The sequence below is a fragment of the Esox lucius genome, chromosome 1, assembly GCF_011004845.1.
Source record: "Esox lucius isolate fEsoLuc1 chromosome 1, fEsoLuc1.pri, whole genome shotgun sequence".
Lineage (NCBI taxonomy): Eukaryota > Metazoa > Chordata > Actinopteri > Esociformes > Esocidae > Esox > Esox lucius.
This window is the reverse complement of record NC_047569.1, coordinates 39,376,991-39,485,220: the sequence shown is the minus strand read 5'-3', so window position 1 is coordinate 39,485,220 and position 108,230 is coordinate 39,376,991. Positions and strand designations below refer to the sequence as shown.

The window sequence follows — 108,230 nt, the reverse complement described above, 5'->3', positions numbered from 1 at the left end:
CCTGGGAGGAAGAAAATAAAGAAAAATGTGGGGAAAAGAATGGTCAGGATGGCAAAAGGGAGGGTGTTGGAGAATGTGGGTGCTCTTCTTGCTAGCTGGCTGTCCACCTTGATCGCTAGTAAATAGAGGAGCTGGTTGGCCTTTGTCTGTGGCAAAGGTGTTATAAAAAACGGACCACATTGATTGCACCGCAGATGAGAAAATCTGTTTGTTTTGAGCTTGTGCAGTAGTCTCATTATTAGATTGAGCCAGAGGCACTGAGCCACAGTCTGAGAGACGGCGAGAGTAACTCAATGAGATATAGCCTCTGATATGATCCGTGGAGGAAGCCAACAACACCAATTTGATTTCACTGATGATTTTTTCCCCCCTGATGGTTGAAATATGACGATAGTGGGTGATGAAGATATTTAGGATGCAGCCCTGAGTCTTTCCCTCTTGAGGTCATTTTGTCGGTGTCGATGATCGTGTGCTGGTTTGTGTATGTATGTATGCATATATATAAATGTATATAAATATGTGTGTGTGTGTGTGTGTGTTTGTGCCAATCCAAGGAATTGGTTAAATTAGGTTAGAAAATGCAAGCAAGGAAGGGAGGAACAGAGAGCGTGATGAAGGCAGAAAGGGAGGGAGGAATGAGACCAGAGGGACACAAAGACAAACAAAATGAGTCGAGGAAGGTCAAGAACAGAAGTAGGAATTAGAGGACAGAGAGATTCTGAGGTATAGTGAGAGAGAGGGAGGGGGAGAGAGAGAGGGAGAGATCCTAAGGTGTAGAGAGGAGGGGGAGAAAAGGGACAACCTGAGTTTTTTAGTGAGAGGGAGAGAGAGAACCATAGGTTTTTAGAGAGGAGGGAGAGAAAAATAGAAAGCTGTGTTGTCATGGAAACTGGCAAGGATCTTAAGAGCAAAACAAGAATGTAAATTGGTTTACCCTCAGAGTGTGGCGGAATGGGAGAAGGGGGGCATAGAGAGGGAGTGAGAGTGTGAGGTAGGTACGAGAGTGAGAGAGAAATAAAGACAAAGCAAGAGAGATGGAGGGAGTAAGTTGGAGAGAGAGATGGAGAGAGTAAGAGAAAGAGTGTGGTAGGTCACACTATGAAATAGAAGCTAAGAAACAACCATAAATCTCTGTTGACTACAGGGGGGTAATAAACAGATTAATAACCACAGAGCCATAATAAAGAAACCAAATTAGACACAGACTATGCACAGACTGAACCTGAGAACACTAGGGTATGATGAGCAAGACACACACAACACAGACACACAGATACAAAACACAGACATACAGACACACACACACACCGTCTGTAGTGGGCAGTTTCTCTCTAGCATCTCTCCTGGGCGTGTTGGGCACTCCCCTGGGGGGGTCGTGCACTACCCTGGGTGGGTTGGGTTCTCCTGGGTGGGTTGGGTTCTCCTGGGTGGGTTGGGTTCTCCTGGGTGGGTTGGGTTCTCCTGGGTGGGTTGGGTTCTCCTGGGTGGGTTGGGTTCTCCTTGCATCCTGCAACATAATCTTTTTAGGTATCTGTTTAAGCACTTTATGTCAAATGTTGATTTCAAGATAGTTTTGTGAAATAAAATGTATTGCATCAGTTTATATATTCAGACCCCATCATGCCCTCTACCACCCACATAGTATAACAAGAAATACCACAAATAATGGTACGTTTAAAGCAAAATCAGCCATTCTATGGTTGAATGATTAGCTGTGTTACACCATGTAACAGTTAACTGTGGTTAATGGTGGGATCATTGCCAAGCAGCTTCCATAAATGTGTTGTGGCCCTGATTGCTCTCCCGAGAGAGCCAAAGATATGGGAAGGGCAGAGAGGGACACCAAGAAAGAGGGGAAGAAAAAAAGTGTGTTTGGGTGGGTTGGGCAGGACAGAAAGGACATTTCCTTTAAATTCTCTCTCCCTCTTTCCTCTCGTTTCCAGGGGGTTTTAAGCAGCTGTTGGATCCCATCATTACAAGTGACTCTGCTAAGGGCACTGGGAATGAGATGTGTGTTGCCTAGCAACTAATGGTTGTTTCCGTGGTGACAACACTGCTCATTGTGTCTGAAGTGGAGTGGTTGTCATCTCAACACACTGTGTGGTCCACCAACACCACGGCTTTGTAAACACCCCACTCACAGACGAACACACGGCGGGGCCAGAGAGTCTAGCAGAGCAGGCTACAAACCGGGGGGGGGGGGCCCCCGCTGTGTCTGAAATTAATTAAAACATGTGTTTTGGCCCCCTAGATATCTGCAGATAGGCTCATGCATGCTGCACCCAAAGGACATGTTGATAGACATAGAAAAAACTTTGGGATTTAGAGTGGTATCAGGGGCACATTGGCTCTCATTGACTGTATTTCTTTGACATTGTCCTCAGCTCACAAAAAGCAGTTGGTGCCAACCAGAAAACATTGCAGGTTACAGCCCTGAAACAGATCTGGTGACACCTTTTCTGGACTCTCAAGATATTTACAGACATAGTCATGGATGCTGGGCCCCTTTTTAATTTGCACATAGGGGACAAATACAAGGAAAAAGCTGAATGAATGAGCCGAGGAACATATGAATACAGATGCTTCCATACAGATGTACTGCATGATACACTTAAGCAGTTAACATCCATCATGCTCGGTGGCATGTCTAAAAACGGTGAGCAGGTTCAGTGAAACTGCTTTTTGGATCAAGATAGCAAGTGGAAAAGATTTTAGGGGTGTTTAAAGAAGATTCATTATTGGGTAATGAACCCCCCCCCCACAGGTCACAAGGTGTCAGTGAATGGTTTGATGAGTATAAAAATCACATGATAAAACCTTTGCAGTCACCAGATCAAAACCTAATTGAACAACTATGGGAGATTTCAGACTGACGTGTTGTATAGCTTTCTTCACCACCATCATCAAAACATCAAACGAGGGAATGTCTTTTGGAATAAGGGTGTTCCATCTATCCAGTAGAGTCCAGACAATCTGAGAATAAAACCCAAGACACATAGAAGCTGTTCTGGAGGCTTGTAGCTCGTGACTCACATTATGTTGTTTTTCCTTTAATTTGTTACCAGTCTGTATATACAGGACCTAATACAGGGTCTAACACAGGGTCTAACACAGGGTCTAACACTGGGTCTAATACAGGGTCTAACACAGGGTCTAACACAGGGTCTAACACAGGGTCTAACACCAAGTCTAATACCGGGTCTAACACAGGGTCTAACACAGGGTCTAACACAGGGTCTAACACTGGGTCTAACACCAAGTCTAATACCGGGTATAACACAGGGTCTAACACAGGGTCTAACACTGGGTCTAACACTGGGTCTAACACTGGGTCTAACACAAGGTCTAACACTGGGTCTAACACAGGGTCTAACACAAGGTCTAACACAGGGTCTAACACAGGGTCTAACACAAGGTCTAACACAGGGTCTAACACAAGGTCTAACACTGGGTCTAACACTGGGTCTAACACAGGGTCTAATACGAGGTCTAACACAAGGTCTAACACAGGGTCTAACACAGGGTCTAACACTGGGTCTAACACAGGGTCTAATACGAGGTCTAACACAAGGTCTAACACAGGGTCTAACACAGGGTCTAATACGAGGTCTAACACAGGGTCTAACACAAGGTCTAACACTGGGTCTAACACAGGGTCTAATACGAGGTCTAACACAAGGTCTAACACAGGGTCTAACACAGGGTCTAACACAAGGTCTAACACTGGGTCTAATACGAGGTCTAACACAGGGTCTAACACAGGGTCTAATACGAGGTCTAACACAGGGTCTAACACAGGGTCTAACACAGGGTCTAGTACAGGTTCTAACACAGAGTCTAACACAAGGTCTAACACAGGGTCAAACACAGGGTCTTATAAGGGGTCTAAGACAGGGTTTAACATGAGGTGATACGAGGCAGGGCCTTCTCTCATAGAGCACCACTACTGTGGAATGATCTGCCAATTAACGTTAGAAATGCAAACTCAGTGCAAACTTTCAAGTGTCTACTAAAAACTCATCTCTACAGCATGGTTTATAATTAGGTGTAGCCTGGCCCGGGGGCGTGAAGGTGACCAGTAGGCTTGATACTGTCCACCCTTGCTGTCTTGCCAGGTGGACTCTCGTCGCCACTGGGATGCCCTCCCTCCAATGCCTTTCGGGGGAAGAGTCACAGGCTTGTTGTTGTCTCTCTGTTGCGCACTTGTGCAATTGGGCTGTACGCTGCTGGCAATACTTGGCCCTCATTCAGGGGGGTTGCGGTTGGTGGGTGTCCCTTTGGTTGATGCCTGGCAATGTGGGTGGATTGATTTCCTGCCTGTTGGGCCCTGTCCGGGGCCTCCCCCGGGTAGGACCACAGTATCGCCGGACCCCCTCGTCTCAGTTCCAAGGTGTTATGCTGCTATATAATTGTGCTGGGGGATATGAGGAATGCACTTTCTAACTTTTCTCAGTCTCCTCCAGTTTTAAATTTTAGGAGGAGATGAGGTCCTGGTCCACACCTGCGGAGTACCTGGTTTGGGGGGCCCGTTGCTGTCCCTGTCCTTGTCCACCTGGTCATACTTTTGACCTAGTCTAGAATCAAATAGACTCTGGATTTAGCCCAGAGAAAAACATTTATTATTCCAATTGGACTCTTAATATTTCCGTCACAGCCAGAAGAGGACTGGTCACCCCTCTGAGCCTAGGTCCTCTCTAGGTTTCTTCCTAAAATTCGGCCTTCTTAGGGAGATTTTCCTAGCCACTGAAATCCAACACTACTGTTGTTTGCTCCTTGGGGTTTAAGGCCGGGTGTCTCTGTAAAGCACTTTGTGACAACTGCTGTTGTAAAAAGGGCTTTATAAATACATTTGATTGATTGATTGAACATAGGGTCTAATACAGGGTCTAACACAGGGTCTAACACAGGGTCTAGTACAGGGTCTAACATTGGGTATAACACAGGGTCTAGTACAGGGTCTAATACAGGGTCTAACACTGGGTCTAATATGTGTTCTATCACAGAGTCAAACACAGGGTCTAGTACAGGGTCTTACAAGAGGTCTAACACAGTGTCTAACATTGGGTCTTATACGGGTTCTAACACAGGGTCTAACACAGGGTCTAACACAGGGTCTAACACAGGGTCTAACACAAATTAAGGTCACAAATTAAGACACACATTCACATGTACACAGAGACTGAAATAATGATGTGTGTGTGTGTATGTCTGTGAATGTGTATTTGTGTGTGTGTGTGTGTGTGTGTGTGTGTGTATGTAAGTGAGTGGATAAAGACAGATGTATATACAGAGACTTACCAGTAGATGGTGGTAGAACCATTCTGTAGATTTTTTGCTTTGACACCAACTCAGCTTTCTCAGACATAAGCTATTCACAACTGTCACAAAGAAATACCAGATCCTAAGATGTACTACTTGTCTGATGATTTATAACACCATAATATTGGTCTCATAGTTTATAACACCATACTGTTGGTCTCATGGTTTATCACACCATACTGCTGGTCTCATTGTTTATAACAACATACTGCTGGTGTCATAGGTTATAAAACCATACTGCTGGTCTCATGGTTTATAACACCATACTGCTGGTCTCATAGTTTATAACACCATAATGCTGGTCTCATGGTTTATGACATCATATTGCTGGTCTCATTTTTAAAACACCATACTGCTGGTCTCACAGTTTATGACACCATACTGCTGGTCTCCTGGTTTATAACATCATACTGCTGGTCTCATGGTTTATAACACCATAATGCTGGTCTCGTGGTTTATAACACCATAATGCTGGTCTCATGGTTTATAACATCATACTGCTGGTCTCATGGTTTATAACACCATACTTTTGGCCTCTAGGCCAGGTTTTGCTTTAAATACAGACTTGTTCTAAATGGTCTGTATCACATCTTTCTTTGTCTATCTACTATTTTTCATGTTTTGTGTGTGTCTCGGTGGTTGTGTGTGTGTGTGTCTATTTTTGTATGTTTGTGTGTGAGTCTGTGTGTGTGTGTGTGTGTCTCTCGCTCTCTCTTTTTGTCCCAGTAATTAGAGACAGATTGAAGATGTGAGTTGCCAGTAGCTCCTAGCCACTCATATCGTTTTTATCTTTCAGACAAGCACTCTACTGCTTCCAGATGGGAGGCACTCAAGTGTTACAGTTTGTTTTTCAGAAGAATCTAATGCTATAATGTCTTTACCTTGCACAAAAAAGTGTCCAGTACAGAACAAATGCCCCCCCCCGCCCCACCTAACTTTGAGGGAGTGTTTGCATCTGGGCATTCCATGGAACATTCCTAAAGGTGACTTGTTTACCTCTCTGTTAGTGTTTGTTTGTGTTTGTTTACTCTCCTAAGTGTTAAAGAATAGCATATTATGGTTGTATATTAACGCTGTCATGGTTTGAGTTGAGTTCCACAAGCCTTTGAGTGGAGTGCAGAGTTGTGGCTTGTGTGTGTGTTGGGGGGGTGGGGGGGGGGGTTGCATGCCATGAAAGTGATCCCAGTGTTTGTGACTGTTACTAAGAGTCCAGAGAGTCAATGGAATTGTTCATTGAAGAGAAGGTTTGAGTAGGAATAAGATTTTAAAAAGTATAAATGTATACTATGACTATGTTTGGGAAAAGGTGTGAAAAGGAGTAACGGAGGAATTTCGAAGGAGAGAGGATAAGAACAGAAGATAGAGTAATCCAAGAATAAATTCACCTCCTGCCTTCTGTCCTTATTTATCCTGCTATACCACCCCATACATCTATACCATGCAGTACAACTATACCATCCCATATTAAATAATATACTCTCCAGTATGGCATAATTTACCATCCAGTACAACCAGGCAACTTTGTCTTGTCTGTTTAGAGACAAATATAATTGAAATCTCCTTTCAGACTTTGTAATTACATTTATTATTGGTATTCCCAATATATTTCTTTTTTCTTTTTGTTTGGTTATAATCTGTTTGGGACAGAATGTTTGAATTGTGTTGACCAGGTTTGTGAAATCTGCCTCAGTACTAAGTAGGTGAGGGGACTTTTCTCTATATTATTTTCTTGGCATTTCAGTGCTTTGTAATTGTAGGAGGTACAGTACCTTGTTTTATTTGAAACCAAATAAAACCATCCAGTGGTGTAGTTACTCTGGATGGTATAGTTACTCTGGATGGTAGTGTTACACTGGATGGTATAGTTACACTGGATGGTATAGTTACTCTGGATAGTATAGTTACACTGGATGGTATAGTTACTCTGGATGGTAGTGTTACACTGGATGGTATAGTTACACTGGATGGTATAGTTACTCTGGATGGTATAGTTACTCTGGGTGGTATAGTTACTGTGGATGGTGTAGTTACTCTGTATGGTATAGTTACTCTGGATGGTGTAGTTACTCTGGATGGTATAGTTACACTGGATGGTATAGTTACTCTGGATGGTATAGTTACACTGGATGGTATAGTTACTCTGGATGGTATAGTTACTCTGGATGGTATAGTTACTCTGGATGGTATAGTTACTCTGGATGGTATAGTTACACTGGATGGTATAGTTACTCTGGATGGTATAGTTACTCTGGATGGTATAGTTACACTGGATGGTATAGTTACTCTGGATGGTATAGTTACACTGGATGGTATAGTTTCACTGGATGGTATAGTTACTCTGGGTGGTATAGTTACACTGGATGGTATAGTTACACTGGATGGTATAGTTACACTGGATGGTATAGTTACTCTGGATGGTATAGTTACACTGGATGGTATAGTTACACTGGATGGTATCGTTACTCTGGATGGTATAGTTACTCTGGATGGTATAGTTACACTGGATGGTATAGTTACACTGGATGGTATAGTTACTCTGGATGGTATAGTTACTCTGGATGGTATAGTTACACTGGATGGTATAGTTACTCTGGATGGTATAGTTACACTGGATGGTATAGTTACACTGGATGGTATCGTTACTCTGGATGGTATAGTTACTCTGGGTGGTATAGTTACACTGGATGGTATAGTTACACTGGATGGTATAGTTACACTGGATGGTATAGTTACTCTGGATGGTATAGTTACACTGGATGGTATAGTTACACTGGATGGTATAGTTACACTGGATGGTATCGTTACTCTGGATGGTATAGTTACTCTGGATGGTATAGTTACACTGGATGGTATAGTTACACTGGATGGTATAGTTACTCTGGATGGTATAGTTACACTGGATGGTATAGTTACTCTGGATGGTATAGTTACACTGGATGGTATAGTTACACTGGATGGTATCGTTACTCTGGATGGTATAGTTACACTGGATGGTATAGTTACACTGGATGGTATAGTTACACTGGATGGTATAGTTACTCTGGATGGTATATTTACACTGGATGGTATAGTTACTTTGGATGGTATAGTTACTCTGGATGGTATAGTTACACTGGATGGTATAGTTACACTGGATGGTATAGTTACTCTGGATGGTATAGTTACTCTGGATGGTATAGTTACACTGGATGGTATAGTTACTCTGGATGGTATAGTTACACTGGATGGTATAGTTACACTGGATGGTATCGTTACTCTGGATGGTATAGTTACACTGGATGGTATAGTTACACTGGATGGTATAGTTACACTGGATGGTATAGTTACTCTGGATGGTATATTTACACTGGATGGTATAGTTACTTTGGATGGTATAGTTACTCTGGATGGTATAGTTACACTGGATGGTATCCGGGGTATCCGGGGTATTAGGGTGGAGATGATGTGGGTTGGTATCCATCCGGGGTATTAGGGTGGAGATGATGTGGGTTGGTATCCATCCGGGGTATTAGGGTGGAGATGATGTGGGTTGGTATCCATCCGGGGTATTAGGGAGGAGATGATGTGGGTTGGTATCCATCCGGGGGCCATCCTGTGGGCCATCTCAGACACCTTACACATGGCCTTAGCTGTGCCTCGGTGCTGGGAGGGGAGGTAATTAGCGCCAGTGTGCATTACGATTCACCGGGAACTTCTTAGAGACTCGTGCCTCAGTAGTTCCAGGCTGTGGCCAGTGTTCTTGCTTAGTTGTGGCTTCCACCTGATGGCCAGACAGCAGGCCTCTGGTGTCCAAGTACTTTCCATTGGAGTCGTTCTTTCTATTGCTCCCTCCCTTTCTCTCTATGAGCTAAATAATACCAGTTTCTATTCAAAGGCTTCAAAGGCATTGAAAACCTTTTTTTAGTTAAAAAGAAAGTTAAAAAACAATTCTAAGTTAGCTTTATATACAATATTTTAAAAAGAATGAGGTCATTTCATATGTTTCAAATATTTTTTTAGTGTTTTAACGATCTCTCCCACTCTGCCCGTATCTCTCCAGCTCTGGGAGGCCGTGAGGGAGGAGGAGAGCTTCCGTACATGTTACAGCTGAACCAGGAGCTGTATAGTCAAACCATCCCAAGGGCGTGTCTCCGTGTGTTTTGGGTGGGCGTGTCTCCGTGTGTTTTGGGTGGGCGTGTCTCTGTGTGTTTTGGGTGGGCGTGTCTCTGTGTGTTTTGGGTGGGCGTGCCTTCATGTGTGTTTTGGGTGGGCGTGTCTCTGTGTGTGTTTGGGTGGGTGTGTGTCTGTGTGTTTGGGTGGGTGTGTCTTCATGTGTGTTGTGTGGGCATGTCTCTGTGTGTGTTTGGGTGGATGTGTCTCTGTGTGTTGGGTGGGTGTGTCTCTGTGTGTGTTGGGTGGGTGTGTCTTCATGTGTGTTGTGTGGGCATGACTCTGTGTGTGTTTGGGTGGGTGTGTCTCTGTGTGTTGGGTGGGTGTGTCTCTGTGTGTGTCTGCAGAATGGGCAGATAAGGTTCTGCCTGCCTGACGGAAGGACGGATAGTGGCTGGAGTCTCGGGCCTCTGCAGTACATAAATGCTCCACGCTACATTAGAAGTCCAAGCCTTTCCACATGTTGTTTGCAGAAGGTCTCTCTGGTGCCTGCAGACCGAACCCATCTGGCTCTATCCAGGTCTGCGCTCTGTCTCTTTCAGCTCATCCTCCCATTCTGTTTGTCGCACTCTACGGTCACATTAACCTGTTCCGTTTGTTCTGCCTGGAGGAGAGGAGACCTGCACACACTGAATCCCCATCACACTCTTTCTTTCTCTCTCTTTCTTACTCCTATCTCTCTCTCATTCATGCTTCATAGGTTCTCAGACACCCGCCTCTCTCATTCACCCGCTCTATCCCTCTCTCTCGCTCTCATTCATGGTTCACAGACCTCTCTATCACTCTTTCTCTCTCATTCATGGTTCATAGACCTCTCTATCACTCTTTCTCTCTCATTCATGGTTCATAGACCTCTCTATCACTCTCTATCACTCTTTCTCTCTCATTCATGGTTCACAGACCTCTCTATCACTCTTTCTCTCTCATTCATGGTTCACATACGCTGTGACCTGAACTTGTCACTCGTTGGTTCTTCCAACAGCAGGCAGGTCAGTTATGGAAAGAAGTTACTTGACAAGCCAGTAGATAAATTTGCGGCCCTTCTAATCCAAGGTAAGCTAACTCATCCAAGCAGATAGTGTCTGGCAGTCCATGGCCGTGCAAGTTGAGCTGAATGCAAAGATCCCAGATTACATTTACCAGGGGATCTCATCCATTACAGTATGATCATAGTATTCACACACTAAAAAGTGAAGATTCATCGCAGGTTCTCTGGGAAGGGATGGGTTTGGATTAACACGTTGAGTTCTTCTAAAGTTCTTTGCAGTTTACACATTTTAAACTCTTCTAGGGGTAATTATAATGTAATGCTAACTGCACCCTTTTGGAGTGGGGTTTGCTCACAGATCTTTCTGTGTAAACTTGAGTTAATATGTCATTCCTGGTCAATACAGTTCAAGTAATTTACCAGATGCTCTCATCCAAGGCAACTTATAGTTGTCAGTGCAAAATGCTTAGTACTGGCCTCCTATGGGATTTCCAGCAACCCTCTCATGTTAAGGCACCATGCTCGACCATGGGACCAGTTGTTGACCTTTTGTGTAGCTGAATCATGAATCATTTGCATGTTGCTAAGGAAGGTGTTCAAGGGTGTTTTTGAACCGAGGACCTCTGGCTGGAGCCTCGGAGGAGGAGAGGGATCGTAGAGGAACACTTTCATTTGGCTACAGTGACAGAGGAACGTTGACTGCTTAGTTGGAGCCCACCCCCACACACACACACACACACACACTCTCTCTCTTTCACAGTGTTTCAAATAGATTTATGTGAGTAGTTAAACTATGCAATGCTGTCTTCCTCTTGCTGCTCCAAGGCTAGGTTCACTTAGAGAGGCCCCTTCCCCTGGTCCCCAGCCCAAGGCCAGCTGGGTCCATGAAGAGAGTCAGGTAAGGTGGGTCCCTGGGGAGAAATAGGCGGGAGGGAAGGGTTGGGAGGAATATGAGAGGCAGACCTTGCAGTATGAAAGAACCAGAGACAAAGATGCATTTCCCCCAAATTTGAAACTATAGTCAAAGCAAATAAAAGAAAATGAAAAGGTTTTAGATGAAGAAAAACGTGCCAATCCTGTGAAAATGGAGCAGCAGACTAGAGAAAGCAAGGGACAATAAAAGACATGAGATGATGAAATGTGGAACTGTCTTTCATTGCTATGTATTATGTTTTGAAACATCTTGAACATCATGTTTTGAAATGTCGTTCCAATACATACACAGTTTAAACAACATGAAATGACAGGGAGACAGAGAGACAGAAAGGCAGAGAGACAGAAATGCAGAGAGATAGACAGAAAGATGAGAAGATAGAGATACAGACAGGGAGATATACAGGGAGACAGACAGAGACCAGACAGGGAGACAGACAGACAGAGAGACAGGCAGGGAGACAGGCAGGGTAGACAGGCAGGGAGACAGACAGGGTAGACAGGCAGGGTAGACAGGCAGGGAGACAGACAGGGAGACAGACAGACAGAGAGACAGGCAGGGAAGACAGGTAGGGAGACAGACAGGGAGACAGGCAGGGAGACAGACAGGGAGACAGGCAGGGAGACAGGCAGGGAGACAGGCAGGGATAAAGACAGGGAGACAAACAGAGAGACATGCAGGGAGACAGACAGTGATATTTTCTCTGTCTGCCTGGCAGATGTGATGAAGAACAGGAACAGACTATATATTTACTGAACTCAGAGTAGAACAAAAGCACCTCTACCCCTCCACCTCTCCTCTGCTGTCCTCTACCCCTCCACCTCTCCTCCACCTCTCCTCAACTACTCCTCCAACTCTCCTCCACCACTCCTCCACCACTCCTCCACCTCTCCTCTGCTGTCCTCTACCCCTCCACCTCTCCTCCACCTCTCCTCCACCTCTCCTCTGCTGTCCTCTACCCCTCCACCTCTCCTCCACCTCTCCTCCACCTCTCCTCCACCTCTCCTCTGCTGTCCTCTACCCCTCCACCTCTCCTCTGCTGTCCTCTACCCCTCCACCTCTCCTCTGCTGTCCTCTACCCCTCCACCTCTCCTCCACCTCTCCTCAACTACTCCTCCAACTCTCCTCCACCACTCCTCCACCACTCCTCCACCACTCCTCTGCTGTCCTCTACCCCTCCACCTCTCCTCCACCTCTCCTCCACCTCTCCTCTGCTGTCCTCTACCCCTCCACCTCTCCTCCACCTCTCCTCTGCTGTCCTCTACCCCTCCACCTCTCCTCTGCTGTCCTCTACCCCTCCACCTCTCCTCTGCTGTCCTCTACCCCTCCACCTCTCCTCCACCTCTCCTCAACTACTCCTCCAACTCTCCTCCACCTCTCCTCAACTACTCCTCCAACTCTCCTCCACCACTCCTCCACCACTCCTCCACCACTCCTCTGCTGTCCTCTACCCCCCACCTCTCCTCCACCTCTCCTCTGCTGTCCTCTACCCCCCACCTCTCCTCCACTACTCCTCCACCTCTCCTCCACCTCTCCTCCACCTCTCCTCCAACTCTCCTCCACCTCTCCTCCACTACTCCTCCACCTCTCCTCCACCTCTCCTCCGCCCCCTCTACCCCTCCACCATCCTCCACCTCTCCTCCCCTGTCCTCTACCCCCCACCTCTCCTCCGCTCCTCTCCGCTCCCTCTAGCCCTCTTCTCTTCCACCCCTCTTTTCTTCCACCCCTCTTCTCATCCACCCCTCTCCAGCTCCTTGCTGTGTGGTCTGTTCTCTCTAACAGAACCATCAGCTTAACGAAAAACAGTGTAGTGTGTGTGTGTGTGTGTGTGTGTGTGTGGGTGTGTGTGTGTGGGTGTGTGTGTGCATGCAAGCAGGGAAATATTAGGCACGGGAGGATGACAGTAAAAAAGCTTAAGAGAGCAGAGAGTGCAACAGACATGCCTTGTTTACACCAGGTTCTAAAAAGCGTCCTGTGTTTTCGTTTTCACATTCTGATGCGATGTGGTGTTGAATGGGGTCTTGTACGCCAGGTCTGACTCACGATGGTCCCTGAATCATCAGGTCACGGCGCCAATGCACCGCTCCTACTGGAGTCCTATGTATCACCCTAAAATACCCCAATGAACCCCAAAGAACTCTGAATATGTGTCGTGTCTGAATGACTACAGACCTGTAGCGCACAGTTCCCTCGCCGTGAAAACATTTGAACCTCTTCTCCTGACAACCAATTTGCCTACAGAGCCACCTCAGCAATTCAAAGACGTATGTGTGGATAATGGTTGTGGACTTGAGACCATCCCAAGTGTAGTAGGAGTCAAACTCCCAGCCCAGAGCATTATCAACTTCCTGCACAACATGAATGGGTGTGCACGTTTCAGACTCCAAATTCGTCACCTCTGGAGCGCCACAAGGCCCGTGGATGTCAGAATAACCTGGTAATGGACTTCGGCCCCAAAACCAATCCCCATTGAGATCAACCTCTCCCCATTGAGATCAACCTGTCCCCATTGGCTCAGCTGCTAGTTCGGCTGGATATTCCTTGGGTATCTCCGTCTCCCGCAGTCTGAGTTGGCAGGAGGACATCACAGACATCTGGGAGGCACCTACCACTTGTGGCAGCTGGGGGGAAAAACATCAATCCATCGACACCTCCTCCGACATGGTCTTGGGTCAGTCCACTGGCCTGGCTCATTCAGCCATCAAAACCATCTCTGTGTCAAGGTCCCACATGACTCCAGGACGAGGAACAGCACCTCCAGATCACAGCTGTTCCCCACCTCCAGATCAGGGCTGTCCCCCACCTCCAGATCAGGGCTGTTACCCACCTCCAGATCAGGGCTGTCCCCCACCTCCAGATCAGGGCTGTCCCCCACCTCCAGATCAGGGCTGTTACCCACCTCCAGATCAGGGCTGTCCCCCACCTCCAGATCACAGCTGTCCCCCACCTCCAGATCAGGGCTGTCCCCCACCTCCAGATCAGGGCTGTTACCCACCTCCAGATCAGGGCTGTCCCCCACCTCCAGATCACAGCTGTCTCCCACCTCCAGATCAGGGCTGTCCCCCACCTCCAGATCACATCTGTCTCCCACCTCCAGATCTGGGCTGTCCCCCACCTCCAGATCACGTTTGTCCCCCACCTCCAAATCACGTTTGTCCCCCACCTCCAGATCAGGGCTGTCCCCCACCTCCAGATCAGGGCTGTCCCCCACCTCCAGATCAGGGCTGTCTCCCACCTCCAGATCAGGGCTGTCCCCCACCTCCAGATCACAGCTGTCTCCCACCTCCAGATCGGGGCTGTCCCCCACCTCCAGATCAGGGCTGTCCCCCACCTCCAGATCAGGGCTGTCTCCCACCTCCAGATCAGGGCTGTCCCCCACCTCCAGATCACAGCTGTCTCCCACCTCCAGATCGGGGCTGTCCCCCACCTTCAGATCACATCTGTCTCCCACCTCCAGATCACAGCTGTCCCCCACCTCCAGATCAGGGCTGTCCCCCACCTCCAGATCACAGCTGTCCCCCACCTCCAGATCAGGGCTGTCCCCCACCTCCAGATCACGTTTGTCCCCCACCTCCAGATCACGTTTGTCCCCCACCTCCAGATCAGGGCTGTCCCCCACCTCCAGATCACAGCTGTCCCCCACCTCCAGATCAGGGCTGTCTCCCACCTCCAGATCACGTTTGTCCCCCACATCCAGATCAGGGCTGTCCCCCACCTCCAGATCACAGCTGTCTCCCACCTCCAGATCAGGGCTGTCCCCCACCTCCAGATCACAGCTGTCCCCCACCTCCAGATCAGGGCTGTCTCCCACCTCCAGATCACAGCTGTCCCCCACCTCCAGATCAGGGCTGTCTCCCACCTCCAGATCACGTCTGTCCCCCACCTCCAGATCGCAGCTGCCCTCCTCCCGGGTCGCCAGCTGTTCCAAAATGTCTCCTCTGGCTGGCGGACGGCCGGTGCGGGCCCAAGAGTACCAGAAACATCCTGCCTCTTAAGCAGTGTCTTTCCCCCGTGCTGTGAACCTCAGTAACCACCTGTCCCATTGAGACTATTAGACTCCCAACACTAAAAAACCTTGAAATTGTTAACTGGGAATATAATCAAAAAGCAGCTTCCACACATAAACCATTAAGTGCTGTCTTTTGCTCCGACCTTTGATTTGTAATGCAGTCTTGTATCTCATGTGACTAATGACAGTTTAAAATCATGTATTCAAGTGTGCCAGCATTTACTACAAAGTGTATGTATAAAGTAAATTTCATCCAATCATAGATATTCACTGTAATTCCCCTTTTACTCTATCTCTAACTCCTAAACCTAAACTTGAACCTAATTCTAATCGTAATTCTAAACCTAATTTGAACACAACCCAAACCTTAACCTAAAGTCAGATGAAGCTTCTTGTTAAAGAGAAGTGCTACTTTCCTTGTTTTACCACCTGAGTGAGTAAAACAGGAACACATACACACACTCTCAGTGCCGGAACACGAATGGACCCCGAACCACATGGCAGCTTAGGTACATGATGCCTTTTGACAAACTACAGGGGAGAGAGGAAAACACCAGTCATTAGCACAGTAAATGGAACCACATAAACTAAATGGAGTAAACCAGGTTCAGCCATCTATCATCTTGTCCGTGTTACGTTCCTGTGATTCAGGCAGCCCTCTTCCCTGAAATGACATGAGGAGGTAGTTTGTTGTGAAGTATGTTGATGACTAAAATTGCGCTAATCGCCCACCTGTTGCAGTGCTCACTCCTTACCATAGAGCCAAGTATTCACACACATACACAAACACACACACATACACACGCAAACACACATCTGCGTGCATTCATGCTTGCAGCCATGCACACATACACAGAAACGTACGTGCACACACATTCATGCAGCTTACCACCCACCCACCCACACACACACACACACACACACACACACACACAAACACACACAGCCTAGCTGATTCCCTGAGAGCGGGTGGGCTCTGATGGCACAGTGGAGGGCATAGAGGAGTCACATACCAGTGTAACGTAACGAGGTCCCACAGTCTGCTCCCACTATCTGGGATGGATTCCGCTCGTCAGATCTGGTGCCAACAGGGATAGGGGCTCAAGATGGGCCTGGCAGGGTGTCCCAAACCCAATAAATATATGCACTGTATTCAATAGAAAACGAAATATTGGCTGTATATATACTGGGTGGTTCGATTCCTGAATTCTGACCAGCCGTGTTATAAGACAGCTATAAGGCATGAGGGGGTGTCATACATGAGGGGGTGTCATAGAGGGTCCATTTACCAGGGCTAAGAGCTGGGACTCACTTTTTAATGTTCTATTTGATTTCAGTGTACAGTTTGTGTTGCTGATACATTTACGAAAGCCACTCTTTACAATGCATTTACAAATGCATGTCCCACCTTATAAGACATTTTCATTTGCCACCCTTTAAAAATGAATTAACAAGTCCCCCCATTCCAACCCAAAACAAACATATTATTTGGCACGTGTGTTTTATAAATTTTTTCCCCGTAAGGTGGATCCGCTGCCAACATGTGGAGATTGGTCGCAGAACGGGATAACCGCTCAGATTTTCCAATCCCTAACCCTCCCACTCCGCTGGCAGCAGATGTGCCTGTGTGTGAGATTCATGTCCACGTGTAAATACGGAACCAGATGTCCCCACAAAGGCAGTGAAACCAGAAAAATCTATGTTTCATTTTACAACAGGTCCCTACTTGCAAAAATAATGCATATCCAGCTTAGGGGTTAGGGTAAAACGTCCAATTCTGATGACAGTTAGAATTGGTGTTACTTCTTGTTTTACGCATTATGCGTTGGGACTAGGTTGAGTTCAGGAATGAATGTCAGGGTATTGAGATTGAGATTAGGATTAGTGATTCCTGGGCTTCCAATCCCAGCAATGATAGAAAAAGAAACAGGCCTACAGAACCTTGTTTTCCCTCTAGAAACCCTGACATGCACACACAGTTGTCTCTCATTCAGGTTCCTCAAGGGTTCTTCGGCTGATGGTTCGGCTGTGCCTGAGTGTGCCGGGAGTTCTACCAACCCAAGTTTTCCCATTTCACCCCTCTCCTCGCTCCTTGCGCTGAATCCCCATCCCCTACAGGGCCATGGTATGCTTGCAGTCAGACTGTGCTCTTCAACCCGACACAAGCTCTGCCATCCCTGGTCTCTCTAGTGGTTTCACCAAAAATACCAAAAATATATATCTTGGTTCTTCCAATTAGAAACCATGCTTTTTATTGAACCTTTCGAAAATGGTCCTAATATGGTTACAACCCAAAGAACAGTTGGTCCTTTTTAGAATATTTTCCTGTGACTGGAATGCATTATAGTAGTCACAGGGCTATTCAGGTTCCATGCTAGTAGTTTTATATTGGATGTCGGTCTTCCAGAAGGGTACTATAAATAGTTTGTCTTCCAGAAAAAGAACAAGCAGAATGTTAACCAATAAGGCTGTTAATTACAGCCCTGCCTTCTGAGGAGGCTGCCTCCAGCTTACACAGGTTTATAGGCCAGTGCTCAGGCATACACACACACACACAAACACACACACTACACACATAAACACACACACATCACAAACAGAAGGCTGAGAACATACTGTAGTCATGAGAAGCAGCCCTCAGCCGGAGGGCCCAAGGTAACTGGAAGCTGGTGCCATGAATAATAGACATAAGTTACAAAGGTGCCATGGAATGTGCCTGAGAGGCGCTTCTGTCTCACAGGCTGATGTTTAAGCTTCACTGCTTGTAGTTATCTTCAATTTAATTAGTAGCTAACTTATATTTACGGTTGATTTTTGCATTTGATTGGTGCTCAACACTCATTGGCTAGGCCCTCATGATTTGAATAGAAGGCACCAGGCAACGTCATTGACATTGACTTCAGTTAGAGCAGCATAGTGGAATGACAGTAAAATCAACCAACCGCAAATCGTCTTGTAATAGGTGGGACAATTGAATGATACTTCAAGGCCCTCTAGAAGGCCTAAGTATACATCACTAATTCAGAGCCAATAGAGTCTTATTTTGTTTTCTCATGCTTGGGCTTTGCTAGCTGGCTAGCTTTTTGCAATGAGTGTACATACGGATGACAATGGCAGGACTGTCAGCCCTGGATTTGATCTCAATCTAATAATAACTTTGGGATTTAAAATCAAAAGTCAAGCTACGTGAACCTGCCATTATCCATGTCATAAAGAAGGACAGGAGAATGGACTTGATAATCAAAATGGTGAGTGGACAGCTTGCTTTTTTTTGTCATCTCGTTCATATCATTTTGAGTACAGTGTGTAAAATATTGTTTCAAATTTAGATGCCTGGTTGTGTGGTAAAGGTAAATTACATTTCAGTTGGAAGTAGAGGCTACCAAACATTTCTTGTTGTGGTGCATGTTTTTATTGTTGCATGCTGGACATCAAATACAGCGCAGCTTTTCTCTGACACCATTTACTGTCTGTGATCTTGAAACAATGTGAGTAGTTGTTTGGTTGAATTTGTTCCGCCACTATTTGAGTGACTGTTTTGGCAAATGTTTCTTTGAAAAAGCACAACTGTATTTTATTCTAACGTGGTTCTTTCTATTGATATTTGTAACTGCTGTGTAGCCTACATTTGCTCTTCCTGTGAGCCACAGACGAGGCGTGGCTTAGGTCCGTTTGACTCTGTCATCAAAGAATTGCTTCTCCTTCATAAGTCTGCAAAGGAAAGGTCTCAAGTCATGCTCAGGCATCTGAGTTCTCTATCTATATGTATGACGTCAGATCTTTTCCGCTACTGAGGGCCTAGCTCCGATTGGTACAAATGGGTTGTCAGTTAGCGGCTCATTTGGCGCTGGTTTTATTTCAAACAGTTAACAGTTAAGTTCTAGAAGTCATTGTTTCCCTTGCTTAGTGTTACCCACATAATGATATTATGCAGTTACTAACACATCAGGATGCAATCTTCGCGCTGTTTTTGCCAGATGTGGAAAGTCATTGTGATGTGAAGATGCTGACTGAGAGCTCTGAATTTAATTAATGCATTACACTGATTAAAGGCACTGTTTTATTTATTTCGTTAACTTTTCAGCAAGAGTTCCATTCCAGTAGGACATTAAACTTTCCTGTTGTTATTTTTCTACAAAGAGCTCCGGTGAGTTACGGTATATGCGCAAACATATCTTTTAACATGGCATTTTGCTTGCTGCTAGGATAAGAATATTCCTGTACCAAATGGTAAGACTGTAACAAATTTGATGTTTATAAAACCAATAGGAATATAAAAAAAATATATATATTTATTTGGCGCTTACAGTGTTATTTGTGTTATTTGTCCTTGAGTATTATTTGAGTGATATTGCTCTAGCTTTAAGTAAAATCTCAATGTGTAATTTCATTAATAATGTTAAATTAGTAAGTATTTGTTTTGCTACATAAACTCTTGATGTATTTGAACATCCAAGTAACACGTTTTATAGGTTTTGGCAACACAGTTCTTTTGTACTTCTTGCCATTTTGTGATTTTTGTGAAAAGGGAGATATTGTTTCATTGGTTTAGGAAAATGTATTTTAAATATATATATATATATATATATATATATTTATACATATATATATATATATATATATATATGCTTATATATTATTGTTATGTAGCGGAAAAAGATCTGACGTATATATATATATATATATATATATATATATATATATATATATATATATATATATATATATACATACACTCACCTAAAGGATTATTAGGAAAACCTGTTCAATTTCTCATTAATGCAATTATCTAATCAACCGATCACATGGCAGTTGCTTCAATGCATTTAGGGGTGTGGTCCTGGTCAAGACAATCTCCTGAACTCCAAACTAAATGTTAGAATGGGAAAGAAAGGTGATTTAAGCAATTTGTAGCGTGGCATGGTTGTTGGTGCCAGACGGGCCGGTCTGAGTATTTCACAATCTGCTCAGTTACTGGGATTTTCACGCACAACCATTTCTAGGGTTTACAAAGAATGGTGTGAAAAGGGAAAAACATCCAGTATGCGGCAGTCCTGTGGGCAAAAATGCCTTGTTGATGCTAGAGGTCAGAGGAGAATGGGCCGACTGATTCAAGCTGATAGAAGAGCAACTTTGACTGAAATAACCACTCGTTACAACCGAGGTATGCAGCAAAGCATTTGTGAAGCCACAACACGTACAACCTTGAGGCGGATGGGCTACAACAGCAGAAGACCCCACCGGGTACCACTCATCTCCACTACAAATAGGAAAAAGAGGCTACAATTTGCATGAGCTCACCAAAATTGGACAGTTGAAGACTGGAAGAATGTTACCTTGTCTGATGAGTCTCGATTTCTGTTGAGACATTCAGATGGTAGAGTCAGAATTTGGCGTAAACAGAATGAGAACATGGATCCATCATGCCTTGTTACCACTGTGCAGGCTGGTGGTGGTGGTGTAATGGTGTGGGGGATGTTTTCTTGGCACATTTTAGGCCCCTTAGTGCCAATTGGGCATTGTTTAAATGCCACGGCCTACCTGAGCATTGTTTCTGACCATGTCCATCCCTTTATGACCACCATGTACCCATCCTCTGATGGCCACTTCCAGAAGGATAATGTACCATGTCACAAAGCTCAAATAATTTCAAATTGGTTTCTTGAACATGACAATGAGTTCACTGTACTGAAATGGCCCCCACAGTCACCAGATCTCAACCCAATAGAGCATCTTTGAGATGTGGTGGAACGGGAGCTTCGTGCCCTGGATGTGCATCCCACAAATCTCCATCAACTGCAAGATGCTGTCCTATCAATATGGGCCAACATTTCTAAAGAATGCTTTCAGCACCTTGTTGAATCAATGCCACGAAGAATTAAGGCAGTTCTGAAGGCGAAAGGGGGTCAAACACAGTATTAGTATGGTGTTCCGAATAATCCTTTAGGTGAGTGTATATATATATATATATATATATATATATATATACAGGTGCTGGTAATAAAATTAGAATATAATCAAAAAGTTGATTTATTTCAGTAATTCCATTCAAAAGTGAAACTTGTATATTATATTCATTCATTACACACAGACTGACATATTTCAAATGTTTATTTCTTTTAATTGTGATGATTATAACTGACCACTAATGAAAATCCCAAATTCAGTATCTCAGAAAATTTGAATTTAAGACCAATACAAAAAAAGGATTTTTAGAAATGTTGGCCAACTGAAAATATGAACATGAAAAGTATGAGCATGTACAGCACTCAACACTTAGTTGGGGCTCCTTTTGCCTGAATTACTGCAGCAAGGCGGCTTGGCATGGAGTCGATCAGTCTGTGGCACTGCTCAGGTGTTATGAGAGCCCAGGTTGCTCTGATAGTGGCCTTCAGCTCTTCTGCATTGTTGGGTCTGGCGTATCGCATCTTCCTCTTCATAATACCTCATAGATTTTCTATAGGGTTAAGGTCAGGCGAGTTTGCCGGCCAATTAAGAACAGGGATACCATGGTCCTTAAACCAGGTACTGGTAGCTTTGGCACTGTGTGCAGGTGCCAAGTCCTGTTGGAAAATGAAATCTGCATCTCCATAAAGTTGGTCAGCAGCAGGAAGCATGAAGTGCTCTAAAACGTCCTTGTAGATGGCTGTGTTGACCTTTGACCTCAGAAAATACAGTGGACCAACACCAGCAGATGACATGGCACCCCAAACCATCACTGACTGTGGAAACTTTACACTGGACTTCAAGCAACGTGGATTCTGTTCCCCTCCTCTCTTCCTACAGTCTCTGGGACCTTGATTTCCAAAGGAAATGCAAAATGTACTTTCATCAGAGAACATAACTCAGCAGCTGTCCAGTCCTTTTTGTCTTTAGCCCAGGCGAGATGCTTCGGACGCTGTGTCTTGTTCAAGAGTGGCTTGACACAAGAAATGCGACAGCTGAAACCCATGTCTTGCATACGTCTGTGCGTGGTGGTTCTTGAAGCACTGACTCCAGCTGCAGTCCACTCTTTGTGAATCTTTGTGAATGGGTTTTGTTTCACAATCCTCTCCAGGGTGCGGTTATCCCTATTGCTTGTACACTTTGTTCGACCACATCTTTTCCTTCCCTTCGCCTCTCTATTAATGTGCTTGGACACAGAGCTCTGTGAACAGCCAGCCTCTTTAGCTATGACCTTTTGTGTCTTGCCCTCCTTGTGCAAGGTGTCAATGGTCGTCTTTTGGACAGCTGTCAAGTCAGCAGTCTTCCCCATAATTGTGTTGCCTACAGAACTAGACTGAGAGACCATTTAAAGGCCTTTGCAGGTGTTTTGGGTTAATTAGCTGATTAGAGTGTGGCACCAGGTGTCTTCAATATTGAACCTTTTCCCAATATTAAAATTTTCTGAGATACTGAATTTGGGGTTTTCATTAGTTGTCAGTTATAATCATCAAAATAAAAATACAAAATCTTTGAAATATATCAGTCTGTGTGGAATGAATGTATACATTATACAAGTTTCACTTTTTGAATGGAATTACTGAAATAAATAAACTTTTTGATGATATTCTAATTTTATGACCAGCACCTCTATATGTATGTATGTACAGGTATTTCATACACTGACGATTTTGCAGGTTTTCCTACTTACAAAGCGTGTAGAGGTCTGTAATTTTTTATCATAGGTACACTTCAACTGTGAGAGACAGAACCTAAAACGAAAATCACATTGTATGATCTTTAAATAATTAATTTGCATTTTTTGCATGACATAAGTATTTGATCACCTACGAACCTGTTAGAATTCTGGCTCTTACAGACCTGTTAGTTTTCTTTAAGAAGCCCTCCTGTTCTCCACTCATTACCTGTATTAACTGCACCTGTTTGAACTCATTACCTGTATAAAAGACACCTGTCCACACACTCAATCAAACACACCCCAACCTCTCCACAATGGCCAAGACCAGAGAGCTGTGTAAGGACATCAGAGATAAAATTGTAGACCTGCACAAGGCTAGGATGGGCTACAGGACAATAGGCAAGCAGCTTGGTGAGAAGGCAACAACTGTTGGCGCAATTATTAGAAAATGGAAGAAGTGAGGGATCAGCCCAGAACTACACGGCATGACCTGGTCAATGACCTGGTCAATGACCTGAAGAGAGCTGGGACCACAGTTTCTAAGAAAACCATTAGTAACACACTACCCCGTCATGGATTAAAATCCTGCAGCGCATGCAAGCTCAAGCCAGCACATGTCCTGGCCCGTCTAAGTTTGCCAATGACCATCTGGATGATCCAGAGGAGGAATGGGAGAAGGTCATGTGGTCTGATGAGACAAAAATAGAGCTTTTTTGGTCTGAACTCCACTCGCCGTGTTTGGAGGAAGAAAAAGGATGAGTAGAACCCCAAGAACACCATCCCAACCGTGAAACATGGAGGTGGAAACATCATTCTTTGGGGATGCTTTTCTGCCAAGGGCCTAGGACGACTGCACCGTATTGAGGGGAGGATGGCCAACAAGATCTTGGCCAACAACCTCCTTCCCTCAGTAAGAGCATTGAAGATGGGTCGTAGCTGGGTCTTCCAGTATGACAATGACCAGAAACACACAGCCAGGGCAACTAAGGAGTGGCTCCGTAAGAAGCATCTCAAGGTCCTGGAGTGGCCTAGCCAGTCTCCAGACCTGAACCCAATACAAAATCATTGGAGGGAGCTGAAAGTTCGTATTGCTCAGCGACAGCCCCGAACCTGAAGGATCTGGAGGTCTGTATGGAGGAGTGGGCCAAAATCCCTGCTGCAGTGTGTGCAAACCTGGTCAAGAACTACGGAAAAACAAACTGAAATCTTTGAGGGGGAAATTGCAGTCCTTGGATGACCCTTCTCCTGACTGATATCTTTCAACAATGAGATCCCTCTGATGCTTAGGCTCTCTGCGGACCATGGCTTTTGCTCTGAGATGCATTTAAGATAATGTCAGGAAAATCCTACTAGAACAGCTGAACTTAATTTGTGATTAATCAGAGTCACTTTAAATGATGACAGGTGTGTAATGACTTCTATTTAACATGAGTTTGAATGTGATTGGTTAATTCTGAACACAGCCACATTCCCAGTTATAAGAGGGTGTGCCCACTTATGCAACCAGGTTATTGTAAGATTTTTATTTTTCATTTTCCCCCTTCGAAGATTTCAGTTTGTTTTTCAACTGAATTGTTCACATTATAGGTCACAAAAAGGTGGACAATTTTCTGACATGATTTATCTTTATCTCATTCGTTTACATCACAAAAACCTGGAATTTTCACAAGGGTGTGTTGACTTTTTATATCCACCATTGGTTGTTAGAAAATACATAAAATATCCATGTCTAACAACCTTTCTCCTGAAGATACATTCTGCAAAGTAACAAACAAATGCATAACTTGCATTTTTAACTGGTTGTCCAATATGTTGTGTAAAAGGATCAATGTATTCTCTATAACAAGCTGTGTGGGACAGTTTGTTTTATGAGACCAGAGGCAAGAATAAGATTTTCATTCTGTAATAACACAAAATTAAAATATAACATTTTGGCTCGTACTGTTTACATTTGTGTCAATATAGATTCTCTGAAGGTAGTACAAGGCTGTGACGGTTCCCAACTTATAAATGGTTATTGATGAAACAATCAAATACTTTGTGGTGTTGGAATGTCTTTTGTGTAGTCCTCATGATTTCTGTCTCAATGTCAACTCAGTTTAATAAATTTGCTTGGTATATACTTGTTTACAATAAGCTAAATCTAAATTTCAAGTAAAATTAAATAACACTTTCAAATAGATTATGGCATAATAGTATCTGTCTAGTGCTTTAACAATCTTTTCCAATTTCTCTCTCCCTGATCCCTCCTTATTTTCTCCCTCCCTCCCCCCTCTCCCCCCTCTCCCCCCCCTCTCTCCCCCCTCCCTCTCCCCCCCCCCCTCTCTCTCTCCCCACCCTCTCCCCCCTCTCTCTCCCACCCCCCCCCCCCCCCTCTCTCCCCCTCTCTCTTTCTGCCTCTCAGCACACAGTGGTTTTATTTTACTGTATGTCTGATGGAATTTCAAAGAGGCTGCTATCATTTTCAGTTAATTCAATAATGAATGATGCCGTGACTCTACACCTCTCTTATTCATTCTGATTCCACCCCCTTCCTCCTGGTTCTTTCTCACTGAGCTGCCCGTTAGCCAGGCTGTGGGAGAGGCAGAGAGAGACATGGGAGGAGAAGGGAGAGATTGACAGGTGGAAAAAATATATCAATAATTTAATTAATCTGATGTAGTTCGAGATTGTTCTCTGTCTTCTCTTTCTTTCTCTCTTCCTCCCTCTCTTTCTCTTAGCTCTTTTGCTATCTTTCTATCCCAGCTCTGTCTCTCTCTCTTTCGCTCTCTCAGTAACCGTCAGTGTGTAGTGGAGTACAGTCAGCCTGTGGAGACTCTAGAAGAGAAAACCTGTTAGCACAGCGGCTCTGTGGTATTATTTACTTAATTTATTTATTTATTTTATTTAACCAGGACAGTCTATTGAGTCCCTGCAAGGGATTTTACGCTTTAATAATCAGGAAACTCTAGGGGTTTGTGTTACCATGAAGATGAACTATCTCTGCCTGCTGTTTGGCCTGGTATTTTGTCCTTTAGAGGGTAAGATCTGATATTTTCTCCTCTACAGGGTGAGATCTGATATTTTCTCCACTACAGGGTAAGATCTGATCAGGTTTGGGTCCATTTCAACTCTTGAAAACACTACAAAGACATGGATAATAACCTTTTGAGGTTCATGGATAATTTTAGAGGTTCTTTAAGTCCTTGCATGACCCTCGTTTTAAATAATTATGAAATAATATTTTAATGGTGCAGCAAGTAAACTTTTTTATAACACTTTGGGGGACATATACTTTAACTCTCGACCCCAATAGGTTATTGATGGAACCAATTTTTTGAGGTACAGTTGTGCTCATAAGTTTGCATGCCCTGGCAGAAATTGTGACATTTTGGCATTGATATTTGAAATATGACTGATCATGCAAAAGAAAGGTATTTTATTTAAGGATAGTGATCATATGAAGCCATTTATTATCACATAGTTGTTTGGCTCCTTCTTTAATGATAATGATAACAGAAATCACCCAAATGGCCCTGATCAAAAGTTTACATACCCTTGAATGTTTGGCCTTGTTACAGGCACACAAGGTGACAGACACAGGTGAAAATGGCAATTAAAGGTGAATTTCCCACACCTGTGGCTTTTTAAATTGCAATTAGTGTCTGTGTATGAATAGTCAATGAGTTTGTTAGCTCTCATCTGGATGCACTGAGCAGGCTAGACACTGAGCCATGGGGAGCAGACAAAAGACCTGCGTAACAAGATAATGGAACTTTATAAAGATGGAAAAGGATATTAAAAGATATCCAAAGCCTTGCAAATGCCAGTCAGTACTGTTCAATCACTTATTACGAAGTGGAAAATTCAGGGACCAAGGTCAGGTAGACCAAGAAAGATTTCAGCCAAAACTACTAGAAGAATTGTTTGAGATACAAAGAAAAACCCAGAGCTAACCTCAGGAGAAATACAGGGTGCTCTGGAAAAAGACTGTGTGGATGTTTCAAGAGCACAATATGACAATACTCGAACAAAAATGATCTGCATGGTCAAGTTGCCAGAAAGAAGCCTTTACTGTGCCAATGGCACAAAAAGCCTGGTTTCAATATGCCCGACAACAGCTTGACACGCCTCACAGCTTCTGGCACACTGTAATTTGGTAAACCGAATTCTATCCCCTCTGTGAAGCATGGTGGTGGCTCACTGACGTTTTGGGGTTGTGTGAGCTCTAAAGGCATGGAATCTTGTGAAAATTGATGGAAAGATGAATGCAGCATGTTATCAGAAAATACTGGCAGACAATTTGCATTCTTCTACACGAAAGCTGCGCATGGGAGACTCTTGGACTTTCCAGCATGACAATGACCCTAAGTACAAGGCCAAGTTGACCCTCCAGTGGTTACAGCAGAATAAGGTGAAGGTTCTGGAGTGGCCATCACAGTCTCCTGATCTTAATATCATCCAGCCACTATGGGGAGATCTCAAACGTGCGGTACATGCAAGACGACCAAAGACTTTGCATGAACTGGAGCCATTTTGTCAAGACTAATGGGCAGCTATATCACCTGCAATAATTCGGGGCCTCATAGACAACTATTACAAAAGACTGCATTGATGCTAAAGGGGGCAATACACAGTATTAAGAACTAAGGGTATGCAGACTTTGGATCAGGGGTCAGTTTTTTCTTTGTTGCCATGTTATGCTTGTGCCATTCTGTTATGACCTACAGTTGAATGTGAATGCCATAAGAAATAAAAGACGTGTTTTGCCTACTCACTCATGTTTTCTTTACACATGGTACATATATTACCAATTCTCCAAAGGTATGCAAACTTTTCAGCACAACTGTAGTAACATACACAGGGGCTTCTCCAGATTTAATGTTGAAGAATGCAAAACGGTTACTTTAATGTTAATAGTGTATCAGTTACAGGTACGTAATTATAAGATCTCGTTATGAACATATTATGAACTTTTATAATGGCTCATAACAAGGCTTTATACCATGTTATGTGTTACCTCAGGTCTGGACATTGCGGACTCAGAGGAGGTGGAGTATGTCCAGCAGTGGGCCAAAGGGGTGGTGGGAGGTTCGATCACCCTGGGGTGTGGATCCACCCTTCCCAGTATCTTCATCTGGGGCTTCACCCGGCCTGGAACTGGTTCTAATGTAGCTCTGGCTTATGACTACGGACAGGGACCCAAGATCCAACCACAACTCTCCAACAGCCTAGGACAACTTAGTGTGGGTGACCTCTTTTTTACCTCCCGTACAGACATCTAATATATGGCCATATCCATTAAAAGACCTAATATGTTGATTACATTTTTTGGTCTCTTAATTTTTTCCGGAGCTGTATTTCAATCTGAGATATGTTATAAAAATTGCAAATTTTTGTATATTTTGACATATATATGCATATGTGTTGCTGAAACCAAATATATCATCTCATCTTCTCATCTTCATCTGTTTATCTGGTATTGGGTCGCGGGGGCAGCAGCTCCAGTTTTACAATATATATGCTCATATAAGACATACCCATTACACACACAGGTCAGATCCGTGGGGCCTCAATGGATCGGACTTGTTTGTCCCACAGATGCTCTTTTGGATTGAGATCGGTGGAATTTGGAGTCAACACCTTGAACTCATTGTTGTGTTCCTCAAACCAGTCCTGAAAATGTTTTGCTCTGTGACATTTATCCTGCTGAAAGAGGCCAATGCCATCAGGGAATACCGTTGCCATGAAAGGGCGCACATGGTCTGCAATAATGCTCAGGTAGGTGGTACGTGTCAAAGTAACATCCACATGAATGGCAGGACCCAAGGTTTCCCAGCAGAACATTGCCCAAGGCATCACTCTGACTCTGCTGGCTTGCCTTCTTCCCATAGTGCATCCTTGTATCCATGTGTTCTCCAGGTAAGCGATGCACACACACCCGGCCATCCACGTGATGTAAAAGGAAACGTGATTCATCAGACCAGGACACCTTCTTCCATTGCTCCGTGGTCCAGTTCTGATGCTCACATGCCCATTGTAGGCGCTTTCGGCAGTGGACAGGGGTCAGCATGGGCACCCTGACTGGTCTGCGGCTTGCCAGCCCCATATGCTACAAACTGCGATGCACTGTGTGTTCTGACACCTTTCTATCAGTACCAGCATTACCTTTTCCAGCAATTTGAGCTACAGTACCTCGTATGTTGGATCGGACCCCACGGGCCAGCCTTCACTCCCCACAAGCATCAATGAGCCTTGGCCGCCCATGACCCTGTCGCCGGTTCACTGCTTTTCCTTCTTTGGACCACTTTTGATTGGTACTGACCACTGCAGACCAGGAACACTCACAAGGGCTGCAGTTTTGGAGATGCTCTGACCCAGTTGTCTAGCCCAGTGGTTCCCAACTATGGTCCTCAAGTACCCCCAACAGTACACATTTTCATTGTAGCCCCAGCCAAGCACTGTACCCTAATCCAAAACAAGCAATGTCTTCTGTTTGAACTCTAACCTAGTCTCCTGATTATAACATACATTGTGAGTTGCAGCAGCAAATCAATTGTGCAAGTTGTGATGAAACAAAATTGGTAATGCTTAATTTAGTTTTAATTTAGCGTGAGCATGTTTATTTTTTAATGACCAACATTTTTATTATTTTATACAACGCTTATGCCGATTACTTCTAAATATTTTTCAGCAACCATTGGTAAAAGTAAGCTGAATTTTTTATGTCTGTTTACCTAATTCTGGGATTTAAGTTTCTCTTGGCCCATTCACTGCTTGTAGTACTTTTTAGTAGTCCTTAATGGCATTTAATTGTTTTTAGGTGTATTTTTTAAATGTTTTTATTTAGTTGTTTTTTTTAAGTGTGGGACTGCTGAGGTTAACCTACTGTATCAGTACATTGTTATAAGGTCTGTTTTTTGTGCTGAGAGAGAGTTTGCTTCGACATCCGTTGATGTGGAACCGACAAATTGCAGAGTACACTGCATTCAGGGTGAGAGGCTATTTGACCTCAAGTTGAGAAACATTTAAATTTAAATTAATGAGAATATGTGCACCAATGACCGCAATAAGACATAGCTCTTATTGCTGTCAAACCAATCAGGAATGAATTCAACTGAATATCTCTTTATTGTCCCGAAAAAGGTAAGTGTGCATGAACAAAGGTATCGAGTTCCTTTGTGTGATTTTATAGAAGCCGTGTGAATTGTTGTTCCAGTTGGTGCCCAATACATCCTCCCTGCTGCTGGAAGATCTGCACCCGGAAGCCCACGGCATATACACCTGTCAGGCGCTTAGCCACGTCCCCCGGGGAGCTCCAATCACATTCTACTACACCCAACTGGAGGTGGTGGAGCCGGACGAGGAGGAGTAGGGGACGGGGGAGGGAGGGAGGGAGGGAGGAAGGGAGGGAGAAAGCCTACTAAATAGTTCATCCCTCACATCCCCATTTATCTGGATACGTCCCCATCTTGAGTGTAATAAACTAAATCTAAACTTGAGGATGAAGTGTAATGGAACACGTTGTGACTGCAGCATGTTCAGCACTGCAGGGAAATGACTAAGACATGATCACGATGAATGATTATGACTTGTCAACCATCATCTGGTTACGGTAATCGGGGTTCATGCTGTCTCCCGTGGTCGAACGCGCCAACAGCCTACGTCTCGGTTGCGGCGTTCAAACCATCAGCTACCGGCACCTTCAGATGTCTCCTGTTATTTTTCTGATCTGGAAGTGTCACGGCACTGGAGGAATGTTGTAAATCGAGTCTCTGTGTGAACGTTGTTATGGCTGGGGTATCACGTGGAGCCAAGGATGTGGGCAGGAGGTCAACGTTTATCTGATGTCATTTGTCAAGTGGCTGACTCACCGTAACCTGACGGCAGCACTGCCTCGCTGCTCTCCGCATGCGTGCCTACACAGACAGGACAGTGGGTTTGATTGAATCCAAGCCTCGGTCTTGACTGCAAACGTTTCTTTGACCTGTGTATGACGGCCTGTGAATCGTACCAATAGGTTTTATTCTTACTGAGACCCCAAACCGGCTCAGGATTGTGAAACAACCGTTTCATCTGACAGACCTCTCCGTGGTCAACCCGAAAGCCTTTGACACCAGAGTTATTAAACTACCCTTCCTCATATTTAACCCAGTGGGACATAAACAGGTTTTTATCTTATAACTGCTGTAAACAATGTAGTTCAGAACATATCTGCAGTGTGTGTGTGTGTGTGTAACAGAGTGGATTATAGTTTTTGTGTTGCCCATCGCTATCTCTATAGCTGGGTCCTGTTATGGCGTGGTATAGAGAAGACCAATGCTGTCTCTACCTATCAGGGTTGAATATAAATCTTCATTAAGGTTTGGACGTGGTTTAATCTCAATAACCACTACTGTGTGTGTGACATTGTGTGGTCTTTAATGTTTATGCCTTTGGCCTGTTCGTCATTGCAAATATGAATTAATTCTCAATGGGCTCACCTGGCAAAATAAAGGTGAAATAAATAACTGTGAAAAAAAAGAAACATCAATAAATGTTTTGATCTTAGTGACAAGCTACATACATGTTTATATGTAATGGGATCTCAAAAAACAGATACAGACTTATTAATCTATTTGATCTTAATGACCAGCAAAATACCTCACGAGTAAATCAAAGGTTATACATGTTTTTTTTTCCAATAACCAAGTTAAAAAAGTTTTATAAATAGTTAATTTAAAATAATTAAGGTTTGTACATTACAGTATTTTCCCTCCATTTAATAAAAAACAACAAAACGTCCCATATTCTTATTGTTTTTTTATTCCTCAGTGTTAAAACCTCGAAATGTACCCACACTTTTTCCTAAATAGCTTGTGTGTATCACAGAGGAAAACTTCTGCCTTCATGAGATACAACTGAGTGAAAGTAAAGAGGTACTTCATTTGTAGACCAAATGGTTTGTTAGTTGATTTGCAGAAGAACAATTCTTTGGAGGACTGTCCCATGAATTAATCTGATCTCACAAATTTGTGGAGTATCTACAGGTTTTCAACTGGGCGTGACAAACCATTTTGTTCTACTGTTTTCCCGTAACTTCTCATTTTCAAAAACAAGAGGCAATTGAATACCTCCTTCACATTCCCTTGCTTTTAGTACAGACCTGGCTGATAGCTACTTAAGTGAGTAGGGTCTACTTATTACTACTGAGCTGTGTGGTTTTCCCAGCTAGCTATATTAAGGTGAATGCACCAGCTGTAGATCCCTCTGGATGAGAAAGTCTGCTAAATGACAAAAATATCAAATGAGAGAAAGGAGATCAGATGAGGGGCGAGGAGGGGGTGAGGATTGGAGGAAAGGGTTTGGTATTTACAGGTCTGCTGGACAGTGAGGAGGAGGAATACCAGACCTGACAATGACTGCTCTTCTCCCCCCAGGATTCTGGGAGGAGGGAGGGTTTTGAGGGAGTGGTCTGGCGGTGGGAGAGGTCAGGCAGTGGGAGATGCCTGGGGGAGAGAGAGGTCAGGAAAAGGGAGAGGTTTCGAGGAAAGAAATCTAGAATGTGTGTATTTTCCGTAAAAGTGAAAAGCTACAGCTTGTGTCTTCTACTGAACAGTAAGGGGTTACTGTATGTCTTCTACTGAACAGTGAAGAGTTACTGTATGTCTTCTACTGAACAGTGAAGAGTTACTGTATGTCTTCTACTGAACAGTGAAGAGTTACTATATGTCTTCTACTGAACAGTGAAGATTTACTGTATGTCTTCTACTGAACAGTGAAAGGTTACTGTATGTCTTCTACTGAACAGTGAATAGTTACTGTATGTCTTCTACTGAACAGTGAAAGGTTACTGTATGTCTTCTACTGAACAGTGAAGAGTTACTGTATGTCTTCTACTGAACAGTGAAGAGTTACTGTATGTCTTCTACTGAACAGTGAAGAGTTACTGTAGCTTTCTACTGAACAGTGAAGGGTTACTGTATGTCTTCTACTGAACAGTGAAGAGTTACTGTAGCTTTCTACTGAACAGTGAAAAGTTACTGTATGTGTCTTCTATTGAACAGTGAAGAGTTACATCATGTGTTTTCTACTGAACATTAAAGAATTAGTGTATTTGTCTTCTGCTGAACAGTGAAGAGTTACTATATTTGTCTCAAGACGGTTCCTCCTCCTCAACAACAAGCGGGAGGAAGTGTCTTGGATGCCTGTGCCACGGGCGAGTGGAAGACTGGCAGGAATAGACCTGGCTGGCGCTGGGTACCATCAGGGCCAGAAGGTATGTCGGGACAAGTGAGACCCAGACCTGGCAGAGGAACCAGCTCTCTGGCACTAACACACACACACACACACTATTTACACTGTCTGGGACAGACAGGCTCCAGACAGAGACAGATCACAGCGGTCATGTCTGTCTGTCTCTCTGTGTCTGTCTGTCTCTCTGTGTCTGTCTGTCTCTCTGTGTCTCTCTGTGTCTACTGGAGCAGAGACTTGAGTAGAAATGCTGCTGTTCCATGAACCATTCACTAGGGCATTCCTGTCTCACTTCCAAAACCATCTCGGTCTCACGCACACACATACACACACAATGGTCTGCGGTGAGGGACTCTGTGGCTAGCTGTTAGGTCACAGCTCTTTAGGAGCTGATAAGGTCTCTATCTCAATGATTTATACCGGAAATGTCTCTGTGGCCGCTTTCATACCTGCTGTTAATGTGTCCTTTTAGTCCAATTTTGACTGCCTGCATTTTTGCAAAAATGTAGACAGTTTAAAGACACATTGTGGTCCGATTGTGATGATATCTTAAAAGTGAAAAGGATCAGGATAGTGAAGCATGTATGAACAGAGCAAAAAGAAGTTGTGTTTACTGATGGTCAGATAACAGAACAGGAAGTGATGAGATGATACATTGCTCCCTTATCCTCGGTTTCCTCTCTTTGTCTCCTGATTGTGTCTGTGTGTTTGTATTCAGGCTGTCTGTGATTGGTCAACCTGAATGAATACAAGATTATGGTCAAACTCTGGGTAATATGTACAAGATTATGGTCAGACTCTGGGTAGTATGTTCAAGATTATGGTCAGACTGATATGTACAAGTTAGGTATGAGTACAAAATTAAGAGATCCATAGTTTAGTAGTTCAAGTTATAGTTATGCTGTAGTATAGGTGTAGTAATGCTGTAGTATAGTTTTAGTTATGCTGTAGTTTAGTTATAGTATGGGTGTAGTAATGCTGTAGTATAGTTCTAGTTATGCTGTAGTATAGTTGTAGTCAGGGACATCACTAGAAAATCATGGATGGGGGGGGGGGGGTAAGCCTCGTTTTGGGGGGGGGGTCTATGGGCGTACTCCCCAAAACATATTTTCATAATGTATTTTTAGAGTAATAACGGGTGTATCAAAAATACGATTATTAAATTAAATGATATCCAAATAAAGAAATGAAAGACCACTCTGTCCTCATCCATCCGACACCAACAAAAGGCACAAGAACGGCTGTACTAGCCAACATACTTGTGTCAACTAGTTAATACTAAATGAACATCTACATTCAGTATATATTCTGTTTCTAAGCGAGATTTCTCTGAATCATTCTGAATAATTTCAAAACAGATTTAGTCATTAGTCCACTCATCTCGGAATTAAGTCATTAAAAAATGTCTCCTATAAAAAAAGAAACCTTCCTCTGAACAGAATACGTTGCAATATGTTAACTTCAAACCCAAAGAAACAAGAATCTGTGAAACACACGCAGTTTTGCAACTGTGTTCCATTTAAACCGAAGAATCAAACATAACTAAACCAATTATCGGCATATCCAACAGCAATTTTGAAAAACGTCTTGTACCGAGTAATAATTTGACCAGGTCATCAATGTTTATGATGATTATTAGTGACATATCAATGTTAGCTAGCATGTCATTAATGAGAAAAAAATATTTTCATTAGTTGGTTATGACATAGCTAAAAATACGACCCCTATTATTGGCTACCTTACTTTTTTATTGAATTACATTATGATTGCTTTTTATTTGTATTACAAATGACAGATATTAGTCTTCTCTGAAGTGTCTACTAGAAAGTTGTAGCTATCTTTCCTGCCTTCCGATAAAGAAAAAAGAAAGACTGATCACTTTGATATTAAATGACGTCCGGACAGTCGTGTAAATCGAAATTCACAAACTGCAACTTGTCTAAACAACTGCTATACATTACATTTTTAAGACCTCAAAAACCATACATTTCTATAAAAAATTTAGCGGGCTAGTTCAAAGAGTATATTGATTATCAAAACGTACAATTGCTTTCCAGTCCTATTACATTTTGAACTTGAGAAGATGTATATTTCCGACCACTAGAAACGGTAGCTACTATTTACAGAAGACAGCTCGCCTGAAATGAGTGAGTTCCGTTCAAAGCATCAAAAGAAGCAACTCAAAAGAACATGCTGCCAAATGAACACGATTCTGTACAATTTCTATACAATTTTTAAGATGTTTAGATGCAATGTAAATGGGCTAAAGCGTCCCTAAAATAGGCCTAGCGACGTCCCTGGTTGTAGTAATGTTTTGGTTTCATTTTTGTCATGTGTTGACACCACGATTTTGACATTTTGCTAAGGCTGAGCTAAATAAACTTCAACGAACAGAGCTCTGAATTCAGCACAGTTGATACTGTAGAAATTCAGAAGGGCCCAATAATACTGCAGAAACAGGAAACTGACATGAGGAAGTAACTAATGATAAGATTTTCTTGCAGTTGATAATTATTTTGGTAAAATCAAGTTAGATATTTAAAATAGGAACTTCTATATTTAAAGCCTGTAAACTTGAACACTATTCAAGTTTAATCTGTTGCTTCACAAAAGCATTTATACAACAACAGGATGACGGAGGTCAAATTGAAGATCAGAGGGCAGGACAAAAAGAAATAGAAATTTGAAGCTCTTTTCATATCTTCTCTTTATATTATTACAAAACATGTACAATGTCTAAACTCCCCACTGCAAGGAAGAACACGAAAAATAACAAACAAAAAAATAAAAATGTATTTATTATCCAAAAAGCATAAATAATATAAAAGACAAACTTTCTTTCTTAGATCAGATACATTCATATGAAATAATATTTTACTACTACAAAAAATAAATAAGTAATCTAAAAAGTTTTGGATCTTTTTTTCAAGAGTCCTGTATCTCTCCTTCTCAGAGTTCAGTTCTGAGCCTCCCCCTCAGTCTCTCCCTCCATCCATCCCCCTGTCTGGTTATCTTCTGGCTCCATCCCTCCATCCCCCTGTCTGGTTATCTTCTGGCTCCATCCCTCTGTCTGTCTGCCTCAGCAGTATTCCAGGCAGGTTAGAGTCCTATTAGCTGCATTACGTCCGGTCTCCAATCACGAAAACACTGGCTAATCTTGTTTTCGTAAACATCTGTCCCAGTCCGTCTCCCCATTCTAATCTCCTCGCTGGTCTCCGTAGCCCAGGTGGGAGTGCTGCGTGTGGGCTGCGGTCAGACCTCCTTTGGGGTTGTCTGGACCTCTGTAGCCCGGGTCGGAGTGATGGGTTTGGGCTTTGTTCAGACCTCCTGAGGGGTCGGCTGGATCAGGTCTCCCTGCAGGGCCATATTCAGGCTGCCTGTGGAGATCCACGTTGGTTTCTCCTTGAGGTCAAGGTCAGACAGACCCAGGCTCTCCCAACACACCACCACTCCCTCAGACTCCACACACTCCTCAGGTTCATCATCTGGAGAGAGACAGAGAGGAGCAACTGATTAACAACTCGCTAAATCTAGAGGGAGGAGAATCGACGGAGAGGACTTCAATCCCCGACATCGTCACCCATCACACCCACCCGTGACAACTTCTCCAGGGCACAGGTGTTGATGGTGGTCCCCCTGAGGACAGCAGGAGGTCTGGGACAGAGATGAGTCCCTTCCCTCATGGTCCTCTTGGTCGTCCTGGTTCCCATGCTCCCCAGGCTGTGTGCTCCTGTCCCTGAGGAGGAGGTGTCCGTCCTGGCCCCGGCAGTGAGGAGACACCTGGCCCAGGGGAACCATCTCGAGACCCAAGACCGCGCCTCGGTCCTGGTTCTGAGCCACGCGCTGCATTAGGGGTAGAGTGCCCCCGGAGAACGTCCCGTTGGTCTTCGTGTAACATCTGCCCTCGGAGAGGGAGAGAGGAGGGAGGAAGAAGAATGAACAGCCGAAGACACGCCCCTTTCAGAATGCTGGGATGTTGTGGGGGCGCTCCTAATGGCCAATCCCATCATGCCTCAGGAAAACTGGGAACGCATCCCAAACTTAACCCTAATCCCTAGCCCTAGCCCTAATCCCTAGCCCTAGCCCTAATCCTTAGCCCTAGCCGGTTCTTTAGAGAACAGGGTGGTCATTTGGAAGCCCCGCCGTCTGTGTTGCGCCAGCTGTGTTCTGTAGTGTACACGAGGGCTTCACACACAGTCACACACAGGCCCTCTTCTTTAAACAATGTACCCCAGAGATGTCCCTGGGGGAGTCTGCCGCTCCGGGTTGGATCCCCACAAGGGACCAGTGCAGAAAAAACCAGAATGACAAAGGACGCTGTACCTCTGGACAGGAGCTGGGTGACTGAAATGTCGGATACAACGTGGTTCCCAAAGCTGGTGGCTCTACGCTAGGCTATCTACGTGTCCAGGGGAAGCAGACAAGGCAAAATGTCCTGGAATGACCAGAATGGACATTAACCAGGCGTTACCAGGGCTAAAACTAAACCCCATGTGGTGTTACTGACTCGAGCGATCCATTCTCCCCCTCCCCTGTCTGTCTCCACTCTGGCAGAGTATGTGAGCTGTGATAGGGGACCCAGTAGAGCCAGGTTGAATAAACAACACACTGCACATTATCTCTGGAGACTGTCTGCCTGTTACTGGGTGGCTGGCTGTAACTGGGTGACTGGCTGGCTGTTACTGTATAACTGGCTGCTTCCAGTGTAAACTGTGATGCTGCTACAATAACATAAATATACAGGGCTGGCAGAAGGGAATGTGAAGTTCCTGTCACACCAGATTCAGGTCTGTGGTAGTTTGTTTCGGTGGGGAAAATTAAGAAGGTACTCGGCCTTGCAAAAGTATTCAGACCCCTCACCAATTCTCTAATTTTACTGACTAACAAATTGAAATTTCATTCTTTTCTAACCTGTTGTTGTTGCAGAAGTTCTGGCAGCTCATACAATCTGTTGAGTCCGTTTGAGGCAAAGCTGTGTAGATTCCTCCTCCCTGGAACAGAGAAGACAGAGAGACAGAGTGAAGAGACAAACAGAGAGGAGAGACAGGGATCGACATGGGGGAGAGACAGGGATCGACATGGGGGAGAGACAGGGATAGACATGGGGGAGAGACATGGATAGACATGGGGGAGAGACAGGGATCGACATGGGGGAGAGACAGGGATAGACATGGGGGAGAGACAGGGATCGACATGGGGGAGAGACAGGGATCGACATGGGGGAGAGACAGGGGGGAGAGACAGGGGAGGCAACGATATAATAAACTTTTCTCAATATAGATAGAGTCCATGCGTGTTGTGTCTGTTTCTTGTTGTGTGTGTGTTGTGTGTATGTTTCGTGTTGTGTGTGTGTTGTGTGTCTGTTTCGTGTTGTGTGTCTGTTTCGTGTTGTGTGTCTGTTGTGTGTGTGTTGCCTGTTGTGTGCGTGTTGTGTGTCTGTTTCGTGTTGTGTGTCTGTTTCGTGTTGTGTGTCTGTTTCGTGTTGTGTGTCTGTTGTGTGTTGTGTGTCTGTTTCATGTTGTGTGTGTGTTGTGTGTCTGTTTCGTGTTGTGTGTCTGTTTCGTGTTGTGTGTCTGTTTCATGTTGTGTGTCTGTTTCGTGTTGTGTGTCTGTTTCGTGTTGTGTGTCTGTTTCGTCTTGTGTGTCTGTTGTGTGTCTGTTTCGTGTTGTGTGTCTGTTTCATGTTGTGTGTGTGTTGTGTGTCTGTTTCGTGTTGTGTGTCTGTTTCATGTTGTGTGTCTGTTTCGTGTTGTGTGTCTGTTTCGTCTTGTGTGTCTGTTGTGTCTTGTGTGTCTGTTGTGTGTTGTGTGTCTGTTGCGTGTTGTGTGTCTGTTGCGTGTTGTGTGTCTGTTGCGTGTGCATTCTAACTCACATTGTGATGGTGCCGGTGGGGCACAGGGTGTTTGTACTCCCCGGTGCTGTGTTGCGGCAGGGTGGGGTCGTGGCCATGTGGGGGGGTGGGGTCGTGGCCATGTGGGGGGCCTCCGGGTGTGTAGGTCAGGCCAGCCGAGCCGTTCGGCACATCGTGGTGCAGATGGTGGCAGCCCGGAGTCCGACCGCCATGACCATAAGCCCCGTGGATGCGCCCGGACACGGGCAATGTGGCGTACTCCAACACGTGGCCGTTCATCTCCGCAGGCTGGTAGAGGTACCCGTCGTACTCTGGAGGTGGGAGCACACGAAACGGAATGGAGGCGGGGTAAGAAAGAGCAACCAAATATCCAATGACTCCCACTATCTGCTGCTCATCTTAATGTTATTCCTGCCATACGGTCGGGTGGCACTGAGAGGAAAATCCCTCCGGGTTATGACCACCGGGAATTCAATAACTATTTTTACACATCAGTGGGTTTAACCACAACCTCAACTCTGCCATTGACTGTCTGGTGGTGGGCGAGTGCTGCCAGCTTCCTGTCATCATTAGAGCCTCTGGTTGCCGTAGCTACGGTCAGTTATTATAATCTTCTGGCACATCTTAGCTGTTGCTTTGGCACGACTGGCCTTCGAGATGTTCGACAGTTATTCAAAGCATTTTCCATCCATTTCTGTCTGTCTGTCCCCCTAGAGTTTTAGGAGTTAGGGTCTGGGGTGTCTGTCTGTTAGGAGTTAGGGTCTGGGGTGTCTGTCCCCCTAGAGTTTTAGGAGTTAGGGTCTGGGGTGTCTGTCCCCCTAGAGTTTTAGGAGTTAGGGTCTGGGGTGTCTGTCCCCCTAGAGGTTTAGGAGTTAGGGTCTGGGGTGTCTGTCCCCCTAGAGTTTTAGGAGTTAGGGTCTGGGGTGTCTGTCCCCCTAGTGTTTTAGGAGTTAGGGTCTGGGGTGTCTGTCCCCCTAGAGTTTTAGGAGTTAGGGTCTGGGGTGTCTGTCCCCCTGGTGTTTTAGGAGTTAGGGTCTGGGGTGTCTGTCCCCCTGGTGTTTTAGGAGTTAGGGTCTGGGGTGTCTGTCCCCCTAGAGTTTTAGGAGTTAGGGTCTGGGGTGTCTGTCCCCCTAGAGTTTTAGGAGTTAGGGTCTGGGGTGTCTGTCCCCCTAGTGTTTTAGGAGTTAGGGTCTGGGGTGTCTGTCCCCCTGGTGTTTTAGGAGTTAGGGTCTGGGGTGTAGGGTCTAGGACAGGGGAGTGATTTTGAAACTTTAAAAGGGATAGGCAATTTCTTTTAACAAGTCCAAGGTGTTTGCCAGAGTGGATTTGCAGGCCAAAAATGGGAAGTTATAATTTTTAAAACGCAAGCGACTGAATGTTGGCTACACCCAAAATATTGCGACGTTCCTGAACAAGTTCGGGAAGATCATCAAGTACGCACTGAGTGTAGAAGAAAAGACTTGTGTTGCTTTCAATTGCAGTATTACCACAGTCTCTGTTGATGCGGCGAAGGCTGTTTCCGAGAGTCATACCTTTAATTCAGTGGCTCAGAAGAGCTTGTATCTCAAGCTGTTTAAAAGCTACAGTCAAATCCATCAGGGAAATGGAAAGTCTTTGCACGGGCCAACTGCTACATGGCAGACACCGCAGATGATTGGCGGGAGACTCCGCTGGTCGTTAGGCATTCCTCCACAGACCGAAGTTTGAGGAGTTAAGAGATTAGAGGTTGGGTTCCGGTGGGTTGGGTTCCAGCTGTTAGGGTTCCGGCGGTTAGGGTTCCGGCGGTTAGGGTTCCGGCGGTTAGGGTTCAGGCGGTTAGGGTTCCAGCGGTTAGGGTACTCACTGTGCATGGCGTTCTGCTGACGGTTCCTCCAGAGACACATTGCGATGAAAGCGAAGAGGATCAGGACCATGACCCCGAGGATACAGCCCACAATCAGGTAGAGCAGGCCCCCGGGGGGTGTGGGGGTGTCTGGGGGGAAGGGGCCCGGCGGGGTGATGGGGTGCTGGCTGGGAACCCCTGGGGGCTGCCGTGCTGTGGGGGTGAGAGACGCCATTAGTTTGCTGTCACCCGGTTGGCAGTCCCAACATATTCAAACTGAAATGATGATTTCCAGACATATACTGTATTCATTACAAAAGTGAACAAGTACTAGTCTGTTTTTTAAAGCACACCAGTGTTTAGTCTTTCCTCAACAAGCTCTGTTAAACAGTAGAAAACCTGGCAGTTCAATGGAATATCAGGACATACATTTTAATCTCAGCATTCCTACTGTAGCTGTGATTACAAACCTTATTATTATGATCCTTGACATGACCCTTAACCCCGAAATGACCCTAAACCCTGACATGACCCTTAACCCCGAAATGACCCTAAACCCTGACATGACCCTTAACCTTGACATGACCCTTAACCCTGACATGACCCTTAACCTTGACATGACCCTTAACCCTGAAATGACCCTAAACCCCGACATGACCCTTAACCTTGAAATGACCCTCAACCCTGATATGCCCCTCAACCCCGATATGACTCTTAACCTTGACATGAACCTTAACCCTGACATGGACTGGCTGACCCTAATGACCAAATGTACTCACATCCCCTGGCTTTGCTGTAGGGTGAGTGTGTGTGTTGTGTGTGTGAGTGTGTATGTGAGTGTGTGTGAAGAGTATCACCTTACCTTTGGTCTCACAGATCATGACATTACTGTATTCACTCTCCCCTCCGTCATTAAAACACTGCATCTTTATGTCATATGACGTCTCTGGCTGCAGCTGACCAATCAGATGCCACTGTTTTAGACCTGGGGGGGGCAGAGACAGTTGCAGAGGTGAGTTGATTGTTTCCTCTGAAGTTTGTGTTGATTCACTGATCAAATAACTACTCCCTCCCTCTCACACAATGAATAGTTACCTTTAAAATATCCTCTCTTTCTGTTGCTTTCCCTCCATTTCTTATACCCCTTTCTCTCCCTCTCTCCCTCTCTTTCTCTCTCTCTCTTTCTCTCTCTCTCTCCCTCTCTTTCTCTCTCTCCCTCTCTTTCTCTCTCTCCCTCTCTCCCTCTCTTTCTTTCTCTCCCTCTCTCCCTCTCTTTCTCTCTCTCTCTCTCTGTCTCTCTGTAGTCTCATGAGGACACAGCCAGTTGTTTTATATGGCAGCTGACTGTTTGCTCTGGCAATGATCCAGTATTAACACACACACACACACACAGAAGCCCTGTAATCAGAGAAGGACAACAGTGTCTCCCGGGGAGAGGCTACGTTTCATTTCTAGTAAGTGAGATCTGGAGCTGCAAGCAGGTTAAGCGTACTACAGGCATATAGGGTTACTACATGGGGCTCGCTGGTCAGGCTAGAGTCTAATAGTTGGTGGTACCTAGCTATGTGTAATCACTCTTTTTCTGTATATGTTCACAGCAAGCAAGTCATATTAGTGTTTAACAGATCTCTTACAGCTAGCTCTATTAAATAGTCATGTACTTTAGAAAACGCTTTGTCATAAATAATACTTTTGCCCCAGGTAGCAATTCAATAATATATATGCTGCCATCTTGTCTGTTTCAAACTTAAAGGGGCGCTGTGTAGAATCCTGCCTCTGGCGTTTACAAGACTGAATTAAAACAATGACACGCCTTGTCGTCGTCCTCTTCCCGTACCGAACCAGACCGGCAGAGTACTATCTAGTCCAGGGAGGTTTAGTGGGGGGCATAGAAAACGGATTTCAAACAAGAACTTCAAACATTAACTACAGATGTGCATCTGGTCATTGATACTTGTATTTATGGTAGTAGTATGGTACGAATCTTACATACGGCCCCTTTGAGTAAAGCTTGTATTTTGCTCGTTTCTTGAATATCACCTAGTATCTCTTATGTGCGTGAACAATTGTGTGTACTGTTGTTACAATGAAATAGCTAGCCAGTGTAAGCACAGTTCATCAGCGTGGTTAAGGCTAGAGGGAAATGCCTTCCAAATAAGGTAGAACAGGAAGTACACGCCATTATGACACTGGCGTGTGGAATAGTTCACAAGGACAACAGACGTCTGTGGACTTTCTTGTGGGGATCTTCTGGAAAATGTTGCTTTTGTGTTTTTTTTGGTGAGTCCGTCCACCTCCAAATAACTCATGCATGCAACAAAGCCGGCCAAAGAAGGCCAGGAAGGGAACTTTGACTGAAGAAACTGTCTGGGCGATGCTACAACACAGAGACATTTGGTCTAACAAGCCAAAAAACCAAATATGTCTTAAACATTGGCCATCCTCTCCTCCACCTCCCTCCCCTCGTTACTACTCCCTGTTTCCTCCTTTCCTGATCCCCCCTTCTTGCTCTCACAGTCATCCTCCCCAACTCCTCCCTCCCCCACTCTTTTGGACGCTCCTCAGATTTCAATTCAGGGCCATTAGCTGCCAGCCTTTATTAAAAACACATTTGGCTGCCTAGACACAAAAGTACAACACAACTCAACACTACAACACAACACTACAACGCAACTCAACACTACAACACTACAATACAACACTATAACACAACTCAACACTACAACACACCACTAGATTACAACACTACAACTCAACACTACAATGCAACTCAACACTACAACACAACACTACAACACAACTCAACACTACAACACAACACTACAACACAACTCAACACTACAACATACCACTAGATTACAACACTACAACTCAACTCTACAATGCAACTCAACACTACAATATAGCACTACAACTCAACTCAACACTACAACACAACACTAGATTACAACACAAGAGTACAATACAACTTAACACTATAGTACATCACTACAACTCAACTCTACAATACAACATTACTATTCTGTTTATAATGTTGGTATCACCATATTCTGTTTGTAATTTTGGTATCACCACATCCTGTTTGTAATGTTGGTATCAACACATTCTGTTTGTAATGTTGGTATCAACACATTCTGTTTGTAATGTTGGTATCACCACATCCTGTTTGTAATGTTGGTATCAACACATTCTGTTTGTAATGTTAGTATCACCACATCCTGTTTGTAATGTTGGTATCAACACATTCTGTTTGTAATGTTGGTATCACCACATCCTGTTTGTAATGTTGGTATCACCACATCCTGTTTGTAATGTTGGTATCAACACATTCTGTTTGTAATGTTGGTATCAACACATTCTGTTTGTAATGTTGGTATCACCACATCCTGTTTGTAATGTTGGTATCACCACATCCTGTTTGTAATGTTGGTATCACCACATTCAGTTTATAATGTTGGTATCACCACATTCAGTTTATAATGTTGGTATTACCACATTCAGTTTGTAATGTTGGTATCACCACATTCAGTTTATAATGTTGGTATCACCACATTCAGTTTATAATGTTGGTATTACCACATTCAGTTTATAATGTTGGTATCACCACATTCAGTTTATAATGTTGGTATTACCACATTCAGTTTGTAATGTTGGTATTACCACATTCAGTTTATAATGTTGGTATCACCACATTCAGTTTATAATGTTGGTATCACCACATTCAGTTTATAATGTTGGTATTACCACATTCAGTTTATAATGTTGGTATTACCACATTCAGTTTATAATGTTGGTATTACCACATTCAGTTTATAATGTTGGTATCACCACATTGGAATGTTGGTATCTTAACTTATCTTCTATTTTTGAAACACACACACATACACACACACACACAGTGAACTCACCTTCTACCACATCCCGCTTGTAGTCGCTGTCATTATCACTATCAGTAGGCCTGTAGTAGATGTAGAATCCTTGAATGGGTGTGTTGTTGTTACTGGATGGGGTGTACTGCGAGGAACAAATAGGAAACAAACACAAACAGAAAACCAACAGGAACAGAAAACAAACAGGAAACAGGAAAACAGCAAAACAAACCGGAAACAAAAGAAATAGGAAACAAACAGGAAAACAGAAACAAACAAAAAGACAGGAAACAAACAGGAAACCCAGAGTTAGACCACATTATGTAAAAACCCAATTAAGGATTCTGCTTTGAATAGCTGAAATATTTTTCATTTCTACTTTTTGTGTGCCTTCCTTTTATTTTTTTACTAATGTGCACACATGCTCATTAGTAAAACAGGTTGTCACAAAATCCTGTCTTCAAAACAAATACAACAGAATATTAATTATCTAGTGATTATTAAACTTCTATAGCTCCTTTCAAATGATCTCAAAGCTCTTCCAGATCAAGAAGCTAATAACTGATCAACAAAATAATTGGTAATATATTTACCATTTGTAAAGAAAACATGAGTGAGCAGGCAAAACACATCTTTTATTTCTTATGAGATTCACATTCAACTGTATGTCATAACAGAATGGCACAAATTGCCATTTTCACCTGTGTGTGTCACCTTGTGTGTCTGTAACAAGGCCAAACATTCAAGGGTATGTAAACTTTTTACCAGGGCCGTTTGGGTGATTTGTGTTATCAATATTATTTAAAAAGGAGCCAAACAACTGTGATGATAAATGGCTTCACATGATCACTATCCCTAAATAAAAGAGGTTTTTTTGCATGATCAGTCATATTTTCAAAATCAATGCCAAAATGTCACAATTTCTGCCAGGGTATGCAAACTTATGAGCACAACTGTATCTTCACAGTTCTGCCAACTGAGGCCAAGTCTGGAACTGTTACATTCTCCAAAGATGGAGAGGGTCAGGTCATGTTTTGGGAGGAGAGAGGAGGTCATCGTCTTGTAAAGGGTCTTTCTTCTTTTCTGTGTCACCAGAGATGCATGTTATAGCATCTCTGGACCCAGAAAGCTCAAAACACAAAGTTCAGAACAGTAGCTAGTTGTCCTCTCTGTGAGCCCTTTTCCTAACAGCCGTATTCCTCTATTCTCCTATTCCTGTTCTGCTTCAGGCAACTTTTCAAGTAAAGTCTTCAAAATATCAGGAGCCAAGTTATAAAGCTCTGAGGCAGAGGCTTTTTTCAAATCAAAATTCTAGCGATAGCTGGCAAAGCTAAAAATGTCACCCTTGTCTGTCAATTTGTATACTGATGGCTCTAAAGCACCATGAAAAACGAAAACGATGTACAGGATTAAAAAACGTGAAGCAGCTCTGTGCCTACTGTAGGCTGCCATGGCAACTACAATCTAAACAGGACCCTTACACATCTGTTAAATGGCCCCATTCACATCCCTGCATTCTCTCACTCACACACACACACACACACACACAGACACACACACACACACACACGGTGTATAGCATACTTACGGTCCAGCGCAGCATGATCTGAGTGTCGGAGACAGCGTCCGTAGAGGAGATGTGCGGTCCAGCCACAGGGCGGTCTGAGAAGCGTGGGCTGGCGGCAGACACCTGGTAGGGCCTGGAGGTGGCGCTGTGGGGACTGTCCCCGTTCTGGTTCATAGCAATCACACGAAACTTATAGGTGGAGCCTGCACAGGAACACAGCACGCAGGGTGGAGCGGTGAGACAAGCGTTTGTGTGTGTGTGTGTGTGTGTTGCATGTATGTGTATGTCTCACCAGGTTCCAGACTTCGTACTTCGACCGACAGTTTGAGAGGGGAAATGTTGTCGGCGGCAACGACCCACGCTGCATTCCGGCCCTGGCGGCGATACTCCACACGAAACGCTGTGATGGGAGACCCGCCATTGGCCCGCGGGATCCATGTGACGTACACAGAACTCTCTGTCGCCATGGAGATGGTGGGCCTATCAGGGGCCTCAGGCACTAAAACCAGGAAGGGACAATAACTCATACAGCCAATCAGTGCCTGAGGCATGCTGTACCCCACAAATATCTAAAACACATATCTTATATAATGATATTTCCAGAGTAAATATGACAACTGGAAACTGAAAATCGTCCCTTTAACATAATGTAAGGACAGAACACACTGTACTCAGAGAAAGAGGAGGCAGAAGGGGGCAGACAGAGGGCATGCTATAGAGGAATGTGGTACTTACTGGCTGGGCTCTGAGCCACATACAGAGAGCCAGAGAAAGAGAGAGAGAGTGTGAGAGACACAGGGTTAGTGAGAAGACACATGTTCACACGTACTGGGCCTACACAGAGCCATGCAGAATCTCATGACCTGCAACCCCTGGGAGGGGTCAGAGGTCATAATGGACTGCCTGGATGTCCCAGGAGCAGACCAGAGACATAAAGCAGACCTGGATATTTAACATTGATAATACCGAATATTAATTGTGTCTGGTCAACAGCTCAGCTACAACACTATCTCACTCCTCCTCTCTAACTCCCACTCTCCCTCCCCCTCCTCCATCTTTATTCCTCTCCCCTCTCCCACTCAGTCTTAACTCCTCTCCCACAGGGCTATGAGTCGAACAGGCAGAGAACCACAAGTGCCTGAAGGCTGGTTTTTCGGTGCTTGTGTAACCTTACCCCGTTCGTGAATGACCACTCCAAAATGTGTGTTGGTGGTTTTGTCCTCCGGAGCTTTGGCGGGGACCGACACCGTCGGAGCCTTGGAAGGATTCTTACTGACCGGTGGGCTCTTCTCTGGAACGAGGGAAAAGAAGGAGAGAGGGACAAACAGACAGATGGACAGAGGGATGGAGGGACAAACAGAGAGATGGACAGAGGGACAAACAGACAGATGGACAGAGGGATGGAGGGACAAACAGAGAGATGGACAGAGGGACAAACAGACAGATGGACAGAGGGATGGAGGGACAAACAGAGAGATGGACAGAGGGACAAACAGACAGATGGACAGAGGGATGGAGGGACAAACAGACAGATGGACAGAGGGACAAACAGACAGATGGACAGAGGGATGGAGGGACAAACAGAGAGATGGACAGAGGGACAAACAGACAGATGGACAGAGGGACAAACAGAGAGATGACAGAGGGACAAACAGAGAGATGGACAGAGGGACAAACAGAGAGATGGACAGATGGACAAACAGATAGATGGACAGAGGGACAAACAGAGAGATGAACAGAGGGACAAACAGACAGATGGACAGAGGGACAAACAGACAGATGGACAGAGGGACAAACAGAGAGATGGACAGATGGACAAACAGAGAGATGGACAGAGGGACAAACAGAGAGATGGACAGAGAGTGGCAGGTGAGAAAACATTTCTCTCTCAAGAATGCCTGAGCTAGAACACCTGGGCTTGGTCACCTTGGTTAGTATAATTGGCCTAGGACATCTGGACTAGGATACTTGGGCTAGGACATCTGGGCTAGGATACTTGGGCTAGGATACTTGGGCTTGGATACTTGGGCTAAGACATCTGGGCTAGGATACATGGGCTAGGACATCTGGGCTAGGATACTTGGGCTAGGACATCTGGGCTAGGATACTTGGGCTAGGACATCTGGGCAAGGAGAAACACAGGAAATATGATTTTAAGTTAGAACCCTCACACATCAAATTAGAACCCTGACACAGTATTTTAGAAACCTGACACTATTTCAGGATACAGACACATTATATTAGAACCCACACACATTTGATTTTAGAACCTGTGTTTGGCTGTGCTGACCTTTGCCTGTTCGGAAGGTGAGCATGGCTGGTTGTCCCTCTCCAGCAGAGCTGCGTGACACCATCAGAACCTCATATAGACTGGATGGTTCCAGTTCAGACAGACGGAGGGTCTTCTCACTGCCAGGAACACGGACTGTCTGCCAGGTACCCACTACCCCGGTCTCATCATCAACCTAGCACACACACACACACAGACAGACAGACAGATGAAGACAGACAGAGAGATGCCACCACACAGACAGAAAGACAGACAGATGAAGACAGACAGAGAGATGCCATGACAGAGAGACAGACAGATGAAGACAGACAGAGAGATGCCATGACAGAAAGACAGACAGATGAAGAAAGACAGACAGATGAAGATAGGAAGAGAGATGCCACCAGACAGACAGAAAGACAGACAGATGCCATAACACAGAGAGACAGACAGATGAAGACGGACAGACAGATGAAGACAGGGAGAGATGCCAACACACAGATAGAAAGACAGACAGATGAAGACAGACAGACAGATGCCACAACACAGAGAGACAGACAGACAGACAGATGAAGACAGGGAGAGAGATGCCACAACACAGAGAGACAGACAGATGAAGACAGGGAGAAAGAGAAGCCAGAAGAGAAAAGTCGGGTGAAAATACAGGGTCAACAAGAGCCGCAACAAAGATGAACAAACAAGAAATATAACAAGTGGGAAAGAAAATCAACACATCCTTTAGTCTTTCTTTTCTCCTGAAGCTCCAACTCTTTCCAACTGTTAATCGGCCCTTTGGGAGTGGGACCAACGCAACAATGATGCCTGGGAGAATTCTCTGTCACTCTTTCCAGGGCCAACAACGTCTGGATCGCACTGCCAAGGCAGTCTTAACAAGAACGGCTTGATTTTTACAGTCAAAGAGGGCTGTGTTAGTGGAGAAAGCACTTTTTAAAGAGGAAATGACAAAGTGCTGAAGCCAGAGTGGCCATGGGTCCCAGTCATCTGCCTTAATGACTGCATTACAGAGTTAGCAGTCGGTTAGATCACTAGTGGCTGTGTAGTGGTTGTGTTGGAGGTCAAACTAACATGAGATTATTAGACAAAGGGTGGTGCTCTGCTCCAGAAGAGAAGTTTTAATGACAAGGAACCCAAAATATTGCCAGCCCCTGGATGGAGACACCCTGCAAAACATAATTTGCGAGCCAACAATGAGCCTCCTGAGAGTCAGGGCTAACCTATAATTGTATTATTTGTGCATTGACTAACAGGGCTAATCTATAATTGTATTATTTGTGCATTGACTAACAGGGCCAATCTATAATTGTATTATTTGTGCATTGACTAACAGGGCTAATCTATAATTGTATTATTTGTGCATTGACTAACAGGGCTAATCTATAATTGTATTATTTGTGCATTGACTAACAGGGCCAATCTATAGTTGTATTATTTGCCACAAGCTGAATTTTGCAGTTTTAAAACACTTCTCATGCAGTCTACTCTATCTATACATGCTATCTGAGCAGAACCAGCTCTAGCCTTCTAAAACAAACTGCCCTACTGTACCTTATTCTACTCTACCATACTATAATGTACTATACTATATTCTATAATATACTGTACCATACTACCATATATACTATCATATACTCAAATTTAGTATATTGTAATATATAATATAATATACTCAAATGTACTATCCTATAATGCCCTCGGCTACAAATATACTCAATTGTACTATACACTAAATTCTACTCTACTGAACTATCCTCTACTTTAGTCTGTCTTTAACTTTTGGGTGCTCCACCTAGAGACGTTAACGAGAAAACTCCTGTCTTTCTACGTCTTCACTTACCTTGCGGTATTTAACGAAGTATGCGTTGATTGGATGTCCCCAGTCTCGTCCCGCCCTCCACTCCAGGTCATAGATGTCAGGTTTGTGTGTTTGGGGAGGAGAGGTGATGATTGGTGCTTCAGGAGTGAGCCTATCATTACTCCTCTCTGTTGGTTGGCCCATAGGATCCCCCAACCCCTCCCCTTCTATTAGCCCCTCCTCTTCCTCCTCATGTGGGAAGAGCTGATCTCCCTCATCACTCTGGATTGGGTGGATGGAGGGGGGTGGAGCCTCAGTCAGAATATCAGGTGGGGAACCAAGCTGAGGTTCTGTATGAGAAAGATAGACAAAGGAGAGAAAAGAAGAGACCGAGAGGAAAGAGGAGAAAAGGAGAAGATGAGAGATGGGAGACAGACACTTATATTTTATTGTCATTTTTACCTAATGCATTTCTACATATAACATCAAAACATAAATTTTTGTTGTTGGTTTGTCTTATATTCCACTTGCTTGGCAATACAGTTTGTCCAGTGGCTGCTAAGGCCATTTAATTGAAATTAAACTGAGGGACAGATAGAGGGACAAGACAGAGAGAAACACAGTGACAGAGACAGGAGAGGAGGTAGAGAGAGAGAGAGACAGAGAAATGAGATGAAGGGAAACAGATAGAGAAAGAAAGATTGCGAGCGAGAAAAGAGAGACAGATGAAGAAAAGGAGAAAGAGAACAGAGAGGACCTTAGGATCAGAGTAAGCATGGACCAATAGGATCAGAGTAAGAATGGACCAATAGGATCAGAGTCAGCAGTGACCAATAGGAATATAGTCAAGATGCTGAAGGGACCAATAGTAACAGCCTGCAGCCACCAAGCAGGTTGGAAAGTTCCACATTGGAAACAAGCCCTTTCAATCTACATAAAATAACAAGAAACTCCTGGATCCCCACAGCGCCACATAATAATGCTTTGCTTGTTTTTTTTCATTATAATCGGGTCCAGAGCCAGAGAGCTGCACCTGGAGACATTAGTGGGGAGGCGAGGAGGGGAGGAGGCGAGGAGGAGAGGAGGGGCGGAGGAGAGGAGGAATGGAGTCTGATCCAGTTTGACAGAGGTTTGGCAGGAGATGCACGGAATATTCCAGTTTATTACACAAAGACCTGGGTGGACAGGGAGGGCCCAGGACAGCAGAGAGGAAGGGGGGGAGAGCGGGGAGGAGGGGGGGGGGGGACCCCCCTCCCAGACCGACAGAGCCAGACCACTACTTGCTCAGGACTGATAATATCATATTCAGGGTAAACAGAGAAGCAAGTCATGGGGTATAGAGGCAGACCACAGAGCAAGGCAGGGCAGAGTAGAGCAGTTGAGGGACGCACCTAGTCTGGGGGCTGTTGGGGGGCTGTTGGGGGGATGTTCCAGGGTTGTTGGGGGGTAGTTGGGGAGTTGTTTGGGGGCTGTTTCGGGGCTGTTGGGGCTGTTTCGGGGTTGTTTGGGAGCTGTTGGGGAGTTGTTTGGGGGTTGTTGGTGGGCTGTTGGGGGTTGTTTGGGGGTTGTTGGTGGGCTGTTGGGGGTTGTTTGGGGGTTGTTGGGGTGCTGTTGGGGGTTGTTTGGGGGTTGTTGGGGTGCTGTTGGGGAGTTGTTTGGGGGTTGTTGGGGGTAGTTGAGTGTTGTTTGGAGGCTGTGTGTGGTGGGTTCAGCTTACTAAACCAACAAGCTGAGAGCTGCTAACCCCGACCCAGACCCTAACCCTGGGACCATGCCAGCTGCCCCACATTCCTCATAGCAACCATTAACATACCAGGAGAATCAGTGCCCAGTTACACACACACACACACACACACACACATACACACATACACACACACACATACACACACACACATACACACACACACACACACACACTTACACTTCACAGACTAATATCACTACTTCCCTCTTTTACTCTCTCTCTACATCTCTCTTCTCCAATCCCCAGAGGCGTCGCTAGGATCACAGTACATTCAGGGCTTGGCCCACCCCCCCCGCCCTGGACAGAAAGTACAGGGTTTTGGATGTACCTGTGGAGAACCTACATGCTAGGGGCCTACACGTCTACATTATCATAATGCGAGATCGGAATTATAGATGAATAGATCAGGGGCTCTTTGTTTATTTATTTATGTTTTGGTCAATTTGAGATCTGGGGCTATTCATAAAAGATCTGTGGCTATAGCCCCGGACGCCCAGCCCTAACGACGCCACAGCCCCTCCCCATCTCTCTTCTTCCCTCTCTTCATTGTTACATCTCCCCCTGCTCCATCTTCCTCTTCTCTTTCTATGTCTTTCCACTCCAGACTCATGTGTGAATAATCACTGGATTGAACCCACTTCCCTCATACAGGGTAAGGGGCATTCAGGGTCAGAGGTTACAGGGCAAAGGGCCTGAATTCTAGGGTCAGAGGTTACAGGGTAAACAGCCAGGCGTTCCAGCAACTGAGAAGTGTGTTCAGTGTTTGATGGAGTGCCCTAATGTTTCCCAAACCCTGGCCCCTGGACCGGTACTGGGACCGGTACTCCATTGAGGTGACAGTGTAAATGGACCAGTTAGACCTCCATTGAGGTGACAGCGTAAATGGACCAGTTAGCCCTCCACTGCATGAGGTAACAGTGTAGGAGGTGGGTCAGGTAGAGGTAAATCCTAGTGAGTAATACCAGCACATGGGTGGGACAGGTTTTTTTCCCAGAGCATAACAGAAAAGAGAAAATGCCTCGCCCCCCAGCCATGACCCTCTCACAGGACAACCAATCACATGTATTTACTGTACATACTACTTTCACAAGAACCATTACATACCCATACTGGACTGTACGTGTATTAATCTGTCAGGGACATTTATTTACTTTTGATAAGCCTATATAGTAGAACCATTTGTCAATGTCTTACCAGGAGCTCCACGCTGGCCCAGTTTATGGAAACCAGTGCTCTTTATGATGGATCACATGAGAGCAGTTTTATATACACAACCAACTGATTTCAATGTCCAGCACCAGGTACCTGCTAACCCACAATGCCAAAGAATCTCTCCCAGCCCTGGGTCTAAACACAACTCAACAGATCTGCAACACTGCCGAGCAGAACACATCTCTGTTTCTGTACTCACAGACAGGAGAGGAAGGCAGGGATATTACCCACATTCCACACTATCAATCAGCTGGGGTCTGTGTGTGTGTGTTTGTGTTGGGTCGTGTAGTGTGTGTTGGGTCGTGTGGTGTGTGTTGGGTGGTACATGTGGGGTGGGTTTCTGTGTGCTTATGTTGGTTTGTCTAATGTGTGTTGGGTTGTGTAATATGTGTTGGGTGGTACATGTGGGGTGAGTTTGTGTGTGTTTGTTTGTGTAGTGTGTGTTGGGTTGTGTGTGTGGGGTGTGTGTGTGCAGTGTTTGTACACTACTTGTTAATATAGGCAGCAGTGTATGATGTTGACAGCTGGGTGGTCTGGAGCGCGTCAAAGCCCTCCAAGGACACACACACACAGCTCAAGGCTACTCCTTACATTCCTCTGTCCCTTATGTTGTCCCTGGTGGCCGGTACAGACCTCTCACATACAGAGAGGGGGAGGTGGGGAGGGGGGGGGGCAGGGGATAGGAAAATGTAGAGGGCAAGAGCTTTTACCCTGGTAGTATTAATAAATTCCTTCATCTAGCAGCCTGAACCATATTTTCTCAAATGATCCCTTCCTGACACACCTGAGAACACCATACCTGATTTGACCGTGAGCCTGCCAGCTGACTGCGCTGAGCCAATCCCGTTGTCCACCAGGCATTGGTACACACCCTCGTCCTTCAATGTCACCCTTGAAATAATGAGGGTGGAGCCTGAGATCCGGAGGCGGGTCGAGGGGGCGATGGGGGAGGCGTTGAAAAGCCAGGTGACACCGGGGGTGGGGTTTCCCTTGGCAAGGCAGTTGAAACGAGCAGAGTCTCCGGAAGAGACAGACTGGTCGGTGAGACCTCTGAGGACAGACGCCTCCTCTGAGGACAAACGGAGGGGAGAACACCAACTTAAAATGTACGTTTCAACAGTAAGTGTTGCTCGCCACTCTAACTAGTAAGTGCTACTCACCCAGAACATTCACAGTATAGTTGACACTGAGCAGAGTTCCTTTCTCCGTCTGAACAGAACACTGGTAGATCCCGGAGTCGCTCCTCCTCAGGTCCAACAGAACCAGGTTGTTGTGCTCCCTGGGGCCCCTGGCCGGCGCTGCCAGCTCCCGTCCGTCTTTCAGCCAGATGGCAGGGTGCATCGGACTGCCTGACACCACACACTCCAACACCAGCGTGGCGGACGGCTCCGCCGATACGGTGGTCGGGACGATGGGGTAAACTATCCTTGCCGGGGAAGGGTTGTCTGCAGCTGAGAACATGAGGTGGATCACACATACCGCCCAGGAGCGCACCGTTTCTCAGATCACGCAAGAATGACTGCAGCGATTGGCGATGGTAACTACTATGTTATAATTAACCGGGAAAATTACAAACTTCAGAAGGCGTTTCTTTAAACCTTGAGTAAACTGTTAAGACGGCATATGCTGCAACGCCAGGGTGATCAGATTAAGATAGGGCATCGGTCACATCCTGTAACGCAACGCATCTAATGAATTAAACCAACATAAACACGGATGTGTTACGCCAAAAGAAGGGCCCAAAGTAGCTGCACTAGTTGAAATAACACCAGACTCACGTTTCACAGTCAACTTGGTACCATGACCTTCGACCCTGTTCTCCTTGGTAACAGGGTTGTATGCGCCACACTTATAAATGCCTCCATGTCGGGGGGAAACAGACAGGATCTGAAGGTTCCCAGAAGGAACAACTATGTAGTTGTCTGAGAACAAAGAGACAGAGACAAAATCACTAACCCAAATGTTCTAAATCTGTTATTTTAGTTAGTCAAGAAGCAATTTTAGTTAAGTAGCTTTTGTAACATCAATATGTCTTTGTAGTTATGTAATCCTTATATATCATTAATATAACTGTGTATTTACAGTATATAACCCTTACACAACATTAATATAACCATGTATTTACAGTATATAACCTTTACACAGCATTAATATAACCATGTATTTACAGTATATAACCTTTACACAGCATTAATATATCCTTGTAGTCATGTAACCCTCACTAGCACCTTGTAGATATGAATTCACACGTATTAAAGTAGCACAGACTTTATTCAAGAGATAAAATTCAAATTAAAACTAAATGTCAACTTGGTTCAGTACGATGTCACAGAGAAGACGATCAGTGTCTAGTTGATGACAGAGTGTGTTTCAGGGAAGATGGTCAGTGTCTGGTTGATGACAGAGTGTGTTTCAGAGAAGACGGTCAGTCTCTGGTTGATGAGGGAGTGTGTTTCAGAGAAGATGGTCAGTGTCTGGTTGATGACAGAGTGTGTTTCAGAGAAGATGGTCAGTCTCTGGTTGATGAGGGAGTGTGTTTCAGAGAAGACGGTCAGTCTCTGCTTGATGAGGGAGTGTGTTTCAGAGAAGATGGTCAGTCTCTGGTTGATGAGGGAGTGTGTTTCAGAGAAGATGGTCAGTCTCTGGTTGATGAGGGAGTGTGTTTCAGAGAAGATGGTCAGTCTCTGGTTGATGAGGGAGTGTGTTTCAGAGAAGATGGTCAGTGTCTGGTTGATGAGGGAGTGTGTTTCAGAGAAGATGGTCAGTGTCTGGTTGATGATGGAGTGTGTTTCAGAGAAGACGGTCAGTCTCTGGTTGATGACGAAGTGTGTTTAAGAGAAGGCGGTCAGTGTCTGGTTGATGAGGGAGTGTGTTTCAGAGAAGGCGGTCAGTCTCTGGTTGATGAGGGAGTGTGTTTCAGAGAAGATGGTCAGTCTCTGGTTGATGACGGAGTGTGTTTCAGAGAAGATGGTCAGTCTCTGGTTGATGACAGAGTGTGTTTCAGAGAAGGCGGTCAGTGTCTGGTTGATGAGGGAGTGTGTTTCAGAGAAGACGGTCAGTCTCTGGTTGATGACGGAGTGTGTTTCAGAGAAGATGGTCAGTGTCTAGTTGATGATGGAGTGTGTTTCAGAGAAGATGGTCAGTGTCTGGTTGATGATGGAGTGTGTTTCAGAGAAGATGGTCAGTGTCTGGTTGATGATGGAGTGTGTTTTAGGGAAGATGGTCAGTGTCTGGTTGATGACAGAGTGTGTTTTAGAGAAGATGGTCAGTGTCTGGTTGATGATGGAGTGTGTTTCAGAGAAGACGGTCAGTGTCTGGTTGATGAGGGAGTGTGTTTCAGAGAAGACGGTCAGTGTCTGGTTGATGAGGGAGTGTGTTTCAGAGAAGACGGTCAGTCTCTGGTTGATGAGGGAGTGCGTTTCAGAGAAGACGGTCAGTCTCTGGTTGATGACGGAGTGTGTTTCAGAGAAGAAGGTCAGTCTCTGGTTGATGACGGAGTGTGTTTCAGAAGTAGACAGTCAGTCTCTGGTTGATGAGGGAGTGTGTTTCAGAGAAGACGGTCAGTCTCTGGTTGATGACGGAGTGTGTTTCAGAGAAGAAGGTCAGTCTCTGGTTGATGACGGAGTGTGTTTCAGAAGTAGACAGTCAGTCTCTGGTTGATGAGGGAGTGTGTTTCAGAGAAGACGGTCAGTGTCTGGTTGATGAGGGAGTGCGTTTCAGAGAAGACGGTCAGTCTCTGGTTGATGACGGAGTGTGTTTCAGAAGTAGATGGTCAGTGTCTGGTTGATGAGGGAGTGTGTTTCAGAGGTAGACCTACCTGTGGAATTCTCTAGCCACTCCCCTCGCACCCTCACCCGGGGGACAGCCGGGGGGGCACTGGGGGGCAGAGGACACTGGATCACAACGCTGCTACCCTCCTGAACCACCAACGAACGTCGTTGTGTCTCGCCATACTCAGCTATATCTGGAGAGAGAGAGATCGGTCATCTCCAGTGAAGAGACCAGTGCAACTTCCCCTCACAGGAAGGACCTGAGCTCATTAAGGAAGTGGCTGAAAGGCCGTCTGGACGGACGCCCGACTTGAAATCCTGCTGCTTCCTTCCTCTGCCTGTGTGTCCCGGGTAGTAAGTGTTCTGGACTGAGGACTGTGCCTTCCCATTCACTCTGATACTTCCTGCCTCTCTGATCCCTACGGAACCCACTAGTGTAATGACCTCTGACCTTTAATCTGATGATTTAGGAGATGGAATCTGCTGTGTGTGTGTGTGATTTTTCTGGATTTGCATTACAAGCGTGGACCAGAACTGCCCTAAAGTCCCCACAAGTATAGTAATCCAAGGAAAATACTGGGTCCTCATTTTAAGATAGGATGATTGTGGTTTAGATTTAAATTAGGGTTAGGGGTAAGGGAAGGGTCAGGGGTAAAGGAAAATAGATTAATTGTTACTCTGAAAAAAGTACTACTGAAGTAATACTTACTACTAATGCACTACTAATATTAATGTGTGTATATAACATATAAATACCAGCGATAGCCACGCGTGCGTATCGGCTGATGATGGCCCCTGTGTCGGACTGAGCCACACACTGGTACAGTCCCTGGTGGACGGCCTGGAGGGGGTACAGGGACAAGACCCCCCCACTGGGAGTCAGTTCCACGCCGGGCACACTGGCCGGGTCCAGGGGTCGGCCCCTAAAGCGCCAGGACAGGGACAGGCCGGAGGAGTTGGGCTGCGCTGAACACCGCAGCTCAACGTCGCTGCCCTGGATCTGAACCACCGACGTGGGCTCGGAGAGGAACGACAGGGACGCAACGGCTGGACCAACACACAGAGAGATGGAGGAAAAGAAGGAACAAAAGAAACAAAGCGAGGGACAAAGAAAGAGAGAGAGAGAGAAATACAAAAGAAACTTAGGCTGAAGATCAGCTATGTGACTGACATGCATGAAAAGCAAAGTAAGCATTCCAAAATAACCGACAGGATTGATATTAAAGGCTGAGTGGGAAATCTGTCCCACAGTGCCTGCTCTTCTCGCAGCGATGTCGTTTGGCTGAGACGATCTTCAGCAGCCATTTAGATGTCTGTTTCCAATCAGCCCACAATGGATGACACATTGCTAAATCAACAGTTTTGATTGAATTACTAGCTGTCTGATGATGAATCCACTGACTGTAAGTCCCTCTGGATAAGAGGGTCTCTTGAGGGACTAAAAAGTCAAGATGTTCTGAGGATGATGGTGAAGGGTGTGGCACAGTTGACATCCTCAGGGCTTTAAGGAGAGTAGAAGAAGTAGAAATCCTCACCAAAGCTGGAGAGGAGGAGGGCGTGGCTTAGACACAGCACTGTCGACAGAACCCTCCGACCTGCCGTCATGGTGACCCCTCACCTCTGCTGACCGAACGCCGCCCAGCACACACTCTGACGCGAGCACACACACACACACACACTCACACACACACTTACAGACAAACAACACACAACTCGATGCTGGATCAGCTCAACTGGAACACAGAGACACAGAGAGAGAAACATTAGGCTGGAGGAGAGAGTCCCAATATCCAAATCAAACTGACAGGAAGAGGAAGGTGTCCATCAGAAACTCTGGAACTGTAGATAGACATCTATTTCAACCCTTCAACACATAGCTGCTCCACAATCCTCTTTTGATATACATAAGACCCAGTCACTTTTACACACAAAATCCAACTAGTCAGGATTACTGATATTTTGTTTTGGCCAATGACAGAGAGGAGCGGGCCGTCCCTTGGTCCACGGACAGAAGAAGCCCTCCACAGAAATGACAGGATTTCTGACGCATTCCCATTAATCGCTTAGAAGACAAAACCACATTACAAGTTTTTCTTGGTGTTTCTGTGTGTTTAGCTCACACAACATAACATTTAGAAGTGTCCTTCTGTAATGCAATAAACATGGCAAAAACACATTTTCTTTGCTTTCATGGAAAGAGAGGCTGGTGAAATGCAGAGGATTTTAGCTAAAACAGCTGTGGGCTGTGTTCCAACCCAAGCTGCAGTGATACGGTATATGTGGAACGGAAGGCACCATCTTAGATGGCTGGACCAAGCTAGGCCACGATGAATGCATTTCTATACAATCTACATAACATTTTTAAAATGGAGGAGTGCCTAGTTGGCAGCATGGTGGCTGTTTCCAACAGTCAGCTTGTAGGGCTCTGATCAATTTAACTAAATGTTTCTATAAATTACCATGGGCCTCAACCTTCTGTTTCTAGTGTTAGCGGCTGAGCAGTAGAACACACAACTTACAATTTACGAATTTGGTTGTGTGCCTTTAGATGTGGATCAGCAGTTTTTCCACTGCCTGTATTTTCCCACGTTAATTATTTTAAACAGGTAAATTAGTGTAAGAGCCAGCTATCTGTCCTGGTTACCCAAGTGATTATGATTAAAAACAATCACAGGAAATTAGCTTTAAAATGGCTAATTATGCCCCCTATAATTGTACGAAAATAGATAGAAAATAGCTAAATGGTAATTGATGAGGGCCACAGGTTTACAACACCATTACCCATCCCTGGTCTATAGGAATGAGGATTATTTCTCTGTCTGTCTGTCTGTCTGTCTGTTCTGTTGACAAAGGGCTATTAAGCGTTGTGATGAATCTCCAAAACATTCCTGTATACCCCCTGGATCAAACACCCCTCACCGCCCAGTCTGCCCCAAAACGACCCCCTCATGACCCCACTCCCACCAACCCCCTGCTGGGATCACTCTTTCTCACTGACCCCTCTTCACTGTCTCAGCTCATTCTGGAATGTGTGTCTCTGTGTGTGTGTGTGTGTGTGTGTGTGTGTGTGTGTGTGCGTGTGTGTGATAGGTTGAAGAGATTGTCCTCTCTGCTCTCAATATCACTCTAGTCACACAGACCTAACCTCCCTCTCTCACAGACACACACCCACACACACACCCACATACATACACACACACACACACACAGCCTCACTGTCAGCCACAGAGAGAGACACAGGTTCCTAGACAGAGACAGAGAAGGGGTTGTAATTAGGGGCATTCCTGTCTCCTTTTGAACCCTGCCCGCTCCCTCTCCTTATCCACCTTCCCCAGAAGTGGAACCTCCTTCTCTTTTCTCTGGGGGTAATCCTGCTCCTCTTTTCTCTGGGGGTAATCCTGCTCCTCTTTTCTCTGGGGGTAATCCTGCTCCGCTTTTATCCCAGCACTTGGCAGGAGCCTGGGGCAGAAACCCCTCAGGTCTTCATAGGCAGCCTTCCTCTCCCCTGTAGCTCTCTGCCTGTCTGTCTGTCTGTCAGTCTGTCTGACTATCTGCTGGTCTGTCTGTCTGCCAATCTGTCTGTCTGACTGTATATACATGCTGGTCTGTCTGTCGGCCTGTCTGTCTGCCTGTCAGTCTGTCTGTCTGTCTGTCTGACTATCTGCTGGTCTGTCTGTCTGTCGGCCTGTCTGTCTGCCTGTCTGTCTGTCTGTCTGTCTGTCACCCCCCCAGTCCCCAAACCCACAGCTCCCTACCCCAGTCCCCACCCCCTGGCAGGCAGGCAGGAAATAATCAACTCTGCCCGCGATGTGGTTCCACCCCTTTCTCTCAGGCAGGGTTAGAGGTCACGAAGAGTCCAGAGGATGTCTGAAGGCCTAGAGACACACCCCTTAGAGGTCACTGTCACACTGCCACTGCTGGACACACCCCCAAGAGGTCACTGTCACACTGCCGCTGCTGGACACACCCCCAAGAGGTTAACACTAGACTGTTACTGTTCACCAAAAAAACTATGTTCAAAAGAAAGAGTTTTTGGTGGTGACACTGATGCAAAGATCTGTAACAGTCAGAGATGTAACGATCTGTAACAATCTGTGTTGTAAAGACCTGTAACAGTCAGTGATGTAAAGATTGGTAACAGCCAGTGATGTAAAGATCAGTAACAGTCAGAGATGTAACAGTCTGTAAAAGTCAGTGACGTAAAGATTTGTAACAGTTATTAATGTAACGGTCTATAAGAGTCAGTGATGTAAATAAATCCTAGAGTTTTTCAAAAAATATCTGTAATTCCATTACTCCTGCTAGTAGCCTAATATATTACAGGTATAGTTTTATGTCATCTGTTGCTCCCCAACTCTACGTATATGTGTGTACTGTGTATGTGGATTGTGTAAGTGTACTTTGTGTGTGTGCATTGTGTGTGTGTGTGTGTGTGTGCGTGTGTGTGCTTTGTGTGTGTGTGCGTTGAATTTAGTCAGTTGAATCAAATCCCAGCCCCAAGGGGGACAGCGAGTCCAGACAGGCTCACACTGTCCCCATGGCATCAGTGGAAACATCTCCCTTTTTACCCGGAATAATAATAATGATATATCATTACAACACAAACAACAGCCCTGTTGAACTACACAGGCCCAGCAGGCAAACAGACTGAGAGAGACAGACTATATATATAAATATATATATATATATATATATATATATATATATATATAAAGGGAGAGAGAGAGAGAGAGAGATAGTCGTAACTGACCCAAAATTAAGAAAAGCCTAACAGTTTCAGTAAGCATGGCCCTGTTATGGAGAAACCTAGGCCAAAGTGCAAACTTACCTGGCAGTTCACTGCCTAAAAAATCATGTGGAAACAGAGCAGCACTTTCTAACCTCCTGTCAAAGGTATGAATTTGAAAACAAATCAAACACCAATAAACCTCCGTACTATTAAGCAAAACTGTTGTGTAATTACAGCAGCAAGATGTGTGGCCAGTTGCCATGGGAAAAGCATGTGAAGTACAAACAATGTTGTAAATATAAACTTCTTTTCATTTACCATTCTTTAACTGTTTGAACATTTCTATGGCACTGTACTTAGCTAATAATATAACATTTATAAATCATGTGTACTTTTCGAAACCTAAGCGAAACCCAAGTGTTTTGTTCCTCCACTTTTGTTATTTATTCATGTTATTTTATCTTATTTATGTGGTAATAGAGCCAATAGGGTGAAAGGCAGACAGCTCCCACATAAGACAACCACACCTCAGTTATGGCACATTTTCCTCCATTAAAACGTTATCAGAAATGAAGTGCCAGCTGTGATAAAGAAGGGACTTTGGAAGAGGAGACTGAGAGTGGCGCTTCCTCACAAAACGTAAAACAATTAGAGAACATTACTTTCTAAAATGTGATCCTATCAATCAAATGTCGGGGGGGGGGGGTATTCTCAGGTGAGAAATGAGCAGTAGAATGGCAGCACAATGTATAAAAGTCTGCCACAAGATGACCGACTGCAGGCAAACAGTAGTGTTTCTGTTTGCCATTTTACGTGGTATTGTATGTTAGGAGTGTTCCACAGCATCAGCCACGCCCCCAAACGACGTGACTGAACGATAGAAAGGAGGAGGAAGAAGGAGAACCAGTGTCAGCCTGACACTCTAATGTGATGAAAAACTAGAGCTGATACAGTTGCTAACTTCTTTCCTTTCAGAGGGCTAAAGAATGTGTGTGTGTGTGTGTGTGCGAGAGAGAGAGAGAGAGAGACAGATAGCGTGTGCATTCACGCATATTGGTGTGTGTTTATGGTTGACACGCGCGACTGCTTATCAGTCTCAGGTGATCTGGCAAAAGGAAGCAACAGAGGCATCATTCCTGCTCTTATCTGCGGACGCTTTCTTCTTCTGGCCATTCGCCACAATGCAACACAACCGTGTCTGTCTGTCTGCCTTCCCGCCTTACCGTCTGTCTCTCTGTCTCTCTGTCTGTCTGTCCCCTCTCAATCGGGAGCAGGTGACTGGCTGGCTTGAAGGTATAAGGCCATATCTTATAGGGTTGATCTGAGAACAGCATCCTGATATAGGCATTGGTAAGGAGGAGGAAGTCTGAGGCGCCAGGGAAAGTCTCACACTCTCTCTGCCAGCTCAGATAGACAGGAAGTTAGCCTGAGTTGCTACCTGGCTGCAACACGCCCAAGGCCCCATTCACAAAAGGGAAGACAGGGAACTCCCCTTGCAGAACGCATCCTGATCTGAGGAACTGATCAGACAGAGAGCACAGCGCTGGGCCACAGTGCACTCACTGGCTGGCTGGCTGGGTGACTGGATGGCTGGATGTCTGTCTGGCTTCTCTCAATCTATTTATTCCTTCTCACCCTCCAAGATGACTCTGTTTACCAGGCCTTCATCCTGTACCCAGCCAGTCTGACAGCCTTCTGAAGGAGAAGAAGAGAAGGAGAAGAAGAGAAGGAGAAGAAGGGAGGGAGAAGAGAGAGAAGAAGAAAGGGGGAATAAGTGATGAAGCAAGAGAGAAACAAAGAGAGAGAAAGACAGACATCTTCCCTCTTGTCTTCCAGTGCCAGGTTTGTGGGTTTGACCTAGAAAAAGACAAATAGCTAAGTATGAATGCACTCACTTGTGTAACAACCCCAGTCTTATTGTTTTGTGTTTCTCAGACGGTTTATAACTTTTACTTTCTTTTGAAAGGCCAAAAGAACTCTTATCCTAATCTCAACCCCCAATACCCAAACCCTAACACCATAACCTAACCAGTGATGCCTAATCGTAACTCTAACTTTATTCCAACCCGTATTTTCTAACCCTAAGTCTGACAATATTATTTGCTTTAGATCTTCCTTGTTTCACACACACTCTCACACAAGCTAGCGTAAAAGTAGGTTGCACACACTCTCACACAAGCTAGCGTAAATGTAGGTTACACACACTCTCGCACAAGCTAGTGTAAAGGTAGGTTGCACACACTCTCACACAAGCTAGCGTAAAGGTAGGTTACACACACTCTCACACAAGCTAGTGTAAAGGTAGGTTGCACACACTCTCACACAAGCTAGCGTAAAGGTAGGTTACACACACTCTCACACAAGCTAGCGTAAAGGTAGGTTACACACACTCTCACACAAGCAAGCGTAAAGGTAAGTTACACACACTCTCACACAAGCTAGCGTAAAGGTAGGTTACACACACTCTCACACAAGCTAGCGTAAAGGTAGGTTACACACACTCTAACACAAGCTAGCGTAAAGGTAGGTTACACACACTCTCACACAAGCTAGCATAAAGGTAGGTTACACACACTCTCACACAAGCTAGCGTAAAGGTAAGTTACACACACTCTCACACAAGCTAGCGTAAAGGTAGGTTAAACTGAGTTGAAACCGATGTGAAAGGAAGCGGGATGAGCAGAAATCTTATAGTCCCTCCCTCCATTAGTCTGTGATAGGTGGATGACAAATGAGAAATGACAGACACCCCTATTTTCCATATGCCATGTCAGTCCAGAGAGTAATATCACCCTCAGCAGGTGAATACACACACACACAGAAACAGAAAAAAAAATTCACTGCCTTTTTTGTTCATATTTACATTGAGCGGCAATAATTCTACAGGGAATGGAAGACTGAGAGAGACAGAGATAGTTGTAGGTAGAGAGAAAGACAGACATAGTTGTAAGTAAAGAGACTGGCAGAGACAGTTGTAGGTAGAGAGACAGAAAGAGATAGTTTTAAGTCAAGAGAATGGCAGAGATAGGTTGTAGGTAGAGAGAAAGAGATAGTTTTAAGTCAAGAGAATGGCAGAGATAGGTTGTAGGTAGAGAGAAAGAGATAGTTTTAAGTCAAGAGAATGGCAGAGATAGGTTGTAGGTAGAGAGACAACAGTTACTCCTGGTGGTTGTTGTATCTTGTTCTGTCCTGTACCCTAAACTTGTCTCCACTTGCCCTACAACCCCCCCTGACTAACTCACAATCTACACTTCTGAAATTCCACATGTTCTCCTGAGAGAGGGGTGGGAGAAGCCAGAGGTTATGTGATTGGCTAGTCTTTGTGTAAAAGTGGTTGTGATTGGCTTGTCTCTTTGTTAGAGGCTGTGTGCCAATTAGTCAATGCTTTTATCTAGAGCGATTTACATAAAATGTTGACAGCATATACTGTATTTAGTCATATCAAGGCCAGTTATACCGACACATTCTGCCTAGTCCTGGAAGGAAAAATCTAACTCAACAGAAAATCTCCATTGATCCTCATCTTTTTCGTCCAGGACTAGGATTTACCGTTGTCTGTGAAACATTGAAGCCATTCAGTCTTGCTCGATGTCCAACCTTGACTCATCATGTCCTTCTGTGTCTGTTTAACAAGAGGCTCTGTGATTGGTTAATGTTTATTTAATAAGAGGCTGCATAAATGGTTAGTGTCTATGTAATAAGAGGTTGTGTCAGAGGATGTTTGACTAGTTGGTGTGTACGTAATATAATACAATTTGATTGGTTAGAGTGTGTAATAAAAGACTGTGTCATACAGGGAACTGGAGTGATTATAGTACACCCATTATTAATAGAGAGTGACGAGAGACAGAGAGGGACAAAGAAAGAAAGAGAGAGACCTGATTTGTTATGTACTGCTGGAAGAGAAATGGAGCAAACCAAAATGAATGGTCTTTGTTTTAGAGGCTGTAGGAGGTAATCAAACATACGCAACTCCACTGGAATAACTGTTCTCCTCCCTGACTCAGCTCCTGTTCCCTAAGCCCTAATCTACACCCTAGCCCCTACACCCTAACCCCTACACCCTAACCCCTAACCCCTACACCCTAACCCCTACACCCTAACCCCTACACCCTAAACCCTACACCCTAACCCCTACACCCTAACTCCTAACCCCTACACCCTAACCCCTACACCCTAAACCCTACACCCTAACCCCTACACCCTAACCCCTACACCCTAACCCCTACACCCTACACCCTAACCCCTACACCCTAACCCCTACACCCTAACCCCTAACCCCTACACCCTAACCCTAACCCCTACACCCTAACCCCTACACCCTAACCCCTACACCCTAACCCCTACACCCTAAACCCTACACCCTAACCCCAACCCCTACACCCTAACCCCTAACCCCTACACCTTACTCACTAACCCTTCTAACCAGTCCTACTTCCTCCTCCGACAGTTTCTTCCATTAAAACAAGGCTTTAAATAGTGTGTGTGTGTGTGTGTGTGTGTGTCAGCGATAACAGGAGGCAGGACTCAAATCACATCCAAGGACATCCTCTCTTCTGAGACTCTGTGTCTGCAGGACGCAGGGTTACGGAGTGTGTATGCACGTGTGTGTGCATGTGTGTGTGTGCATGTGTGTGTGCATGCATGCATGTGTGTATGCACGTGTGTGTGCATGTGCGTGTGTGTGTGTGTGTTCTTGAGCCCTGATGACAGAACCTTCCATGGTGTGTTGGTGTGTGTGTGTGTGTGTGTGTGTGTGTGCCTACGTGCGTGTGTGTATATGTGCGTGCGTGTGTGTGTCCTGCCGCAGTGTGGGATCAGACAAGGAGACGAGCACCAGAATAAAAAAAGAGCTAAAGAGAGAAAAAGAAGAGGCCCCCAGGGATCAGACAGTCACTGTTTACCAAGGACACCCCCTGTGCACCCCTCCCTCCCCAAGTGCCAGTGCCGAGACCTGGGAGACCGAGCTAATACCAGCCCCAGGCGTGTTGGATCACTAGCCCACACCAACACACTGGACTGAACAGAGAGAGCAGGGTGGGAATCCTAGCACAGTTTATATGTAAGTACTAATTGGACTTTGTTCTGCAATGTCCTGTTTCCCTGGGAATGTGATGTGGTGGGGGGGGGGGGGGGGGTAGTAGGGTGTTGACGAAGCGGGGGGGGTTGTTTGGTTATGAACAGGGGGATTAAGTGCAGGGCTAAAGCTCCATAGAAGCCTTTAGACACTTAACACAAAATCGAACCACTAGAAACAACAGAGATCCTGTTGAATGGGCTTTCCAGATGGCGCGGCAGTCTAAGACACTTTCTCATAGCACCTTTCCGACCACCACAGCCTAGGTTTGACCCCTGGGGGACCCTAACTGGCCGGCATCATCTAAAGAGCACTGAGGCTTTGCAAGCAGGTACTTCCTGGTCCATCTCCATCAGGTGCCTCAGGTGGAGATGCGGTCAGACGGAGCCGGTCGAGGTAGTGAGCGTGCCCACTCGCACATTAGGCCATGTGAATGACTGGTCGAAAGATCAGGGTGAATAATAGGACACGACAATACGAATAGGAAAATGGCGGTATTCATTCTACCAGGTATTTATGCTAAGATGAATTTATTTAGAGCTGGGAGCTGGGAGCAATCAGGATGAACTGTTTTGATATTAGGGTTAAGGAACCATCTCTCTGGGTCTATATGATATCTGACACCAGTAAAACCATCTCTCAGGGTCTATATGATATCTGACACCAATAGAATCATCTCACTGGGTCTATATGATATCTGACACCATGCAGGTCCACATTTGGCCCTTCAGGAAAAAGCTCTACGTTATCACTTTGGCACTAATTTCAGAACCTTGACCTCATTTTTCAAAACTCTAGACACAAAACTCACAACTAATGATCAAAATGCACATTTTTTAAAACTCTAACACTTTTTTCAATTGCTTGGATACAATACCCATAAAACTAAGATAATTTGTTCATTTAACAAAAATCACCTGTTCAATATTAACTTAACATCAAAGTACTACTATTTCAAAAGGCAATTCACACATTACATTTCAGATTAATGTCTATTCATTTCATTACAATGATCCAACAATCAATTGATACAACTGCTCAAAATGATAAGTAACTGTTGCATTACTTGTAATACATAGTTGTATGGAAACAGACAAACAGAATTCCAAGTTTAGATCATGAAGGTTTCAAGTGTCCAATGAAATCCGAGCAACAGTTGTAGACCATCATAAATCATGGCATGACAATGACTGAAGGGCTACAATGATACAACCAAACCTCAGAAGGTCAACCGTGGCCTCAATAATCACAACATTCCGCAATGAGAACCGGTAAGTCGTCAGCATGCACTAAACATCCTGCTACTCTCTATTGTCTAATGACTGCATACCAATGTGTATCACAGAGTAGGTGATGTAACCAAGTGTCTTCTTATTGTAATGTTCCCTGTAGAATTGAGACTAGGCCAAATAGGGGAGGCAGAGGCAAAATTCTGACTGACCAACAAAAGCAGGCTGTGGTAGATATGGTTCGGGACAGAAATGATTTTCGCCTTACAGAAATTCGCCAGCATATCTTGGACAATGAAGACATGTTCAACAATGTGGAATCCATAAGTTTGCCGACTATTGCACGCATGCTGAAAAGGCACCAGTTGTCTTTAAAACAACTATACCGTGTGTCTTTTGAAAGAAATGCAGACAGAGTGAAGCAAATGAGTATGTGCTGGCTGTTGTAATAAAATTCCCCAAAAATTCTACATTGTACAAATAATCAGTAAATCTCTTTACAAAATTTATTTTTTGAGGGTGATGGAGCTGGATGCTGATGACAACCATCATGAATTCATATATTTGGATGAGGCAGGCTTTAACCTGGCCAGCGGGGAACCATGCAAGAACCTGGGCAACATGGGGCCAACATTACCATGTGTGCGGCTGTATCAGAAGATGGTGTGGTGGGACACAGTATTGGATCATATAATGCAGCTCTCCTTGTAACCGTCCTTGATGAGCTCGATCAGGTCTATAGAGCTGATGGCGTGACCCATGTCATTGTGTGGGATAATCTCAGGTTCCACCATGTAGAGCTGATGGCGTGACCCATGTCATTGTGTGGGATAATCTCAGGTTCCACCATGTAGAGCTGATGGCGTGACCCATGTCATTGTGTGGGATAATGTCAGGTTCCACCATGTAGAGCTGATGGCGTGACCTATGTCACTGTGTGGGATAATGTCAGGTTCCACCATGTAGAGCTGATGGTGTGACCCATGTCATTGTGTGGGATAATGTCAGGTTCCACCATGTAGAGCTGATGGCGTGACCTATGTCACTGTGTGGGATAATGTCAGGTTCCACCATGTAGAGCTGATGGCGTGACCCATGTCATTGTTTGGGATAATGTCAGGTTCCACCATGTAGAGCTGATGGTGTGACCCATGTCATTGTGTGGGATAATGTCAGGTTCCACCATGTAGAGCTGATGGCGTGACCCATGTCATTGTGTGGGATAATGTCAGGTTCCACCATGTAGAGCTGATGGTGTGACCCATGTCATTGTGTGGGATAATGTCAGGTTCCACCATGTAGAGCTGATGGCGTGACCCATGTCATTGTGTGGGATAGTGTCAGGTTCCACCATGCTCATATGGTGCAAGCATGGTTTCAGGCTCATGCACAATTTACCATCCTGTATTTACCCCCATACTCCCCTTTCCTTAACCCGATTGAGGAATTTTTCTCCACTTGGAGATGGAAGGTTTATGATAGGCGCCCTCATGAACAAGTCACTCTTCTCCAGACCATGGATGACGAATGCAATGACATCACGGCAGACCAGTGTCAGGCCTGGATTCGCCATGCCCGAAGGTTTTTTCCAAGATGTTTGGCTAATGAAAACATCCATTGTGATGTAGATGAGAACCTATGGCCAAATCCACAAGACAGAGTTGATGAAAATACAGAAGTACAGTAATCACTCCTATGTTTTGCTTTTTACAGTACAAGCAAGCAAGTTGAGGAACACTGCATTTGATGTTCTACAGTACTGTCTTTTCTTTTCTATTCATAGCTAATTATTTTGCTTTGAATCAAATAAACCTATGTTGTGATTGTACTGTATTGTTTTTCATCAATACATTTCAGATTTTGTTCAATGATTCCACTGTGTCTGTAGTATTCCCTCTACTACTGCAGTACTTTTACAGGGATGTATTTACATGTAGTACCATAATGAAACATGTATCACCTATTTTGTACTACAATATTTAATTAATGTACGAACAATGACACAATGAAACTATTGGTTGTTTGTGTGTGGGTGATCTAAATTAATGTTTCAATGGTATTTTACAATAAATTAGTTTTTTTAACCAATGATTGTGCAAGAGCAAGATTTCTTTAAAGATATGAATGCACAATGCAATGTTTTGAACACTGGACAGCCTGTGTTACAAGTGATGACCGTTTTGAGTTTTGTGTCTAGAGTTTTGAAAAATGACATCAAGGTTCTGAAATGAGTGCCAAAGTGATTGTAAAAAACTGTAACAGCCCATACTCCATCAGGCCTGTGTCGCTAGTCGCTTTTTTGCCAGTACAGCTAAGCTCTCTGCTCAGGCATTACAAATGAGTTAACAGCCTTTCAGACCGCAGGCAGGACACCGGCCCACACCAAAGGTGAATCTGATAGAAGGCATGAATCAGAGCGAGAATAACAGCAAGAGAGAGTGATGAGGAAAGAGGAAAAATAATGGAGCAGTAACAGAGAGGGAGGGAGAGATAGAATGAGGGAGAGATAGAACGAGGGAGGGATAGAATGAGGGAGAGATAGAATGAGGGAGGGATAAAATGATGGAGAGATAGAATGAGGGAGAGATAGAACGAGGGAGGGATAGAATGAGGGAGAGATAGAATGAGGGAGGGATAAAATGATGGAGAGATAGAATGAGGGAGGGATAGAATGATGGAGAGAGAATGATGGAGAGATACAATGATGGAGAGATAGAATGAGGGAGAGGTAGAATGAGGGAGAGATAGAATGAGGAGAAGGGTGCGAGTGAGAGAGGGAGAAAGGGAGAGTGGGTAAAGTTCTCCCTGTCTGGGTTTGTTATAACACTGATCTACAACATGCTATAGCCTGGGTCTGACTCATTAGCCAGGAAAAGAGCAGGGGGGAGTGCAGTTGGAGAAAAGGTGAGAAGGAAGACAGGACAGGGGGAAGAAAAGAGGGGAAATTAGATGGGGGTTGCGTGATTGTGCAGACACACTCGCAAACACACAGACAAACACACACTCGCAAACACACAGACAAACACACACTCGCAAACACATAGACACACACACACACACACCAACACACTCAGTAACACCACCATGCTAGCTGGGCAGATAAGCAGAAGAGGTCTGAACCGAAGAATCAACATTCCAACGCTTTCTTCACTGATTAGAGGATGGAAAAACATGCTCCCTGGGGAAAAACAGCATAATAAGACATGAATAATTATAAATGAATCAGAAACTGTGCTGAGAGACTTGTGTGTTTAGCAGAACACTGTGTCTCTTATTTAGGATGAAACCTGTTTCCACACCCTGGCTGACCAGAACCACTACAGCTGACCAGAACCACTACAGCTGACAAGATCCACTACAGCTGACCAGAACCACTACAACTGACCAGAACCATTACACCTGACAAGATCCACTACAGCTGACCAGAACCACTACAGCTGACCAGAACCACTACAGCTGACCAGATCCACTACATCTGACCAGAACCACTACAACTGACAAGATCCACTACAGGTGACAAAATCCACTACAACTGACAAGATCCACTGCAGCTGACAAGATCCACTACAGCTAACCAGATCCACTACAACTGACAAGATCCACTGCAGCTGACAAGATCCACTACAGCTGACCAGAACCACTACAGCTGAAAAGATCCACTACAACTGAGAAGATCCACTACAGCTGACCAGAACCACTACAGCTGACAAGATCCACTACAACTGACAAGATCCACTGCAGCTGACCAGAACCACTATAGCTGACAAGATCTATTACAACTTAAAAGATCCACTACAACTGACAAGATCAACTACAGCTGACCAGAACCATTATAGCTGATAAGATCTACTACAACTGAAAGGATCCACTACAACTGACAAGATCCACTACAGGTGACAAGATCCCCTACAGCTGACAAGAGCCACTACAATTGACAAGGTCCACTACAACTGACAAGATCCAATACAACTGACAAGATCCACTACAGCTGACAAGATCCACTACAACTTACAAGATCCCCTACAGTTGATAAGATCTACTACAACTGATCAGATCCAATACAACTGACAAGATCCAATACAACTGACAAGATCCACAACAGCTGATAAGATCCACTGCAGCTGACAAGATCCACTACAGCTGACAAGATACTATGTAACCAGATCCATTATGTCTAACCAGATCCACTACAGCTGACACAACCCTATATAACAAGATCCATTACGACTGGCTATGATCTGATTCAACCCCCCCCCCCCCCCACACACACACACACACACACACACACACACCGTCACTCCTGGATTCCATCACTCTGTTCATTGCCATGGTAATAAGTCAGTGTCTGTCCGCATGGGTTTCTGCTAAGCCTCCAGATAGTTTCCTGCAGGCGGACCAAACCCCCCCCCCACCCCCCCCCCCCCCCCGGACAGAACATGTAATGAATGTGGATTTAATAATGCAATTTCAAACATCTGCATCACAAACACAGCGGAGCCAGTACCAGACAGACACTTGCACAAGACCTCAGAAAAAGACCTACAAACAGCCAGTTGGTCTTCAAGTGTTTGTGCTGCTGTTTTGTGTCTACTTCAAGGCTTGAGAAAAGTACACACACTTACAAACACACACACACACCCAGTGTATATCCATTTGTCAGCTTGATAGATTGAGTGAGCATGAGTATAACTGGGGCTGTGGTAGGACAATAAACAGACATGAAACCTCATGAATACTGTATATATTCTCAATTCTCCTTCTCCTCTCCTTCTCCTTCTCTTTCCTCACCTCCTTTCCCCTGCTCTCTGTCCCCTCCCCCCTGCTTTCTCTCTTTCTTTCTCCTCTCTCCTTCGTCTCTTTCTTTCTCCCTTCGTCTCTACAGTACCTCTCCAACGTAATTTGGAAATTACTCTTCTTCACACAGAAATCTGTACCAACTCCCAAACAAACAACAGCCACTTCCTTGTAAGTTCATGTTTCAGGACATAATAAATACTCTGATCCACAAACACAGACAGACTGACAGAGAAAAGGTTGTGTTTTTCACCCTGTCTAAATGTTTATCTGTCGGTCCGGTCCGATGTCTCTAAGGCAAGCCAAGCTGGTTCGCAGTGCTGCAGTATGGTGTCTGTCCTTCCTCCAGACGGTCTGGGAGGTGAGGTTCACAACAGCTCTCTGTCAGGCTTTCCGATGCACCTGGCTGTGGAAATCTGTCCAGCACAACTTCTCTCTCTACAGCGTTGGAGGTGTGTGTGTGTGTTTGTGTCTCTAGGTCATTGGGGGTTATGTATGCATCTGTTTGTGTATGTAGGTGTGTGTGTGTGTGTCTCTTTGCCGGTGTGTCTCTGTGTGTGTGTCGTTGAAGGCGTGTGTCTCTTTGTGTGGGTGTGTGTGTGTCTGCGTGTCTGTGTATGTGTGTCATTGGAGGTAAGAGCGAGCAGGAGTTGTCAGAATGACATATTGCATGAGAGAGCGCCAAGCCTAACAGCAGCTCATGACAACAGCAAAACATTGCAATAATATTAAGAATAGATCATAATTTGAACCAGTTTCCTACAGCAGGATAAAAAAATGTGCATAAATGTTTGTGTGTTTGTATGTTTGTGTGTATGTATGTTTGTGTGTTTGTGTGTTTGTGTGTTTGTATGTTTGTGTGTTTGTGTGTTTGTATGTTTGTGTGTTTTAATGTTTGTGTGTTTGTATGTTTGTGTGTTTGTATGTTTGTGTGTTTGTGTGTTTTAATGTTTGTGTGTCGATTATCACATTTCTAATTATTTTGTGAAAATGTAGTTTTTTACCCAGGTGGCCATTTGTCTAGTATCATTACCTCACCTTTCAAATCCAATGTACAGGGCAGGATGGTCAGTTGTAGTGGTTCTGGTCAAGTGTATTCTATGTTCTCTACATATTACAAGTCTAAATGAAGGTGGTTGTATTTCAAATCTGCAATTTGTCTGAAGTCTGGGGGTTGCATTTGAAATATCTTTTTTAAGTGGTTTTATTTTAAGCAATATGTTAAAAGTAGAACAAAAAAGGAAACCAGATTTTAAATTCTACTTTCCCTCAGTTCTATTTATTTTGTGGAGATTCATCGTCAGTGGTTTCACGACTGAAGCGGCCACACATCCTCTCCTCAGCCCTGGACTAAAATGGCCTCTACAACCACAGATTCAAACTTCATTCCAGCCACGTGGGGTCACAGCTTAGCAGAGTCAAAGCCTAGTGGAGTCACAGTCCTGCAGAGTCACAGCCGAGCAGAGTCACAGCCCAGCGGAGTCACAGCCCAGCGGAGTCACAGCCCAGCGGAGTCACAGCCAAGCGGAGTCACAGTCCTGCAGAGTCACTGCCCAGCGGAATAACAGCCCAGCGGAGTCATTGCAAAGGGGAGTCACAGCCCACCTACAGGCAGGCAGTCTGAGACTAGAGCTGGAAGCAAACAGCAGCAGCAGTGGTGCCAACACCACACCCCTCCCCCCATCCCTCCCTCCACCCCTCCCTCGGTCCACTCAGCAGTGGCACAGAGCAGTCCTTCTCCAGTAGCCCTGGTGTGTTTGTCTGCCTGAGGGGAGGTGCCAGCCACTAGTTCTGCCTTAATATAGTCTTGCTGAATCGCCTCTCTCCCTCCACGCTGAACATATAGAGAGAAGCACATGTCAGTTGGGACTTATTGGTTGAATATTGTAAATGGAAAGCTGCGGCTAGTAGGAGATTCAGAGCATGACAGGGAGTGTTTAGCCGATGGACCTGGGCCTACACATGGCACTTTGTTACAGCTGAGGTAAAACCAAGGGGTTAAAACAGGGCTATATATAAGAAAATGTGTGTGACTGATGGATTCATTGTGACTTGTACTGAGGCAACGACGCGCTTAGTCCGTCAGGTGAATTCAAGAGGGCAACGTTCAGGAAGTGAAAAATAAATTAATCTTACAAACAGGAAGTAACACTGAGGGTTGTAATTCCCTCATCTTATACAGTAGCAGGCTTCAGAACACCGCTACCGCTGAAAGAGAGCAAAGAGCGAGAGGAAGTGAGAAAGGGAGAGCTACAGAAAGAGAGGTAGACATTTAGAAAGAGGTAGAGCGCTAAAAAGAAAGGAGGAAAATAGGAGAGCAGAGCTATCAGCTAGAGACATTGTGACCGGTTTATCGCCGTCTCTGTCCCATATTCCATATGCACTAATTTCGACCAAGGTCCATACAAGTTACTGTGCTATCTGGGCAACACCCAACATGATTACAGAACCTATGGGTAACTATGCAACCAAAGGGATCTCATCAGATATAAATCAGGGGCATTATGGGAACTAGAGTTGTTTTTGGCAGGAAAGTGGCTCAATAAAGTGTGATAGAGTGTTGTTCCATGTTTTAATGTCCCAGGGACTTTTTTCTCTTTTTGTTCTTTATGAATTGTGTGGTTGTAATCAAACTAACTACTCTCATAAACGTTGGCCAAAAATCACACATGAAATTATTTCGGTTAACCATTTCTGGTTTTATTCCCAAACTTCATTCTAGGCTAATCTGTGAAGTATTACAGCAATTTGACTCCACAATGAGCACTGTTGCAAATGTGCATTTTCACTGTCAAAACTAGTTTTCTGTCATGGTTTATTGTTGTGAAGCAGCTTTGGGTTTTCGAAAATGGAGGAATGTAGTGTTATTATTATTACTGTTATTATCCTTATAGTCAATATTATCATCACTGTTATTATTATCATTCATATCATTATTATCACTACTATTATTATATAATTGTCATTACTGTTATTATTATTATCATTACTGCTATTACCATTACTGTTGATATTATCATCAGTGTTATTATTATCATTCATATAATTATTGTTATTACTATTATTATATTATTTTCATTACTGTTATTATTATCATTACTACTATTTTATCATTACCAATATAATGTCATTGCTGTTATTATTGTCATAACTATTACATTATTATCATTACTGTTGATATTATCTATTTCCAAAAACATTTACATAATACTTCTGTTGATAGATGTACAGTATGAACAGTACAAAGCATGAAGTGAAACCAGGAATAGTACACGCTAAGTATAAGGCAAAAACCAAACCTGTATAAACTAAGGATGAATTAAAACCTGGAACCCTATGGACTAAGTCTGAAGTGAAGCCAGTAGGTAGTAAAACGCATTAAAGAAGGGTTGGTTTCAAGGGCCGGGGGAGGAGTGCAGCAGTAGAGTGTTCTGGTGTTGAGTACAGCCTTCCAGCCCTGATATCGACAGCGGTCATGTTCTCCCACCAACTCCACTGGATTAAGAACACACAGTGGTTCACAGCTGACATCTGGTTCTGCTGAGGCTCTAAAACTATTTGTTTGTTTTACCAATTTCGGCCCTGATGTTTCTCATTTCATCTGTTAATCTCCTGAAAGGCATTATCCAGCGTCAGGTCCTCCTAGGTTATGTCATTACTGAAACGGAATACAGCGCCTGTTGAAAGCTCTGGTCCACACGTCTCACAGGCCACCTTTGACTTGCGAAGGAGGAGGCTATTATTGGACCGAGCCTAAGTACACTGGCTGATATGAAGTCCCCTGTTAATGGTGAATAGAGTGGATTTAACGGATTCTGTTGTATACCTCCTTTAAACAAAGTTCATCCAGACGATCTGAAGAGTAAAATAAATGCATAAAGTATATTTCGTTGTCTCTATCAGTCTCCAATCTCTCGTCCAAATTAAAGTTACTTTTGCTTTATTATCCTCTCAGAGATGTATCTCACTCTCTTTCTCTGTCACTCGCTGTCTCTCTTTTTCTGCATCAACTTCAATACGCTAGATGGGCATGCAATTTAAAATCACTAAAAGACAATGTTGCAATATAAAAAGTTGTCACAAATACACAATGATCACATTAAACCTGCATGGGAAAGGGGATGGTTCTAATAATGACATACAGTATAACTATATTCAACAAAAACAACAACAAAAATTGTTGTCACCCCCTGACCAACTGTTTGTAATTTATATTAATGCTGAATTTGCAGAAAGCCACCTCATTCAGCAAAATGTGTACTAGCTCCTGCAGAGTTGTGTGGCTGTCCAAGTTGGCTGTCTATACATTAATTAACTAACTGTTAGTCACTCTGGATAGGAGCGTCTTTGGCAGCAATCGCAGCTTTGAATCTTCTTGGGCGTGTCTCTACCAACTTAGCAAACCTTGATTTGAGCACTTTCATCAATTAAGAACATTCAGAGAGCCAATTAAGGACATTAACATGGTTGATGTCAAGCAAGAAAATGTATCTTCACTACAATCTGATGCACTCTGAATCAGGTCTTCTTCAAGGACCTCTCAGAATACTTCATTTATCCTTCTCTCAATTCTGACCAGTCTCCCAGCTCCTGCCTCGGAGAAGGATCCCGATAGCCGGACGGGCACACCAACATACTTCCCCGTTGGCATGGAATTAGCCAGGTGATGAGTGGTACCCGTTATTGCCAGATTTAGTCCTTGGCATTCAGGCCTTATAGTTTGATTTTGGTCTCATTAAACCATAGAATGTTTCTCTTCATGCTCTCAGATTCCTCCAGGAAGCATCTCATAGGCCTTTTTCTTGGGAGTGGCTTCCTTCTAGCAGCTCTACCTCAAAGGCCTGCTTGATGGAGTCCCTCAGAGATGGTTGTCCTTCAGGCAAGTGCTGACATCTCTACAGTGAAACACTAAAGATCACTTCGTGTGGACATTGGGTTCTTGCCAGGTTCCTTTGTTTGGCCGGATGTCCGGCTCCTGTGATCTAGGGAACTTCCAATCCATTGCTTCATATTTTTTTACGTTCCCCAGATCTATGCCTCAACATTACCGTGTGTCTATTGAGGATTCAGACATGCATCAGACTACATAGCTTGGTTACTGTTCCAACCTGCACTGTAAACATGGGGACCTTATGCAGGCAACTGTGTGCATTTCTAAATCAAGTAGACTCCAGTAAAGTTCCTGTGATCTCAAGGATGATCATCGGATCAAAGGATGCACCTCAGCACTTTGGAAAGTTATGGCAAAAGATTTTACGTACAGTAGTTTTTAATTTTCAATAAATTGGCAGAAATTTCAAAGAAAGTTTTCACTTTGTTATTATGGGGTATTGTGTGTAGATTGACGGTAAAAAGTACATATTTAAGCCAATACATATTAAGTCTATAACACAACAAAACGTGGAGAAAGTGAAGTGGCCTAAATAAGGCAGAGTCTGTCGAGCAGTTTGCCTAAATACTTTGATAGTGTAAGGCTCTGAGGGTGCATGTCTTCATCTTATTGCAGAGCACTACGCTTTCTCACTGCGCTTTCCACTCCGCATTCTCACTGCAAGTCCAAATACATACATTTCCATATGTGAATATGTAATAGAAATGTAGTGTTTTTTCAGCCTAAAGATGTTTTTTTGAGAATTGTTTTTGGTAGTAGGTTCACGTTTCAGAAAGAACAGTCCTGTGGTTTTTCTGTATTTGTTTTTACACTTGCACAGTCCTGTCTCTGGTTCATTCATGACAAAGCAGTGACAGACTGCCGTGGTCACACAGCCTCTACTCTACAGGGAACTCCATTGTCCCGGGTCAGCCTTTATCAAACCCGTGTTTACTGAGTCCAACAAGGATTTTGTGAAATGTCTTTTTATCAGTTGATTAAATCATTGGTGTACGTGAACTATTGACTTAGGGCCAGATTGCATTGTGTTTTGAATCTCTCTCTTTCATACTGTATTTCTTGTCTTTCTTTCTTTCTCCTCTGTTTTTCGTTCTCTGTCAGCTGATCTGTAGTAAACCCTGGTCCTGACAATGTTTAAGGCAGTGCGTTGTAAGACAGTGTTTATGACAGTGTGTGTGTGCCTGTTAGTTGATATGAGGTACTACCAGTCATGTAAACCATGGAGACTTGGTGGGAGCTGCTGCCTTTCTAGGTCTGAGGGGTTGGGCCCAAAAATAACTTTCATTCAATATCGACTGGAGTGGGAGAGCATTCCCACCAACAAATTGGAGCTGGTTCATGTGTGATTAACTAAGTCTGTAACAAAATTGTGATAAATTAATGATAATTACTTAGGTTGCTCAAACTCATCCCTAAAATATACATAACAAAGCTCTACCCTAAAATGAGGTCAGTTGTCTATTTAGGGCATGAGCATGAAGAAACCAAAGGGATTTAAAAATATAGAAATATTTATATGAATATGAATAGAACCAACTAATCAAGGCAATACTGAACACAAAATAGATAAATTGCTGCCAAGTCTCTTCTTTTAGGACAAATCTCTGACCACCCATTTGCACTCCCCAACTGCTCTTTTCACTGGCCCCCACAACCCTCTAAAGAAAAATAGACAGGCATGAAATAAATTTATGTTAAATATTTTTTAATTCTGACCAAATATTTAAACATTTGATTAAGTTAATCAGATAGCATCCCTTCCTCAATTCACATCCTCACACTTTCATTGAAACATCATTGAGGATTCATGAGATTAGTTGTGAAACAGATCATTTCGATCATCTACAACATATGTGCAGGACAGCATTAGTGATATGTGGGAATGTTGTGTCCTTTTTGTCTTGCTTAGCTTAAAGCAATTTATTCTGGGGAAATAGACCACAAAAGAGTTAAATAATTGCTTTGTTTGTTGGTTCAAGTGGTGATTCGTTCCACATGACTCTAATTCGATTATTTAATTCCTCAATCATTCTTTACAATTGCATAATGCAAAATACCCGAATAATTTGGAGGTACATTGACAAATACGAGGGTGGCGTGTGAGAAGTGACAGCTGGTTTAAAATAAATAACTCAATGATCAATGTTAAATAGGACTAACAACAGTAGCATGTTGTTATGCATGTGTTGTATTGAGAATGTATCTCCTAAATCTGACTAGCATAAAACTGTGGACACACCTTCCATCCAAAGTTATAACTTACCAGTGGTGAAGATTTGCCAGCGTACGAGACATTTCTGTCTCATCCACTCTGATGCCCTTGGGAGCATATCGAGCCCAGAGCAATACCTAACTGGATTTGTAAAGATTTCTTTGAGAATTTCTTAATCCGTGGCTTTTATTTTGATCAGATTTTGTTGACTAAGCTACATGAGATTGTATAAAACTACATGAAAGCATGACTACATTGAATATTATAATCAACAGTTACTCATCAATATTGTAGTTTTTTTATTATGAAAAAACCAAGTATTGTTTCATCGCCAGGTCCTAAACCTTGCTATTGCTACAATACACACACACACATTCCTGCACATAAACACATACACACACATACACTTCCATGCATGTACACACAAACACACACATAAATAATCTGCATTACTCTGCACTATTTAACTATCCCAACTCTTAGGCAACAAACCACCACAATAAAGGGTTGACTCAGGCTTACTCCAGAAAGACTAAGACTTGTATGGCAAATCAAAATTCTGTAATAACCCCCTTCCCAACCCCTTCACATTTGTGATAAATATAAAAAAAGTTATTCTCCTCAATGTAACTCTGTTCTCTGCAGACTCTGTTCTCAGCAGATGATCTGTTGATATTGAAGATCAGCGCGAGAAACCAAATAAACAACCCAACCGCATGGATGCTTAGCCGTCAAAGGGGCAATAAGCAGTTTAAAAGACAAGTGTCTTCCCAGACACTTTTTCAGTTAAAGGCTGGTTAAATGTAAAAAAAGTAACTTTTTTACAGTGCGTATTCACATTTAATCTGTTCACAAACGATGAGTCAAAAAAGCTGATAGATGTAACCACTACCCTTATATCAATATAATGGTAATGTTACTCTTTTTTACAATGTGTATTCACATTTAATTTGTTCACAAACGATGAGTCAAAAAAGCTGATAGATGTAACCACTACCCTTATATCAATATAATGGTAATGTTACTCTTTTTTACAATGTGTATTCACATTTAATTTGTTCACAAACGATGAGTCAAAAAAGCTGATATTTTGTCAAAAATTCCGTATTGGACGAGTCAGACTCCACCCATCAAGACACAGTAAAATAAAGCTCCGATTGTCTCCATCTGCTCCTATCTGCCTCCACGTTCGTCTGTCTCTTTCTACTCTATCTCAGTTCTTGCTTGACCTGACCTTAAACAACCCCCCCCCCCACACTGCTCCCCCAGGACAAAGAAACAGGTTACCACTGCTTTAATCACTCGAGCGAATAATCCCAAATAACCTCCATCATTACGTTACAACATCACATCAACCTTATTGATCGACCAACACTAATCAATCAACCGAACATACTCAGTGGTTCAGTGTGTGTGTGTGTGTGTGTGTGTGTGTATGTGTGGATGGTGTGTGTGTGTGGGTGTGTGTGTGTGTGTGTGTGTGTGTGGATGGTGTGTGTGTGTGTGTACATGTGTGTTTGTGTGTGTGACTGGTCCAATAGTGCGTCAGAATAATCAAGAAAGCCATTTTCAGAACAAGACCTGGTACCATTACATGTGCTTCCATTCAAATAGCCCACTTAGCATTCCTCTCCAACAGCCACATGTGCTTGTCATTAGGCCCGGTTCTAATCGGCCAAACATTATTCTAGCCCACTATAATGACAAGGCGGTGTTTAACTCTGTCTGTATAATAAGTGCTGCACTACTAATGGTTTATTAATTTCTCTACTAATCACTGCAACAGAAACTAAGAAAAACACATCTCTGGTAATAACCGGGACGGTTTATGAGGAAACGTCATTTGATCACACACGGCACACGCTGAGGGATTTCCATCTATGGACCTCTCCTGATACCCTATGCGTCCACAGCCCAAACGTGTTAAAGGTCCCTGAATGGCGTTCAAGCTCAGGCCGAGAGGGCCTACATCTGTGCTGTCACAAAGCAACAGTCTCCGACCCAGCCAAGGACCCTCCTCACGATGGAGGGAAGAGAGGTTTGGAAGTCATCGGAAGTGTCTTCTTGTCCCCTATAGAGGAAACAATGGCAGGGCAACTGTTTGAACTTCAAAGCGTTTTATTTGGGAGCGGTCATGTGTGACCTGACTGGCTCCGTCTGAGACACATTCAACGCTCTGTTCTCCCTCACTGAAGAAGACTTCCCGGGTCTGAGTACTGATCCTGAATGTAACCTTAGGAGATGAGCCTCCATAGTGGTAGCAGGAGGGTATTAATCTGTACTGGATACAAAATGGTAATAACAAAAGCAAACAAAAACCTGAAGCTAAAAGAAGATATTATCGATCTTGGTTCCACTCGTAGAGAGAAAAAGATTAGTATCTATGAGTGTCAGAATGGCAGAATAGCACTAAATATTAACCTAGGAGTACATTTATTAAAATGTAAACTCTATTTTCTGTTAACATATAAGGTTAATCCCACAACTTGCTAACTTATGAAAACAAGACAGCAAGGAGAGAAAGGAAAGCAGAACACTGCCAGAAAAACAAGAGGTACATATCTGTTCTCAAATCTACCGTCCTGTTTCAAACAAGTGACTGTGTGTGTGCGTTTGTTTGTGTATTTACAGCATAGCGATTGTCTGGACATCAAGTCTCAAAGTCAGCCAGAAACGTTCCTGTCTGTCTGTCTGTGTCTCTCCTGTATAATGTAATAGTAATATAATAATAAATGGATTACCTGTATTAATGTAGTAATAATGTAGTATTGCATGTATTAATGTAGTAATAATGTAGTTCTGCGTATGTTCATGTGGTGGCAATTTAGTATTGCATGTGTTAATGTAGTGGTAATGTAGTATTACACATGTTAATGTAGTGGCAATGTAGTATTGCATGTGTAAATGTAATGGTAATGTGGTATAGTGTGTGTGTTAATATTGTGGTAATGTAGTATACTGCATGTGTTAATGTAGTGGTAATGTTGTATTGTATTGTATAAGTAATGTAAGATTATGTTTGGGGCAGTAGGTTTTGTACCAAATGGGACACGTAAATGAGCTCTAGTGTCAATACGTTTCCAAAGAAAATCCAGTTTTATTTTACAATAAAAAATGATAAACAACATTATTTCAATGAATATGTGACTATACAGCCTCTACTAAGATTGAAGTGAACAGCTTAAGCCTTTCATAACAATTCACACAAAAGAATTTAATACTTGTTGACTATGTGCCACTTTTTCTAAAGCAATTAATAATTCACAGTTATCCAGTCTTGTTTTAGAAAAAAATAATAAATAACATGATTTCATCACTGATTCTATTTCATAAATAAATAGTCCTATTAAGACATCGCTGGCAGCATTTTCCCAATGTGCTTTTGTTCCTTGGTGAATCTTGATGTTGTGCACTCTGAGAAACATGAGGAACAAAGCACTGGATGACAATGCTGGGCTTTTAGGAGAGGCTGAGGTGTCTGTCGGTCTGGGTGATGACTTTAATCAGACAACAGACACTGGTGCGCTCCGCATGTTTTAGCTTTGTGTTTTCTACTTACAGCCGACAGTGACCTTGACTGACAGCACTCTATAGTTCGAGTTATAAAATGGGTGGTTGATTGGCTGATAGGCATGGTATTTGAGACAGTATACCATAAGAATCACATCCAGTTTCACTGCTCAAATTGCATTGGTAATCAGTTAAAAAAAGCAATACGGCATTTTGGGTGCTTGTGTTATATTGACAATATACAACAGCTAGGCGCTGTGTCTAAAAACTGTTCTGAGCCGAGATGTATTGGCCGAATACCACACCCCCGTGCCTTATTGCTTACATATAACACAGTTACCCAGTACATATCATCATACATATATCGTTACCCTGACAATCCCTCTCTGATCCGGATCTACACAATATTGATTGTGTTGCTGTAGTACCTTACTGCTCGTGTTTCTTCAGAACTATTATTATCACTATGACGACCACAGCTCGTTTGACTTATCGTTACAACAACTGTTTTTAATACAACAGTAGCACAAAAAAATATATAAAAAATGATATGCTTTGGTTAAATATATCTTTCCGTTGGTAAGCTTATAGAATGAGTATTCTGAGCTGTATATTCTAGTAGAAATTCAGCTTTTCATTTAACTAAATAAATGTATCGGTGATTTAGGGAGAAGTACTTCTCAAATGAGTTTAGTAAATTGTATATAGTATAGTATAATATATAGTATATAGTATATTGGCAATTATTTTCTATCTATGTTGGTAACAACTGGATACAGTAGCCGATATTTAAAGCAACCCCATATAAGTGCATTAAAAAATTAGTATTGAATAGCGATATTGAATTGATATGTATAATATCTGACAGATTTTCTTGCCTCGTGCCATTTTCACTCTTTATTACTGTGACACCAGCGCGTCAAATTGTTGACATATTTGACGTTTCAAACCAAAAAGTATTTCATCTTTTTAAATTAAAACGCTGCCTGGAGGACCTCTATTTCCGCTGTCCTGGAGGGTTGGTTTAATTCACTTCAACCAACATTCTACAACTATTCACTCATAAATTATTTCGAAGCTCCAGTTATCGGTGTCATCGTGTTATTATAAATTATTACTATTACTGACTTTTGAAGGACGGACACCACTAACAAATGAATTCAATACATTTCCAAGAACAGGCCTATAGAGTAGGCACCAGAAATTTGTGGACAAAAAATTTGTGGCTGTGGACAAAAATGTAGACTCTAAAATAGGTTATTTTGACATAGTCCACAGTACAGACAATACCTTTAGACTTTAAAATTATAAAATCTAAAGTAAACAAACGTAGACTGCGCCTTTTTTCGGGGTTGGCACAAGAGTTTATGATTTAGGTTACAGCTGTCAACATGTTTTTATTTTCATTCACCAAATGCAGCAAAATCCACAAGTAATCAAGTAAACAACTTGGAAACAAATTTACTGTCCTGGCTAAAACAAAATCAAATATTTATTACCGATATATTATTTTACAACTACCGATACCATTAATTATATAATGCCGTAGCCTGTATTGTAATCCTCTTATTATAACATTCACTCACGTTTCGCTCACACGCGTTACGAATCAAGTCAAGGGTAGCATTGTTACTTCGAAGCCATTCAACAGAGTTCTTATATTTGAGAAAACTATGAATATTTTCCCTTCGCGCAGGGCGCCCCCCTCCATTCACAGAGAAAGAACTGTGGCCACGATCCTCGTGTGGCCGTGTTTAGATTTAAACAAGCTAGAATGTAACAGCAATACAATGTCCCCACTCCGCCTCGTTTGTTGTATCGCAGTAATGTGTAATAACACACATCTCTACTAACCTACCATCCCAATTCCTGAAGCAACTCCGTCCAAGCAGGAAACTCTAAAACCCATAAGCAGCGGCTCCCCTCATACTCCTTTCCCGTCCTTACCTCTCTTGCAGGAGGGTAAAACCTGCGACCAGTCGGGCGAACTAGAAGAAAAGCTCATTCTTCTGATGGCAAATCCGTACTGGGCCCTCCATTAGGCACGGGCTCAAAGTGCACTACGAACGGGGAAAAGGAAAAATGAAACGGAAAACTTCTCAGCCCCAGAGGGAGCGGAGTTTTTGTGAGGCAAGGTGCGACCGCCGACTTCTCAACTCTGGCAGAGGTAAGCTATCTGCGGTGTCGTTGTGTCTCTCTGAAGTTCAGACGAAGTGCCTCCCGCATCGGAACTCTCTCTCTCTTTCTCTCGCGCTCTTCTCTTTTCGTCCAGTTTTCACTTCTTCGTCCGTCTCGCTCGCTCACCCTATCTCTACAACTGTCTTTTTCAACACACACATCCTTGAAGCCAGGATCGAATTGCTCAGCAAATCACGGCAGCGTCTGGTGGAGCCTGATCGCCAACCCAGGAATGTTCCAGCCAGCCCCACAGCTCGATACGGAGCGAGAGAGAAGAGAGGGAGAGCCAGAGAGCGAAAGACCTATGGGAGAAAGAGGAGGGGGTAACCCAAACCCTGTGTGTTAACAACTTTTACAACCGAATATTTTCCTCATCCAGTGCAGAATATGCATCTACAGATATAGGCGACCGCTTAGTTAACAGCTGTATTATGCAGATGCTGAAATTTCGTTAAACTGTAATAAAAAAAACTTACACTGTAAAATCGGCTTGACAATCAGAAGGGTATCTAGAGCCATTGTGCTGTAAGTAGAAGTATATATAGTAACGACAATATCACATACTTAGAGTTGTGAAGACCGACTACACTTCACTATTTTTCGAAATGGCCCCCTAGGTGCTGGCATTGCTGCTGCCTACCTCCTATTACTGCTGTTGCTACTATTACTAATACCAATACTACTGCTGTTACTACTACTACTACTACTACTACTAGTAGTAGTACTGCAGCTGTAACTACTACTATTACTTCTACTACTAGTACTGCTGCTGTTACGACTACAACTACTACTACTGCTGTTACTACCACTATTGCTACTACTACTATTACTGCTGTTACTAAAACTATTACTAATACCACTACTACTGCTGTTACTACCAATATTACTAATACCTCTGCTACTACTGCTGCTGTTACTACTACTATTACTACTACCACTACTGCTGCTGTTACTACTACTATTACCAGTGGCGTCGTTAGCCATGGGCGTCCAGGGCTATAACCCCGGATCTTTTATGAATAGCCCCGGATCTCAAATGAATAATAATAAAAGAATAACAAAAAAATTGCCTCTGATCTATTCATCTATAATTCCGTGCATTATGACAATGTGGACGTGTACATTCAAAACCCTGTATTTTGTGTCCCTGCTGGCGGGGCTGGAGGGGCTAAGCCCCGAATGTACTGTGATCCTAGTGATGCCTCTGTCTATTACTACTACTACTGCTGTTACTATTACTACTACTATTACTACTGCTGTTACTATTACTACTGCTATTACTACTGCTGCTGTTAGTATTACTACTACTACTACTATTACTACTGCTGCTGTTAGTATTACTGCTGATGTTACTACTACTGTTACTACTACTACTACTACTGCTGTTACTACTAATATTACTTATTCTGTTACTACTAGTAGTATTACTACTACTGTTACTATTACTACTACTACTTCTGCTGAAACTACTACTAAAACTACTACTACTGCAGTTACTACCAGTACTACTACTACAACTGTTACTATTACTACTGTTGCAGTTACTACTACTATTACTACTACTACTGCCACCATTACTACTACTACTGCTGTTACTGCTACTACTATTGTTACTATACATACTAATGTTTTTACTACTACTATTACCACTGCTAATACTACTGCTACTGTTACTATTACCACTGATACTACTGCTGTTACTAGAACAACAATCACTAATATTACTACCAGTGTTGTTACTACTACTAACACCAATACTGCTACTAACTGTAACACTGCTGCTACTACCACTACTATACCTACTACAACTATTACTAGTTCTACACCAACTATTAAAATGTATCAGTTGTTTTTGAAAATAGAGTTCTTAATACAAAATACATAATATTTGACTGTTTTTACTGAACATACAGTTCTTATAATATTTGACTGTTTTTACTGAACATACATATGAATCACTGGAGGAATGCTTTCGACCAATATCCTGTTGGAAGCACAACCCTATTTTAGCTTCTAGTCATAGACAGGTTTTGCTCTAAAACCTCCTGGTACTTAGAGTCTGTGATGACACAAACCCTAACAAGGTTCCCAGGGCTTTTGAAAGCCAGAAAAATAGACTGACTTTAATTTGGGGATTAGGTTATTTGATGCATGACGATCTCTTTGTACGCCAAACCCTTCCCTGGTGTTTGTGTTCAATAAACAACAATTACCTTTATGCTCACCTTTACCAACGTTGTCGATGATTCTGTAGAGCACGGTACCTGGCTCCACTTCTCAGCAATAGAAGTTTGTTTCATTGGAATCGACTGAATGGAGTGGGTCCATTCAAATATAACCCATCTCTAAGTGGGTGTATTTTAAAATGCCTAGCTTTCAGTAATCCATTCTAATATACCTTGCTTTATGTGGATTTAATACAACATAGTAATCTTTTTGAAATCCATTCAAACATTCCTAGCTCTATGTGGGTCTAGTATAGCTAGCATTCGGTGTCCCATTTTATTGTAACTGTCTCTCTGTGTTTCATTCTTGTATACCTAGCTCTATGTGGCTCCACTCTAGTATACCTTGCTTTCTGTGTGATCATTCTATTTTACCTAACTCTCTGTAGGACTGTTTTATTGTACCTCTAGTATAAGCCTCTGTATGCCCATTCTATTATACCTAACTTTTTGTATGCCCATTCTATTATACCTAACTCTCTGTATGCCCATTCTATTATACCTAACTCTCTGTATGGCCATTCTATTATACCTAACTTTCTATATGCCCATTCTATTATACCTAACTTTCTGTATGACCATTCTATTATAGCCAACCCTCTGTAGGCCCATTCTATTATAACTCTAGTATAACTCTCTGTGGTCCATGTTGAGCTGTGTGTAAGTAAGATGTTTAAATAACTAATAGCCGCAGGTGGTTCTTGGCTCCAGGGTTGTTGATTGGATTGACTAGGCAGCGGCTGGCGTGGCTTAGACCATTTCCTCACAGCTGAACAACGACTGCCTGTCTGCCCGACTGCCTGTGTGCCCGACTGTCTGTCTGCCTGCCTGACTCTGTCTGTCTGCCTGACTCTCTACCTGACTCTCTGCCTGACTGCCTGACTGTCTGCCTGCCTGACTCTGCCTGTCTGTCTGTCTGTCTGCCTAACTCTACCTGACTCTCTGCCTGACTGCCTGTCTGTCTGCCTGACTCTCTGCCTGACTCTCTGCTTGATTGCCTGTCTGTCTGCCTGACTCTTTACCTGACTCTCTGCCTGACTCTGCCTGCCTGACTCTCTGCTTGATTGCCTGTCTGTCTGTCTGCCTGTCGAATAAACTGGTAGAAAGAGATCTGCTAAAGAGTCCTGTGTGTGTGTGTATGTGTGTGTGTATGCGTGTGTGTGTATGTGTGACTGAGAGAGAGAGAGAGAGAGAGATGGAGTGTGTGTGTTATCTACATGTATGTGTACTTGTGGGGACTAGATTGAAAAAAATTGTCCCTACAAGGTTTTTGGCAGGTTTTAGGGGTTAGGTTAAGGGAAAAACATACAATTGGGCATAATGATAAGAATTTGGGTTATTTTCAGGTTTAGGCATTCCCAGTCAGGTTTAGGGTTAGGCAATTTGCTTGGTTAAGTTATAAAGGTAGGGGTGAGGTTGCACATTCATTTTGAGTCAGGGTTAGGTCCCCACAAGGAGAAAAACAGATATGAGCATGTATGTTTGAGAGAGTGAGAGAATGTCTGTGTTTGAGAGAGTGAGAGTGTGATTTTGTGTGCACACCTGTGCTTGTGTTTGTGTAAAACAGTCATCTGTTGTGCGTACGTATGCCAGTCAGTGGGTAAATAAATGTCATCATCTCTGACGCTGCGAGGGCTGGCTCACACCACGACGATCTGCTGTTGCTCTCAACTGGGCCCACTCTACAGGGGCTGTCTGTTGCTGGAGGTGGATGTATCAGTGTGTGTTAGTGTTTGTGTTTGTGTGTGTGTATGTCTCTATGTGTGGTAGACAGCGCTCACTGGCCAGTCTGAGCTGAGCTGGGGGGCCTAAGAGAATGAAGGTGTTATTCAAACCCCCCGGGCCTGGAGAAAGGGATGACGCTGTGGAGGAACTTCGGGTAGCAGCCACACTCGCCCTGCCAAACCAAACTAGACCACCTCTAACCCAGGATGGAGGGAGGGGAAGAGAGAGGGAGCGGGATAGGTATGTTTTGAGAGAGGGAGGGAGGGAGGGAGGGAGGGAGGGAGGGAGGGAGGGAGGGAGGGACATTAGTCTGTCACCCTCTAATACTACTTTGACATCACTGCCATCATCTGATGTTACTATTACATCTCTCTGACCTCATTTACATCCTCTGACATGACACTTATTTTACTGTGACATCACTGACAGCATTTGATATGTACTTAAATGATGATGCAAAAAGGTTGCTGATTAGCCATGCACATTATAATGAGGTAAGAAGAGGAACACGGACGAATCACAAGTGCTCAGGGCCTGGGGGGGGCGTTTTAGTAATGGAAACAGAGGGGGGGGGAATCAAAATGAACGAACAAATGACTCTTGGGTTGGCCCCTGCGCATTCCTTCACCTGGCTGTCTTCTTCTTCTGAATAAAATTTTTCGGGGGCGCTGGAGAGACGCTGATGCAACAGGCGTCACAACTTACACATGGAAATATCACCATGGGGAAAATAGGTCTAGATGAAATTCAAAAGTATCTCTCTCACACTCTCTGCTTTCTGTCTCGCTGACATTTTTTCAACTCAAAAGGCTTTATTGGCATAGAAGGTGTTAATGCATACTTTGAAAAAAGAAGGACATACAATCCCAGATTACACAGAGAGATCGATAGTACTAGTCTGTATAACTAAAGAGAGAGGACTGGTGAGAGAGAGAGAGGACTGGTGAGGGAGAGAGAGGACTGGTGAGAGAGAGAGGACTGGTGAGAGAGAGAGGACTGGTGTGAGAGAGAGAGGACTGGTGAGAGAGAGAGAGGACTGGTGAGAGAGAGAGAGGACTGGTGTGAGAGAGAGGACTGGTGTGAGAGAGAGGACTGGTGAGAGAGGACTGGTGAGGGAGAGAGAGGACTGGTGAGAGAGAGAGGACTGGTGTGAGAGAGCGGACTGGTGTGAGAGAGAGGACTGGTGTGAGAGAGAGAGGACTGGTGAGAGAGAGAGAGGACTGGTGAGAGAGAGAGAGGACTGGTGAGAGAGAGAGAGGACTGGTGAGAGAGAGAGGACTGCTGTGAGAGAGAGGACTGGTGTGAGAGAGAGAGGACTGGTGAGAGAGAGAGAGGACTGGTGAGAGAGAGAGAGGACTGGTGAGAGAGAGAGAGAGAGGACTGGTGAGAGAGAGAGAGGACTGGTGAGAGAGAGGGGGGCCATGGGTTCAGGGGAGGGTGAGAGGTGTGATTGGACACAGTTTCATGTGAAAGGCCAGCCAGCGCGGTGTACCACGGGGCGCAGGGTCCTCACACAAAGGGCCAGGGAGGGGGCCATAGGCCAGGGGCCGAGGAAGGGGCTGCGGGGGAGACGGCATGCTGGGCTGGGAACTGAAGCTGACAGGCCAGGACAGACACTTCTCACCCGGCAAGAGGACCACTGTCTCTGCCCCCCTGCGGTCCCAGCTTGGCCCGGCCTCTGCTGGAAGCCTTCCACAGAAAGACAAGCAGAAACAGAGGAAAAGAGGAGTACAGAGAGAGACTGGAAGCCCTCTACAGAAAGGCAGATAGAGAGACCAAGATCGAGAGAGAAAGAGAGAAAGAGAGGTACTGAAAGCCCTCTACAGAGAGACCGAGACAGATAAAGAGGAGTAGAAAGGGAGACTGGAAGCTCTCTACAGAGAGAAGAAGTGAGCATGGCCTTGCCTTCAGGAGAACCCGGAATTGGGAGACATACAGTGACAGAGAGGGAGAGACAGTGATCATTGCTTTGCTATTGAGAGAAGACAGGATATTTGCACACAGTCCGCAAAATGAGGTGGAAACTAAGCTGTACTTTCAAGCCTCCTGCCAAATATATGGCCACATTATAGAAGCAGCAAAAAAAATCAAGCAGCAATAAACTTGCACAACAGAAGGTGATGTACTTAATTTGCCATCCCAGCAGTAAAACTAAGCAATAATTGTACCTCTTTTCCACTGTCTGTTTTCTCACCTTCATTCTCACTGTCTGTTTTCTCACCTTCATTCTCACTGTCTGTTTTCTCACCTTCATTCTCACTGTCTGTTTTCTCCACTAGTCTTTTAAACACACTTTACAGTCAAGCGTAAAATCATCTCATCACTCCACAAATCCAGGAACTATCGAGAAAGCCAGACGAATCAATTAGATGACACTTCTGGTGTATCAACTGCTGTTTTTCAACTTAAATCCCCATTTTATTGAACAAATTGAGCAGGCAACCAATTCATTCCAACCTGCCTCAGATCCTAAACAAAGACAGACTGGTAATCCTATTAACCCACTGCTGCATTGCTAACCTATTATATGTTTACTGTTATGTTTTCCAAAATGTGTTGTATTTATAATTATTTTAGATATTTATTATTAGCAATAGTAGTATTTATTCCAAGTGTGTCTGTAATGTCACCAGAAATATTTTGTCAAAACAAAGCATTCAGTCAATTAATATAATTAGTTTAAAATATAAACTACCTGGCCAAGGCTGTTCAATCGAAAGAGAACAGGGAAACATAAAGAACCAAATAGATATTCCCGCCCAGCGCCCAAAATTATTTTGAAAAAGTAATTGACAGGTGAGGGACAATAAGTTCACATAGGGCGGTCTGTGTCAGACAGACAGGAGCAGAGGGAGGTCTGTATCAGAGAGACAGGAGCAAAGAGAGGTCTGTATCAGACAGACAGGAGCAGAGGGAGGCCTGTATCAGACAGACAGGAGCAGAGGGAGGTCTGTGTCAGACAGACAGGAGCAGAGGGAGGTCTGTATCAGACAGACAGGAGCAGAGGGAGGTCTGTGTCAGACAGACAGGAGCAGAGGGAGGTCTGTGTCAGACAGACAGGAGCAGAGGGTATCTGTATCAGACAGACAGGAGCAGAGGGAGGTCTGTGTCAGACAGACAGGAGCAGAGGGAGGTCTGTATCAGACAGACAGGAGCAGATGGAGGTCTGTATCAGACAAACAGGAGCAGAGGAAGGTCTGTATCAGATAAACGGGGGAGAGGGAAGTCTGTATCAGACAGACAGGGGCAGAGGGAGGTCTGTATCAGACAGACAGGAGCAGAGGGAGGTCTGTGTCAGACAGACAGGAGCAGAGGGAGGTCTGTATCAGACAGACAGGAGCAGAGGGTGGTCTGTATCAGACAGACAGGAGCAGAGGGAGGTCTGTGTCAGACAGACAGGAGCAGAGGGAGGTCTGTATCAGACAGACAGGAGCAGAGGGAGGTCTGTATCAGATAGACAGGGGGAGAGGGAGGTCTGTATCAGACAGACAGGGGCAGAGGGAGATTTATATCAGACAGACAGGAGCAGAGGGTGGTCTATAGCAGACAGACAGCAGCTGAGTGAGGTCTGTAGCAGACAGCAATAGTAAAATAGATGTTCCTTTGTGATTACAGAAGCACATCACCAGAAACCCTTAACAGTAATTAGATTAGACTATGATTACAAACTTTGCACTCCGGTTATTAAAGCGGAGGACTGGCTGGGAAATGACTCCAGGAAGACATTATGAAATCAGAGAATAGTTTGGTATATTAACTCCAGGAAGACATTATTTAACCAAAGGGCTGGCTCTTAAATGTCACCAGGAAGTCATTATTAGACCAGAGAACTGGCTGGTAAATAACACCCAGAAGACATTGTTAATACTGGGAGCTTAGTCCTAACACACTAAATATAACTGCTACAGTACTTCTTGTCAGGTGAATCCCGAGGAGTAAAAACTCCAGTCAGAACAATCCAATTAAGGCTTCCAAAGCCAAGCTCAATGCCATTCTCTTCGTAATATCACGCAGATTCAACAATCTTTCTCCACTGTGTGAACATGCAGCAGCACATTTTATTGAAGTATAGGTAAAGTTTGTGACATGGACAGTTTCGTACTATGCATGGCCATTTCTTCAGACAAAGTTTGGTTTCGAGTCCGGGCATGAGGAGAGACACAAAACTGATGAAAATGCCTTCATTATTTCCTCCCTTTATAGGCTCCTGCCAGGTAGGAATTGGCTCTCAATCTTGCAGATGTAAAAGGAGCATGTTTCATTGACCTGAACCCCTCTGATAATGGTCTTCTCCTGTCCTGCTGAAAAGGTGCAGAGTAGAACTCCTCCAACGTTTCATCAACCTGAGACCGTGTTTCATCAACCTGAGCCTGTGTTTCATTAACCTAAGCCCGTGTTTCATCAACCTGAGTCTGTTTCCTCAACCTGAACCCTTGTTTCATTAACCTGCGCCCATGTTTCATCAACCTGAGCCTGTGTTTCATCAACCTGAGTCTGTTTCCTCAACCTGAGCCCTTGTTATATTAACCTGAGCCCATGTTTCATCAACCTGAGCCTGTGTTTCATCAACCTGAGTCTGGTTCATCAACCTGAGCCTGTGTTTCATCAACCTGAGTTTGGGTTTCATCAATCTGTGTTGGTGCTTCATCAACCTGAGCCCCTGTTTCATCAACCTGAGTCTGTTTCATCAACCTGAGCCCGTGTTTCATCAACCTGAGTTTGGGTTTCATCAATCTGTGTTTGGGTTTCATCAACCTGAGTTTGGGTTTCATCAATCTGTGTTTGTGCTTCATCAACCTGAGGCCCTGTTTCATCAACCTGAGTCTGTTTCATCAACCTGAGCCCGTGTTTCATCAACCTGAGTTTGGGTTTCATCAATCTGTGTTTGTGCTTCATCAACCTGAGCCCCTGTTTCATCAACCTGAGCCCGTGTTTCATCAACCTGAGTTTGGGTTTCATCAATCTGTGTTTGGGTTTCATCAACCTGAGCCTGTGTTTCATCAACCTGAGCCTGTGTTTCATCAACCTGAGTCTGTGTTTCATCAACCTGAGTCTGTGTTTCATCAACCTGAGCTCGTGTTTCATCAACCTGAGTTTGGGTTTCATCAATCTGTGTTTGGGTTTCATCAACCTGAGCCTGTGTTTCATCAACCTGAGCCTGTGTTTCATCAACCTGAGTCTGTGTTTCATCAACCTGAGTCTGTGTTTCATCAACCTGAGCCCGTGTTTCATCAACCTGAGCCTGGGTTTCATCAATCTGTGTTTGGGTTTCATCAACCTGAGTCTGTGTTTCATCAACCTGAGTCTGTGTTTCATCAACCTGAGTCTGTGTTTCATCAACCTGACCCCGTGTTTCATCAACCTGAGCCTGTGTTTCATCAACCTGAGCCCGTGTTTCATCAACCTGAGCCTATGTTTCTTCGACCTCAGCCTGTGACACACCCACCCCCCAAAACGACCCCACCCACCCCCCCAAAAAAGGAAATCTATACCTAAGTCCCTTCCCGGCTATTGCTACCTCCTCGCCTGTTTCCATAGCTTTTTGGGAAGATTTGGCACACACGAACAGCAGTAGGCTTTATTCGCTTTCTTTTCAACTGATGTCCCTGTGTTGCATCCTGGGTGATGATCTTGCTGTGGGAGAGCCACGCCCTTCAGGTGAAGGTGTCTGCCCTGTTCAACCTCTTGGATTTGGTTGCAGTTCTCCACGGTTGATGGAGCTCCTCACGCCCGACGTGAAAACAACCTGCTGTCCTTCTCCACGAGAGAGCAGTGCACTCATTAATCTTTCCCCCAAGGGGATATGATCCGGCCAGAACTGGACAAGGTGCACTTTAAATGTCTATTGCTGATTTGTATTGTCCCATACACCCCTCCCACACACACACAAACAGACACACAAACACATGCACACACACATATTGGCCCAAGAGTCTGTTGTTCACAGATGTCATCCGCCTGGTGAGCTGGGATCCGTGGAAACTGACATGGAAGGCAGATTTATTGTCCCAGCCACATGGCGGCATGTCCGGCAACAGTGCCAGGTGGGCTGGTTAGGAAACTGGAGGGGACAGAACAAAGATGAGGGGACAGAACTGGAAGGGACAGTACATCTTTGGCTGGACCCTTAGAGGAAAAAAAGATGTTGATGACTCAGAAGTTATAATTTGGGTAATTGTTAGAATTATCTTTATGGATAGTTTTAGTGTTAGGGTTTTGGTACTTTTTGTGATAGAGATAAATCAAATGTGTGTGTGTTTGTATCTGTGTTTGTGTGTCTATGTGTGTATGTGTGTGTGTGTGTGTGTGTGCGTGTGTGTGTGTGTGTACAGCCCATCTGGTTTATGCATCACGGGAGTAGTAGTAAGATGACATTGTGGGCTCGCTGGGAATGTCATCAGTCTGTAACATCTCACTTATTCACACATCTACCCCCCCCCCGCCTTCACCTGCCCCCTCCTTCACCTGCCCCCCCCCTTCACCTGTCCCCCCACTTCCCCATTCCACACTCACTCTGCTTTGCCGCATTACCCACTTCACACACACACACAGACACACACAGACCCCCACACAGACACACACACACACACACACACACAGACAGACACACACACATACACTCTGTTCAGCTCCCGTCTTCACTCACACAACTTTGTATCGATTCACACACACACACTCCTTTGCTCTGTCATGACCAGCAGCTGTACTGATCCACATATGGTGGGTAGAAAGGAGGTGTGTGTGTGTGGAGGATCTCACTTCTGGACGTTGCAGAATCCATGTGATTTATACAGTAAAGACAGTTTAGAGGATCACTGTGATTTATACAGTAGAGACGGTTTAGAGGATCACTGTGATTTATACTGTAGAGACGGTTTAGAGGATCACTGTGATTTATACAGTAAAGACAGTTAAGAGGATCACTGCGATTTATACAGTAGAGATTGTTTAGAGGATCACTGTGATTTATACAGTAGAGACGGTTTAGAGGATCACTGTGATTTATACAGTAAAGACAGTTTAGAGGATCACTGTGATTTATACAGTAAAGACAGTTAAGAGGATCACTGTGATTTATACAGTAGAGACGGTTTAGAGGATCACTGTGATTTATACAGTAAAGACAGTTTAGAGGATCACTGTGATTTATACAGTAAAGACAGTTAAGAGGATCACTGTGATTTATACAGTAGAGACGGTTTAGAGGATCACTGTGATTTATACAGTAGAGACAGTTTAGAGGATCACTGTGATTTATACAGTAGAGACGGTTTAGAGGATCACTGTGATTTATACAGTAGAGACGGTTTAGAGGATCACTGTGATTTATACAGTAAAGGCAGTTAAGAGGATCACTGTGATTTATACAGTAAAGACAGTTTAGAGGATCACTGTGATTTATACAGTAGAGACGGTTTAGAGGATCACTGTGATTTATACTGTAGAGACGGTTTAGAGGATCACTGTGATTTATACAGTAAAGACAGTTTAGAGGATCACTGTGATTTATACAGTAAAGACAGTTAAGAGGATCACTGTGATTTATACAGTAGAGACGGTTTAGAGGATCACTGTGATTTATACAGTAAAGACAGTTTAGAGGATCACTGTGATTTATACAGTAAAGACAGTTAAGAGGATCACTGTGATTTATAGAGTAAAGACAGTTTAGAGGATCACTGTGATTTATACAGTAAAGACGCAGCTCTCCCTCAATATTCCTCTCTGATTCTGACCATACAGACTGAGGTCATTTACGGTTGTGCTGTTGTAGAAACAGAAATGCTGATGGCTAATGGTCAACAAGATGCTTCAAAGAAAATCCAAGCTCAGCCTTCATGCTTGCCAAAAATTAGTCAGGAAACCATGTTAATAGATAGCTTTGTGTAAACAATGTGTTGTTGTTGCAATAAACTGCCAACAATGCTGTTATAGAGGTCACTTCCCGAGTGGTAGAGGTCAGAGTTCACCACGTGGTGGGAGCTCAGGATGAACCGCAAGTCCCCCCCCACACACTAAAATGTGCAAGCTACAATATATGGAAAAAAACTGAAAAGGAGCAAAGATAAAGACAAGAGAGAAAGGGGGAATAGAGAGAAAGACACAGAAGAAGTAGAGAAAGGGTGAGTGAGAGAGAGAGATAGAGAGGTAGAAGACAGATAAACAGACAGACAGATAGACAGACAGACTGAGAGATCCACAATAGAAACATACCAAAACATTGCGCAATCAAATACATCCTACACACCCTGCTAGAGAAGCAGATCCGCCATAATAAGACCAAATATAATGCTTGTATTATTGAATTCCAAAAAGCATTTCATTATGTGGAGTGTCTCTTTCGCACCCGAGTGAGAATAGCCACACGGCAGCTAATCTGCTATTTACACCCACCCAAATAAATGACGAAGTGCGTAACGGATTGCTACGTGCATCAACAGCTGCGCAACGTAAGTTGATAGCTTCGTACATCAACGGCAGCAGGTGCCAAAGGATACAAAAGTTGATTGCTACGTGCCAAAGTGGGATTCAAATAAAAATGATAAGCTACATTAAACACAAAATACAACCATAATGCAAACATCCATGGTTTGCTATGCCCAGCTGATTTAGCAATTTTTTTTACTTTAGCCAAGTAATTTAGCAAACGTTAGCCAGCAATGATGAAGGCATACAGTCATTTTTCTAGCTAGTAGCGTTAATGCTAGCTAGCTAGCTCTAACTGGCTACAGCTGAACATGCTTGGGCAAAATGTGAAATTTTCACATCTCCTGCAGTTAATCGAAATACTCAGCTGTGTTGCCATATAGCTATATTAAGTTTTTAACCACCAGAAATGTAGCTAATGGTTCAATTTTAGACTGTAGTAACAGATTTGTCACAGATTTGACACCTGGGTGCAAATAGATACAGTGGGTATAAAAAGTCTACACAGCCCTGTGAAAATGCCAGGTTTTTGTGATGTAAAAGAATGAGACAAAGACTTCTTCAACTTTTAATGTGACCTATAATGTGAACAATTAGATTGAAAAACATACTGAAATCTTCGAGGGGGAACAATGAAAAATAAAAACCTTACAATAACCTGGTGTGGCTGTGTTCAGAATTTACCAATCTCATTCAAACTCATGTTAAATAGAAGTCAATACACACCTGCCATCATTTAAAGTGACTCTGATTAATCACAAATAAAGTTTAGCTATTCTAATAGGAGTTTCCTGACATTTTCTTTGTTGCATCTCAGAGCAAAAGCCATGGTCCGCAGAGAACTTCTAAAGCATCAGAGGGAACTCATTGTTGAAAGATATCAGTCAGGAGACGGGTACAAAAGAATTTCCAAAGCATTAGATATACCATGGAACACAGTGAAGACCGTCATCATCAACAGAGACATTACCAAGAACTGGATGTCCCTCCAAAATTGATGAAATGACGAGAAGAAAACTGGTCAGGTTGGCTTCCAAGAGGCCTATAGCAACATTAAAGGAACTGCAGGAATTTTTGGCAAGTACTGGCTGTGTGCTACATGTGACAACAATCTCCCATATTCTTCATATGAATGGGCTGTGGGGTAGGGTGGCAAAACGGAAGCCTTTTCTTACAAAGAAAAACATCTAAGCCCAGCTTAATTTTCAAAAACAAACATCAAGTCCCCCAAAAGCATATGGGAAAATATGTTACGGCCTGATGAAACCAATTTTTGCACAAAAACTTTAGGTGTCCGTTAAAAAGCTGGAGATTAAGAAGAAGTTAACCTTTCAGCACGACAATGACCCAAAGCACACATCCAAGTCCATTAAGCATGGCTTCACCAGAAGAAGATTAACGTTTTGGAATGGCCTAGCCAGAGCCCAAACCTGAATCCCATTGAACATCTGTGGGGTGATCTGAAGAGGGCTGTGTACAAGAGATGTCCTCACAATCTGACAGATTTGGAGCGCTTTTCCAAAGAAGAGTGGGCAAATATTGCCACGTCAAGATGTGCCATGTTAATAGACTCCTACCCAAAAAGACTGAGTGCTGTAATAAAATCAAAAGGTGCTTCAACAAAGTATTAGTTTAGTACTGGTTGCATAAGGGTGTGCACACTTGTGCAACCAGGTTATTGTGAGTATTTTATTTTGTATTTTTCCCCCTTAAAGATTTCAGTTTGGTTTTCAATTGAATTGTTCACAATATAGGTCACATTACAGGTGGAAAACGTTCTGACATGATTTATCTTTGTCTCATTCTTTTACAACACAAGAACCTTGCATTTTAACAGGGGTGTGTAGACTTTTTATATCCAGTCTACATGGGCTATTCCACCCCGGGTGCAAATATCATTGTTGGCTACGGACACCTGGGTGCAAATATCATTGTTGGCTACGGACACCTGGGTGCAAATAGCCTCTGCCTTAATTATTTTTGTCAAACAGGCTTTTTCTGTAAATGTATTGAACGTGGCTTAAACTTGAGTTCTTATGTCAGGAACCATAAAAGGTTCCCCCACAGGGATCAGAACCTTTATGGGACCCTTTTAGTCTGTGTATTGAGATATAATGAATAGAGCGGTAGGTTGACATCTACATGGGAACAACCTGCCACCAGTTAAGGGACATAGATTAAAAAAAGGTTTTCCATGCAATTTCAATTAAAATGAATAAATTATTACGAGAGTCATCGCTAGAGCGAAGGCAGAGCTTGTGTTTTTAATTTGCTGGACAAAGGTAATTGCACTGCTCTTTCAGTTACTCTCTCTCTCTCTCTCTCTCTGTCTCTTCCTCCCTCTCTCTCTCTCTCTCTCTCTCTCAGTCCCTCACCCTATTTCTGTGTCTTCAGCCCCCTGCTGAGGGCAGTAGTTCATACGTCCGGAACAGGACAGGCTAAGAGAGATGAACAGAGTCTAGGGGAAAGAGAACGGAGGATGGGAAAGATTGTCCACGGGTTCAACCGATGTCAGGACAGGAAGAATGGGAGATAGGAAGAGAGAGAGAAAAAAAGGAGGGCGGAGAGATTGATTGTAAGAGAGAGAGAAGTGAAAGGAGGTATTTATGAAGACATCAGCGTCTGGAACTCCAGGCCACATCTGCCTGAAATATCTTCACTCATCCTGTTCCAGGGGATGGAGGTTCCTCTGAGGGAGCATCACACCCCCTTGTGTGTGTGTGTGTGTGTGTGTGTGTGTGTGTGTGGGTGCACGGTCTATGACCAGCAGAATGAACACAAAGCAAAGGTACAGTGATGATGAGGGTATCTGAAGAAACACACTCACTCTGTTTCTCTGCGAAGAACTGTACACAAAGATCATGTATGTCTTTTTCACATGTTCAGCTAATCCCCTGTTCTGTAGGTCGGGGCCACACAGCGAAAAACTTCACCAGCTGAAGATGTCTTCAATCAGCCGAACCGACTTCTGAACTACTTATGTCCTCTGTGGACGACACGTGACCCCTTCTATCTGCACCTTTAGTGGAAGGCAACCTTCACACAGGATCGGAGAGAGGAGAGAAACCAAAGGAGAGAGGGGAGAAACCAAAGGAGAGAGGGGAGAAACCAAAGGAGAGAGGGGAGGCGCAGTGAGGAAGTCGAGGAGAGAGTGCATGAAGAGAAAGAGAGATAAAAAGATAGATAGAGAGAACCTCCCCTCTCTTATTCTCTCTCCTTCGTCTCTCTTTTCTTCTTCCTCCTCTCTTCTGAAAGATTCCCTGATACAACATTCCTTACTTTTGAGATTGTCTCCAGGTTTATTTCCTGGCCTGCATGAGTCTATCTGCGCCCCTATACCCCCCCACCCTCTCCCCAAACAGAGGATTAAAGCAGGCCTCTGTAATGGGAACAGGATGGTAACAGGTGACTGAACCGGCACTGGAGTTGCAGCTGGGAGCAACGCTCAAGCTGATAGTTATTCAAAGGAAGGCATTCGTCTTTATTAGTTACCGTCCGAACACCAAAGGTAACACTGCCATCTGTGGAGAGTAAGAGATACATTTACAGGCTTCATGACTAGAGATGGTTAGTTAAGTTAGTTAGAGATTTGCCGGGAAGAACACAGCGCCGGATTCAAACACCCGTAGTGCAACAGAACCGCTTTTGGAGGAACCTACATTTTTGAATGAAGCAACGGGTCCCTGGGGAAACATTGGAATGGATGGGTCTGCCTTCTGGGGGACAGTGGTACTGTGGTTTTGAGATACCGCTGTTTTGACCGCCCTTAGTAAACGTCATTCCTATACATCTGTGATCTTGTAAGCCCCTTTTAAAGGGGCTCTTAGTCAAACATTATGATCTTAAAACATTCTGCTTGCATTGCAGTTTTCAGAATCCCTGAAGCACCTTCATCTAAAATGAGGAGGTAGCGTTGTATAGCGGTTAACATCATTGGGCCGATGAACAAAACCTCATCATGAGTTTTAATTCCCGTGCTGACAAGGCGAAAACATCTCTTGTCCCTGAGCAAGACAGTTCAACTAAACATCTTTCCAAGCGGCGCTGAAAATAAGTGTGTACTTGTCATATGTCATACTCACTGTACCTGGAAAACAAAAATGCAAAGGAACTGTCCATAACAACAACCTCAGAGACCTTCAAACAGGGATAATTCACAACAAACAAAAGGACAGTCATTTTCAAACCTTCCACTTTAACAACAACGCCCTCATCTACAGAGATGTGAACCTAGAGTGGAGCCTTTTTAGCCAAAACTGAGGCCTTTTCCCTGGAACACAAACCAACCCCACAGAACACCGGGACAGAAACACGGTTACATCCAACCAAATCTGGAGAGAATTAGTGGATTCGTGCCTGACACACTGTAAAGAATTGCTCTGAAAACATTACATACTGGGTTTCTACGCGGCGTCAGAATATTTGAGCACTGTTACAGTCAGTCAGACAGTCAGTATAACCCAGCTACAATCCCAGCCTCCAGCAGGCCCAAAGGGAAACCCATTGTTTGTTTAACTTGTGTTTTATGGTATACCTAGTGACAGGAAGTCCTTAAACAGAGGCAGTTACTATATATATGGTCCCCACTGGGAGTGGACATTAACACTAGACTCCTCCCCTATCCTCCATCCACTCCCAAATACACCCTGCTGCTGTGGAATGTCTGTCATTCACAAGCTGGCGGCCATCTTGGAACGCTTGCCTCTCACTTCCTGTTCCCATGGATACGCTGACAGACGTTGGAGGGATGATCGGGGCTCCGATGGTTTCTGAAGAGCTATAATCCTCTCTCTCTCCTTTCTTCTTCCACCTCATTTTCTACATCACTTCATATCTATTCACCATGGCCTGGCAAAGCCAGTTAGGCAAAACGGCATTACTTTTTAACATGCATGAGCTTCAGCCACATAAAAGAATTTTAAACTGTGACACCGACGTGCCCGAGTAAAGACTTGATGCGCTCTGATCAGCACTACTTTATCGGCGTTGTAGGAGGGGCTTAGCTGAAGGCTGTTGTCGTGAAAGTCACCAAAAACAAAAGAAATGACAATAGGATTTAAAAAGAGGTGTTTTATCTGACTGTCAAAATGGAAATGGGTCAATTCTGAGAATAATTCAGATAACGAGAGAATAATTCTCAGCAGACAAAACCAGAATCATTGTGAATATATACTGAACAGTGGCATTGGTGAACCATCTCTGGTTTACTTCCAGGGTGGCTGTTTAGAATTGTGTTCACTTCCAGAGGTGCTGTGTAGACCTGTGTTGATATCCAGAGGTGCTGTGTAGACCTGTGTTGATTTCCAGAGGTGCTGTGTAGACCTGTGTTGATATCCAGAGGTGCTGTGTAGACCTGTGTTGATTTCCAGAGGTGCTGTGTAGACCTGTGTTGATTTCCAGAGGTGCTGTGTAGACCTGTGTTGATTTCCAGAGGTGCTGTGTAGACCTGTGTTGATATCCAGAGGTGCTGTGTAGACCTGTGTTGATTTCCAGAGGTGCTGTGTAGACCTGTGCTGATTTCCAGAGGTGCTGTGTAGACCTGTGTTCACTTCCAGAGGTGCTGTGTAGACCTGTGTTCACTTCCAGAGGTGCTGTGTAGACCTGTGTTGATATCCAGAGGTGCTATGTAGACCTGTGTTGATTTCCAGAGGTGCTGTGTAGACCTGTGTTGATATCCAGAGGTGCTGTGTAGACCTGTGTTGATTTCCAGAGGTGCTGTGTAGACCTGTGTTGATTTCCAGAGGTGCTGTGTAGACCTGTGTTGATATCCAGAGGTGCTATGTAGACCTGTGTTGATTTCCAGAGGTGCTGTGTAGACCTGTGCTGATTTCCAGAGGTGCTGTGTAGACCTGTGTTGATATCCAGAGGTGCTGTGTAGACCTGTGTTCACTTCCAGAGGTGCTGTGTAGACCTGTGTTCACTTCCAGAGGTGCTGTGTAGACCTGTGTTGATTTCCAGAGGTGCTGTAAAGGTTTAGTAAAGCGAGCTTACAGATGGCACTTGAGGTCATGATTCAGACAGACATATTTCCTAATGTCAATACACCTGCATAGAACTGTCAGAGGCAGTCATAATAGACAATAAAGACGTAAAGGCAAAAACATAAATAAAAAAAGCCCAAAACCTTGACTTCATCTGATTTGAGTTTAGAAGCGGAACAGCAGTTTAGATTTACAGTGGCTGCTGAGAGGGGATTAGGACATGAAGAGAAGAGGATTTGGTTGTTTTGAGTGTCAAGAAGAAGGGGAAACTGAAGACCCGGGACAAATGGATGTGAAAGACAGACGGTTCCTGGCTGGGCCGTAATGGCATGGGAAGGATTGACGGTCATACGGTGACCTCATACATTTGACAGAACGTTGGAAGGAGGTGCAGGGGGGAGCATGGGGGAGGAAAAGCAAGGGGAGGAGTGTGAGAAGGCAGAGGAGAGTGTGACAAGAAGTGAAACGGGCTGAGACAATTGAGGAGGGGTTAATGAGAGGGAAGAACGAGGAAGGTATCGTAAATAGTGAGAACTGAGCAAGGGGAGAGGAGGCGGGTGAGAGTGAGGACAGGGGAAGAGGGAGGAAGGGGGAGGAAGCGGGAGGAAAGGAAACAAGGAGAGGGGAGTAGGGCGATGGAAGGGATGAGAAACGGGGACAAGGGAGTGAAGGTTGGGATGGGGGAGTAGGAGGACGCCATTAAGTCCGAGCAGTAAGTTGTGGAGCAGAGACCTCCTTCCATGTCTGTCCCACCTTGAACACTCCCACAGTTATTCCTGCAGGAGCCACGCTGACCTCACCCCTGGAGGGGAACACCTCCCTCCCTCTCAGCCTGTTCGCTACAGCGTGACTGTCAAAACAGACACACATTATCCCTAACCCCGTAGCCCATCCATCCTCCACGGAGCAAACGCCACGTCTAGCTTGTCTCCGGGCCCCGCCAGTGCCCCCCGAGTCCCCGGAGGATGGCCGCCACCGACCACCGTGACGCTGGAAGAGGTTTCGCTTTTCTCTGTCAGTGCTTCGGCTGGCTCCGGTGTCCTCAGGAGGTCCCGAGGTTACGAGAGAGGAGAGAGGAGAAAGAACATTGCTTGAGAGGTACGCCTTTATTACTTTTATGTATTGGGCAGCAGAAGATGTGTGGTTAGCCTGTCGGGCCATTACAGAGGAGAGAGAGGGAGAGGGAGAGGGAGAAATAGAAGAAGGAGGAGAGGAATAGACAGGAGAATGGATTGAAGGAGAGTAGGAGAAACGTCCGTGGTTTCAAAACAGATCAATCACCCTAAAACATTGGGAGCTTTTCTGTTACTTCTCAACAGAGCAGTAGATGATAGTTTGCATGTCTTCATCATGTCCATGACTGAAAGAATAGTGTGGTTAAGTAACTCTCAATGAAATAATATCCTATTTGTAATGTTTCTTATGTTTACCTCAGTGTTATGTAGTGTTGTTACAGGCATGACTTACTGCTCAGATAAATGGCCTTAGATACATTTCTTGGTTGGCCCAAGACACGGTAGGAGAAATATTTGACAATATATATTTTTTTATTGTCGGTCAATCAGTAAACAGCCGTGGATCTGTGGGGAGTGCTTTAAGGGCTGCTTGTGACTGAGGAACCAGGGGTTGCAGACCCCTGCTAGAGAATGGGTCTGAAGCCTGTGGATAATAACACCGGGCTCTCTGGCCCCAGCCAGTCCCACAGCCTTTTGACCTACGACCTCCACCATAATCCTTCTGTCCCGTAAGCTTGTAAGGACCGGGGAGTTCACATCTCACACCTCACCCCATGTTGCACCCAGCTGTGGAGGGAACCTGGTTCTATATCCTGGCCAAACCAAAGACTGTGGAGGGAACCTGGTTCTATATCCAGACCAAACCAAAGACTGTGGAGGGAACCTGGTTCTATATCCAGACCAAACCAAAGACTGTGGAGGGAACCTGGTTCTATATCCAGACCAAACCAAAGACTGTGGAGGGAACCTGGTTCTATATCCAGACCAAACCAAAGACTGTGGAGGGAACCTGGTTCTATATCCAGACCAAACCAAAGACTGTGGAGGGAACTTGGTTCTATATCCAGACCAAACCAAAGACTGTGGAGGGAACCTAGTTCTATATCCAGACCAAACCAAAGACTGTGGAGGGAACCTGGTTCTATATCCAGACCAAACCAAAGACTGTGGAGGGAACCTGGTTCTATATCCAGACCAAACCAAAGACTGTGGAGGGAACCTGGTTCTATATCCAGACCAAACCAAAGACTGTGGAGGGAACCTAGTTCTATATCCAGACCAAACCAAAGACTGCGGAGGGAAACTGGTTCTATATCCAGATCAAAGTAAGACTTATTTTCTCTACAACCAGCCTGGCCCCTTTCTTTACACAAGCCCCGTACCTGACCCTGTATCCCAGCCCTATACCTCAGCCCTACACACGCCCTATACCTCAGCCCTACAACCCAGCCCTATACCTCATCCCTACAACACAGACATATACCCTAACCCAATACCCTAGCCCTATACCCTAGCCCTACAACCCAGTCCTATAACCCAGCCCAATACCCTAGCCCTACACCTCAGCGTGTTAGAGAAGAAAGCCCCACCAGGACCTTGGCTTTCGAGCCCTCTGATCCTGGCTAAACTGGCTGTAAATCACTGAGCCTAGGTGACTAACTAAGGTGCTCATTAAAAAGTGTGCAGGCAATAATGAAGGGGCCGGGAATGAAAGGCTCCTGGCCCCTGAAACCTGTGGTAGTTAATGAGGCTTTGCTGTCAGCTGATTGGTCAGCACGCCAGATGACCAAGAAAACTTGACCTGCAGCTGATTGATGGGAGGCCAAGCTTAGCAAGGAGGAAATCTATTATGTCTGAAGTATCACATTATCAAGCCAACCTTAACCAGTCTCTAAACAATTATTCTAAGAGCTAGATGGACTACAAAGGTAACACGCAAAGGTGACACCCAAAAGGAGGAAATCTATTATGTCTGAAGTATCACATAATCAAGCCAACCTTAACCAGTCTCTAAACAATTATTCTAAGAGCTAGATGGACTACAAAGGTAACACGCAAAGGTGACACCCAAAAGATCCTTGCGAACAATCAATATTTAGCCGTGTTGAGGATTTATCTTAATAAACTAAAATGTACATATAACTGAAATCTTTATACTCATAACTATGTTTATACAATGCGTAAACAAAAGTCCATATAAGGCAATAGATTATATTTAGAATTCTCAAGGAATCTCATGATTTCAGGTAAAAAAACAAGCGTTCTGATAATTGGCCACTGAATTACTAACAAAACAGTTTTATATATATATATATATACATTCAAATATACATTCAGTAGAGCCAGCAATTACATTAAGCCTATAAACAATTGAGTTTGAAGTCCTACACTAAGCTTAATCTGTGTCTGTGAAAATTATCATAAAGTTTGCTAATGTGTGAAGATTTGTGATTTGAATAAAAAATAAAAAAGTAAAATGAATGATTGCCTTTGAAAGGTTGGTTCAGTTATATGTCCAGATGTTGCGCAAACTCACTGGCCTATTTCAGCTGGCTAAATTAACAAACACACAGGCCTATTTCAGGATATTGAGTTTGGTCAACAAAATAATATGGATTTGGATTGATCATTCCCTAGAGCAACCTGCTGCAATAGGAACTATGAGTTTAGTCTGAAAATCAGTCCTTAAAAATCATCCATATATCAGAGCCACCTGTTAAACCAACATATATTTTTATTCTCCCTCCCTGTACACTTACACACGATCCCAAAAAATACACATTTGCACTATAATAAATCGCATGCACAGTCAAATAGATGCACACAATCACACAATCACATTAATATACAACACAATGAAACAAATACAAGCGCACACTCACACACACACCATAAATATCCAATTAAACGTGTGGGGTGTCAAAGACCCTCTTCAGGCCATTTGTGCCCCTGAACCCCGACCCAGAGGTGGAGGGGCACCGCCCACTGTTCAGATAAAAGAACCACATTCAACATGGAACACTGGAGGACAGCAACCAGGAGGTGTCCAAGGACAACCAAATTCAGCTGGACTTCCACACAGAA

The 108,230-nt window shown here is 44.1% G+C and overlaps 1 protein-coding gene across 1 annotated transcript; it reads right to left on the bottom strand.

Annotated features, from left to right (window-relative positions):
* Window positions 1–35,921: 35,921 nt before the first annotated feature.
* On the bottom strand, window positions 35,922–86,025 carry cdon (cell adhesion associated, oncogene regulated). Its single transcript, XM_029121850.2, has 19 exons — window positions 85,542–86,025; window positions 58,688–58,885; window positions 57,909–58,199; window positions 57,200–57,346; window positions 55,161–55,304; window positions 54,543–54,833; window positions 54,182–54,451; window positions 50,466–50,773; window positions 48,632–48,806; window positions 47,516–47,632; window positions 46,634–46,840; window positions 46,363–46,544; window positions 44,814–44,919; window positions 41,768–41,890; window positions 40,927–41,118; window positions 39,105–39,394; window positions 38,144–38,223; window positions 36,826–37,130; window positions 35,922–36,717 (listed from the first exon to the last, which is right to left on the bottom strand). The coding sequence occupies exons 2-19, from the start codon at window positions 58,755–58,757 to the stop codon at window positions 36,551–36,553; spliced, it is 3,465 nt and encodes a 1,154-aa protein (XP_028977683.2). The 5' UTR covers window positions 58,758–58,885; window positions 85,542–86,025; the 3' UTR covers window positions 35,922–36,550.
* Window positions 86,026–108,230: the final 22,205 nt, after the last annotated feature.

Coding starts and splice junctions, on each gene's coding strand:
- cdon (XM_029121850.2), bottom strand. CDS start 58,757: ATGACGGCAGGTCGGAGGGTTCTGTCGACAGTGCTGTGTCTAAGCCAC. Junction 48,807..50,465: donor ACTTCGTTAAATACCGCAAG/GTAAGTGAAGAC, acceptor TGTGTGTGCTAG/GTTGATGATGAGACCGGGGT. Junction 41,119..41,767: donor CATGATCTGTGAGACCAAAG/GTAAGGTGATAC, acceptor TCACCCCCACAG/CACGGCAGCCCCCAGGGGTT.